The sequence below is a fragment of the Pipistrellus kuhlii genome, unplaced genomic scaffold (assembly GCF_014108245.1).
Source record: "Pipistrellus kuhlii isolate mPipKuh1 unplaced genomic scaffold, mPipKuh1.p scaffold_m20_p_87, whole genome shotgun sequence".
Taxonomy (NCBI): Eukaryota; Metazoa; Chordata; class Mammalia; order Chiroptera; family Vespertilionidae; genus Pipistrellus; species Pipistrellus kuhlii.
Window position 1 is genome coordinate 162 of NW_023425592.1, and position 140,167 is coordinate 140,328.

Consider the following 140,167-nt stretch of genomic DNA (forward strand, 5'->3'; position numbering starts at 1 on the left):
CCGCCGGCCCGCCCGCCTGCGCCTGCGGCGGCTCCCGCGGCCCGGGGCCCGACATGCCGGCGCCAACGGCGGGGGGGCGCGCGGCGGGCGGGCCGGCGGCGGACGCGCTCAGGCGGACGACGAGCCGGAAACCGCCGGCCGACGCGCCTGCGCGGCCCCGCCCCCAACGGCAGCCCCTCCCCTTGCGCGCCCCGCCCTCGGGCCCGCCCGCCAACCGCCCGCCGCCCCGCCCCTCGACCGCGGCGGCCGGCCGGGCTGCGCGCGCACGCGGGGGCGGGGCCAGTACCCTCGGGTCCCGCCGGCCGGGGTTAGCCACGCGCACTTCCACCGAGTTCACGGAGCCACGGCGTCTCCACGCGCCCAGCACAGACAGGTGAACGGGGCCACACAGGTGTGCCGGGCAGGTGCGCGCCCGTGGAGAGCCCGTCAGATCATGCACATGCCGTGTTTACCTGGGCGTGCGATGCCCTCCGCGAAACCGGCCGAGAGACTAGGTATTGACAGCTTTACTGCGCTCCTGCACAGCCCGCACTGCGCGTCCGTGGTAGGGAATGGGCCTGTGACCCATCTCCAGCACGGAGGGCTTTAGGTGGAATTGGCCGAATTTCCTGAGGGCAGACAGAATGGAGGGAGGAAGGAACAGGATATAGGAACAAAGGACTGTGGGCGGGGGCCAGGATCACGGTGGAAACCCCGGGACTGCGGGAGGTGGAGGCGACTGGAGAAGGCCTCAGCCCAATTCTTTCAAATGGCCCAGTGGGAGACATTGAGGAAACAGGTGACTCCATAGTACTCAGCCAATGAGGAGCTGAAGGAGGGACTAAATGAAGAAGCCGAGTTTGCTCTCAGCTGTGCCTGTACCAAAGGACACCCGCCCTCTCCAGAACTATTAAAAATCTCGTTTTGGCCATACTTCTGACTCCGAGCCGTCATTTGAATTCATTTTCACATCCATGTAGTGTGCGGTTGTTTGTGCTCACAGCGCTGCACTCATCACCCCAATAGGAGGCAAGTGAGCCCTAGTGAACACCCGGCTGCAGGGCTCCTTTGCACAAATAGCAGGCCCAGGCCAAATGGGAGAGGGGCCCTGAAGGAAGGAAGGCTTTACAGAACGAGGCCAGCACTGATCAGCTGTGGGATGACCACGCTGCAGTCAGTCACTTCAGCGGCTTTGGACCACCCAGTAAACCATGGCACACCATCTGTCCACGTGGGCCTCACATGTTGAGTGCTGAACTTGAAACTGTTGCACAGACACAAACTTCCTGGGGAACCAGCACAACCCCAGACACAAATATTATAGGAAAGTAAAACTCCAGAGCAACAGCCCCCATGAACAAGTAGGCAAACATTTTATTTTTATTTTTTATTGATTTTTATCAATATTTTATTGATTTTTTACAGGGAGGAAGGGAGAAGGATAGAGAGTTAGAAACTTGGATGAGGGAGAAACATCAATCAGCTGCCTCCTACACACTAAGGCACGTGCCCTCCTACTGGGCATGTGCCTACAACCAAGGTACATGCCCTTGAGTGGAATCAAATCTAGGACCTTTTCATCTGCAGGCTGACTCTATCCACTGAGCCAAACCCACTAGGGCTAGGCAAACATTTTTTTAAAATCCTCACTTGAGAATATATTTTTATTGATTTTTTAGAAAGAGAGAAACATCCATTGATTGCCTCTTGTACGTGCATAACAGGTATGTGCCCTGATGGGGAATTGAACCCACAGCATTTTTGTGTACAGGACAATGCTTCAACCAACTGAGCAAGTATGCAAAAAAATTTAACAAAATCTTAGCCAACTGAACTCAACACAACAAAAAGGAGATTATGGTGCAAGCTTTGTGTACTTTTAAGAGTCAACCAATGGCCGAAACCAGTTTGGCTCAGTGGATAGAGCGTCGGCTTGGGGACTGAAGGGTCCCTGGTTTGATTCCGGTCAAGGGGATGTACCTTGGTTGCGGGCACATCCCCAGTAGGGGGTGTGCAAGAGGCAGCTGATAGATGACTCTCTCTCATCGATGTTTCTAACTCTCTATCTCTCTCCCTTCCTCTCTGTACAAAATCAATAAAATATATATATTTTTTAAAAAATATATATATATATTTTAAAAAATTACTTAAATTTAACAGAATTTTAACATGTATAGGACATGTATGTTGCTATCACACTAAATTCTTTCACAGCCCTAAAATCCTCTGTGCCCTGCTCTTCATCCCTCCCCTCAACCCTGCCAACACTGGTCATTGCTGTCTCCACAGCTCTGCCTTCTCCAGATGCCATGTCGTGAAGTCACAGTCACACAGATGCCTCTCAGGTTGACTTCTTCCACTCAGCCATGCATTTCACTCCTCCCTGCCTGGTCATGGCTTGTCAGTGCATTTCTTTGTTGGTGCTGAATAATATTCCCCTGTCTGGCTGGCTTATCATTCCACCTGCTGAAGGACATCTTGGTGGCTTCCAAGTGTTGGTGATTATGAATAAAACCAGGGGCCTGGTGTACGAATTCATACACCAGTGAGGTCCCTCGGCCTGGCCTGTGGGATCGGGCCAAAACCGGCTCTCCGACATCCCCCAAGGGATCCCGGATTATGAGAGGGCTGCGTTCCCACCGGCAGTGAAGGGGTCCCCGCCGCTCCTGTCCTCGCCAGCACTCGGCGGTGTCAGTGCTCTGGGTTTGGTGCTCTGATGGGTATGTCCCTTGACCTTCTGAGGACCCAGTTACAGTCTGGCTAGGTGCAGCAGGGCACAGGGCCGGCGGATGTCTCAGAACATGGGTTGCTCTAAGTTAGCAACCAGCATTGGTACTCTGGCTTCAAAGCCAGGGTTCAGGTTCCTATCACAATGACCCCTGCTGATCCACTGGAAAACCTGTGTTTTCTGTTCCTGCAAGTTTAGGTTCTAAAGGGCTCAGCCCAAAGGAAGGGGCACCTTCTCTAGGGGAAAGATGGCACACCGGCCTGTCAGGGGCTGGCCGGCTCTGAGCACCCCGTACCTTGTGATGATAGTTGGTAGAGAATGACAATGATGTAATTCAGCCAGGACCTCCCACAGCACAGACCCGCGGGAAGGAAAGCAGGTCTCCCACCAGGCTGGGGATCCGACCAGCACAGGGAGCATAGACTGGGCGGGGGACTGGGTGGTTATGAACACCCGCGGCGGCCACACGGCCAGCTGCAGAAGTAAGGACGTCATAGCTGAAATGCCTCTTCTGACTTTGACAGGAACATGTTTGTGTGTCTCTGAACCACCTGCCTCGCTTCCCTTTCCTCTGTGCAGTCAGCCAGCGGAGGATGTGACAAGAGAGCTGCCTGTTCCCAGAGTGTGCAGGGCGGGCAGCTCACGGAAGTGTGGTCTCCTGAGAACAGGCAGCGTGGTTTCTCACGTGTGGATTGGAGCAGGCTTTGTTACTGTCTTTGTTGGGAGTGTATGGCTTAGAGCACATGTGTCAAACACAAGGCCCGCGGGCCAAATCCGTCCCGCCAGGCCTTGCAATGTGGCCCGCACCGCGCTGTCATCACTGCACTCCGCTGCGTTTCCATCACAATGACAGTTTATGACTGTTCAGTAAACCATTCGGCCCGCGATTTAGGCTGGATTTTAGATTTTGGCCCCTTCTCTGATTGAGTTCGACACCCCTAGCTTAGAGGCTGCTGGGGCCCGGTGGCTGGCCATGGCTGGGTCACTGTCCTCAGCATCCTGAGGGCTCCAAGCCAAGAGGGTCACTGAGACCTTGCTGCCTGAGATGGAAGGCCAGAAGAGAAGCAGACACGGCTGGTTGTGGTCTGAGGGCTGAGGTGGGTCACGCGGTAGTGACTCACCTGGCGGAGCAGACCCCATAGCCCTCAGTTCTGCCGGAGTGCGTCTGCTCTCCTGAGAGCGAGCAGCGCCCCAGGCAGGACACCACCCCTGGAAGTGTTCTCCCAAACGTCATGGGCAGGATCCTCAGGCGGCGGCTCAGCGTGGTGTCTTTCTCTGGAACTCACCCTCTCCCCACCTGGGCTTCTACTTCTCATTAATTGAAGCATATTTGGGCTTGGCTGGCATGGCTCAGTGGTTGAGTGTTGACAGATGAACCAGGAGGTCAGGGTTCAATTCCCGGTCAGGGCACATGCCCAGGTTGCAGGCTGGATCCCCAGTGTGGGGCGTGCAGGAGGCAGCGATGAATGATTCTCATCACTGATGTTTCTTTTTCTTTTTAAATCCTCATCTGAGGGTATTTTTCCATTGATTTTTAGAGAGAGTGGAAGAGAGAGGGAAAGAGAGAGAGAAACATAGGTGTGAGAGAAACACATCAATTGGTTGCCTCCTGCATGAGCCCTGACCAGGTCGCAGGCTGGGGAGGAGCCTGCAACTAAAGTATGTGCCCTTGACCCGTATCGAACCCAAAGCCTTCAGTATCTACTGAGCCAAACCGGCTAGGGCTCTCATCATTGATGTTTCTCTCTCCTTCTCCCTTCCTCTCTAAAAATCAATAAAAATCTATTTTTAAAAAAATGAGTATTTGGGTGGTTGATCGTTTGGGCAATTTTGAATAAATTGCAATGAATACTTACAGACTTGTGAAGGTGAGTCTTGGTATAGGGCAGTTTCTCAATCTTTTAAAAATTACTCCTCCCTAAGAAGCCTCTTTAACAGGTTTTTCTTAATTGTCCTCTCCCTTTGCGACATGGCGGCCACAGAGGTTCTGTACATCTGTGTGCTGGGCCCTTTGGGGGCATGGCCCAGGCAACACCAAAGACCTGGGCCAGTACTGCTCACTGAACATGCTGGGGACTGCGGGTTATGTGGTGTCTCACCCAGCAACCCGCTGGCAGGACACTGCGGCTGCCCTGCAGCCCCGAGGGACAGGCTTGTCTCCGAGTCCTCACCAGGACGCGTGATGGTCAGTTTCTGACACTGTGGTGGTCCCCGCTATGGCTTAATACCTCCCTGTTTTCACTTACACCCGATTTCTTCCCTTGCAGGAGGGATGGCGTGACACAGCCTGGCAGGAACAGAAGTGGCAGGCGTGCCTGCAGGCTGTCGGTTCGCTGGCGCAGACCCCTTCAAGAGCATGGCTATAGTGTGGCCCCAGCTGTGACTGCGTCCCTCCCGGGCACCCGCCTGCCTGCCCCTGTGCTGTGAGGCAGGAGGTGGGGGCAGCCCTTGGGCTTTCTGGTGAAACAGCCCCTTTCCTTTTTTTGTTTTTTGTTAATATGCACCAGAGGCTATCTTTCCCATTTATTTTTTAGAGTGGAAGGCAGGCGGGGGGAGGGAGGAGGGAGAGAATCAATGTGGGAGGGACACATTGATCAGTTGCCTCCTGCATGCACCCCAACGAGGCCAGGGATGGAGCCTCCAACCCGGTACACGCCCTTGACCAGGAATCAAACTACAGACCCTTGGGTACATGGGCCGATGCTCTAACTGCTGAACCACACCAGTTAGGCAAACAGCCCCTTCATTCTCCCTCACGGCAGCCTGAGTGGCTGAAACGCAAGGACCAGGAGTGACAGAGAGTGGGACCCCAGGAACTCCCTGACAGGCAAACACCTCTGCTGGCTCCTGCGCTGGTCCTCAGCCCACTCCTCATTATTCAGGTTCCCCGGAGCTAAGCTCTGAGCAGCACCTGTACCTGCCTGACCCTAAGCGGAGTCACAGCTGGAGGACAGCCAGGGTGCTGGGGTGACAGGAAGCGGGAGGAGTCGCAGAGTATGACACACAAGATGGGCTTCAGGCTGATGCAGGAGGCCAGCGTCAGAGGAGTCAGTAGGATGGGACTTCTTGGCGCTCTGGGGGAGGGGCCCTGACAGCAGAGGAGCGTCCAGCCAGAATCCAGCTTTACCACTTGGCAGAACCTCAGCTGGCAGGGGCATCTCAAAGGTCAGGTTTTGCCCCTTAGGCTGGGCCTTGAGGGGGTTGTCCAGCACCTTCCGGGGACAGTGGTCTGTGGGTGGTGGGACCCCCCACACTGCACTTGTGTTGAGGGCTCCGCTGGTTTGCTGTGCGCTTAGCTGGGAAGTCGTCTTTCCTGTCCTCCGTGTCCCTGCTCACAGCTGGGTAAGGATGCCCATCCTCAATAAGAAGCTAAATTCTTGCCGAAACCGGTTTGGCTCAGTGGATAGAGCGTCGGCCTGTGAAATGAAAGGCCCCGGGTTTGATTCCGGTCAAGGGCACGTACCTTGGTTGCGGGCACATCCCCAGTGGGGGGTGTGCAAGAGGCAGCTGGTCGATGTATCGCTCTCATCGACATTTCTAACTCTTTATCCCTCTCAATTCCTCTCTGTGTAAAATCAATAAATTAAAAAAAAACACAAACTCAATTCTGGCACAAGGGTCATCAAATTAAGGCCAACCATGTGTAGCTGTAGACGCATTGAGGTTCAAGGGCAAGGCCTCGGTGGCGGCTGTTCCTCCCATGGCCAGGCATAGGTTCCGGAGCTGTTCGCTTCGACTGAATCACCTCGTCTGCTCACAGCTCAGCCACTGCCAACCCCACCCCCAGGTATCCACCCAGGGCCACCAACTGTGCCTCCCCATGCACTCCCAGCAGATGCTCCCTAATGTCAATGCTGAGCCTTGGGGTGAACTGCCACAGAGGTTGCCCACGTTGTGCTGCTGACCCTAGGACCGGCCACATTGGCTGACTCCCCCACGGCACCCCATCACCTGACACTCGAACCACACACGTTGGCTTTCCCGGAGCAGCCTCAGGCTTCCTGCTCTGAAAGCCCAACACGCAAACGCAGTGCAGGGAGCTGACCCAACTCGACGAGGTCGGGTGTCAGCTGCACTGGCAGCGAGTCCCCTGAAGCCAGGGCATCTGGCCACCAGCCAGTCATGCCATGGGCTCACCTCCAAGGCATGTGAGGGCCCCAGGGCAGCCCCGGACCCTGCCATGTCCACTGGCAAGAAGGGGTGGCCGAGGTGTCCCTTTCCAACTTCCCAATGTGCGGAGGATGTGATCACACAGACAGAAAACCTCTGCAGAAGTTTATTCTACTTTAAGTACAAAACCTACCATTTCCACGTCCATGGACAGGGATATAGTACTCTGCACTGTAAAACACAATTTACAGAAACTCTACCAAGTAAACCTAAAGAAACACACTTGATTTTTACATTTGTGTAAGTTAGAAAAATTTGTGTTGTATGTAAAAAACCTTCCCATCCTATTAGATGTTGGAACAACACCGCTTGCTGTCCCCTAGCCTGGGCTTCTGGCTCGCGGCACCGGCCTCCCAGCTCCCCGTCCCCGGGAGAAGGAAATCTGGAGCAAGGCAAAGTGAGCAACGGACTCCGAGGAACAAAAAAGACGCTCTAATTTACATTTGCAAAAGTAAGTTTATGAAAATATAAAAAAATTATCAAAGTGTATTTGTACAGTCAAATAAATTAGCAAGGTTTTCTCTTTCTCACACTTCAGAACCTGAAAAATACATAGCAAGAAGCAGTGCACTGCCTCACAGTGGATGCTTTCTACTTGCTAGTTCTGGAACTAGTATCACTATTTTTCATCTCAGAGTTTATACAAATATTGTTTTGTTTTCAAAGACAAACTTTAAAATTACCCCCTGACAAATATAACAGTTTAGAGCTAGTGCACTTTTCCTGGGACAGAGGAATAACTGTGCAGAAGGTGAAGTCCAACAAACAAAATGTTCCTGATTACTAAGATAAAAGAAACCCCCTTCAAAGTACACTTAATTGGTATATTTTCTCACCTTTAGGCTGGTAAAACTGAAACCCCACTCAATAAATTGTTATTTAAAACGCAACAATTTGTACTCAAACATGTTGCTTTTAATCATGTTTTTGAAAAAAAAAAAAAATGTTAAGGTGATATATAAAAAAAAAACTGAACACAACTAAGAAACAATGTATTGTTTCTCGGTTGAAATTTCTAATCAAATCTCTTTAGGAAAAAGGACGTTCACCAAGCACACCGCCCTCAACAGAGGCGATGAAACCTGCAGAAACAGCTTTTGGAAACCTAGAAATACAGATGAGGTGTCAGCAAAGGTATGGCTCTCAGGTCCACAGAATTCCCTTAAAATTTACCAGAGTCAAGTTATTGAAAAAGATAACTTTATAATCTGAAAAAGCAATATGCTTTTGTAGATACTTTCCCATTTCAGTAATTTTTAAATGGAAAAATTAAGAGTTCTTATGTTTCTTTAAAAAAGCATCAGAATTGTAAAGACGTGAAATTTTGTAGGAAACCATCATACACAAAATTACAGTAATTTTTGAAGTCCAGAATATTCTATTCTTCATCTATGTTCATAGCTATTTCAAAAACAATTTGTTCAACACATTTTATGAGCTTGGCTTTGAAAAGGAAGTGCCCAGCTGCGACCAGCCTAGGTGTGGGCCGCCTCGGCCTTTGGGTCCCGAGTGCTCTCCTTGCTTTTGCTGCGGTCCTTGCGGTCTGCGCCTCGCTCATGCTCCCGGCCCTTGTCCCGGTCGCGGTCTCTACTGCGAGACCTCTCCCGGTCCCGCCTCCGGTCCCGCCCCCGCCCCCGCTCCCGCTCCCGCTCGCGCTCCCGGCTCCGGCCGCGCTCCCGGCCCCGCTCCCACTCCCGCTCCCGGTCTCGGTTTGCGTTGCGCTCTCGGCAGGAGTCCTTCTCCCGGTGCCGGTCCCACTCGCGGCCCCGGTCCCAGTCCCGCTCCCGGCTCCAGTTCCTGCCGCGCTCGCGCTCCCAGGGCTTCCCGTGCTCCCGCTCCCGCCGTCGGTCCTCAAAGGTGCGGCCCTGCCGGCTCTCGGGCTGGGCCTCAGGCTCCTCCAGCAGCTTCTCTTGGGGCCCGGCCTGGCTTCTGTACTCCGTGCCTTTGGATGGGGCCCACTGCGCCTCCTCGGCGGCTGCTCCCGGAGCCCCAGAGGGCAGGTTGGGGTTTGGGCCCGACTCGTCCCACCGGTCCTTGCGGTGCTGGGGCGGGTGGCTGGGCAACTCCAGCAGGGGTCTGGGCGCTGGCTTCATCACTTGAGGGGACTGGCCCTGGAAGTGGAACCGGGGAGGGACAGGCTCACTCTTGTCAGGAAAAGGCACAGACCCCCTTGGCCCTCCAAACTGAAGGGGTGCTTGGGCCCTCTGATTCGAAAATCTGGGTGGCGAGTTCACCCTTTGCTCTTCAAACTGCTGAGGCTGAATTCCCCTGGGTCCTGACATGAAATTTGGTGCTTGGCCTCTGGGTCCATCAAACTGATTAGGGTGGGGACCCCGGGTGCTTTCAAACTGACTAGAATGCGGCCCTCTTGGACCCACAAAATGGCCAGGGGGTGGTCCCCTCTGACCCCCAAACTGAGACGGAGGAGGGCCGCCTCGGGGCCCTTTAAACGGGGCCAGCAAAGGCCTCCGTGGGCCTCCAAACTGGAAGGGGCCTGCACCTCTGCTTCCCACCATGGGGCCTTGTTCTGGTCCTTCAAACTGGGCAGGAGGCCCAGCCATGTCGTTGTATGGGGCGTCCTGGAATTCCCGTTTTTCCCCATGCAGATCCTTGCGTTCTTCAAATTGGGGCGGTGCTGCTCCTCTGGGTCCACCAGGGTGAGAGGGCGAGGGGCCCCTGTTGTCCCCGTAGGGAGGTGGCCCATGTGGCCCTGAGAATAAGGAAGGGATGGGCGCCTTCTGAGCTCCAAATCTGGCCGGCGGAGGCCCTCTTGCTCCATCGTTGTTAGCAATGATACCGTCTTCCGCAAATGGACCCACCGGTCCCCGCGGTCCTGGGAAGCTGGGGCCATGAAGTCCCAATGTTCCAAAAGTGCGGGGTGCAGGCTCACGCTGGCCCTGAAACTGGGGCAGGGGGGCCCCTTTCTGTCCAGCGGGGGGAAATGGGTTGGCCCCCTCTCCAGGTCTGCACTGTGGGTCTCTGTCTCCTTCAGTTTCAACAGCCGAACGGTCACTTTTTTCACCAAACAGGGCATTTCTTGGATCCTCATAAGGGGACGAGCTGAAGGATTTGTCCTGAGATGCAAACACTGGGCTTGAAAACGGGTCCCTTCCTGCAGAACTGAAATTGTGCCCCTCGCCTGGCACCGAGAAGTTGGGCTGGAAGGCGGTGCTGGGTGGCGTGGGCAGCAGCACCTTCCGGGCAGGCCGGGCCAGGCCTGGGCCGCCTGTCATGGGAGGGCTGGTGTCGGTGGCTGGCGGGCCCTGGCTCTCTGAGGGCTCACCTGGGAGGCCGTCCTGCGTGGCTGGCAGGGTGGCCCCGTCACCTGGAGCCCAGAGTGGAGGCGTGGGCTCCCTTTCCTCCGGGGCAGGAACAGGCCCCTGTCCAGTGGTGGCCACTCCACTGGCTGCTTCTCTGGTGGGCAGGGCATTGGGTGTGCTGCTAGCCGGGGCCTTCGAGAAGCTCTCGCTCTCACTGCTCTCCGCGGCCAGGCGCCGGGCCTGCCGGGGGTCCCGACTGTGTCTTGGGTCAGAGCCAGGGCCCGGCCCCTGACTGGTGGGGGGCACGGCGGGCCTGCTGGCAGCCTGCTGCTCTTGAGGGAACAGCTCAGCCTTGGGCAGCGAGGACTTTGGAGGTGGCGACATCAGTGCATCAGACACTGAGAAGTGGGCCATGGAGACCCCGACGGCGGCCCGCTGCTGCCTGAGCGCCTCCTCCTGCTCCTCCACTTGTCTCTTCTGCTCCTCAATCTGCTTGCTGAGCTCCTCTATCATCTTCTGCTGCTCCACCAGAGAGGGAGCGGGCATGTCTGCTGCAAACCCGGCCGGCCTCTCCGTGGAGCTCCTGACGTCTGCACACATCCTGTTGGGCAGGTCGTCGATGGCCACTTTGGCTTCTTCCAAAATCGTCTCGTCCTCTGGGTCATAGGCCACCTCCTCCCGCTCGGTGGTCTCGGAGGCCTTTTCCACGTCGTGCCTTTTCCCTCGGTCCCCGAGCTGTGTCTCAAAGGCCCTGTCAGGACCGTATTCTTCTTCAGGGTCATAGGGTCTGTCGTCTTCCTCTTCTTCTAGAACTTTCTCTTTAGAGAGCTGACCAAACTGCTGGACAATGGGGTCCAGTAGAGGCACTGCTGGCAGCTCGCACTCAGCCTTGGCCTTGGTATCTGGGCGGGATGTGGAGGTCGACTCCACAGATTCCGTGGCCGGAGGGTCAAATGATTTCTTCTTCCCAAACAGCGTCTGCAGGATGTGTTCCAGTGGTGAAGCGGACTTTGAGGCGGAGGAAGCAGCCCCCGTGACTGCTGCTGGCGCCGTTGGCACGGTGACGGTGTTGGTGGCACCTGGCTTGAGGGAGGACAGCATCTGCAGCACCGAGGACGAGGCTGGCGGTTCTGGCAGAGGGGGTGGGGGAGGGGGCGACCCTGGAGGGGTGGTGCTGACAGCTGTGTCCCCAGAGTTGTGCTGATACTTGGGGGGCTTCTTCTCAGCTTGTGAGGCCGGAGGCACCTTGGGGTAGACTGCCACGTCTGTCTCCTCTGGCGTCTGCAGCCGGGCCCGCTTCTCCTCTGTCTTGTCTAAGTCTCCAGCATTCGAAGGACGTTTCATTTTTTGACAGATTACTAACCCAAGGATTATGTTTGGCCGTGGTGACTCAAGACCTGAAAAACAAAACATATGTGCAATTTTTAGAATCTAAATTCCATTCTGTCCTTCTGAACTTTATTAAGGGCGGTAGTGGGGAATGTTTTCATAGGCAGAAGGCAGAAATTCTGTGCAAGATAAAATCAAGTGTTTGAAGGACATAGTGCAAAAGACAGGGAACACACAGGTGAGCTGTCTGCTGGGGAGCATTTTACCCACAGACCCCAAACCCCAAACCAAGAGCCCACCTCACAAGTACATTCACCCCAAGTGTCAGAATTTATGTTGCAGATGTAAAATTATACATAATCCTCTGGCAGCAGTGTGGCAGAGGAGGAGGGTGGCCCTGGACTGCACCATCGTTAACCAACCACAGGGAACAAAGCTCGAATGAGTCAGGGTAGCTGTTGAACACATCTTGGCTCTTGCTACACACCCTCCTGGCCTTGAACTCAGGAGTTTCAATACCTACGTTAAGCTAAAGGTACTAATATTAAACATTTGATCAGAGACCAGTACTACAACTCAGGTATGTGATCAATAAAATTATAGTGATCAATGCAGCTCACTCCATTAGGTAACAATGGACAGCCAATGTGAAAATTATACTGAATGGCTAAAATAAATGTTCTTTCAGGTTTAGAGACATTCCACGAGCACTAACTGATCAAGAGCTGTGAATGCTCAGTCTTCGTAAACAAGGACGTGGCGCTGAAACCCAGCGCCGAGGCTCCAGCGAGCCGGTGCAGAGGAAGCACATCAGCCTTTTCGGGCACAGCGGCCAGTCATTCCCTCTTAAGAAAGACTTATTCCAAACATTCCAAGTTGTGGCATATTATTTCAGAAATACTAATATTTTATAATAACCCCCTCCCCCATTCAGAGTAAATCCATATTACCACAAGGAAAACAAAAAAAAAAAAGTCCAACTCATAAAGCAGTAATTTAGAAAGAAATGCCGCAGTTTGTTTCATGATAGCAGAATATAAAAGTAATCGACATGTATAAATTTATTTTATAATTTAACACTACTATGCTATTACATTCTTACTAAACAAGAAATCAAGTATTGTTTTTCCTATTGTATGACTTTAAAGATGGTCACAGATCACTTCATTATGTAGTTCCGCTAATCTTCCTACATTCCAACACAGACAGGTTGACAGGCTAGGCCGAGGATGGTGGGGGTGCCCTCTGGCCCCAGAGCTGGCATGCCAGGGCTGAGTGACGCAGCACAGCCAGACTAACAAGGCTGTGCTGCCCTCCCTGCTGCTCAGGCTGCCGTGTGAGCTAAAGACCTAACTCCCAGGACCTCACCCAGCTTTGTGAGAGAAATGGCTTCAGAGAACAGCCGTATATCGGGGAAAGGACGAGCTGGACAGAGGGAACAGGGCTGGAAGGTTAGGCAGACTAGAGTGTCAGGAGGTGTGAGTGTCTGTCTTATAATTAACATGAATCAAGGTTATTTCAACTTGTTTTCATAGGCAGAATGTACTTAATGTTTCACAGCGGATTCAGACTGTTTGGGGTACAACTTCAATAGGCTGTTCTGGCCTGCCTGAACAATGGCCCCCGAGCTGCAGGGCAGGGACACGTGCAGACACTCACGGGCCCCACAGGGGGAGGCCTGTAAGCCTCTTGTCTCCAGGGGACCTGGCAGAACCAAAGGACTGTGCTTGGCCCCTGGGTGGTGGTGTGGGCAAGGCTGGGAGCCTCAGTGTGGGGCAGTCCCCATGGAGTCCACAGCATTGGACTGGTCACCAGCGGAGGCCACCTCACAGGGAACAGCTCAACTTCTAAAGTGCCAACAGCAGGCTCGTGACACCAACGAAGCTCCAGGTCAGAAAGCTGCGCTGGGAAGTCGCTGTGCTTCACCCAGGAAGCCATGGTCTCCAGCCCAGTGATGTGTGTACCCCATCAACTAAAATGTATAATGGCTGAGTATGCTTTCTACAGAGATAGCACATCCCACTCATAAGAAAATCATTGACTACTCTGTTGTCATATTCAAAGGTAAGGATATGGTTATATTTCTTAATATTTACATTCAGAAACAGGAAGTGACCTAGAGATGGGCCTCTAACAGCAGACAGACTGCCTCAGCTCTCAGTGCCCACACCTGTACACACGTGAGCAATCTAACAGCTCCAGAGCTGGGTGGGCATTAGTTTTGAATGTCCTCACTAATCCTCTGCAAGAAGTGAAGTTTAAAGTGGGCTCTCAAAATGTATACTCTTGTTTTGAAGACGTCAATCTTATCTAACTCAAATGTTCATGTTATAGCTGCAAGAACGTTTGAAATGTAACTAGTTCTTTAGAAATGATGCACAGGAACAGAAAATAAAGTTCACTGATTGGCACTGGCCTTAAGGCAATCTTTACCGAGACGGGCGCTCTGAGGTCACCCATGCTGAGAGGTGGCAGCAGGCCAGCTCTCCACACCCGAATGCCCCTCTGGGCCTGGGCCCTCCCACTCAGCCCACTGCTGGAACATCATTCTGGAGAGAAGAGTGGGTGCCGAGAAGGTGCAGAGGAGGGACCATGCTGGCTGCAGTGAGGAGACGGAGGGCTCCAGCCCTGGGCACAGGGGATCTGTCTCCTGTGTTAGAAGCAGAAGACGCTCTTACCCATCTCCCTCTGAGGGCTGTTGAGGCTTACATTCCTAAGTCAGATGAAAACACTGGGCGGCGGTGGGGAGGGGCTGCTAACTGGGCCATCCTGCATTTCCAGACAAGGAGTCCTGGCGGCCGGGGACCCCTCCGCTGCAGGGCCAGAGTAGCATTGATCTCAGACTGTACTGTGTGGATGGAAATAAGCCTGCTTAGCTGCTCAGATCTGTTCCCGGAGTGGCCATGGGAGGGGCAACCTTAGCTCAGTGTTAACATCGGATCACCCAACAGCATGGAGAGGAAGCCAGGAAGCCCAGGGACTGGGACATCTAGAGGGGAAGGTGCCACCTGACTTCCTGAGTCCAGACCAAACCAGGATCCATGTCTAGGTGTCAGCCACAGGATGTGAGAAGTGGCAAGGAAGGAAGCTGCCCTGGGGCCCACATACCTCCAGCTTGGCACACCACAAATAAGCTTAATTTTAATAACTGGCTCCTTAACTCCCAAACTATCAAAATGTTGCTTTTTAACCCTAAACCTGCCGGGCACACATCCCACTCCATTGGAAATGAAGACCCTGTTATGGTCTGAATTTGTCCCAACAGTCCCCCACCTGCTGGACAGAAAAGTGCGAGGTTACGCAGTGACCATCCTTAGTGTGACTGGGTAGAAAAGACTAGGCACATACAGGGGGGCGGGGTACCTGCCCCAATCTACACGCAAGCGCACACACACACACATGCACACACACAATTCACACGACCTGTAAGAGCTGCTGGGCTCGGCATGCCTGATGTTGTCCTCTCCATCCAGGTGGCCCAAGCAGCACAGCCTGCACCCCTGAGGCTGAGGACGGGTAGGACATGATGGCTTATAAAAAGCCAGGTGGGGACTCTGCCCTCCCTCAGTGCACCTGCGACAGGTGCAGAGAGCTACTACGTGTTCAGATTCAAACAAACAACAACCAGTTTCCATGAAATATACTTTATTGATTTCAAAGGAGAAACTAATACATTCGATACTACATTTGTCTCGGATCACAGTGCACTTCTAGATACACACACGGAGAAATGCTTACCTGACATTAAGCCACAGAATGGCCAGCTAATTTAGAAAGCAATGAGGACGGAGTTCAGGAAAACACTACAGCTGAGTCTCTAAGGAAGGGACTCTCCGTGGAGCATTCGGAGGCAGACCCTCCCCTCTGCCAGCGCACACCTACACCTTAGACACAGGTTGGGCAACAGCCATTGCAAAGTGGAACCTGAGCCCTGGCCTGTCACTTGTGAGGGCGGAGTCCCAGCCTAGGTCCAGTCCTGCTGGGCTGCACAGGAACGGTACAAGCCAAGCATCACAAAGAAGCACCGAATGTGCAGAACACCTGACCCTTGTCCCCAGTGGCGAAGCTCTCAGAGCCAGGGGCAGGGCCGAGCTAGCACCCACAGTGGATGACTTCCAGCCGGACCAAAGGGCCCCAACTTCACAGCTGTCTCTGAAATAATGCTGCCACATCAGGAAAATGCCACCATCACACGAGACCCCCGAGGACAAGTCTAAAGTACGCAAGGGTGAGAGCATCCTGGAACTTGAGCAGACTGCTCATAGGGCTGGCGGACGGCCAAATGGCTGTAGACACAGCTCCCAGGTCTGTTGTACAGAGCATGGTCGAGACGGGAGGCCCCGACTATGAGAGGGTGGCCAGTGTGGACTTACTAGATCTGAACTCGTGTTGGGGCTGCCAGCATCTTCACTGGCTTAAGTGTGAACAGCAAGAGCTTGTCACTCTACTGGGCCCCCAAGGTCAGGGGAGGGAGGACCCTGCACCTTCTGGATGTGGTGTGCGAGTTGCTCTCCCCCCAAAATTGCTCCACTCCCACAGCAGGCGGGCCTTACCCAGGCCTGTGCTTCTCGTCCCAAAGAGAACTGAGGGATAGAGTGCAAGGCCTCAGGACAGCCGCCGTGGCTCAATACCTAACTGGGTGTGACCTCAGGTGAGTGACAACTGTGACAGCACAGGGCTGCAGTGGGGTCAAGGGTGCTCTGGTCAGGCCATAGGGCCGGTGCTTGCCAGGTGGCACGTGGTCACACCTGCTGGCTGCTCCACTGAGGGACGTCACCACCACTCTGAGACTGGCCCTGTGCCTTCGAAGGATGTTCTGCAGAGATTAGCTCAGTGAGGACAGGGATCACTGCCACAGGAGAAGCATCTGTACCCAACCTCCCACTGCAGGTGCACCTACATACCACACACACAGACATGCGCACACACACAGGACACACACGATACACACACCATGGAACAGGACACTGCAGCTGGAGTGAGCCATGCCATACTAGAAACACACAAAACAGGCAGGTAGGCCTTGCCTGGAAGTGTGGTTTAGGTGATGTGAAGGGTATAAAACATATACATAGATATTAATGTGTATATATAAAAAATTATACCAAAATAAAAAAATAGACTAAATTAAACAAGCTTGCATTAAGAAGCCCTTAAATTAGCTCTAGTCAGTTTTGCTCAATGGATAGAGCATTGGCCCGCAAACTGAAGGGTTCCAGATTCGATTCTGGTCAAGGGCATGTACCTTGGTTGCGGGCACATCTCCAGTGGGAGGTGTGCAGGAGGCAGCTCATCGATGTTTATAACTCTCTGTCCCTCTCCCTTCCTCTCTGCAAAAAGTCAATAATTAAAATTTAAAAAAGCCCTTAAATTAAATCTTCAAGAGCTTATGGGCAAAACATGATTGGTTTCTAAAATCCTTGTCACTATTTGTTCTTTATTATGGACGAAAAGCTGCAGGTCCTTTGGATGTCCCCTCAAGGAGTGTCCAAGCCCCAGGAGTGTGAGGTCCTCGGCCCATCCCTGTGTGTCTGATGGCCAGCGCCCCAAACGAGGTGTTACTCAAGCTCCTCGGCCAAGTGAGTCTGCAGATGGGCAATGGGAGCTCAAAGCAGCACATGAGGCTGATGTGCTAGCCCACCTCTGTACACAAAAAGGGCTCTGCACTCAGAGGGCTGTCGTGCTGCCCACCCAGCTACATGCCCACTGGACCCGCACAGCGTGGCACCCGTGACTGACCGGAGGCTCCTCACAGGTGTCTGAGAAGTCAGCTTCTTTCTCTCACCTTCAGGGACACAGGATGCTGCCCTTCATGGTCATCAGGGAGCTTGCCAGCCGCTTCACCAAGGATCTTTCTGCCCCCACCGCCAGGTGGCACCTCGTTATGCCCAAGGAGTATGAGAGGACACTCTGAGTGCCTGGCTTTTAACATGTATTCAGCATGAAGAGAGCTTAATGATTTGTGTCGGTAAGTACTGGACCCGTGGTTACTGACACCAATAACCCCATTGTGGACACAATTCTGAAGTCAGGGCACAGTGAGCCACCTTGTGCTAAGTGTGTGATCCAGCCAGGACTGGGAATGCCTATGGGAGTGGGCGACAGCCAGGGCCCCGCTAGTGTAGGTGTGGTGTGAGCCAGCATGTGGCTGCGCTGGGAGCACTTGCCAAGGCCTGGTGGCGGGGGCAAGGCACGAAGGTGCCACGGGCTAGGCAGCCCCAGTGACGTCAGAGGGTTCAGCCAATGCCTCTAGGACAAAGGCCTTCAAAGAGCATCACGTGTCTTGTCATCTTCTCGGCACTGTTTATCCTGGGGGACTTCACAGCCAAGGAGACGCGTCAACTGAGGCATCTTCCACCAGCTTCTTCTCAGGTTACAGAGCTGAACCCCCACAGACCAGGTCCCTTTGGAATCACCTCAACCCTCTGACAATCTGACTTTTTAAAGACTAATTTCTAAGAAATCATTTAAAAGCAGTACTTTATAAGGAAGGAGTAAACACAAAGTATTTTGCAAAAGATGAAATAACTTATTAAAAATTAAACCTTGAACAGATTGTAAAGTATTTCTCAAATTTTTCTCCTTCACTACCTGTTCTTGTATCTCTTGGAAATGACTCTCTAACAGAGGCAGAGAGCCTCAGTGGCACCTGCTCACGTCCGGAGCGGGTGACCACAGAAACCCCCGGGAGGCGGGAGTGCCCAGCGCGGTGAAGTGTTGCCTCTCCACCTCCCCCCTCCTGTCCTGTCCAGGCTCCTGGCACCTGATCCATCCAACGACCAAGGCCACGCGAGTGAAAGGCTGGTGAAATGCTGAGGGCTTTTCTCTTCACAAAACTTTTCTAAGACTATTTATGCCAATAATAAGGGTACTCCTGGTGCCACCCCCCAAGCCTAGAGCTGCCTTCTCCAGCTCAATGCGGCTTCATGTGACTGCTAGTTTCTGCTGCCAGACAGACCGCGGGGGCAGCAGTTACAACCACTGTGATGGCTCAGTAGGACTCGGTGTCAGGGCAAGGGGTTATGTGTGACCAGAGGTGCTTACCTGGTCCCTCAAAGGGCAAGAGCTTGGATGGAACAGGGTCCTCAGAGCTCAGTGGGATCAAGTAGAGGTCCTTGATGTGCCTACTGTTGTTAGCAACAACGCCAAAGCGGCCGCGGCTGCTAAAATAGGAGTAGAGAGAGATATAGGCCACCTCCTCCTCCTCCGTGGCGGGATGGAAACGGATCAGACACAGCTCCTGCAACACAAACAGGACAGGGAGCATTGGCCTGTGGTGCGGAAAACAACATCGATCTGAACGAGAGAGACGAGGTTCTGACTTCGATTTCCGTCCTGTTAGCAACGGAGCGGCAGACAGAGCACAGGCTCAGGGCCAGGTTCCCGGACATACAGCCGCGGTCCTCAGAGTAGCACCCTGTGGAGTTCTCATACCCAAGACAATCCATGAGGAGGGTGAGGTGATGAGCTAAGAACTCCCTGTGCCTACCAACAGGAGGGCTAAGCTAGACTGGAGGGGGGCCTGAACCCGTGAACCGGAGAGCGCTGTCCATGCAGACATGGCTGGGGCTGCTCTCGGGTGCACAGAGGAAAGCCAGTTCACTCCTCCGGTGGCGAGGACAACAGGGAATAGAGCGGTTGCTCACCAACAATGACCTGCATGCACCCATGGTCTGTATCAAAACCTCAGCACTCCAGCACTCCCACCCACCCGGACTCATCCAGCTCTACACTTCACTTTGAAGGTCCACCTGGAAATACGTAGGAAGCTGACATTTCATGTATTAACCCATCGGGATGAGAAGTGAGGGCAGAGCTGTTTGAACGGGCACCTTCTTCGGTGGTGCAGACAATGAGCAGTACCTTAGACACAGAGGATTTGAGTTTGCCGACATAGTCCCACACAGTCCTGGGCGCGATCCGTCCACCAATGTGAATAGTGTCGGGCAGGTCCTAAACAAAACGCACTTTGGGTCAGTGACAGGTGAAGGGCATTTAGAGGCTGACACAGTCATCTCAGGGCCCCACGCTAGCGAGTCAAGATTCCAAAGACAAGGCAGTAACTGTACCAAATGCTATAGGACTACGAGTCACCAAACCCATGGCGGGTGACGACAGCCTTGTGCCAAACAGGCCCGTTAGCTTTATGAAGACAGCCTGCAGGACTGAGTCCAGTGTCTCCAGAAATGCCGCCTGTCCAGGCTCTGGTCACTACGTGTCACTGCACACCACTCTGGGTAAGTGCCCACGCTGAACAGAGGGAGGAGAGAGACCACCCGGGCTTCTTCGCGGAAGCCGGGAGGCCCAGTTTCTCATTGGAATTTCTGTCCAAGCTGCTCAACCTGTGGACTCGTCCATCAGTCCCCGCAGTGACTTCAGAGGTGCTGAGTCACTGAGGGCAGACTGTCCCACAGGATCAGAACGCCTGTGAGAGGGGTCCGAGTGCACGCACACACATGTACGTACACACACACACACACACACACACACACACACTCTCTCTCTCTCTCTCTCTCTCTCTCTCTCAACTTTCTCTTGGCTCTAACCTCACTGAGATAATCAAAACATCCAGAGACGGGGTAAGCCTTAGTGACAAACTTGGCTACACTCTGCATGTTAATAAATCCTTTCCAAATGGTGCTGAGTCGAGACAGAAAGAGGGTCGTATCTCCTTCTGGAGGGGAGTGAGACGCCGCAGCGCTGCAAAACAAAACCAGAGGAAAGAAGTAAAGCTCTTTGCACAAAGAACATCCAAAGTGCGAAGATTTTACATATTACAGAAGTAAAAGTGAGTTCGGGCAGCTTTCGGTAACTTACTTTTTCAAATTAACTACTTTAATCATTATGATGTAAACAGATATTCAGAGAAAAACAAACTGAATATGAACAGGCCACAAATTCAAATTTTCAAGACTTATACTTCTAAATGGTGTTAGGTGTCTTAAACGTGAGACACTGAGTGCTTTACACAACCCCCAGCGCAGTGGTGCTGCTGGGCGATTGCAAAGCTGAGGATTAAGTCGCTCTCCCTGCCCCTCCCGCTCCTCTACCAGAAGTGACACATGTGGAGACCGCACCTGACGCCTGGGGGCGGCGGGACCGACAGCAGGTATCTGGGCTCGGGGGAGGAGGACGGCTTGGCTAGTATGGACTTGGGCACCAGCACCGTGGTCGCAGCAGGCTTGAGGACTTCTTGTTGTGGCTCTGCCGGGTGGGTGCTGCCTGGGAGGGCTGCTGCAGGAGTCGTGACTGTGCTCGCTGCGCTCTGTGCAGTCCTGGGGTCTCGGCCAGACATGGTGACCGTGGTGAGCACCGCGCCCCCACAGGAGGCGGGGCAAGAAGGCCCTTCCAGGGCAGAGGGCTCAGGCGGGCCGTCTCCCGGAGCCCCGGGGAAGGACCTCCTTTCCGAGAGCGCCTGGGACGCACTCTCCGGGTCTGGCTCAGAGCTGTTCTCAGGGAGACTTTCTGGCACCGCCTCCTCTGCTGAGCTAACAGCCGGCTCACAGGCAGCGCCGTCATACTTGGATTTTGACTCTTCTTTCTTAGCAGGAGCTGACAATTTTTGTCTTTTTGGAGCTGGTTCATCTTCTGATGACGGAACCTGACCTGCAGCACAAGAGAGGCTTGGTTTGAGGGCACACGCATTCTCCAGGATAAAGGAGCCATGTTCTAAAGGCAGGCACTGACCTCACACGCTCCCAAACACCATCCCAGCTGCGTCATGTTTTAAACACGGCTGAATACGATTGCTCTACGAGGGTCAGCAATGTTAAGTAAGGGCCTCCCCGCACCTGCTCACCTGTACAAATCTTGCAGTTCAGGTCAAAGAGGTGGGCGCGGTGCTGGCCCGTCGTGTCCTTTAGCATGCTGCTGAAGAGGTCCAGCGGGGGCGCTGCGCTTTTCTCGGGAACAGTGCGTACCGACTCCTGCTCCTAAGAGGAAAAGAACAGACACGGCGTGGGTCCCCGCTTCCCAGAACGGCACGGGATAGGAAACCGAGCACAAACCACTGAGACAAGGCGACTGATAACCCCAACCCACATGCTTACATCCGAGTCTGACACTGGCGGGGAGTCTTCCATGTCAGGAATGGCCTCCTGCTTGACGGCTGTCTTTTTACTTTCCTGATGCAATCTTGCTCTGGGCTCCATCACCTAAAGAGAAGACAGCCTTAGCGGGCTCCCTCCCGCTCCCAGTGCAGCCTTTACTTCTGGGCTTCTGAAGCCGCTCCCCAGCACTCACAGGCTTTGTCGGCCTCTCTTTCCATGTGGAAAGCTCTTTAGACACAAGTTCTTCTGGCTTCATTCTCACAAGTTTGGCCAAAGGGATTTCTTCACGCAGAACACGATGGAAGAGACCCTGTGAACAAACATTTTCATTCACTTGTTCAGGACAGTTGAATGAGTGTCTCTGAGACCCAAGGAAGGTATGGAGGAGAAAGAGCAGTAGGTGGAGTCCCTGCCCTGAGGCTGGTGACACAGGCCAAAGCACCGGACCCAGCACAGCAGGACCCAGCTCCTTCAGCGCTCACAGGAGCTAACATGCCCAGAAAACAGTGGCACTGGGCCTGTACAGCTGACCTGAGGCCCATGCTGTGCCAACTGCTAGAGAGACCTCAGAGGCAACAGATCAACTCCAAAAGGCAGTGTTAGGGCTTAAAGTGAGAAGAGACCTATCTGCCAGGGCTTACCAGGCAAGATGGAAAGTCAGAGCTTCCCTGTGACCCTGATTCCGAGCACAGGTGAGAGTTTAAGAGGTGGAGAAGTGGGCAACCATGAGCCCAATGCAGGCAGCAGGAGCCACACCAGGCCAGAGTCCAGCCCACTCTAACCCGTGGGAACCACACTGGCCCCCACAGCTGCTGTGAGAACCAAGCGCCCCACCCAGGTGTGCCCCGCACCTGTCCGAACGAGTGAGCACAGCAGTCTGTCTAAGGCGGTGGCTGACAAACCGCGGCCTCGAGCCACATGTGGCTCTTTGGCCCCTTGAATGTGGCTCGATGTTAGAACCACTTCTTCAAAATAGACTCGCCCAGACCAAAAACCGACTTCTGCGCATGGGCCACGAAGTTTCAATCGCACTGTACGTGGAAGAGCCACACTCAGGGGGCCAAAGAGTCACATGTGGCTCATGTTTTGCTGAGCACTGGTCTAAGGGAACCATGAGGATAGGCTCGCTCAGCTGATGGGGAAGGACAATAATGCCCATAATGCCCAAATATGGAGCTACCCACATACTACCATAAAGAATTTTAACTTTATTCTGGAACCAATGAAATGTCACATTTAAGAGAGACGCATCTGGTGAACTCAGACGGACTTCAGGGAGCCAGTGAGGAAGCTAAAGCTGCAGTTAAGGAAAGGAAGGAAGGAGGCAGCACTATTCCCTATGGCCAGTATCAAAGGGAACAAAATGCCCGTTAGCTTCCACAGAAAGGGCAGCGATGCTTCAAAGCGCTGTGCATGGTTTATGACGTGACCCTCATCCAGCCCAGGGAAACGTGCCCCTGCAGCAGGAAGCCCAGCCCCGAACGAGGCACACACCTGGTTCTTGGGGTCCTTTAGGTTGAACATGATGCTGCGGTACTTGCTCTTGTAGCGGTTGTCAGTGACGTGGAAGAGGTTGAACATCTCTTTCTCGATGTGGAGTGCAACCTTCCCAACCTCGTTCTCCGTCATCATGAGGTCATCACTGTCACTGGCTCTAGAAGAAACAGACCTGGATAAGCCTCCAGCCTGCTCTCCTCTCCCACTCTCACAGGTCATCGAGCATAACAGCCCACCTTTTCCACAAAATTTCCTTCAAGGAGCGTCTTATATTTTGCCGAATCTGTGAATTTGGCTGTGACGGGGTGGTGCTCGAGGCCCCCAGGCGTCCTGGGGCTGGAGAGGCCAAGGGAACAGATGTCACCATGGGCTTCCTGGCAGCTCCCCCCGAGGCAGAGGAGCCTGGCAGCTTTTTGGAAGTAGAAGTGGTGGCACCAGGCACCAGCCCTGCCTGCTTGGTGGCAGGAACATTGCCTGAGGGGGCAGGCGAGGGCCATGGCCTCTTGGGTATAGTGCCCTTGAAGCCTGAGGGCAACTTCCTGATGACTGGCTTGGTCACATTTGTGAAAGAAGGGGACTTCTTTGGAAGGAGACTCCGGGCTGCAGGCTGCCTGCTGCTCACAGCAGGGCCTGGAGCAGCCACTTTCTTCGGCATCACAGCTGCTGTGTTCTCCACTTGCCGGTCTTCCTTCATGGCTGCAAAGAACACACTACGTTAGTGAGGCAGGAGGGCACGCAGTGCAGTCAGGTGATGTGAAAAGCACCCTCAGCCTCGAACTAGCAAAGCTAACCAGGCCCCAGCTGAATTATGGGAAATATTGAGGGGAACCCTATGTCAAGTTTATAATTTTTTTTTTTTAATCCTCACCTGAGGATATTTTCCCAATGATTTTTAAGAGTGGAAGAGAGAAAGGCAGAGAGTAATATGTGAGAGAAACACATTGATTGGTTGCCTCCTGTATAAACCCCAGACCAGGGCAGAGCCTGCAATCGAGGTACGTGCCCTTAACAGGAATCAAACCCAGGATCCTTCAGTCCACAGGCTGATGCTCTATCCACTGACCCAAACCAGCTAGGGCCAAAGTATGTGATTGTCTAACACAGTGGTCAGCAAAGTCATTAGTCAGCAGACCCAAATTCAACAGTACGATGCAAAAATTTCTTTTGAGAGCCAACTTCTAACGCCACTTCTTCAAAATAGACTCTCCCAGGCCGTGGTATTTTGTGGAAGAGCCACACTCAAGGGGCCAAAGAGCTGCATGTGGCTCGAGAGCCGAAGTTTGCTGACCACGGGTCTAGCCACTAACTACTAACACCTAAAACCAATACAAAGTAAACATGCTCCCCTCCCCCAAATTATTTACCTTAAAATCCTACTAAGTATGAAAATTAAGGGATGGGCGGTGGGGAGGTCACTAGACCTTATTGTATGAGATGCTGACTTAGGGAAAAGGGTTTTAAAAGTAATTATCATATTCAGAAAAGGAGTGTAATTAAAGCCTCTGGCAATATTTATGAGTGTGACCATACTTTGAATAAAACTACCAATTTTATTTGATTACTGGTAAGTTCATAAATTAGCACTTTCGACCCAAACAAGAATTGTAGACAAAAGCTCAAAACATATCAAGCCCTTCAACTTGAATAAAAATTTTGACACCAGCACTTTTTATTTTAAAGAGAGCATGCTAAAGTGTGGATTACATCAATCCTGTCAGGCCTCATACAGAAGGTTTTAGGGAAACAAGACAATTCTAAGACGGAATCCAAACCCCTCAGCCCCAGGGTATGCCGCTGACCAAAGCCGTCGGCAGCTTTACCGATGGCCCTTGCTTCACACACACACACGCACACGCAGAATGGCGGGAACAGATGGGCCCAGTAAGTGAGCCAGGACACCGACCAGGTCACAAGGGAGCGATGTAAAAAGCGCCTCCTGTAGGTGTTTTTCTCAAACTACTTGCGCAGCAGCAGCGAGCCTCTAAGACTCCCATACGTGCAAATGGGGGCAGGGCTTCCATAGATGATGCTCTAGTGAGCTGTCAATCTTACCCAGGGATTAAAAGTCAATCACCAGCCACCATGGCTCCTTCTAACTCCCTTGTAAACGAGGGAGACAGTCTGGTCGGGTGAGAGGTGAGACCCTTTCTCCAGGCGCCGCCCTCCCAGGTGTTCAGGGCCCAGGCAGACTCCACCAGCAGCTGCGGCCGCCTTGGCAGAGGGGCCACCTCCCCGAGCACTTCCGCCTGCAGCAGCAGGTGAGGCCAGTTCAGCAAAGGGCTTTGCTAAAGGCACCCAGGGACGTCAGGTTCCTTCTACTTGGTAGTATGAATGAAATCACCCAATTTTCATTGTTTGTGCAGCAGCACCACCAGGACCCAAAAACTAGGACAGTGTTAGAAGTCCCTTGTTTCTATCACAAATTCTTACTTTAAAACCTGTATTTTCCTCTCAAAGCCCTCCAGCCCCCTACCTACCCCAGCTCCAGGCCTCAGCCAGCCCGCCATCACCAAGGCTCACCTCTAAAGGCTTCCGTGCCTTGGGAACTGGGTTTCTAAATAAAGCAACCCCCCCCCCCCCTCAATCTGACAGAAAGAAGATAAAGGCATTCCTACATGTGTCACTTCATCAGACTGAGTCCACATACCTGAGGGGCCCGCTTGGGAATCCATTTTTACCAGTTTGGATGTGGCTAAGGCTGACAGCACCTTGCCTGCAGGATCACTCAAGCTCAGGTTCAATAACAGGGGGAAGCCGCAGGGAGAGGGGCTGTAGCACCGAGGAGCCGGTGCTACCTGGGTGTCTAAGGCACTGCCTGGCAGAGGTCACTGAGCACCAGGCAGGGAAGCCAGCTATCAGCAGTTACGGAGGAATGAACTGCTGACGATGAACACTGGGACCTGAAACCAATTCAGTCACTGCCTTTGACACCTATCTTGCTGAGTATTCTAGTAGCACACTTTTAACAAACTCTGAAGGCCTGGCCGAGGTACATCCAGACACCTGAAGAGGATGCCTACCGGAACACAGGACCCCCACAATGGCCTGGAACAAGCCTTGCCCGACACCGTTTCACATGACAAATTTGTATTAACTTCAAAAGCTCTGGGTCTGTCTCCCGATCAGAATCTAAGAGCAATACTTCTGGTGTAGTTAGCCTGTTGTTCTCACTCAGGGAAAACCCACCAAGAGGTTACTTTTAAAACATCTCCCACACACAATTAAAATGACCTGTCACCGAAGAGCGGTAACAGTAAACACATACAATCTACTTAAAAGGTAGGGGCTGACTTTCCGTAATCATCATGCCATTTCATAAAATTAGTTGCTTTTGTCTTGAAAGTCGACCTTCACCAAGGGAATAAACTTAATTACCGGTAAAATGACTGAAACCAGTGGACTCTCAACAAGTTGGCCACTAACCTCTTCTACTTTGAAGAGATATTTACAACCTGCAAAAACTTCCATGCAGCAACTGCTACACGTTGGCACATGTGGCTCCACTGAAAGCTGGACTTGGGACATTCTGGAAAGACAGTGGCTCTAGTGTAGTGCCGGAACTGTTCTCAGTGGCAGAAACACTATTTTGGAGTAGAGCCAAAATCAAATTTGCAAAACCCCCTAAATTAATTTCTATGTTATGCATACCTTTTTGGAAGGACAGAGAATTGGATAACCAATGAGGAAGAATCCATTCCAGAAAAGCAGCAGCATACCCCATGCTGGGGTGATCTCAGGGGATGGCAGACACCCCTTACCCCCCATGAGCTGCTGGACTCCCTGCTGATCTGCAATGACTGCAGTGTGGGCAGAGCTGGCCCTGGGTGTGTGCGAATCTGGGCTGTCCTGGCAGTTAAGGCGCCTTTAGCTCCCACTCTTGGGGCCTGCTTGGCCCGCGCTCCAGGCCAGGCTGCCTTGGGGAGACAGACACCTTAGCAGCTGTAGGAGACGGCTGCCCTGTGGGCCGGGACACTTCTACCCGCTGGCTACGTGTGATGGGAAATGAAGGCTGGGGTGAGGCTTAGTGTAGAACTAAGCAGGCCGGTGTTCCCAGGAACGGTAATCATCAACTAATTGGCTCATTTCCCAGTAAGCATGGAGCAAGAGGTCTTGTCACACTGCAAGGCAGGTTGTGGGGCATTGCTGGCCTCTGGGTGGCACTAGCGGGCCTCAGTGAAGACCAGAGGACACAGGTCTCCATCAGCACTGCTGTCTCCCGCATGGACTGCAGACATCCAAATGAAATTATAGCAGGACTGCAAGTAAATATGTGGGTACACCCAACCAGCACAGGCACAGGACCTGGTGAAGAAGCCTTCAGAACAATTGCATAATGCTATATATACCTCCTCCTCCTCCTCAATGTGCCAATATAATCCCCCCAAAATGAGTGTCACACTGCTAACCCCGATGGGCCTGCTTCTTAGTGACTGGCTGTTAAGAGCCAAAGAAATTGAGCACATGGTGTGACGTTATAACAGGTGCAGGGAAAAAAATGGAGGCCCCAGCAGGGGTGTCCCCTCTGGAGCTGCCCACTGACTCAGCACCCTACTCCACACCACCACCGCCCACTGGGTCCCACAGCCACTGAGAAAGACTTCTGAGGCAGCTACCACTGTAGGAGCCATCTCTGTAACAGAGCCAGAGAGGGGCTCGGAGGACACAGTGGGCAAGTGTGGACATGAATTCTGTTCCTGGTGACTTAAGCTCTAGTTCCAGCTCAGCGGGACCTAGGTATATTTACATCTCTCACTGCAACTTGGGTTTCCTGTTAAAATTCTTCCCCAAAATCAAGTATCAGCAAGAAATAATTTGCTTTTATGCATTTGCTTATTTTGAGTTTTTCAATAAGTACTGATTTGCTTTTGTTAGAAAACACAAATTCTGAGAGAACACTAGTGTAAGCCACCTCCCAGCTGCTGCTCAGATGAAATGCTTATATCATTGGGATGTCTCTAGAGGTCTGAACGGCTGTGGTTTGGGCCACAAATCTTTTCTAGTTGACTTGTCTGATGTCCTATTTGGGTGATTTACATCTTAGAGAGGTGCCTAAGACCTCTTCAAAGAAATTTGCCCCAAACCAAGTATGTATCTGGAGGTTAATGCTCTTCTTCATTTTAAGTCTCACATACAGGGTTTTGCAAATTCATGTTGGACTGACAGCATATGCAACAAGTGACCCAATTACCCTTCATCACTAACACTAGAATAATGTGATCAAGGCCTCGTGGGGAGCCGGGCGTGTAATCAGGATGACGGGCAGACAGCCTGATGGGGGCGGAGGCCTGGGGAGCGCAGCTGCTGCTGTCCCGCCATCTCAGCACCGTCGCCAGGCAGTCTCCTCCCTTTAATAAGGCTACAGTTTAACCAACATCTGTGCCCAGCTTGATTACTATGTCAACCTGTATGATGGGGGCAGGGGCCTGAGACCTTCCCTGTGAACTCCGGGTCTCAAAGGGTCACGAGTGGACACCCAGGGCAGGCGGGTGGCCGTGCAGATGCAGCGGCTGGACAGCAGTTACCTTGGCGCTCTTCCTGCCGAGCTCCTCCGGGTCCACCTGTGCAATTACAGATGCTCTTTCATTTAAACAAATGAAAGTGGCAAAGCTTCTTATCCGTCTTCTAGGTTTACTTCTTTAATTCTCAGAAGCTAAGAATATAACTTTGTGTACAGTTCTGTGCCATGCATAAACATTAAGAATGGTATTTGATTTTATACAAATATACCCACAACTTGTGTAGAACACTGGAAGACCTGCAGCAGCATCTTCAAAGGGGTACTTGGGCTCTAACACTGATGATGCCACCAGAGTGGCAAGCAGTACCAGATGGGCCCAAAGCCCAAAAGGTCATAGGTCACTGCAGAGCAGGCGGAAGGAGCAGGACTCACCATGCGCTGGAATTTTTAGCACCCTCTTTCCCCTGAGGCTCCAGCACAGAGGCTGCTGAGGGCTTTCATCTCAAATGTTTAAGTTTATGTACATGAAACCTTCCCCTGATATAATTACCTGAACAGCTGGGTATTTTAATATTATAAGAGTACAACACTGTACAATACCAAACCACCAAGGAAATTGCGGCTATATGGAGAGCATTAAAAACAGTTGTCAAGTTAAATCCTTCTTCAGTACAAGCTTTGGTTTTTCCTCTAAGGGGGGGATGGCTGGGAGGCGGGGGGAAGAAATTGGTTCATATGGACGAAGTCTGGTTTGTCCCAGCCACATTTTATTGCTACTGACAATCCTGGAAGAGACAGGTAGAAATGGCTCACGCAGCTGATAAAACAAAAGACCACCCTGTCCCCGCTTTAAATGTCTACAAAATATGCTTGGGTTCTAGAATCCCCACATATTTTATTACAGGAAATTTGTTTCCTCTGATGATTTGCGAAATATGCTCCTGGAGCCCACGCCATTAGTCACCCTCGTGAGAGTCCGTGTTCTCCATCCACTTCTCCACAGCTTGTGGACGATCTGCATGGCCACACAGGGACTGGGGGAAATGCTGTATCTGGGCAACATGCTTAACAAACCATCGATTCGAGTGTCCTGGTTCTCTTAGGGTTTTCCATTTTAATTCTCAAAGCTAGATGAAACTGTAGAAATCTCGTATTTCAGTCAAAATTTGTTCAGATCCCATGTTTTAAGTCACCTAATGAGACATTTAAGGAGCCCAGAATACTAGAATATGAATACCAGAATCCCACTTCCACATTCTAATAAACCTGGGGCATTTTACAAAAGAAAAAAAAAGTTAAGCTCTCTCTATGCCTTAACAATAATGGAAGGCGAACCAATAGTGAAAATGGAGAAAAAAATAAAACCGTAGAAGCAAAAACGAATGCTTTGGGGGAGAAATTAAAAAAAACAATTGTTTCCGCAAGTACAGAAAACCTCAAAAACAATTTAAATAAAAAGTTAATCATGAAATAGTGTATGTTAATTGCATTACCCTGAGAGCACGAAGGACCTACTGATACTTTCACGAGGAAGAGGAGCAAACTTCGATGTGGTATACCGGAGGGCCCCACACCATGTTCACTGACAGTTGTTCCTGCATCCACAATCCAGGCCAGCACAAGGACTGGGAGAGGGAAGTGCAGAGCACCGCCAGGAGCAGCATACTGGCTCTCTGGGTTAAACGAGGCTCCACACGCCCAGGCCAGTGTCCCAGCATCAGGTGCACATCGAAGTCTCACCATCCCAGCACAGAACAGTCCGTTCTGGAGCCGGCCAGGGGACAGGTGGGGAGTCCTCATGGGGCTGCAGGGTTGTGTGTGTGCTATAGCAACTGTGAAAGGATGATCTGGGTCAGAGGTAGACACAACTGCTACTCACCCGGACTGAAGTCAGTATTTTTCCAATGACCCTCTTACTGTCCCTCCCAATCATTTTTTTGGAAGATATTTCTGGGATAACAAACATAAAATGATGAAAAGCAACTAAAACATGTCCCCCATGCATTCAATTCTGGATACCCATGAGTTTTAACTCTGGTGTAGCAGTGTGCTAAGAAAGGTTAGTCATTAGCTTGTTTCAACTGTCAACTAAAACCCATGAAGCTTCAGGGAGGAGCTGATATGGAGAGAGGAGGTAGAGAAGAAAAGAAAACCCAGTCTGTGAGCAGAGAAATGGGCCCCTGGTGTACTTGCCCTCCCCCAATTCCTTTCTTCTTTCAAGGTCACAGTGGGATTAGAGTCCAGGGAGAGAGCCATCCTGTCCTCACAACTCTGCACAGGGTGCCTCAGAGCAACTTCCCAGCTCTAGGTCAACAGATGGAAACCAGTCGCCAGGACCTTGGTAGATGTGCCCGTGTTTCCTGAGTCTGCATCCTGTATCCTGTAACCCACTTAGAGCACAGTACACAGGACTCCAAAGTCAGTTCACACATAAGTGATGCATGTTTTCAGGTACGCTCACAGCCTCTATAAAAGCGCTACTTCACAGATGTGCTATAACTTGAAGAAAATTTGAGCATGAAATTCTTAAACAACCTAACACATATCAACTCAATTCAATACAGATTAATTGTACTTAACAATGTATTCCTAAACTAAAAAAACCTAGTATTACTTTGCAATTTACTTAGGTATTAGGCCATTTACAGCCTCAAAGTGAGCATTGAGTTACACATTCTCTAACTACACTAGCCCAGCGCCTACCTACAGATATCCTCCCACCTCTGTTAAAAAGGTGACTAAAAGGAGAAGGCAGAACAGCTCTATAATCTTGGAACTCAGGCATTTTTAACCTTTCAGTGCTTTAAAACAAAGGCACAAAACAGTATAAAAGACAGCACAAATAAAAATAATCTTAGTAATAGAATAAGATGTACCCTGCAGATCAATTTAATTTTGGAGAGTTAGGCTGAAAACCACAAAGGTCCTGGTGCATAAGCAAATTTGGGCCTTCCAAGACTGATTGGCAGTACCTCAACTCATTTTTTTGGGGTGGGGAGGCCTGACCTACAGTCCAGCACCCAGAGAAGTCTGGAGGGCCCTGATGGAGTCTGCCTTAGGAGACACCTCGCCCACTTACCGGAGAGGCTCGGTGTGAGAGACCAGGAGTGTGTACATGTGGACGTGTAATGTGTACTGAACATGAAAAATTTCTCTCAGCTCAGAAATTGTACTTTAGTTGACTATCAGTACAACATCAATTTGCAGAAAGAGCTCCCAACACACAAAGGAAGTGATGACCACACGTGCTAAAGGACAGCGTGGAAACCTGCATAGCTAATAGAGATGTGATAATGATGCACCTGTAGTGTGGATGGTAATGAACTTGGGAGTGCAGGGCAAGAGTACCTACTCATTGGACTTTGTTGGCAACAATACCAAATACTTACCCATGTATGATAAAGAAAACAGATTAGACCTCAAATGCCAGGTGCCACATTCAACACTGAGGTTTGCAGGGCTTTGTGGGAAACAGGCTAAGCAGAGCCCCTGGGGCTCCCAGGTATTTGCTTCCATCCCTGGAGATGCAGCTTTGAGCTTGGCTACACCTCCTGGTTCTGGACAGTCCTGAGTGGACAGACATTCAGAAAGATAGGGAAGGGTCCAGAAGCCACCCCTAGGAGATACATACATTTACACAACAGTGATGGCCACAGGGCAGCAGTCTGTTCTGGCTTTACTGCATTGTAATTGTGGTCGCTTGCCCAGGATGGCGTGCTGCTCTCACAAGTCGTTTCCTTCACAAGGACCTCAGTCCGAACAGGGGCCACTACTGCCTTCTTCAGGGCATTCTCTTTCTTGTCTGCAGCGGGTCTCTTGGGCACAGAAGAGACTTTAATGCCTGCCTGGATAATCAGTAAAACTCTAATCATTAAGGAGGTCAAAAGTTAACCTTCATTCACTTCTCTTTCTCAATGAAGGTGAGAACACGCTAAGGTCCTTCTCGCTCCCACCCCACACTGCGCCTGGCACCAGGCCTCGGCAGGACTCACCGCCAGCTGAACCGTCAGCATTCCACCGTAATGGCTGGGAAGGGCTTCAACTTCTGAGTGACATGAGACCCAACACAATAACTGTCACCCAGCTGAGTGTAAGGCAGCCAGGGTAACACAGAACAAGCCCCTTGAGCAGGTGGTGAAGAGGCAAGAGCCAAGTGGGAAGGGCCTCTGTGAGAGTGTGCCTGCCCACAACGCTGTAGGAGGGCAACAAGGCCGGGACCCAACTCCCATGCTCTCCATCAGGCATCCTGCGCCGACGCTCTTACTGGACACAGCAGTTGATTCAAAATTACCAGCTTAAAAATCTAGCCCAGCCAGTGTGGCTCAGTGGTTGAGTATCTATCTATGAAGCAGTCAGACCACATGCAGGAGGCAGGTGATTGATGATTCTCTCTCATCATCCATTTCTATCCCCCTCTCCTATCCCTTCCTCTCTAAAATAAAAAATAAAATAAAAAAGGAATAAAAATCAGGCCATCCAGCCTTGGCAGGTGTTTCTCAGTGGTTAGAGCACCTGCCTGTGAACTAAAGGGTCTCGGGTTTGATTCCTGGTCAAGGACACGTACCTTGGTTTTGGGTTTGCTCCCCTTCTCCAGTTGAGCTGCATGTGGGAGGCAACAGTCGTCTCACATCAATGTTTTTCTCTCCCTTCCTCCCTCTCTCCCTTCTACTCTCTTTAAAAGCAATGGGAAAAATGCCCTCACTAGGAGATTAACAAAAGTAAATGAAAGTTAGGCCATCTAAACACTAAGTAAGCATTCAACTATGTCAAGAAAACGCTCACAAGTGCAACGGGGCCATCCCACAGCCATGCCAACCAAAGTGAACTCCAGGAGGGCATGCAGGGGGGAGTCAAGTGCCTGTAATTCTCAAAACACCCTGACTCTTGACAAGTCACGTGTGTCTCAAAGCCAGACCACCCGAGAGCCAGGTCTCACAGTGACAGTCTCGCCTCAGAGCCCATTCTCCAGCTCTACTGGCTGTCTGCGACGTCACTTCCCACGTGGGCTCCAATGATCACCAATACTGCCTGGGAGATGGCTGGCTTAGGAATAAGCTAGCTGCCTGGGTTTGCTTTACTGTGTCCATATTAGTTAATCCCTCAGCTAGAGGGCAGAGAAAAGAAAATGCGAGCTATACACTCACTGGTAATTCTGACAACAGGACTGGTGGAAAAGGTGGAAGACAACAGAAGAGGGGATGGCACTTGACTTCCATCTATGCCGCTCCCTCACACTCTACAAACAAGCCAGCGAGCCTGGAACATGGGTACACTTAGGCTTTGACTGTCCAATGGGGGTGGTGGTCTTGGTGAGCTTACCTGAACGCCACATCTGGGAAGAACAGGCGTTTCTGGCTTGGTCTTGGTCTTGGTCTTGTCTTTGGGTTTTTGTTTTGGCTCCTTTCCTGCACTCAGAAACTTCATGGTGGCAGCAGCATGTTTCAGAATGCAGTCATTGCTGCAGTAGACAGAATCGGGCTGCGCCACGCTAGAGCACCCAGGCCCAATACACTTTGCGGCAGCAGGAGTCTCTGTGACCTGCAGAACAGAGCACGTGCCTTTAAACTTATCAATTCAAGCAGTTAAGGTACTTTGTAAAACCACTATGTCTAGTACTGAGAGGACTGTTTTTAACCAAGAGACACTAACAGTATGTTTAATGTGAATAAAACTTACGTTTTACTTACTCAAAGCACAGGAATCGACTTCCCTGTGTAAAACATGCACCTTCTGCCTGCATGCCACTTGTGGAGAACACAACTCTGTCCCTTGCACGTGTGCTTTCACATCCACAATTAGGTTCCCGCATACGGGATTTCTTTTTAGAGGTAACTTTTGAAATAATTTTTAGAGGTAAGATGCTTTTGAAATAATTGAAAGGGTCTGAATCAATCAGGCGAAAATGCTTAACAGAGAAACTGGCTGTTGAGGAGAGGAGACGTTGCTACTCCTGAAGAAAGCGGCCCTGTTGTGAGGGCCACCAGTGGCTGGCTCTGAGGGTGAGGGTGCAGGTGAGAGCCAAGACACCCAATGAGGTGTGAATCCCAGATAAACAACAAATACCTTTTTAGTATAAGCACGCTACTAAAAACCACACAGGACACCTTCACAGACATGAAAGCTTCTGGACATGGATCTTCACCCGCCGGGTCTGAGACCCTGGCCTCCATCGGCTCCTGGGATACAGCCTAGGACAACCCTGGGCAGAGGGCCTTAGCCAGGCTCATTTCTGACCCGTGGAAACTGAGCTAAGTAGTACATGTTTTCCAGCCAAGTCCATAGAAACCTGACGTATCATAAGCTAAGTACGTCTGACGGTCAAGACCAAACATACAAACACATTCCTCAAATGTTCTTAAGCAAATCTTATGTCTCACATTAAGTACTTAAGGTAATAGTTTTTCGTCTACTGAATTAAAGTTTCACTCAAGATAAAAATTAAACGTGAATTGTCTCAAACACACTGAAACGAAAGACATGAAATTAAGATGGCTTTCCCCACTAATTTACATTTGTTAACTCTTCCTAATGACTAAAGTTGTTAACGGTATCATGTTTCCATTGAGTACATGCAGTACCTCAAAATAGCTGTACTGAAGGCTCCAGTCCCCATTAACACAGTGCAGGGTGTGGAGGCAGAGACCTTTTCGACATAGTCATCTTACAGGCTTCTGCCTGCTAGACACCTGCAGGACAGGCGAGGCACAACCAGCGGGGCGCCCTCCTACCAGCCCAGCTGACCACACCAGGGGCGGCTGGGGAAGGGAGGGAAAACTGGGAGTGAAAACATGCCTTAAGCAGGGCAATCATGAGAGCCCAAGATGGCTCTCAACAGTGGAAGCTGACAATCTATGAAAAACATGACAAGGAATCACAGCCTAAAGAGCAGCTGGAAAGAAGGACAGAGTAAGCAGAGCTGTGGACAAGAACCAGACACTGGGCTGGGGCTGTCCCTGGCTGAGGTCGTTTAAAACCCTAGTAGCCACGGGAAAGCGGCCCCCCCCAGCATCTCCAGTAAGGAAGGTTTAAGAGCACTATTTCTTCTTCTCCAACATGTCATCCAGGCTGAGGAAGACCTGAAAACTCTGGGACCATGGGGCCACGGCCACCGCCACACTGGCAAGCACAGGAAGCACCCGTGAGGCCGAGGTGATGCAGGTGGCTTACATCACCACAGGATCAACTCTGACAAATATCACCTAATAGGTGCAAGGCATCAGCACCTAAAGAGAACCCAAGCTTCTGCCTGTCATCTTGGTCAACTGTGCACCTTGGTCAGTGAGCAGACACAAAATGCTGCCAAAAACAAGACAGGAGCTGCTCCTATTCTGATGTGGTGCCATCAGGCTACGATAGCCAGGAAAGGGAAGGCTCCCACAGCAGCCTGGCATGGTGGAGGCCCAGTGCTTCAGAAAGGCGGAGGAGAAGACTAAGGTGTTAGCAGAGGCTGTCCTGCTAGCTTGAAGCCTCACAGAAGGAAGTTCGATAAATGCCCACGAGTGCTTTTGGGGGGGAAGGGCAAAGACCCCAAGTTCTATCAAGACAGTGCCAGTTGAGATGAGGGCACACTCACTTCAGTGACTCTAAGATGACTGTGAATTTGTTACATAAGACTCCATAAAGAACACTTAGGGAAAGACTCATTTTAAATAAGCCAGTCCATCAGTTCACTTAAGGAAAACGTTGGGTCAGCGTAACAGTATATGAGCTGGACGGAGTCCCACAGGAGAGGGATGGGGAGGCTCACAAATCACAACTGCTTTCCTCCCAGCCCACCCCGATCAGACATGCGCTGCTTCTGGGGAAGCCTAAATTATTCCAGAAGAACCTAACTCCTCCCTCTTGATGTTTGTCGGCAGAAGTCAGATCATCACTGAGCCAGGAGGCAATACTTACAGGCTGGAATATCTTGAGTTTTTTCTTGCCACTTGGATTTGCAGCCTTCTCAATTCTCCCCTTTATTCCTTGGTCTTCGCTGGATTTCTGCTCTATGGTCCCGATACTTGTACAGTCAGTGCTGTCAGCGTCTGCAGGCTGCAGCCTTGCTTCCTGCTGGTCGGTAGTTTCTGAGTTAGGCTCGTCCTGCACCTGCAGAATGGTGCAGTTGGGGCAGATATAATCTTCCCCGTTCCTTTCCAGGAGCCTTCCACGAGCCTCAGAAATGCCCACACAATCGCCATGAAACCATTCTTCACATCGGTCACAGCAAATCATAAATCTGAAATTGAAAAATAACCAGGAATGGGAACAAAGAGATACATATTCAATTTTAGACAAATTGGTTTCAATATTGTTAAAAAAAAAAAATGCAAACGTACAGAAACGTAGACAGGATAAAAACACAATACGTACATAGACCAGTGCTTCTTGAATCAAGAGGCCAACATTCAAGCAAGTTCACTCAATCTTGTTTTGAGTAGAGAATTTTAACTTAACTAGAGGGTTCCTGGTATCCCCCACCTCAGCTCAGCACTGTCTCCACTTCTCCCACCCGAACAACCAGACCACAGCTCCCCTACCACCACCAGGGCAAAGCCACCTGAGAGCCATCTCTGGGATGACAGCGAGCGGCAGGTAGTTTAGTCTTTGCTGCCTTGCACTCTGGCCCGTGGCCACTGTGACCAAGGCAGTGAAGAGCCCCAAGTGGCCTACGGTGACCACAGTGCGTGCAATATATGGCTCCCAAGTCCCTTTTAACAATGACTTGGTCATCTTTTTCAACACACAAGTTGCTCATTCAGCCCAGCTCCATAACCCTAAATCCGCTGCTTTTCTCACATGGATCTCCCTGAAACCCGGGGCAGCCAGCACCCTCCTTGCCCATGGCCTACCTGTTGTTGTGAGGCTGACGACATATGCAATAAAGAGCATTGGGGTCATACACCTCACACTCGGGCTTGTGCTTGACTGAGCTTCCAGGGTCCTCCTCTTTGACTCCCGAGGCCGTCCGCCCTTCTGACTTCCCCTCTCTGTCACTGCTAGCTGCCTGTTCAGCTGCGGGCTCTTGCTGGCCGGGTGGGGAGCTCTCCATGACATCGGCCACCTCCACATCCACAGCTTCCGCTGGGCCCTCTTCCCGGCGCTTCTTTCTCAAGCGACTCTGGACTCCTCTCAAGGTCCTATCAGCTGGCTCCTGTTCACGCTTTCTTCGTAGGCGATTCTGAAGTTCTTTCAAGGTCAACCCATCGCTATCACTATCGGAGGTGTCGTCCTCACCATCATCTCCTTCGGTCTTTGCAGATGAGGCTGGTTGTCCCTTACTGCCCGTGGGGCCAACCTTGGGCCCACTTTTACCGTCAGAGAAGCTCTCGACGCTCCCCTCAGAGGCGGTTTCGACGTCTGTGACTGGGAAGGTCGGCTCACCGGGGTCTTCCGGGGAGACAGGCACCGTCTTCCTCCCTCTGCGCCGGACTGTTGTGAGAAACTCCTCCACCCTCTCCGTCCGCTTTGGCTGCCGCCCACTGCGGCGCAAGGAAAGGCTCTGCTGCTGCTGGGGCTGCTGCTCCACAGAGTCTAACTCCGTGTCCCCAGCGCCCTCTCGTTTAGCAATGGTGGTCCTTCGAAACCCCCACGTTTTCCTAAACTCTTTACTGGTGGGTTTGATGACCTTGGGGGTTTCCTCAGGGTTCGGGTCACCTTTCTCATCCATACCTAATGGGGAAATGCAACCAAACCACAACCGGCGTTAATGAGGCCGCGTTCCTTGGCGAGGGAGCAGTGAGCTAGAGCAGCACGGCCTTCATCTCACAGGAGGGAGACACACACGTGACCACAGGAAAGGATCAACTTCCCACCCACAAACAGTGAAGGTGGACATGTAAGTGTAAAAAAAAAGGTCATTCTGACCAATGCTTCCTGAAGTGTGAGACATGACCTAATTCGAGGCGATTTTTGAAGAAAATTCTAATGGTTATACGTCTAATATTACAAAGGAAAAACAGCTAGCAAATCTGTAACTTCACCGCTTAACTGGTGAGGACATGGTCTTGTAAAACAGGTAGTGGGGAAACATCAAACGAGCCACAGTCCCGGCAGCAAGGACATGACCAGAACAGTGTTTGCTGCGATGAGAGGTGGCTGCCATTTCCCTCCGAGTCAGGCAGACTCTGCTGCAGGGCACAGTGGACGGAACGCTGTGCCAGTCCAGGGCCTAGCAGGTGAGAACACTGGCTGCTCCTGTCCTGGGCTTTGGAGCCTGAGCAGTCACAGAAGTCTGACCACCTGGCTGGAGACCCCATGGAGAGGGTATGTGCTGGACCTGCACCACAGCCCAGCTAAGCTCTGACTTAGTAGATACAAAAAGGACGAGTTCTAAAGGTAGTTTTTATGCAGCAACAGATGCGGGGATACTTAGGATATACTGAACCTTGGCTACCTTGAGTGTGTATTTCTTCTTCCTGTTCTTCCTTTCCCTTTTCCTTTCTAATATAATTACTGAAGGGTCATGCTTGTGAAAACATTATTCCTATTTGAAAATAATAAACCCCAAAGAACACAGTATGTACCTTAAGAATTATATTCCGAACTGTCCAGGCTTCAATCACATGTAAATGCTAGTGATGACTCAGACTTGATACCATGTTCCATCCTAGGGGAAAGACTGGTATAGAATGAAGACCTTCAAAACATAAAACAAAAAAAACTCAAAACCATACACAACCTGACTCTTTTCTACTTCCCACTAAATACTGTCATCCCATTTCCTGTCCAGCTCCACACACCCTTCACTCTTAGAACTTGGCCTCATGCTCCCACCACTCAGAAGCTGGCAGGAGTGGCTGTGTCATTAGCGTGTGTGTCATGGAGGACCATACCACTTCTGTAGTCACAGCCGAACTAAATTGGGGTCCTTATGGAGCTTTCAACAGAATGCTCTGGCTGGTGACCTTGAGCGAGTCCCAGAAACTGGCTGCCCCCAGGAGGCAATGCTGACCTCACAATGCGGCGAGCTTCCATGGCAATGGGAGAAACAGCACGCACACTCCTGAGAACAGGTCGCGCTCCTTCCCTGAGCCGTGCTAGAGCTGTCGTTACTAACCACACTAGTTACAACTGTTTGCCCATCTGGCCTAGAAAGCTGACTCAGGATAAGTGTTCTACTCTTGCAAATCTACTTGTAGCAAACCTGAAGGCCACCTTAAAAGAGGATCAAGCCCTCATTTCATATACCATTCTCAAATCTTACCAAAGACACCAGGGACCTGAACCAGCCCCTCCATTTCAGAGGGTCTGGGCCTGGGCCTGTGAGGCTCCCGCAGGGCCGGGAAGGGAACCGGATCCTGCCTGCAGGAGGTGTTTCCTGCAGGAGGAACTCTCCTCTGCAAGTACATTTCACCACAGAGTGAGCGTATGATGTCAGGTTCTATGCACTAACAAAACAACCAATAGGAAAATAATTGCTCTGAATAAAATTGTTATTTTTTCCAGTTTGAGCTAATGTGTTATTTTTTGTAAGTAGTCCTTTACATTTTAAAGAATATATTAAAATATATTTTATTGATTTTTTTACAGGAAGTAAGGGAGAAGGATAGAAAGTTAGAAACGCTGATGAGAGAGAAACATCCATCAGCTGCCTCTTGCACACCCCCTAACTGGGGATGTGACCTCAACCAAGGTACATGCCCTTGACCAGAATCGAACCTGCGACCCTTCAGTCCACAGGACGACTATCTATGGCATCTTTTACATTTTTATAAGCTGAATGTGGGCACCAAAACACCCGTAAGTTATCTTTTTCAGTTGAATGTACACAAAAGTTTAGAAAAGATGAAATGACAAATTCTAAACATCATTCCATATTCACCTAAAAACTTTCCAGCTAAAGTTTAGGATGTTTCAAACATATATGAATGCTACATTGTATCAGCTTCTTTACATATAATGCCACTTTAGAAGTAGAAAACGCAATTTCAAACTTTTACTTTTAAGGATGATACATACCTACCGGACACTGGACGCTGGGAGACCTCCAGAAGTCCTGAATTCAAAAAAACCCAGCCTGACTGTTGCAAGCACTTGGTCTAGGCAAACAGCCAGGCCTCAAATACTGCTGCCGCCAGCCACTGCTCACTGACGACTACACAGGTTATCGTGAGACCATTCACACGAGTGAACTCCTAAAAGAAAGAAGATGGTTTATAAGTCTTAACTATAAATTAAACTACATTAAAAAAAATTAAAAAACCAAACACCTCCCCTCCCCCCCAAAACCCCCACCACAGTTCCCTTCTTTCAAGGACTTCTAGAGAAAACACTGTGACCGCACAGGGACCAGGACAGGGTGGAGCTGCCTGTAAGAGAAAGTGGGCCCTGGTGGGGTGGGATGGAGAGGCCCACAACCAGTAATTACCCAATCAATCCTATTTCTCAATAAACTCAACAGAGAAACAAAATATGAAAAGGCTGAACAATACAATTAAAATAATTATTTAAAAACCCTTAATTCTACATCTATACCATCATTTTAGTTTAAAAAAAGAACTGAGAAAGATTTTAAAAGACCTTATAACCAAGGATCAGAGTGGTACAAGTCATGTATTATATTAAAAAATCTCTCTTCCTACACTCTTTCGAATGAACAAACAGCCTCACTAAACGTGCCTCAGTTCCCCGAGGGACCCTAAGTACTATTTTTGACACACTTCACAGTCTCACCCCAACCTAGGGGACCCACCTCACCTCCTTTCCTCCTAGCCTCACTCCAACTGCCTCCAGTAACTGTGGTCTCCTTAGTGACTCAGAACAAAGACAAACATTCTGATGCCCCTCCTTTTAAAGCAACAGTGATCATTTTACCCCATTAGTAAAAATGTCACCACAGCCACCAAATCTCTTAAATGTGGTGGTAAACCGGTCTCAAATGAGGCTACAATGGTTCAGAAGCTCCTCTTCACAGAAGAAACTGGAAATAAACCTTACTTGTATATTTCAAAAACCCAAGAACAAAATTTAAGATGTTCTCAGGAATGAAAAAAATTTTAATTTATGTTACTCTGAAAGACCAATATATGTCTGGATTTGACTTAAGTGTTGAAAAATTCATCAGAAAAGAAGAAATCTAGTTATTTCTATTGAATGGAATGAGATAAACTATATTCAGAACACACATTTTAGATAATTTGATTCACTTATCTGGACTTTTTATATTTAAAAAATATATATTTTATTGATTTTTTTATAGAGAGGAAGGGAAAGAGACAGAGAGCTAGAAACATCTATGAGAGAGAAACATGGACCAGCTGCCTCTTGCACACCCCCTACTGGGGATGTGCCTGCAACCAAGATACATGCCCTTGACCGGAATCGAACCTGGGACCTTTCAGTCCGCAGGCAGATGCTCTATCCACTGAGCCAAACCAGTTTTAGCGAAGACTTTTTTATATTTTATATTTACATCTATAGTCAAGTGCTAAGTTCCTAACACAATTAAGTGTATAATCCTTTACACCGCAAAGAGAATAAACAGGTCATAAACTTTCATTCACATCGTAGTAATACAACTTTCCCAAAGGAAAAAAACTGTGGGCATTCCTGAAAAAGTGAGAGGCGGGGGAAAGGAACCATCATAAGTGCAATTTTTTTTTCTCAGCTGAAGACTGCTCCCTTCCCTGCTGAGGTAGGAATAACTCTCTGAAACCTTCGGTTTAAAAGATAAGCCTCAACTGCTCTGAACTACGGAGCCTGTGCACCTACCTACAGGGCAACCCCGACGCTAAACGGGATCCAGGAACGAGATCCTCCGCTATCAAGGTCCTTGGAAGGCAACTCTCAACTTTTTGGTCCCAAGGCCTCTTTACACTCTTAAGAGCTTTTGTTTATGCGAAATACATTGTTATTTCCAAAATTAAAACAGGAAGCTTTCCAGGTAATTGTGGATGTTCTTTGATAACCCACACCAAGCCTTGACTAGTAGAGTCATAAATATTAGTTGCAACACAGAAACAGAAACCACTCACACAAGTCCAAGGGCAGCATAGGCCATCAGAAGACACGGAGAACACACGAGAGTTAGTGATACTGGCACCTGTCTCCTCAAAATGCTTTAATCACTGGGAAGCCAACAAGCTCACAATGGCAGATAGAAGCTTTTCAAGATTCTAACCTCATTTGAAACCTGGAATTTTATCGTTAGGAACAAATATGTCAGTTCTTTCCTTAAGACTCACATCCTTCATCTTCAAGAAAATGCCAGCCAAAGGCCAGTCTGAAAACCGCAGCCTGTCAGTAGTCCTTTCAAGTACAAAGGCTCAGGTCCCAATAGCCCCAGGGGCTCCTCCTGGAGACAGCCCCCTTCCCATCTGGGGTGGGACAGAGGTGCTACCGCATCCTCACCTCTTCATCACAGGGACTGGTAGGAAGATGTACACTATCGGCTGAGATTTAATGAAAATAGTCTTGACTGCTTCACCAAAGACAGTAAGGTAGACTAGCACGTTAAAAAAATATTTTTAATTGATTTCAGAGAGGTAGAAGCATCAATGAGAATCATCGATTGGATGCCTCCCACAAACCCAGAAACCCGGGCATGTGCCCCGAACTGGAACTGAATCATGACCTCCTGGTCAGCACTCAACCACCAAACCACACTGGCTGGGCAGGCTGGCACATTTTAAGTGACTGGTGCAGAGGTGGAGAGCACACTATAGGGCTTGATGTCAGCAACCTAATTTGCTTCAGCACCACTAACAGTTAACTCAGCAAAAGAGGCAAACAAAGTCAACTGTCACAGTGGAGAGTTTTTACCCCTTACCCCCTGGAAGGGTTTGGAGACATCCAGGGCCCCAGAGGACAGACTCCTGTGACAAGGTGTTGCTACCAGTGTAAGAAAACACCGCGCCGTGCACAGCACTAACAGACATGGCTTCGTTATCAGAAGGGACCCCCACGGCCTCCCACCAAACCTATTCTAAAACAACCCTCACTCTGCCAGGCTGTCAGAAGTGAATTTCTTAGAAACAAAAGCAGAAACCCTGGCTGGTGTGGCTCAGGGACTCTCTGTCGACCTATGAACCAGAAGGAAATGGTTCGATTCCTGGTCAGAGCCCATGCCCAGGTTACAGGCAATCCGCTGGTGAGGGCGTGCAGGAGGCAGCCAATCAATGATTCTCTTTTCATCATTGATGTTCCTATCTCTCTCCTTCTCTGAAATCAAAAATACCCCCCCCCCCCAAAAAAAATTTTAAAAACAAAAGCATAAGCACCTTTCTAAAGTGTTATACGTTACTCACAAAACAACTACAGATGTCAGTGCGACTGTGACCATGGTGGACGAAGGCGGACCCACGTCCACAGCACGCTGGAGGCCTGTTTGGAGGGGGCAGTGCTCCTCAGTGAGACTCACGTCTACAACATGCTACCCAACCACCATGTGGATCCTACTCACAGCACCACAACCACTTCTTATCAAAGAGATCACCCAGTGCTGACCTGTCCCTCTGGTGGCCAAACCATGTTTGCCCAAACCTCAAATCCCCAGGAACAACATTCAAAACTAACCCATTTAAATTTTAAAACAGTTCTGATCTGCCAGTCAGAAATTACATCCAAAAGCTTCCAGATAACCTCGCCATTATGGACTCTGGTGACTCAGATTTTTTAATTCCGAGTCTCACAATTCAGTTTCTATTAATGGGGTAGTCACTAATGAGAACACGCCCAGAAACTCCAACCACGCAGATGTCCCGAGTGTGTGCCATTTTTAAGCATCAATGGTAGCCGCCCTCATCTACCCCATAGGTCTGAAGTCACAAATGCTGCTTACCCACAGACATGAGCATACGATCAGTGGATATGTCTTTCTCAAATTGATGTCCCCTCCCCCACCCCCACTCTCTCTGAAATGCAATGGAAAAACATATCCTTGGGTTAGGATTAACAATCAATCAATCAATCAATCAACCAACCAACCAATTGCCAGTTATCCCTGCTGGGCACTTCAAGAACTCCTTCCCCTGAATATCCCAAGTCCTGTAGCTGTTAATTAAGAACACAGGACCTGCCCAGCTAGCATGGCTCAGTGATTGAGCATTGACCTATGAACCAGGAGGTCATGGTTTTATACCTGGTTAGGGCCTGTGCCCAGGGTTGTGGGCTCAATCCCCAGAGTAGGGTGTGCAGAAGCAGCCAATCAATAATTCATTATCTCTCTCCCTGCCTCCCTCCCTTTTGAAATCAATTACAAATAAATATAAGTAAATACACAAACACACAGAATCCAGGACCCTCCGACCCTCCCCCCATTGGCCACCCTACTGCTTTTCTATCCTCACTGTCTGTCTGGGCCCCCGGTACACCTGGATGTTCTCCTGGCACCTCTTGGAGCACTGCTGCCAGAACCCAGTGCCCAGGGCATCTCCTGGGGTCATCCACAGTGCCCCATACAGGCCGCTCTCACCCCATTTTCACTGCAGCAAGTTGTTACTGAGGCTATAATTAAAGGATGTCCTACAACAAATACCAAGGGCCTCTCCCATTCAGGCATCTCACCTACAGGACAGGTGCCCTTCAGCTAAAAGCAGTCTTCCTCCAACCCCTCCCCTCCAGCAGACACTCTGGCCTCACTTCAGGCAGTCCACTGGGGGGCGGAGGGAGGTGTGCCCCAAAACACTTTCACCTGTGACCACAAACCAGCCTTTTCCCAAAAAGCAAGTAATGTGGTTGAGCTAATTTCAAAAATGCAAAGGCATTGCCTGTCTTCCTAAAAGTAACTCATCCCCCATGTTAAAGTCGGAAGTCTACTGTTTCTTAAAACTTGCACTTCTCAAAACCAAGCACTCCTAACCATTCTCTAGAGCAGTTTCCCAAACTTTTGACATATGTGTACCCCTTCTATAATTTTCGTAACGCTGAGTACCCCTCGTACTCATGAGAACGTAGAATTAGGCGCAGCTAAGCACGGTGCAGTGCATATCCCCACCAAACTCTGGTGCCACGCGTACCCCCACCACACTCTGGGAAACACTGCTCTAGAGCAAAGGCTCTCAGTGTGGCCCTTAGGCTTCGAAAGTCTCCAAGGTCAAACTATTTACACAACGAAGACATTGTTTCTGTTTTCAAGGGTCACTCCCTCAATATTCTAGAAGCAAACATGAAAGTCAAACTGCTGCCAGTTAAGCCAGATATAAGAGATTTGCAAAAAGTTAAAACAATGCCCCCTTTCTCATTAAGTTGGTTTTGTCTTGGAAAATAGTTTCCATAAAACGTTATTCATGTTAATAAGCAAGGGTTTATTGTTTTACAGTAAGTGTCTCTATTGTAAATGCCAAACATAGTAAATATCAACAGACTCAACTTACACAAAAGCTCTCTGGGGTCCCAGGAACTTTAGGCGCGTCAGGCCCTGACTGGAACCCTCTGGGAATGGCTGACAGAGCACAGACCTGATTCCTGGGGGAACCTTAAGGGCTGCTGCCTATTGGGCCACAGTGACCTTCCAGCCACGAAGACTGCAAGGCTGGGACAGCACTGCTTCAGCAGCGGACTTTTCTGGATACTCCCGACTTTCCTAAACCAGCCTCACATGACTGCCGAGAAGGGGCAGATTCCAATGAGAAGACTGCAGCCCCACACGACTGCCCCAAAGTTCAGAGGATGCGCTGGAGAACAAAAGCCTATACTGAGGCCTGTGTCTCCTGGGCAGAGCTGCATCCCCTAAGGTCTTAGGGCAGAAATGATGCTTAGAGACCTTGGAGACAAGAATTACTGTGTTTTCAGCTGGAATCTTCCTTTCTTTCCCCAAGGTTAGCAGAGGCCAGTGTCTGATTTTGGTTTTGGGGTAGTGGGAAAGGTCCAAGCTTAAATAAAAGTGTTAAAGAATAAGTAACAAGATTTTCTGTGTCAATTTTCATGGACCCACGCAGAGCTGAATCTTCACCGATAGAGAGGCATGCCCAAGCGCGCCCATCTACAACTAAGGGGAAAACTTCAGATTACAATCAATAAACCCTAAGAATCCAAGGCCTGTGTCTCTATGGGGTACAGGGTGGCACCTCAGGGGGACCACTCAGCATTCTTGGTCCTGATAAAGGCAAGCAGCAGTGCCCTCCCCTACTGACCTCAATGTGACACCCTCCATTGACATGTGCCCTAAGTCCTCAATAAGCAGATTGGAGGCTGGGCTCAATGGCTTTTACATCAGGATGTCCCTGGCTTCAACCCCAGCTGCAAACCTAACAGCAAGTTACCTCTCTCTGGGCTGTGCTTTCCTGCCTTACAGTTTTCTAAAAGGTTACCTGAAATTCCACCACACCAAAACCAGCCAGGGCTCACAGCGAGCAAACATGCATCGAATGGTGGAAGTCACCTATTAAAATAGCTATGTCAGGCCCAACTGGCATGGCTCAGTGGTGTTTTTGCTTTCTTCTTACTTTTTAATATTGCTTTAATTTTCTACATGTGTATTTATCTTTATAACCCAAATCATTGTACAGCTATCTTTATATTGGGAAAAGCCCCTGTTTACAGTCTTAAAAAGGTTTATTAAAGCACCCCCTAAGTGTATCAGCACATGAAAAACAAAATCATAGCATCTACAATTTGATGCCCAAAGAAATATCTGCCTCATAAAAATCACGCCACTGCTCTGCAAATCAGGTGGGCACTGGACCAAGTGAACTCAAAATAGCCCCCTCCTTCCCGACTGATGCCTTTCTATTAGTTGTCAATCACAGACCTGTGATTGAATTAGCAAGGTCACTTCATGCTGGCCATAAAAAGGGTAATATTATATTTCCATACACTGTAAATGACTCCACCACTTAAGAAAAATGCAAAAGCCAGACTGTAAGGAAAAGCTTTCTTAGTGAACTTGCTGAGTCTACCAGGGGTATGAGAAATCAGGCCTTTATGGGACACTGCCATACTTCAGGGACCTGACATCTGAGAGCTGGCCTGTGAACACAACCTTTACTCTATAAGAGTCAAATGAAATCACTCACTGTAGCCGTCACCGATAGTGTAAGACATATGAAGAAAAATTAGGTCCTGGAACATCTTGCCAACACGTATTAGAAAAAATCAGTCCCTGGGCTACAGGGATGAACTCCTAGGAAATTAGGCACCCCCTGGTTCTTTCAGTATCAAAAGCAGGACCCACAAGCTCCACTGGGAGCAAAGTGCCCACTCCAAAGCCCTTTCTCCACGTGCAGGCAAGCCCATGAACCAAGGCCCACCTGGAGCACCCAGCGCGCCCATTTCCAAGCACCAGGGACACATTTGCAACAAGCTATTGTGATGCTCACAGCACACATGCTAGCTATGAATGCCACCCTTTGCCAGGAAAGAAATTGGTAACCATGGGTACTAGCAAATAGTAAGAAAAAAAGAGGAGAGGGCAATTATACAACTTTTTATTTGTGCCATTTATTAAAGCTATTTCACTTTGCTTGAAATAGCTTACATTTAATCCAATAGTAAGATAAGGAAAGGCTCTTGGAAAATTGGAAGTAAACAAGATATGTTATTCCTAAAGTCATGGTGAACACAGGTAAGCAGAAAACAATGCTGAGGAAATGCATTAGGCAAAAAGTTTCTTAATGGGGCAAGGGCTGGGTCTTTTGAGATGACTATACCGTGTATCAGTCACAGAGACAGAGCAACGGGGCTCTACGCTCCAGGGGGCAGGGTTGACAACACAGAGCCCAATGAAGGAGCTGGGATGACCTCGCATGTCCCCGCTAGGCTTGTCTACAGGATTGGGAGGGTCAACTTTCTGGCCACTGCTTCTGTCCTGGTGCCTGGCACACAGGATGCAATGAACAGTCCCTGAATAAATCAAGGATCGTTCCAAAGATCAGAGATCTTAGTTCCTTAAAACGCACAGCTGAAAGCACCTTTCTTGGAAGCATGTTTCACGCAGGGCCTAAGTGGCTCCAGAAAACCATAGAACCAACATTTGTCAGAGCCCAGCCGTGCAATCCTGGGCAAGCTCCTCCCTGTACTTCAGCTTCCTGGAGGTCAGGCTACACACAGAAGCACCCTTCTCAAAACAACAGTGCCAACTGCAAGCCGTTATTGAAGCACAGTAACTACACTGCAACATTATCACTACTAACTACACTGCAACATTATCACTACTAACTACACTGCAACATTATCACTACAACATTATCACTACTCAGCTTCCCCCGGTTCCAACCTACAGATACAAGTTATGTGAATTCTGAAAAGATCCTAAAGCCTCCTTTCTCCGCCTACAACATACGCCCCTTAGCACACGAGGCTCAGATCTCATTCCATCAGGTGCAAACGACAAGGGCATTGCTACCGAAGGTGCAGGCAAGAAGAGTTCCTTCAACAGCCACAGCTTGTCATCGCGCTACTGTCACCTAGAGCCGCCCTTCCAAGCTCCCATACGAGGTGCCAGATCCAAAGCAGAAGCGCTGATGGACTTCCTGTCTCTAGGCCTGGCCGGGAGCAGTGCGCGCAGGGATGGAGAAAGCCAACGGATCTGAGCGCCAGAGGCGAAAGTGCGGACGGCACACCGCGACACAAGTGTGGCCACAGACACCGGCTGACAAGGAACACTGAACGCGGCCGGGGCGCGGACGCTGAGAAAGCGAACTGGTCCCTATGAACCACACACCGCGCCGTCGCCCTCGCAAGAGTCGGTGCTCGTCAAAACCAGCCGGTTACACGCAAGCCAACAGAACGTACCCCGGGACAGGCTCTGGAGCGAAACTTCGCCACCCGAGACGTCTGGTCTAAACACAAACAACTTAACCCCACCAGCTCCAGGACCACTGGAAACAGGCGTCCTCGTTGTCAGCTTACCGCCCCGGGAACTTGCTGGGTCTCAGGGCAGCGTCCGCTCTCCCCCCTTTCAGTTCGCTCCTGCCAGGACCGGACCCGGCACCCTCAGCTCGCGGGCCACCCCAGGCCCCCGCCCCTCCCCCGCCGCCGCCATCTTCCCTCTCCGGCGGGAGCAGGCCGGGCGCGAACGCTGCAGCTCTGCGAGGGCCGGGCTCTAGCGCCGCCGCCCTCCCGCCCTCCCCAGAGCATGGCCCCGCGGCGGCCAGCTCCTCCGCCGCTATCCGAACGCCACTCACTGCCGCTCCCAGGCCTCTAGGATCTCGCAGCCATTTCCTCCGAGAGCCCCGGAACGAGCAGGCGGGCGGGGTCAGCGCCGGCCATCGAGATGTGGGGGCTAGAGGGCCCGCCCACCGCTCCAAGCGCCAGGAAGACGCCGGCCAACGAGAGGCCGTGGAGCTAGAGAGGATACCCGCGCCCTGAGCGGCGCCCCCGTGCGGCAAGCGAAAGGCCAGGTACAGGCTCCACACCGCGTGCATGCGCCCTGCGCCTAGAGCCCAAGGGCCAAAGCTTAGGGCGAAGGTGGGGGTGGGGCAGGAATACAGGCTGTGAGCCCACGGTAGATCCCCCCATCTCCAGGGAGCGCACAGTGGCCCGGTTCCTGTTGGTGGGCTTCCAAGGTCAAAAGAACAAGGCACAGGGCCCCTTCCCACCCGCCTGCGTTTTCAGTCTCTCCGGATTGCAGCCCAGGGGGCCAAGGAGAACAGCGAGCCGCCCGCCCATGCCCGCCCGCAAACAAGCAAGGAAGCAACCTGGAACACCTATCCAGAGGGTTGGAGGGAAAGGTGAGACAATTATTGTGCAGAAAGGGAAAGGGCTCTGGCAGATGCGCAACCCTCCACCTGGATTTTCTTCACTTAGTACTCACTAGTGCCACCCCAGCACCTGCCTGTCCCCAAATACTCAGTCGACCTCAGAGAGCAACTACTGCTGCCTTAGGACACCGTGGACACTGGACATTTGCCACAAGGGCAGTAACTTCTTGACCTCTGTTCCCATCACTTGCCCCTACAGGCCCACTTCCACGTTCCTTGGAAGTGGCGGGAACCCCTAGGTGTAGGGGTGTCGAACTCAATCAGAGAAGGGGCCAAAATCTAAAATCCAGCCTAAATCGCGGGCCGAATGGTTTACTGAACAGTCATAAACTGTCATTGTGATGGAAACACAGTGGAGTGCAGTGATGACAGCACGGTGCGGGCCACATTGCAAGGCCTGGCGGGACGGATTTGGCCCTCGGGCCTTGTGTTTGACACATGTGCCCTAGGGGGTTCTGGAGCGAAACTTCGCCACCCTAGGCAAAAAGTGGAAAGGTGCCCTGTGTGCATTAAGCTGCACCTCCGACACTGCTGGGTCTCCCAAATGCTTACATGTGCTCAAGAACCAGGGCCTGGAGCAGGAATGCTTTTTAATAGACATCTCTAAGGACCACAAAGCCAGTTTTCTTCAAAGGAATACAATGCAGATAGTTTCTGCTTTGTGGCTCTGTTAGGACCACTTTCATGGAATCTTGCAGGGATGGGCTCTATACTATTCCATCTTGTGTCTTCAGGTTTGCCCCCAGGTAGGTGTAGTGGGAGGGTTGGAGACCAAACAGATCGAGTGTAAACTGGCTTGAACAAGCATGATGACTGATCTTGGCAAGTAGTCTGTAAAATGGGGCTGGTATGCTGGGCACTGGGGAAGATCACAGGAGTGTCACTACAAATGGGAGTTAGAATGGGGGAACCCCACATGCCCAGTCTCTTTAGTTGAGGGTCCTTAAATGAAACACACACACACACACACACACACACACACACACACAAAACCAAACCCAGCAGCAATGTTTTTCTGCAAGTTGAGATTTTAACTTTGGGGTAGTGTAAGGCCAGGTGCTTGGAGGGGTGAAAGGCATTTAAGGACAGGGCTGAGAGTGGACCAGGAAGCCCGAGGAAGCACAGAATGGGAGACCAAGGGGACCGAGGGAAGCCCCACTGCAGTTAGATGACCCTCAGCCCTGGGACTGACTGCCTTTAGACCTCTCCCAGCAGGCTGACTGGGTCTAGGGCTGAGGGGCGCCTCCCAGTGGGAGGAGTCAGGCACTCCCCCTCTGACCTCCAGGTAATTCCAGCCCATTTGTGGCACCTCCTCAAGGGAGCTGCTTCTCATCATGAAAGAGGCATTTCTGGAATACAGAATGGGTATTTTTTAGTTGAACTCTACCAGCTAAGAAATACTTCCTCCTAACAAAATTATTTTAATAACCTAAATTTAAAAGTAGTCTCCAGTGTCTCAAATTCTTCCTTAGATAACCCCAATGCATAACAAACACCCCAAGTCCTGTGGACTGGCAACCGGAGTGGCTCAGAGGCCAGAGGAGCAGGAGGCTACCATGCCTCAATGGGGTTTGAGCTTTGTGGGAAAAATATGATTAGTACCAATACGGTCCTGCTACCCCACACCTCATGGAAGTCAATCAAAGCAGAAAAGACCTGGGATTCGCCAGTCCTTCAACAAACTGCTTCCTGGCTTTCAGTCTCTTCTCACCCTGAATTAAAGCCCATTGGGAAGCAGGGTCTGGTCTCAAAGGAAAACCCTAAAGCAGAACACCGTTGGGATCAAGTGCAACCTTGAGAGCCACAATCCGCCCTCTGAGGTTCTGCCCCTTTCCAAGGACAATTCAAAACTATCGAGGCAGCAACGAAGTTTTATTATTACTCTCACTTGGAATTCATAGATGTGGAGCAGCCCAAAAACCTCCCGAGGGGGTGGGAAAGGCCAAGGTCAGACCTCTTGCACCCCTTCGCTGGGCCTCCCTAACCTCTGCTAGCAATTAGGGAAAACTCAGGGGTCGTGGGCTAAAAGGCTTGGACCTCACACACACCCTGGCCCAAGGCTTACTGGAGAGAACGCAGTGGCACATTCCAGTGGCACTGTTTCCTTGGGCTGCCCCAGGCTGCACTACAGGAAGGGAAGGGCCAATAAACCCACCCACCCCGCTCCAGGTTGCCTGATACCCAGAGGCTGTGCTCTTAACCATCTGTGGGATTAAAATACGTGAATGAAACGGTTACACCCACCATTCCCTGTGGCTAGAATATAAATCCCTAGGAACATAAATCTAGCAATTTTTTTATAGCTAACAAAAGCTTCAAACACTTTATTTTTAAAAAATCTGATTTTTACCACTTTGACATTGTATATAAAGCCAGCTCTAACAAAAATCTGCTTACATACCAGTCAGAATTTAGAATTAATTTCCAGGTGGCTATTTCATGATTATCCAAAAGAGAATAGCCAGCCACCCTCAAACCCCAGGAGCTTCCCTCTCTGATTAGCACATGAATCTCCCCATCAGCAGCCACAGCTAATCCCAGGAGGGCCACCCAGAACTAGTCCCCCGCCCCCGCTGTTCAAAACTAATGTAAATCCTATCAGAGGCTTACATCTCTCACTCATCCAATGTATAAAACTGGTAGCAAAACACCGGACAGATGAGTGTCTGGCTTTCCCTCTTAGCCTGGCTGCAGGTGGTTTAGACTCCGCACCCCAAAACTGGTTGCCCTTTTTTTTTCTTCTTTTTTTTTCTTTTCTGGCTCGCTAAAACAAAACGGTAAAAACAAGAAAGGTGTCTGGCAGAAACACCAAAAACAACAGAGGCTGAGCTCTTAGGGATTCTGAAAGTATACCCTAAAGGTTCTCATTCTGCATTTCAAAAAAATCAATACCAATTAATCATCCTTCCATAACAGGGATTTTTGAGTTCCATACTAAACCAACTGCTTCCAAAATGTAGGAACCCAAGGAAAAACAAGAGCACCCAACTCTGTCTATAAAGGTGGAATGGTTGGTTGTGCAGAGGAATGAGAAAACCTGGGAGCCTGTCAGACACAAAATTCCTCTCCCTCCAACACAAAGTACTCAAAGCATGAAGATGATTTCAAAGTCAAAAAAGGCAAAATTTTGCAAGTGTTTTTAAAAAAGGGGAAAATATGGTCATTAACTGAAAAATGTCTCATCTTCATTCAGTGGCGCCACCTTTGGCCAAACATCCTATTACAACATCTGGGCCATGCAAAAAGAATCCTTAAAACATATTCAGAAACAAAAACAAAAAACCCACAAAATATGTGGCCGTGAACATATATATTGCGTGCATTTATGTACACATACGTGTGTATTGATGATATAATTTAAATTGAGAAAAAAAAGATGGGTCAACTCCTAAAACAATCTGTATTTCGAATTCTGGACCAGTCAGGTCTGAATGGCACAGTCAACACGAGCCACCAGGGGTGCCGCCTGTGCCCTGCTGGTCTGCAGTAGGACGGCCCGTCAAACCCCCAGGCCACCCCATTTGTTCGAAGTGGCACTATGCTGCACACAATCTACGTTATAACATCAGGAGTTAAACATTAAAATATTACTGTTGCTTTTACTCTTGCAAAGAAACTTATGACATAACCAGTGCCTTGGACTTAATGGCATCATCCGAAACAGGAAATACATGCAGATGAAGATACAGTGGGAGGGTGACCAGATCACCCCGCCCCCAATTTAACCGGCCTCCCGGGGTCTTGGTTCAGCTAAGCATGGACAGAACCACCTAGTAATAAAATGCCCCCTCGAGTTTCAAAGGGGCGCGGACGGGGCCGCCCTCCGCTGCCTTCCCGAGGCGCTCGAAATCGCTCCACCTCCCTCTCCCGCGACGGGGAAAACCCGCCCTGCTCGGAGCCTGCCTTCTAGTAGAGCAGACGGGTTGCGACCCGCAAACTCCGGTGTCCGTGCGCCTCCGCGTCCCCCAGGTGCGCGCCGCGCGCTAGGGACCCCGCCGTCGCCACCGCGCCCGCCCGTCCGTCCGTCCGCCGGGACTGGCGGGAGCTGATGCATCAGGAGTTGGTGCGCGTTCCCGACACGGCCGGGAACCAGGGCCGCCACACAGCTGAACGGGGTGCTCCTGCTGACCGCGCTCGGACGGCTCCTCCCGGGCCTGTGCGGCCGGTCGGGAAGAACCTCACCTCGGGGCGGCCCGGGGCCCCGGCGCCTGTGCCCACCCAACCCCGTCCCGTGCCCTCTGGGCTCACACAAACGACGGAAGGGACACTGGCACCTTCGCCTCGGACTCAGTCTAGCGGCAGCATTCCTCGCGTGAAGTACTCCCACAGCGACGCCTGCACAGCGGCCATTTTGCCCAGAGGCGGACGATGCCTTTTGACTCTCGCGCCAACCCGTAGAGCTAGGGCGCCGATTAGAGCGTTCAGCGCAAGGACGGAAGCTGTAGTTCAGCACTTCCGGGCAGCCGCCGCGCCACGCCCTGTCGCTGGAGCAGTTGATTGGCTGCCGGCTCGCGATCTCGCGATCTCGCGGGAAGAGGCTGTGGGGGACGGCAGCCGGTGTGTCTGCTCTCGCGTTCCCGCCCCGCCTCTGTCGCGGCCCCCGCCTCCGCCTCCCCCAGCCCCTCGCCGCCGCCCCTCCCCGCCCGGCCCGGCCCCCAGAGCGGCCGCGGGAACTGCGCAGCGCGGGAGGCGGGATCCACACGGTAAGATGGCCAAGGTGGGCCCCGGCGGTCGGGCCGAGCGTCCCCGAGGAGCACGGCGGGGCCAAAAGGGGGCTGGAGAGGGGGTCGGACCTGCGCGGTTTCTTCAGGGGTCCCAGATCCGAGCAGATGTCAGGTCGCGGCTTGTTCTCGGGCGGCGGCGGCGGCGTCGCCCCCTGGATTTGCAAGTCAAACTGCCCGTTGCTCCGGCCGAAGCTGCCCGGCACTGTGGTCCTACCGGGAGAATACCGCCGGGAGGGGCCCGGCGTTCGGAACCAGAATACTGAGACACGGCACTGGTGCCTTTGCCAGGAGATCGATTTTTCTAACAACTGCTCCCTGCAGACACCGAACCGGCGAGAACGGACGGACACTGCTGTTTGGGGAGCAAGTGCCCTCCGTCGGAGCTGGACTGTTTAGTTGTGTCTGCTGGAGTTTGGCTGCTGACTTCTCCGAAGGGGTCGCTTTCGGAAGTCTCTCTCGCCGTCCGGGAGCGGTGTAGTCGGTGTGGTTGCCCCTGAGAACGCAGAGACCTACAGGTGTCTTTTTGTACCGTGTGGGAATGAGAGTTTGGTCTGAGTGACGCAGTTGGCCTCGCTCAGTTTGAAGAAAAGCGTCTCTTGGTTTTGTCTCGGTGCTCTCTGAGTGTTGGCATCGCCCACGAGCCAGGACTTTGTTTTGTGTCCCTTTGCTTCTCTACCCACACTGTCTCCCTGGGTGACCTGGCTGTCCCTACTTTTTGGCGAATGTTTCCCTAATTAATGTTCCCGGCACTGAGCTCAGGACCTGTAATCCAGGTGCCTGCTGGAGTTGCCTAGCTGCATGTCTGACAGGCAGCCCAAACTGGCCCTGCTCCCCAAACCTGTTCCTGTCCCAGCGCTGCCTCCTCACTGTGGCCCCATCCTTCGAGGGCTCAGCTTCATCCTTCCAGTCGTCCTCTTATTCTACCTCATTCAGTCCAGCAGCAAGGCCCACAGGCGTCCCCAGCACATCTGCCTCTGGTCCCTCTTGTTTGGGTGGCTCCTTACTGGTCTTCCTTCTCAACTCTCACCACTCCGCATTTGCCATCTTGTAATTTTTTAAAGTGTATTGAAGCATTGAGCATGTGCTTGCCGCTATAAAGCAGTGTTCCTGATGGGTATGTCAGCAGCACCCCCACCTCAGAAGCCCGGGTGGTTCTCCCAGGGCCTGCACCTGTCCACCCCTTCTTCCTGGTTGCACCTCCTGAGTTTCCCATTTCATGTGTATTTACTGCCAAAGCACCTTTTGCAGTTTGCCTTGTTTTTGTTCTTTACTAAGCTGCCTGCCACTCTTGGGCCTCTGCTGCAACCTGCTGTATTCCTCAGCTGGTTTCTAAGAGCTGTCTTCATTTATTTTAACTCCCTTCGTTTATTTTAACTTCATTTATTTTAACTTCTGCCATATGAGCAGTCGATCTCAATCCCATCTCAGCAACCTAAATCCAAATAGCTCTGAAAACCAAGTGTTTGCTTTTGTTTTTCACCTATTAAGTGGTGGAGGCTGTTGAATGGCCTATATTCCCCTCAGCACTAATACCCATTTCACAGAAGAGATGATGTTTGATAATGGGGTGCTGCCCCAAACCCAAGAAGGCACCATGCCATATAGTGTAAACTGTCACTTAGTTTTGTGTGGTCTGAAAAGTTCTGGATCCTCACACACCCGCCCCAGGGTTTGGACGTCTGGCTCATGTCTTCTGTGTTCCTGCCATCTGGAACAGTGTTTCTGTGAACAGGCTCGTATGTCTGGTGAATGTGGTGAGTTCTGGACGTGTGGTCTGGCGGGAGTAGAATCTTGGGGCTGTGGGAACACTTGTGTGTGGCCTCCTGAGGGCTGCAGATTTCTCCCAGTGCAGCCTGCTCTGACGCAGTGAGAGCTCAGTAACTCTGGTCATTGGGTCTTTGTGATGCTGGTGGTGTCACTTCTTAGTTCTTGTTGGTCTGGTGGTCGATTACCAGTTCCTCTTAAGTATGTATGTCATAATATGTAATTCTTTGGGTCATACAGCTGCCCTTTGCACTTTGGAGAGACTTTATGTAAACTCCCTCCTCAGCCTCGCTCAGTTCCACCTCAGATGACATCTTGGTTCTTTGACCCCTGGCTCTTTCTTGCATTCATCCTACCTTATGACAAGTCTTCCTGGTCCCTGACCCTGTGCTGGGGTTGATGGCCCTTTGCGTGTGCTATTCTCCAGATTTAAAGTATCTTCCCACTCTCTATTGCTTCTTACTACGTCACTGTGTTTGTTTCTGAAATGATCACAATTGTTAGAGAATTCTTCACCAATTCCTAAAATATTTTTCCCTGTAGAAATAAAGCAGAATGAGTTACACAGAAAAACCTGATGAAATCACGAAAGATGAGTGGATGGAAAAACTCAATAACTTACACGTGCAGCGGGCAGACATGAATCGCCTCATCATGAACTACCTAGTCACAGGTAAGAGCCTGCGATCAGGATGCTACAGATGCTCCCTTCCGTGTACTACCGAAGTTCTGTGTGCAGTTAGGTTTGTCTGGCATTATAAAACCCAGTGTGAACGTACCAGATTTGTATATTATCATGTTAAAGACATCCTCTCTTGGCTAGGAGGTGTCTGAAATAATAGTACCTGAGGCAAAAATAAAATTTTTTGGCTTTTTACATTTAAAAAAAAAAATTACTTTATTGATTTTTTACAGAGAGGATGAGAGGGGGATAGAGAGCTAGAAACATCAGTGAGAGAGAATCATCAATCAGCTGCCTCTTGCACACCTCCCACTGGAGATGTACCCGCAACCAAGGTACATGCTCTTGACCAAAATCGAACCTGGGACCTTTCAGTCCACAGACTGAAGCTCTATCCACTGAGCCAAACCGGGTTTTGGCTGTAGTTAAGTCTTGATTGTTGTTGGTATCACTGGGAGGAATTGACCTCCAGGCCAATTTGATGTGAGTATCAGCTGTGTCTACACCAGGATACCCTCTGTATTGGAGACAGTCTTACAGGATCAGACTTGCAAAATTGCAAAAGCCTCTGAGCACAGCTTGGATGGAGCGAAGTCTCAGGGCTGAGCTGACAGTCTTGGCTTCCCATAAGTCCTGCCCTTGTGTGCGCGCCTTAGACCTCTGCCTTCCACAGATCTCCTGAGTTTCCTCTTGACAGTCCAGATTCCCCTTGTAAGAGTGTGGGTGCTCTAGGTGCTTGCCCTGAACTGGGTTTCAGTGCTCAGTGTAGTCGGAACTGGGATTCGGTGCAGTCAGGAGCTTATGACTCCTTCCGCTATGGAGAGGCTGCGACAACCTCCGAGGTCAGACCTCTCTGCGCGCACTTAATTGCGCGCAACTCTAGAGCCTGTCCGTTTTGGCTCCTGGCTCCCCGAGTCTCCCAGTCTCTGAGTCTCCGGGTGCCTTTTTCTACAGTTCAGACACCACCCGTATGAGCCTGGGTCCATGGGGTTCATTGTAGTTGGGGAGTTCAGTGTAGTTGGGGGGCTCCCCTGATCCGTGAGCCTCTCTCCTTCTTTCTAGTTGTAGATTTCCTACTCAGCCAGCTTTCCTGTGGTTTTGGATGATGTCCTGACTTTTAGTTGTTGTTTTGAGATTGTTGTGTGAGGCGGCAGTTTAGGCACTTACCTAGGCCACCATCTTGGTTTTTCTCACTTTTTTTTAAAAAATATATATTTTTTAATTGATTTTGTATAGAGAGGAAGGGAGAGAGATAGAGAGCTAGCAACATCGATGAGAGAGGCAGCCGATTGGGGATATGCCTACTGGGGATATGCCCACAACCAAGGTACATGCCCTTGACCAGAATCGAACCTGGGTCCCTTTAGTTCCCAAGCCGACGCTCTATCCCACATGTGTCAAACACAAGGCCCGCGGGCCAAATCCGTCCCACCAGGCCTTGCAATGTGGCCCGCACCGCGCTGTCATCACTGCACTCCGCTGCGTTTCCATCACAATGACAGTTTATGACTGTTCAGTAAACCATTCGGCCCTCGATTTAGGCTGGATTTTAGATTTTGGCCCCTTCTCTGATTGAGTTCCACACTCCTACTCTATCTATTGAGCCAAACCGGTTTCGGCTGGCTTCACTTTTTGTATATCAAGGCATAACCAGGAATTCACAAAGATATGAACACCCAGGCCCTGAGGAAGTACAGTTCATGTGGGGGTGATTTACTCGAGGCGATGGGGCAGACAGTGATGGAGAGGCTTCGCGTTTAACATCTTGCTGACTTTCTGAGCAGTGAGGCCAGTTTTCATTTCCAGAGGGCTTTAAGGAAGCTGCAGAGAAGTTTCGAATGGAGTCCGGGATTGAGCCTAGTGTGGATCTAGAAACCCTTGACGAGCGGATCAAAATCCGTGAGATGATCCTAAAGGGACAGATTCAGGAGGCAATCGCCTTGATCAACAGCCTCCACCCAGAACTGCTGGACACCAACCGCTACCTTTACTTTCACCTGCAGGTGAGTTTTGGTTGAGAGTTGGCTCTGCGAAGTGACTTGTGATGATTCAGCAATGTCGGGTGAAATCTCTGTTAATAGAATATCGTTTAATTGACGTGGGGAAGGGGCTTGAAGTAGCTCTTGTGTTATGCATTTCAGAAGTTGCTGTTAAAATGCAAGTTTAAAAACTCAGAGGTGCTAGGAAAGTGTCTTTTAAGTTGTCCTTTTGACTAGAGAGTAGCCTGGTGCCGCCCCGGGGGTAGGGGGTGGGGGGGGTGGGGCTGCTGGCCCAGGTGTGGTGTGTAAGTCTGTGCGCCTCGGCCCCTGACTAGCAACAGCACCTGATCGAGCTGATCCGCCAGCGGGAGACGGAGGCGGCACTGGAGTTCGCGCAGACGCAGCTGGCAGAGCAGGGGGAGGAGAGCAGGGAGTGCCTGACGGAGATGGAGCGCACGCTGGCCCTGCTGGCCTTCGACAACCCCGAGGACTCGCCCTTTGGAGATCTTCTGAATATGATGCAGAGGCAGAAGGTAAAGAACGATGTGGGGTGATTCCCGTGCAGAGTGAGGGACACATCATGTCGGGTGTGTGACCCTGGTATGATAGCACCAGTTCTTCCTGGTCTTCTGTTCTTCCTGTGTGCAGCTAGGCGCAGCACCTTACCATCAGCACAGTGCCTCTGCACAGGTGGGGTTTCTGGGCGCATGTGTGACTTTGAATCCCTTGAACCTAACTATTTACAGTTGTTCCCCCATTACCACGGGGGGTTTGTTTTAGAACTCCCCCCTCTCCCCCCCAATGAATTTGGAGGTTCAAGTCCCTTGTATAAAAACCCTGTGACAATGCATGCAGCTGCCCCTCACATCCACCGATCCCAGTGGTGGAGGTGCAGCCCACCTTTGGGTATGGAGGGCCAACTGTGCTTATAGAAAGATCCACATAAGGTGGTGTTCAAGGCTCAGCTGTATCTAAGCCTCTGCCGGTTTTTCTCATTTACCTTAGCCTTCCTCCTATCTATTTGGGGCCTCTTAGCAATAGGTGTCCTAAGTATTTTTTATTTAAAATCCTAGACTTGTTTCTGAAGCTTCCTGTCCTCACTGCTGGTTCTGTATTCCCGCCAACATGACATCAGTCGTTTCCCCAAGTACAGCTGCCTGCCCTCCCATGGCCCCTCCACTGTCCTTCAGGCCACAGCAGGCTCCCTGAGGCTTTGAGGGTGGAGCTTGTCATCCCTGCTTGCTCCTTCCTCTTGCAGTTCCTCCAGCCTGGCTAATGGCACTGAACTGCCATCCAGGCCAGGTGTGACATTTGCCAGCTGGACTGTGAGCTCCCTGTGGGCGGGGATGTGTGTGTGTGTCACGCAGAGGGCTTCACATGTGTGTAGTGGTTACAGGCCTCTGCAGATGGATAAAATGCATGTTGTAACAGACTCTCTGGCCGCCTGCATGTGGCTGGCTGGCTGGACATGTCTTTTTCAGGTGTGGAGTGAAGTGAACCAGGCTGTCCTGGATTATGAGAACCGGGAGTCAACACCCAAACTGGCCAAGTTACTGAAATTGCTCCTTTGGGCTCAGAATGAGCTGGACCAGAAGAAAGTAAAGTACCCCAAAATGACAGATCTCAGCAAAGGCGTCATCGAGGAGCCCAAGTAGACCTGTGAGGGAACCCCTTGTGTCACCACATGGACTCGCTGGAATGTCCAGCTTGACTGGGAGATTTTTACTGCAGTAGAGACTCTTGTCCCCCCTTTACTTTTGGGGATCCCAGCATCTTTTTTAAAGGAATAATGGCCCTTTCAAGCGCTGGAAAGTTTGCAGCGAATGACACCTTGTCTTCGGAAGCCTGTGCCGACCGCATGTGGCACATCCTGAAGGTAGTGGCGCCTGGCGCTTGAGATGTGCTGTTCCCAAAGGGTTCCCTGGCCACTGCACTGTCCTGTTATGGACACCAGTGACCTCTCCAGGTCCTCCAGAATCTACAGAAAGCAATGGTCATTGTCCTGCTTTCTGAGAGCTTGTGGGCAGATGACACGCATTCCTTCATTCTCCTGTCTCCACGTACAAGCTGCCTGGCTTTTGTTTGTTTTTTCATGACAGAGACTATATAAACTTGTAAACTCTAACTCAGACTTCTTGTGTGTGAGGGCATCGAGTTTGGTTTGTTTTCCTTCGGTCTGGGTTGTGTGGCTTTGGGGGACACGTGTGTGTGAGGGTGGGCTGTGTGTTTTTTAATTTTTCAAATATATATTTTGGTGCTGTCCGTGGTCAGAGACTCTTTTCTGGTGGGTTAAGAAACCATCTCTTCTGGGCAGTTCTATTGAAAATAAAGGTTATGCTTTGATTTCAAGAATGACCAAAATGCCTCTAAAAAGTTTTAATCATCATCACAAACCTTTTGTTTTCGGGGCTTGGTCCTGAAGCTGGAGGGCTACTTGCCCAGCTCTGTGAGGGGACACCGTGCCCTGAGGAGGTGGAGGCCTCAGCTGGGCATGCGGCTGGCCTGGAGGTCTCGCACCGCAGCCTCGTGGTTTCACCGGCTCACACCTGCTGGTTCTGTAGCTTCTCAGTTCTGAGCGCACAGGTGCCTTCTGGCCAGGGCTGGAAAGCTTGGAAGTGGCGGCCTGTGTAGTTGGGGACACACAAGTGCCATGGGATTCGGAACAAACAGCTTCTCCCAGAGGCTGAGGTTCCCAGTGGGTAGAGCAGTGGGCAGTGTGGGCATCCTGGTGGTTCTGTCAGTCAGTCACAGACACGGAGGTCAAATGCAGTCACCATGGATGTCCTAGCCTCTGCCTCACCCACATGCCACTTGTGATGTTTCCACTCGGACCGCCTCACTAGTATCAGGTCATTGATACTTAACTACAGCAGAAGCGAGAGGGGTAGAGATGAAACTACATTTTTAGAGATGCACTAATAACTCAGAATAGTCTTCACCACCTTTTCTTATCAGTGTGTGTAAGACCGTTCACATGCGTGATTACTACATCGTTAAATCTGACGGTGTCTTCGTGTGTGAGGGCCAAGGTGTGTGGCAATGAAAGTCCTGACTGTAGTAATTACCCAGAAATTCAGATTGTTGTTGCATTGGTCATGTAAGCGGGTTATCGTGAGCTGTAAGTCGATGGGTTGGCATTTTACTAAGATAAGGAGTTTAGCCAGTGCTGCAGACCAGTGAGCCTGATGGGGAGCTCGAGAGAATTCAGGTGTTGTTCTTGCCTTTGAAAGGTCTGTTCCGTGGCCTGCTAGTGGCCTGGCATGTCCTACGGAGGAGCAGCTCTCAGCCTTGGTTACCTGCCACCCTTGTACAGTCTCCACACTGAGCTAAGCCGTTGAGAGGTCATGAAGAGGGAGAGTCATTCGACTGTTCTGCTTTGTCTAGTGGAGCCTCGCTGTGGTGTTCATGAAAATGTAATGCTTTCTGGAAATGCCTTGAAATGGAGTTGGAGAATATTCTGGTTTTCTGTGTTCCTGGTAGGATGTCATGTGAGGAATCTCCCCAGAGCACAGGGATGATCACAAAGCAAGTGAGAACTAACATGTTTTGCCATGTGAGTGGAGGTGTCCGGGTTTTGGAAAAGACACATGTATCCAGGATGTGAAGTGGAAGTCGGCCTGGCACGTGACTACGCGAGGCCCCGGGACAAGGAGGTGCTGCCTCCCATCCTGTCCTGAAGATGTGACGAGAAGACAGTTTGGGGACGGCATTTGTAAGGCAGCGTCTTTATTTTCATACTCTGTACACTTAGTTCAGGAGCATGGCGGAGCAGCAGCCTCAGAAAGAACCTTGCGTGTTTCATGACGTCCGGGACACTGAGCAGCACTCGCCCTAGGTCGTTGGCGGCAGGTGGCATGGTGGTCTGTCTGCGCTCCTGCTGACCCCGCTGAGTCAGGCACAGTAGAATCCTCACTGGCTCTGAGGCTTGTCCTCCCAGGCCTGTCCTCAGCCTGGAGAGGTGTGGTTTTGATGTGTGCTACTCTGACACCTCGTGGGTGGGGTGTTTTTTACCCTGGGTGTGTTTTGTTTCAGAAATCTGTACAGCTTTCTCAGGTTCACGGTAGGTTGTGCTGTTGCTTTGGTCATGTAAACTGGAGAAGCCGTCACCTTCCATACACTCTCTACATGTGACCCTGAAGTCCCATTTTGTTACTGCAGGCATGTCCACGCTCAGTACCTTTAAAAAAATTTTTTTTCTTGATTTCAGAGAGGAAGGAAAAGAGAGAGAGAGAGAGAGAGAGAGAGAGAGAGAGAGAGAGAGAAACATCAATGATGGGCAGCATCAATCGGCTGCCTCCTGCACACCTCCCACTGGGAATTGAGCCTGCAACTTGGGCATGTGCCCTGACCACGAATCAAACCATGACTTCCTGGTTCATAGGTTGACGCTCAACCATTGAGCCACACTGGCTGGGCGATGCCCAGTACCTTTTGAAAAATGCAGAATAGGTTGCTTTTGCTGCCTCTTATCAATTTTGTAGTAAAATTTTTCACGCTTTTCTCAGAGTGGTCAGCCGAAAAGCTCTCTCTTCCACTCTCATAAGAATAAGAATTAAGTGCAGTCTGATCTATTGAGACGTGGTGGGAAGGCTATGAGGAAAGTGGAATTCCACAGCCTTTCTGTTTGGCTGCTGCTCTGTCCCCACTTGGAGCAGCACTATATCATGTCTCTTCTGTGTGTATCTGTGTGTTTGTCCGTGTGTGTCTTGTCTGTGGGTGTCTGCATGTGTCTCATCTGTGCACATCTGTGTGTTTTGTTTGGAATCTGTCGTCTGTTCTCTAGAGTTCTGGCACTTACCGTAAGTTTCATTTTTGTGCCGAAACCAGTTTGGCTCAGTGGATAGAACGTCGGTCTGCGGACTGAAAGGTCCCAGGTTCGATTCCAGTCAAGGGCATGTACATTGGTTGCAGGCACATCCCCAGTGGATGTGCAAGAGGCAGCTGATCGATAATTCTCTCTCATCAATGTTTCTAACTCTCTATCCGTCTCTCTTCCTCTCTCTAAAAAATTAATAAAATATATATTTTTAAAAAAGGTGTGTTTATAAAAAAAAAAAAAAAGTGTCATTTTTGTGAAGGAAGTAGAACTATTTGGCTAGTCCACTGCATAATTTTAAACTGAGTTGGAATATCCCAAGTAAGTTTTTTACTTATGAAATTTCCAAACATTTATGTATCAGGGTGGCTGCAGTCAGCCCTAGGACTTCTCACTGTGATGCTCATGCCCATGTCCCCTGGGGTCCACTGCACCTTCCCAGGTGAAGGAAGCTGTGGGACGCCTGAAAAAACCTAGGGTGGTCCTGGCCAATGTGGCTCAGTGGGTAGAGCGTTGGCCTGCAGACTGAAGGGTCCTGGGTTTGATTCTGGTCAAGGGCACGTGTCCAGGTTGCGGGCTCGATCCCTAATAGGGGGCATGCAGGAGGCAGCCTATCAGTGATTCTCATCATTGATGTTTCTATCTCCCTTCCTCTCTGAAGCTGATAAAAATACATTTTAAAAATAATTTAAAAGAAAGTGAAGCCACACAACCAGTGAGGATTCCCAGATTCCCACGCCAAGGCGGGAGGGCCTGGGAGGGAGCAGGGTGAGGGCGGCACAGGACCCGCCTGGCCACACTCCGGAAGTGGCGCCTTGCTGTCATATTGTTGGGATGAAACAAGTGTGGAACAGCAGTGCTTGGAACAGTCAGGTGGCAATGCCTCACCAGCTCTCAGAATGAGCTGCTGCAGGCCTCCACGGCTCCCTCATGGAGACCAGTGTCACACTCACCATGACTCCCCATAAACTTTGTCTTTCTGATTGCTGGTGAAATTGTATACAGTTTTGTTCTTGATCCTCTCAGCTCGAAAGCAGGGTGCCCCCTCGGTTCACTCGAATTGTGTCTGCAGCCAAATCCTTACTGCTTCCTCTTACCTATCCACAGTGCAGGAAATGCCCTGCGTTACCTTCAGGAGGTACTGTGCCTGTTGGGCCGCACTGGGGGCAGAGGTGATGTGGAGGGAGGGGCATGGGGGAGACACAGGCTCTGGTCTGCTGAGTCTGAATTTTACAAAGCTGTGCTGGTTGTGGCCCTGGAGCGGGGCAGGCAGTTACAGTAAGGCGCAGATTAGCCATAAACCTTTATGGCTTGTGCTTGGCAGCAGAAAGTAAAGGAAGGGCCCAAAGAAGGAGGCGGAACCAACACCCTGCTAGGACTGCTCCTCACCACCCTCTGTCCTCTTGCACACCAGGTGCTAAGCCGTCTCCTAGAATTCTCCACACCTGGACCTCGAGGGCAGCTAGGTATGGGGTAGCTCCTGGGATCCGCTAGGAGCCGGGGGAGGGCGTATCCACCCCAGCCCGGCAGGGACAGATGTTTCCAGGTCCCTTTGGACTGACACTGCCTTAGGCAGGAGGCCCTGCCAAGCTCAGGGTGCTTCGAGTGTCAGATGCTTGCCTTGAGCCCTCTCTCCGTCACACCCCACCCACCCTCGCTTGCACTCAGCTCCTCTCAGCCCACTGTTCTACCCTGGCTGGAGTGCCCATCCTCAGCCCCAAGTAATACAGTGGCCTTGGCCTCCCTGCCTCCACCCTGGTCTGCCTGAGCTGTCCACACCCTGAGCAGCCCACCAGGTGATCCATGCCACTCTATGGCTCCCACCCACAGTGCCCTGCGGCCCCTACATGCGCACTTCCCCCTTTACTTGAAGTTTTCCAGCACACTTTTCAGGGACTGCCCAGCCCAGACGATTCCAGAAACCACCCTCCCTACCACACCCTCTTTATTCTTCCTGTGTTTTCTCTCCCCGCCCAGAACATCAGCTCCAGGAGGAAAGGAACTTTGAGTAGTCAAATAACCAACATCCACGACAACGTGGTTCTGATTGTAGAGAACTGGAGGCCCATCACACAAAATTTGTGCAAGAGTAGGCCTCCCTTCCCTTGGCTGCTGATACCCGCTTCCTCTGGCACCCGGGACCCAGGCTTCCCTCGCAGCCCTGGCTTTGTCCAGAAGGATGTCTGGTCTAATTAGCAACTATTATTAGCTTTTATTATTATAGATGACCTTGTGTGTCTTATCTGTGGGTGTCTGCATGTGTCTCATCTGTGCACATCTGTGTGTTTTGTTTGGAATCTGTCGTCTGTTCTCTAGAGTTAGTCTGGTGCAATGGACGAAGCTGAACTACCAGGTAGAGAATAGGAAACTGTTGGTACTGGATTTAGCAACAGATTTCTCGGCTGTGGGCCAGGGCTCCTCGGGGGAATAAATCTCCACTACCACCTTCTGTCCCGTGGGTGGAAGAGTAGCCACTGGTCAGCAAGAGTGAATGAAGCCAGGCGAAAGCCCTGGGGCAGAGGTGCAAGCTCGCCAGGGGCGCGCTGTTCGAGGCAACTGAGGGAGGGTTGGGAAGGCCACTCTGTGGTGTAGGCTTTGTCCCAAATGCAGGAGGAGCTTCTGGGGGGCTCAATACGGTAGGACTTGGCCAGTCCCTAGGCTGCTGTGGATACACATGCATACCCAGAGGGGAGAGAATGGAAAGTGGTCTCAGCAAAGGGAATGTCCACAGTGAAATGATCTAAAAAGCCAGTTCCTGGGGGAGGGGTATCAACTCAATTGCTCCATCAAACCTAACAGGCAGACCTGCTGCCCAGAGGGCACTGACTACCTGGCTCTGCACCTGGTTCAAGGTCACAGGCTGGAGCCCACCCTCAAAGACCTATTTGAAAAGTTGTTCACATTTGATCTGGCCGGTTTGGCTCAGCGGCTAGTGGAAAGTGTGCAGGAGGCTGTTGATCTATGATTCTCTCTCATCACTGATGTTTCTCTCTCTCTCCTCTCTTCCTCTCTTAAATCAATAAAAATATATTTTAAAAAAGAAAAGTTAGTTACACTTGAATCTTACTGTCCCTGTATCTGGATAAGATCCCCCTGACTTTCATTTGATGACACACAGCCCTGTGAGGCGAAGAGCAGCCACCCCCACTTACAGACGGGGCAGCAGGCTCCTGGCTCTGCGATGGCCACCTGGCTCAGCCCCTACAAAGCTGCAGAGGAGCCCGCCGCAGCCAGGGGTTGGGGTGGGGCGGGGTGGGAGCCTGTGCTGGCGCTCCAGGAGCTCAGGGAGCAGGGCAGATGAAGCCAGCGCCTGAAACGGGACAGACCTCGGAGCGGAGGAGGGAGACGCCCCGCCTGCCGCTGTTCCCCTCCCCCGCCCCGCAGGGTGGCCGCCTGGGCGACACGTCCTGGGAGCGCCGGGCGGAAGCGCTGCTGGGACTGACACGTGGACTTGGGCGGCGCTGTGGGCCGGGAGCCGGTCTCGGACTCTGCGCACCGTGGCTGTCTGCTCCCGATGCAGCCGCCCCGGGACAAGGCCCACCGGGACAAGGCCAACCAGGACACAGCTGGGGACGCTCAGTGGACCAGGTGGGGAGGAGGGGCCTGGGCGGGGATCAGGGGAGGGGGCGGCGCATCCTGTGGGGAGAGTATCCTGGGGGAGGCGTCCAGCTGCAGGGCCTCCTCTGCCCTCATGGGGGGCAGGCACCACCCTGGGGAGGAAGGAGTGGAGTGCACAAGTAACTCCAACCAGCAGGACCCTCCTCCCTTCCACCCACCCCCAGGCTGCCGGGGCCCAGGAGGTCATGCAGGCAGGGGGCCTGCTTGGGATAGGGGGCATCTTCCTGGTTGGGAGGAGCCTGCGCTCACTGGCCTGGCCTCATGCTGGAACTGACCCTGCCAGGCAGGACCACACCTGAGAGCAGCAGAGGAGCAGTTCAGTCACCCCATGGGGCAGTCAGGGGCTGGTCCGAGTCCTGCCACCGCGTGCCATGTGTGTGATGTGGGCCAGGTGTCCGAGGGGGTAGGGGGAGCAGAAGTTGGCAGGAGGAGAGGAAGGGCCCAGCAGTAATCCACTCCTTTTCATACCCGTTTCCACTACTGTAAGGGAACCCCCGAAAAGCCCCCAGGCGGCCAAGGCTCAGCTCTTCTCTGGTTCTGTGGGCTGAGGACAAGCCAGCTGGACCCGGGCCCAGAGTCAGGCCCTGAAATCCCAGAGCTTGTCCACCTCCAGGTTTGGGTCCCGGTGAATCTGCTCTCGGGGCCTCCCTGTTGCGGGCAGAATAATGGCACCTTCCCGCCTCTGCCCCAGCACAGGGCTGCGGGAAGACCCGAAGGGACAGTCCCCAGTGTTGGGGTTAAGATGAAGGCAAAGCTGTCGGGGAAGAGGGAGAAGCTGGCGTTCATAAGAAGCCATCAAAGCCAGAAGGCTCCCGGGACAGACCAGGGAGCGGGGAGGAGCAGGGCTGGCCCGGCGAGTGTGACCACAAAGCCCAGGCACAGCTCTGGTGTCTCCCCAGGGTAGACTGGGGGCTGCCAGCTGTGTGCCTGGACCAGGGGTGCTTTTGGCCAGCCTCTCCCTCACTTCCCTCCACAACCTGCTGGTTATGGAGATGGGGTCTGGCTCTCAGCTTGAGCCAGGTGGCAGGCCTGCTTGCAGCCAGCTGGGCAGAGGGTTGTGCCCAGGACAGACAGACAGGACAGGCGGTTCCTGGAGGGCCTGTAGGTGCTGGCGGAGTCGTGCTCAGTGCGGGAGCAGGCTGTTCTCAGCCATGACTGGGTAATAATAACAAGTGCTACTGTCGGCCGCCGCTGGCTCTGCATGCCCTCTGCTTGGACTGCCATGTCTTATACTCACAGTAACCTGGGAGGCAGGGCTGCTCTCCAGCCACATCCCAGGAGTGGGGGCCACCAGCAGCCTTGGACCCACACGTGCTCTCTGGCTTGTTGCCCTCCTGGCCCGCGGCTCCTGCAGTTCCCTTTTCTGAATCAAGGGGCCTCATGACCGCATGTTCGTGCGGCATGGGTGCTGCATGCACAGGGGCCGTTGCAGAAAGCGTTTCTAGGTGCTTCCCAGGAGGCATCTTGATGACTCGGGCTCCAGCTGAGGCTCAGGGCTGGTCAGAGTGGGGGGATGCGGTCTCGGCCTCTCCTGACCAGTCCTGCCACACAGGGCTGAGCATTCTGCGTCTGGGTCACCCCTTCCCTCCAGACATCCTTGTTCTGTGTGCCCAACAGCTGTACGGACATCCCTTTGCCCACTTAGCTGACACTGCCCGCCAGCTCAGGGACGGGGCTGTGGCTCCAGGGCCGAGGGGGAAGCACAGAGCACCTTACGCCACGCAGCTCCCTGGGGAGTGCCCCTGCCGGCACCTTAGGCTCAGAGCCCACGTGGCAGACCGTGCATGGAGCCTGCAGCCCTGGCCCTCTTGGATCCCATGTCAGACATGGAGGCAGTCAGGGAGCAAGCACTGCTGGGAGCTCTGGGGCCTTGCAGGCGTCTGGCCCACCCACCGCCTTCGTCGTTCTGTGAACGCCAGAGGGAGAGTCGGTGGGAGACCCCCTCTACCTTGGCCTCTCAGGCAGGGGAGGCTCCACTGAGACCGGTCCCACCTGCCCCTGTGAGACTATTCTTGTCTCGCTTCTGAGTAGCATTTTAAGAACCAGGAAGTAGGGCCGGGCATGACGGCCAGGGCCCCTCCCCATTAGACATTGAGAGGTCGCTGGACCATTTCCAAGTACAGCACCTGCCGTGGCCTCTGGGGTGCAGCCAGCGGGGCTCCGGGGCCACAGAACTGTGCATGCGCCGCACAGGCCCTGCTCCCGGCGTGGGGAGGAAGTTCCAGTGTGTGAAGCAGGTAGTGGCTGGGGTGCCCTGGGGCCTCAGCCTGTGGCACCCCACCGAGCACCTGCAGAACCAGCTTGAAATGCAACCTCTTCATTGCACACATGGGGAAACTGAGGCTCAGAGAAGAGACGGGGTTCCCGAGTCGGTCGGGCTTGCGCCAGACCACAGCAGGCAGCAGGAGCGTCCCAGCTCCAGGCGGGACTGGTCTGCAAACATGGGCATGCGAGCAGCAGGCTGGCTGTTTGGAACTTAGACTCATTCATACCAAACCCTTGCATGGTGGTCTCGAACCTGGAATCAGCTGTCTCTGCTTGTGTGGTACAGCAGCCTCCATGGGCAGCAGGGAGGGTGCTGCATCCTCCAGCTCCCTCCCTGACTGAGGGGAAGTACCGTGGCCCGTGTGGACAGGCGGCGGAGGAGTGGGGCACGGTTGCCACACCTCCCTCCGGCCAGTCACAGTGGCTCCTCGTGGGGCTACCCGGAGCTTGTGGGCACCTTGCTGTTTGCTGGCTCATGAAGGAGGCAGACATCATGGGCTCTTCTTCCCTGGGGAAACTGAGGCTGAAGGAGGCTAAGCAACTTGTCCCAGGTCCCTCACCCCCCAGCCTCGTCCACAGCCAGCATGGGCTCCAGCCCTCCTGGGGTGGTCTTGGCCTCACCCTGGACCGTCCTTCCCAGTTGTCTGTGCAGCTTGAGCCTGGAGGGGGGACTGGCAGGTGGGAGACTGGCTCTGGTCTGCCACAGATCAAGCCCCATGTCTGCCGCTAGGACCCCACTTGGTAACTGGCAGACACACACCCCCTCAGCCTCTGCCCCTGCCAGGTCCAGACAAAGGTCCAAATGGGGCTTTGGGAGTGAGGGGACAGTCCAGTGTCCTTCCTCACAGGCGTCCTTCCCTATTCTGCTCTGACATCCACCCGAAGCCCCGGCTGGCCCCCTCCTAGCCACCCTTCTTTTTGGTGTCTGGCTCCTGGCCCTGCCTTCCTCTCCCTGAGCCCTGCTGTTTCCTGGTGACTTTGATGTCCACATGGCCCATCGATCCGGTGGCCTGGCCTCTCGCCCGTGACCTCTCCTCCCTACAGCCTCCTGAAGCGTGACAGCACTGACACCTTTGCCCCTTCACCCACCAGGCCTTCCCCACAGCCTGCGCTTCCCCTCTGCAGTGCCCAACCTGGGGAGGACTGGTCCCCTGCCCCAGGCCCCAGGCAGATGTGCGCGTCCATGTGCAGGCAGGACCCTGAACCCCCAGCTTTAGGGCATTGCACTGTCCAGACCAGCTGCCTCCCACTGCCACCACTCTCAGGCTGTCCCCCCGCACAAGACATGTGCGTCAGCAGGACGCCTCCTGCCCGCCCCTGTCGTCCACCCACCCACACACAGTCACTGCCTTTGGGAAAGCTGTACAGCACTCCCTGGCTCCGCACTGCTGCCCGGTCACACCTGCGGTCAGTGCCGTGTTTGCCATGGGCCCTGAGCGGTGCTGACAGTTACAAACCAACGTCCACGGTGGTTCCGGCCTCTGCAGCTCTCTGCCGTCCCAGGACCCGTGGCACGGGTCCTCAGGGCAGGTCTCCTGGGCGTCCACCTGTGGCCCTTGTTTTTGTTTGTTTTTTAAAAATATATATATATTATTGATTTTTTATAGAGAGGAAGGGAAAGGGATAAAGAGCTAGAAACATCTATGAGAGAGAAACACACCCCCTACTGGGGATGTGCCCGCAACCAAGGTACATGCCCTTAACCGGAATCGAACCTGGGACCTTTCAGTCTACACCGATGCTCTATCCACTGAGCCAAACCGGTTTCGGCTGTGGCCCTTGGCTTTGGTGACAGACAGTTGAGAGCACTGGCCAGGAGCTGTGGATACTCCCTCCGTGGACATTTGTCTGACAATCTTCCCAGCAGCCAGGGATGCCTCACCCCTGCCCAGGTTCTTCCAAGGGGCCCACAGCACCGTGTCCCCTTGCTGGCCGCCCAGCGCCGCCTGCCCAAGGGCCTCTGCTGAGCAGACCCAGCTTTTCTGGGGGCGCTGCAGGACCCACTGTCCTGCCTCCAACCTGTTGTTGCCCTCTCTCCCCAAGCCACAGGACCCTCCCTCTCTGCCTCAAATGGGGTCCCACCTCACTGCCCCCTTGGCAGGAACTAGCTGTCAGCTCCCACCTGGCTGCTTTCTTGGGCCCCTTGGTCTGCAGTCCCGGGTGACGGCCCTGACCACAGCGGCCCTACACCCACGTGCTGTCTGTGACGTTCCTGGAGCTGCCTCTCCTCCTGGGAGTCCACAGGCGCATTTCGATGTTGGGCAGTCTGGCGTTTGGGAGATGGTGTGCCTTTGTCAGACTCTGCCCTTCCTCTCCCGCAGGCCTGAGCGCCAGGCATGGACGGGGACGCTGCTGCTGGGCACGTGCCTGCTGTACTGTGCCCGTGTCAGCATGCCCATCTGCATCGTCTCCATGAGCCAGGACTTCGGCTGGAACAAGAAAGAAGCCGGCATCGTGCTCAGCAGCTTTTTCTGGGGTTACTGCCTGACTCAGATCCTGGGTGGCCACCTGGGGGACCGGTAACTGCCCGCTCCCCACTCCCGTGCTGGGCTGGAGAGCTCCGGGGAGGGCCAACTGGGAGCTGGAGACCCGAGGCCCAGGGGCTGCACCGCCACCCTCTGGGAGCTCTTGGGGCGCTGGGGGTGGATGGGCGGGCTGCACCCTGTGCTCTCACCCTCGGCCTCCTCTGCAGAGGCTGTGGCTCAGCGCGACCCTGGAGAACGGCTCCGAGAAGGGATGGCCCGAGCCCCGCCTGGCCGTCTCCATGCAGGATCTCTGGCCCCGCAGCCTCCCCATCACTGCCCTCTCGGCCCCTCCAGGATCGGGGGCGAGAAGGTCATCCTGCTGTCAGCCTCCGCCTGGGGCTTCCTCACCGCCGCCACCCCGCTGCTCGCACACCTGGGCAGCGCCCACCTGGTCTTCATGACCTTCTCACGCATCCTCACGGGCTTGCTCCAAGGTAGGCACACGTCAGGGCTTCCCTCACGGGTGGTGTTAGACTCTGTTAGAGCATGTGTGTGCATGTGTGTGTGTTCATGTAGGCGGTGCACGGTGTGTGCATGCATGTGCTCCTATGTGCTCCTGTGTGTGTGTGTGGACTGGCAATGCCTTGGCACCCAAGTAGTTTCTGTCCTGGCCAGTCTGTTCAGTGGTTAGAGCATTGGGCCTCAGACTGAGGGGTCTCAAGTTTAATTCCCCGCCAAGGGCACGACCTGGGTTGCAGGCTTGATCCCTGGTCCCCAGGTCAGGGCACATGGGAGAGGCAGCCAACCAATGTGTCTCTCTCACATTGATGTTTCTCTTTCCCTCTCCCACTTCCCTCCACTCTCTAAAAATCAATAAAAAATATCCGCTAGTGAGGATTGACATCAACAACAAAATAAATAGAAGCATTTCAGAGTCTGGCCAATTCTAATGTCAGACGTCCTTCTGCAAAATAGCTGCATCCGGGCGGCCCAAAGTTGCTGTCTAACAGCCATCAGCACCATGAGGCTAACAGGCATGGTGGACACAGGCTCATGCTCCGGCCACACTGGACTCCTCGCGAGAGCCCCCAAACACCCAGTGGCCCCGGTGAGCAGGTGGCGCCCAGCCCCCGCTCCAGGGAAGGGACGGCCTCTGAGCTACCGCCTGCCCCAGCCTGGGCTCTGCAGTGTCCATCGCCTGGCGTCCACCCGAGAGCACGGGCTCTGGGCCCTTCCTCACCACGCCCGCCTGCTCCAGAAGGGCCCCTGGCAGCCCCCTCAGACCCTGGCAAGGCATGGGCATGGGCCCTAGGGACCCCTGTTCTCCAGGAGTTGGCCAGCCCCACCGTCTGGCCTCTGTGCTCCCGTGAGCCCACCCTAGATGGCCTGTCTCCCTGTGACTCAGGGCTGGTGCTCCGGGCCTGCCAACCGAGATCCCCGAGCGGGGCTGTAGGCGCCCCCTGGGTGGTCCACAGCTCAGGCTGTTTCTCCCATCCTGGGAGGCCGAAGACTTTTCTATGTGCTGGACTGCGGCTCATTATGGGGGCCAGACCAGGCTCCAGGGCAGCCGTCACGCTGGGTGACTGGCACTCTGGTGGGCAGGGCCAGTGCTCTGAGGGGAACCAAGTCCCATTCCGGTCGCAAGCCTCTAACAGGCAAGCACTGAACTTCCAGCGCAGTGTTTTAAACTGGAGATTTTTAAATAATTGTAGATCCACAGGAAGTTGCAGAGCAACATACAGGAAGTTCTGTGCTCTCTCCCACCTCCCTGAGGTGCCATCTCCGTAGCTAGGGGAAGCATCACACCTGGACCCAGCACTGGTTCCACAGAGCCATGAGGTCTCACCTGTTTGTGTGTGTGTGTGTGTGTGTGTGTGTGTGATAGCATGTGCTAGTGCACACATGTCAAACACAATGCCCGCGGGCCAAATCCGGCCCGCCAGGCCTTGCAATGTGGCCCGCACCGCGCTGTCATCACTGTACTCCGCTGCGTTCCATCACAATGACGCGCGGTGACATAGGAGGCTTGTGATCTCGCTGGCCGCCATACTTGCTATCTATTACGCATGCGCATAGATAACAAGTCACGCGAGATTCAGGAGGCGTGACCTATAGTCCGGCATCCGATGTGGTTGTGCGGGTGGCAGAGCAGAGGAGAGAGTGAGTGTGCGGGCATAAAAAATACACAGCAGAAGCTGCCAGTTCCTGGCATAAAGTGCAGGCATAAAAATCGCAACAGAATCTGCTATCTGTACCCAGCCAGGCGTTTATTGACTGACTTTTTTTTTCTCCACTCCATCTGCCAAATCAAGCTATCCCTGTGCAGTTTTCAACTTTTTCCTTCTAACGCAGATTTCCAATAAACTACATCTTTTACTGCCAATATTGATCCCAAAATGTCCAGGAAAAGAAAAGTTGACGGTGAAGGCAGACAATTTAATGACAAATGGGAAAATGAATACATGTTTGTGCTTAGAGAGGGCAAACCAGTGTGTATATTGTGTTATGAGACAGTGTCGGTGATGAAAGAGTACAATATACGTCGTCATTTTGACACCAAACATAATGTTAAGTATGGCAAATATACTTTGGAAGAAAAGCATAAAATTGTTAAAGAACTAAAAGGCAAACTACAATCACAGCAGCAAATGTTTACAAAGGCTACAGCGAAAAATGATGCTGCAGTGAAAGCAAGCTTTATAGTGGCTGAAGAAATTGCCCGTACTTCAAGGTGTTTTTCAGAGGGTGCCTTTTTGAAGCAATGCATGCTAAAAGTGTGTGAGCAAGTATGCCCAGACCAGATACAGAGTTTTCAAAATGTCAGTTTGTCAAGAAACACCATTGCAGATAGAGTTCAAGAACTCTCAGGAAATCTATCATCACAGCTGGCCGAACAGGCATGCAGTTATCTCGCTTTTTCACTTGCTATCGATGAAAGCACAGACAACACTGATACAGCGCAGCTGTCCATCTTTATACGTGCTACGAAGACCGACCTCTCTGTCACTGAGGAACTTTTGGATGTAGCTGCCATGCATGGGACGACGACTGGTAGAGATATATTTGAGGCTGTGGAGAAATCTATAAATACAATAATTTTAAATTACCCTGGGAAAAGTTGGTGGGGCTAACTACCGATGGCGCACCTTCAATGTGCGAAGAAAAGAAAGGCTTGGTTGGACTAATGAAGGAAAGAATCCAAAAAAGTCACTGCCACACACCCTTGATTACTTATCATTGCATTATCCACCAAGAGGCTATGTGTGGAAAAGTTCTGGACATGAATGACATAATGACCACAGTCATTAAAACTATTAACTTTATACGGGCACATGGCCTGAATCATCGCCAGTTCCAGCAGTTTCTACAGGAGGTGGGTGCAGAGCATGGAGACGTGCCATACCACACAGAAGTAAGATGGCTGAGCAAGAGCGCAGTCCTCAAAAGATTTTTTGAGCTCAGAGAACAAATTGCTCTTTTCATGGAAAGGAAAGGAAAGCCCTTGCCTGAACTGTCGGATCCCGCCTGGCTATGTGATTTTGCTATGATGTGTGACATATGCGAGCATCTCGCCCAACTGAATCTGAAGCTGCAGGGACGCAAACAAGTCATCACGAAGATGTCTGACATGATCACAGCATTCCAGCGTAAACTTCAACTATGGAAGTCCCAACTGGAACAGGACAATCTTGCCCACTTTCCCATTTGTTTGAGTATCTCAACAACCACTATTTCTGGTACTTTTCCTTGCAGTCAGCTGACTACCAAAGTTAGCCATTTACTAAGTGAATTTGAGCGGTGCTTCTCTGACTTTAGAACACAGCACTCAGGCTTTGACATCTTTGCCAATCCTTTTACAGTTGATGTCAACAATGTGCCCCATCACCTTCAGATGGAGATAATCGAGCTTCAGTCTGACAGTGGCCTGAAATCAAGTTTTCAGGATTTTGAAATTGAGGACTTCTACCCTCTACTGCCCCCTGACTCAATGCCAGAGCTCCGACTTCATGCTGCCCGTATTCTATCCATGTTCGGGAGCACCTATCTTTGTGAACAGATGTTTTCAATAATGAATCTGAACAAAAACAAGCACAGATCACGCATTACCGATGACAACCTCCATGCTGTTTTGCGGGTTGCTACAGCCCAAGAAATAAAACCGAACATTGACTCATTGATCCCGGGAAAACGGTGTCAGACATCTAGCCAGAAAACAAAACAATGAGCATTTTAGGTACATTCCAATATTACTGTTTTGCTTGATACCAATATTACTGTTTTGCTTGATAGCATGTGAGTTGGTTAACAGCACTGTTAAGGAAAAGATTGTTCCACTCATTTTAAATTCACATTTCTGGTTAACATTGTCAGTTTATGACTGTTCAGTAAACCATTCGGCCCGCGATTTAGGCTGGATTTTAGATTTTGGCCCCTTCTCTGATTGAGTTCGACACCCCTATGCTAGTGTGAATCAGGGTGTGTGTGTGCAGGTGGCCACACCACATGTGTGTGCCAGGACTGTAGAGCTGCTGTGGCTCTGGAAGCCAGGGGGAAGGTGGCAGAAGCCTTCCCTGCCAGCGCCTCTCATCCAAGCTGAGCACCTCCTGAGCCAGGTGTGCTGCTGGGTCCTTGGGGTGATGCGAGTGTGAAGGAGGCCCAGGCTGGAATAATCACCGGTGGGGAACTTCCCAGCCGCCCTCACCCTCGGCTGGTGCCCTCGCTGGCCCCTGGCCCGTGGCCTCCGCATTCTCTGCTTGTTCCAGGGGTTTACTTTCCTGCGCTGACCAGCCTGCTATCACAGAAGGTCCGGGAGAGTGAGCGAGCCTTCATCTACAGCACTGTGGGGGCCGGCTCCCAGTTCGGGTAAGTCCGAGGGGGGGCGCGGAGAAGGGATGGAGGGGAGATAAGTGTGTGGCCCCCCGCAAAGCCCCGCAGGTGGTGGGTCAGGCCACATGGGCTCCTCTGCTGGGCCTCTGGGCACAGGTGCTGGCGGCAGGGGAGCGGCTTTGGGCTGTGCGGGCTGCGGGCAGGGCAGCAGCGCTCTATCAAGCACCCTTTCATCTGCGCTGCTGGAGCCAGGCGTGGGGGGTGGGCTCCGACGCCGACGGGAGGCGCCTGCGCTCGCCCTGGCGGGCAGTGTCACATCTGGCAGTGAGAGCCTGTGCCTGGCCCGGCTCTGTGTGGAAGGACAGCTCCCTGTCCTGATGGGCTTCCTGACCCAGGCTCGGACCCTCACTTCCCTGCTCCAAGGTCCACGCAGAATTTAGAGGGACAAGGGGTACCCCTGGGTGGGCTGGAGCAGCCCACAGAAGAACCCAGGGTGCCCAGTCAGTGTGATGTTCAGAGAAGAAATACAGGAAACCAGGAAACACTCATTTATCTGAAATCCCACCTCACCTGCTGTCCTGGGCCCATGGGGTGGGGGGGATTTCAGATAAATGAGGAGTGTTTCCTGGTGGGGGGGAGTGGGGCAGGGAAATGGAGGCTCAGAGAGGAAGTGACCCCCACAGGCCCAGTGGCCTCAATCTGAGCCCAGCTTTTTTGCTCCTTACAATCTCCCGGCCAAACCTGGGCAGATGTGGTGAGGAAGCAGCCCCTGAACCGTGATGTTTGGGGGTTTTAGTTTAGAAACCCACACTGCAATTTCAGGCCTTCTTATTTTAAAAAAATATATTGGTATTGATTTCAGAGAGGAAGGGAGAGGGAGAGAGAGAGAAACATCAGTGATGAGAGAGAATCATTGATCGCCTGCCTCCTCCAGGCGCCACCCTGGGGATGGAGCACGCACCCGCGCAGGTGCCCTGGCCAGGAATCTAACAATGACCTCCTGGTTCCTAGGTTGATGCTCAACAGCTGAGCTAGGCCGGCCGGGCTCGGGCCCCCTTAAGGGCCGAGGAACAAGACATTCAAGACCACAGAGGCCCTGTGCCCTGCCTCGGCCACACGGCCGTCCTGAGTGCACGGTGGCCACACAGCGTCCAGTCTCTACCCACGGGCTGCAACAGGGCACCCCGGCTGCCCAGACACCAGCTCACAGGGCTGGGCTGGTGCAGGCGCCTCCCTGCCTGGGTGAAGCCAAATCATGGCCACTGTCCTCTGGTTCTAGGACCCTGGTGACGGGGGCAGTGGGCTCCCTGCTCCTGGACTGGTGCGGCTGGCAGAGCGTCTTCTACCTCTCTGGGGGCCTCACCCTGCTGTGGGTGTGTTACGTGTACAGGTACCTGCTGAGCAAACAAGGTAACTGCGGCCGGGTAGGCACAGCCTGCACATTCGGCCGCCCAGGAAGGGTGAGGGCCTGGAGCCTGGGCCCCTCTGGCCACCACCGAATGTGAAAGTCACAGAGCAGCCCCAGCTCAGGGGACCAGGGCTGAGCTGCAGACTAGGACCTCAGAAAACATGCCTGCGCTACCTGCCCGCCTCGCCCCCGCCCCCATGGTTAACGCCATGTTCAAGCTGAGAGGTCTGCAGGGGTCCAGGCAGAGGCGGGGAGCTGCATGGCAGATGGCAGAAGAGGGGATGGGGACTCAGGCCTGGGGAGGATCAGAAAAGTGGACCCTCAAAGGCACTGGACACAGCGGGAGGCCCTCTCCCCACCCCCCATCACTGGGCCTTAAGAGCAGAGCAGCCGTTCCTGATTTGGAGCAGCTTTCACATGGACGCTCCCTGCTCCCTCCAGATCTCATCCTGGCCTTGGGCGTTTTGGCACAAAGCCTGCCGATGGCCGGGCACACCAGGGTTCCCTGGAGACAGCTTTTCCGGAAGCCTTGTGTCTGGTGAGCTGGCTGTGCGTGCCACCTTGTGGGGCGGGGGCAGAGGTGGGGACCCTGTGTGTCCCTAGCACTGACCGGTCACAGAGCCAGGGTCCCCAAGGCCTCTGGCCGCCCTGGGGGCGGGGACTGTGGCCTGAGAGGCACCTGCACCTGCAGGGTGGCCATCTTCTCCCAGCTCTCAGCCGCCTGCTCCTTCTTCATCCTGCTGTCCTGGTTGCCAACCTTCTTCAAGGAGACCTTTCCCAGCTCCCAGGTGGGTGGGCTTCCTCGGCTCCCGCAGGCAAAGCGCACCCTCTGTCCAGGTTCTTTGCATCGACTCCCCTGCCGTCCCCTCCACGCCTCCTGACCCCTGACCCCGCACTCCACACTCAGCCCAGCCCGCGACGGGCCCGCCCTCTGTGATGGTCCTTCTTGGGAGGCCCGGCAGGGGCCTGATGTGAACAGGGATGTCACCTCCCGGCCCTGGCGGCCAGGACCCTCTGAGCAGCACCCTCCTGGCCAGTAGTGCAGCCCCCACCCCCACCCCCTGCTCAGGGGAGACTGCTGGAGTCTAGCCCCATGGGGATGGCTTAGGGGTAGGGAGGCCTAACCCCGGGGTGGAGATGAGACTGGGGGCTGGTGCCAGCCTGGCTGCCTCTGAGACCCGCCTCCCTCCCCACAGGGCTGGGTCTTCAACATGGTGCCCTGGCTGGTGGCGATTCCTGCCAGTCTGTTCAGTGGGTTTCTCTCTGACCATCTCATCAGTCAGGGTGAGCCCTGGGGACAGGACTTGGGGAGCCACGCCTGGGCTCACCCCACTGTGGGGAGGGGTGGGGGGCACCCCTACTGGGAGGGCGGCCACAGCGATGGCAAGAAGCCATGGCCCCTGAGGACCACACTGGGGGAGTGAGAGCCCAGCCCTGCAGAGGCAGCAGGTGGGCCCGGGAGCCTGGTTCCCAGCCTGACCCGGCGGCGGCTCCCCAGCCTCAGGTAAGAGTGGGCTCGGAGAGCAGTGAGAGGCTCCGGGTCCCCTCGACGGGAGAGACCTCCCAAGGCTGCATGCAGGGTGGGAGGGGCACCTGGTGTGGTCAGAGTGGAAATCAGGTGTGAGCGGGACCCGCGTGCACGTTGTAACGGTCAGAATGGCCTTCCTTCCACGCACATGCCCCACCTCAGCCCCAGGTCCTGTGAGTGCAGACCAATCTCAGAGCAGATGCACCACAGCACACACACGAGTGTGCACACGCCTCTCCCACGACACAGGATACCATGGCTTGAGCCTGGGGCCTCTCCCTGCTCCCTCCTGCAGCTCTGCTGGGGCGGGTTCCCTGTGGGTGCTGTCGGAGGGGGTGTCAATGCAGACTGGGCAGTGGGAACGTGTCCTGGTCTCCCCTCTGTCCAGGTTATAGAACCATCACCGTGCGGAAATTCATGCAGGTATGGCGGTCGTGGGGTGGCTGTCTTTGGACGTCCTGTTTATTCCTGGGACACGAGGGCTGTGTCCCCAAGTCCCTTGACCCAGAAGGTGCCGGTGTGGCAGGGCCGTGGGCGGTGCCCTGAGTGCTGGGCCGGGCGGCCACCCCTTCTCGGAGCTGTGTGTGCGGCTCCGTGTGCCCTTTGAGCCCTGGCACCCATTCGGGCCTGGATTTGCTCACATCTAATGGGGTCTGTCCACTTGAGGTTCACCCAGCAGGGATAGCCTGCCCCATGCTCCTGTCCCCCCCGCCCGGGCAGCCTGGGAGGGGTACCCTGGCCCTTTGCTGGCACAGCCCTGCCTGACCTCACGTCTGTCCGCAGGTGATGGGCCTGGGCCTGTCCAGCGTGTTTGCCCTGTGTTTGGGTCACACCTCCAGCTTCTGTAAATCTGTGTTCTTTGCATCAGCTTCCATCGGCCTACACACCTTCAACCACAGGTAAGGGGCCCGTCCCGCCCACCCTCTGCCCTGGCCCCCAGCACTGCAGCCCTGGGTGCGCAGGGGCAGGCAGGCCAGGCAGGTCCCCACGTGGGCCTGGGCCATTTGGAGAAACAAAGACGTGCTGGGGCGGGGTTGGGCGGCCTCTCAGGCAGCACCCCTCCACCGGAGGAGCCAGCTCATCGGCCGCGCCCATCGCTGGGCGGTTCCAGTCCTCCCCGCGCCCAGCATCGCCGGTTCCCCAGAGAACTTCACAGGGAGGGAGTCGTTTCAGGAAAAGTCGCCTTTTTTCAGATTTATGGACACAAAGGAGTGTGCTTTCGGCAAGCTGGCCTTCTTGTTAATTTCATCCTGGGGCCGGGTCCCTTGGCTGGGTCACCACCAAGATGGGGAGCTGGGAGTCCAGATGGCCCAAGAGTGCCGGGGCATGGCCAGCGGCCCCGGGCCCTGAGCCCCGTGGTCTCCAGCTCCGGGAGCTCAGAGGCCTGACGTTCGTCCGTGGAGGGTGGCTGCCCCGTGGTCACCGGCCCACATGCTTTCCTCCCCACAGCGGCATTTCCGTTAACATCCAGGACCTGGCCCCGTCCTGCGCCGGTGTGCTCTTTGGTGAGGACCTGCCCCTCCCGGAGCCTCGGGCTGCTCCCAGCTGGGTTGCCTGCGAGGGTCACAGTGAGACCCCTCTGATGTTCTCCTCTCGCCCCCGTTCACAGGTGTGGCCAACACAGCTGGGGCCTTGGCAGGTGAGAGGCAGGCAGGGGTCCCTGCCTGAGGTGCCTGGGGTCTCCCTGTGTCCCCCACCACCCTCTGGTTATGCAGGGTGGGGTGTGGCCCTTTGGCGGGGGTCAAACAGTGTCAGACCAGTGGGGTGGGGGGTACACCTCCAGGCTAGTCCAGAGAGAACAGAGCTGTGTTCTGTAGTGTTCACCTCCTCACCCTTCCCCCACTGTGGGGTTCACCTCCCCCTCAAATGTGAGTCGATCCCAGTGTCCTGAGTCCCCACTGGATGACAGAACAGGCTGTGCCCACTGCCCCGGCCCCACTGCAGGCTCAGAGGGCCAGAGGTGGCTGGTCTCCTGCAGGGCCTGGGAGGCCTCTGCCCCTGAGACTGGCTGGCCTTGGGACACAGAATTTGGCTTTTCTTTAGGCCCCTTTCCTCCAGGCACCCCACCCCAACTCCTCTCCCCCACACTGCCTGGGACTGCCTGTCACTCACCCTGTCTGTCCCCTCTCTTGGTGCAGGTGTGGTGGGTGTGGGCCTGGGTGGCTACCTGATTGAGTCCACAGGCTCCTGGACATCCGTGTTCAACCTGGTGGCCGCTGTCAGCAGCCTGGGGCTGTGCTCCTTCCTGGTGTTCGGGGAGGCCCAGCGGGTGGACCTGAGCCCGCGGCGGGAGGACCTGTAGCTGCCCGCCCCGCCCCGCCCCACCCCGGCCCATCCATCAGCCTCGGGCGAGCGGCTTCATTTCAGAGTCTCTTCTCTTGACTGCAGAGGTGGAACCTCAGAGAGAGTCTCGATGGAGCAGGAGAGGGGCGCCGCCCTAGTTAGACCTCAGGTGCCTGGAGTCAGTGTAGAGCAGTGGAGCAGTGGCTGGCACAGGCCTGGGCTGCACTCCTCTCCAAGACGGCTCTGCTTTGTTTCTCGGCACTGGGGCCGGCCCTGCTCTGTGGGGCAGCTGTGTGCTGTGAGTACTCAGCAGTGTCCTTGCCCCAGTACTGTCCCCCGATGCCACCAAGTGTTCCCAGGGCAGCTGCCCGGGGTGGGTGGGGGCAGTGAGCTCCACCCCTTTGGCTGTCTTTGGGGACCCCACCCCAATGTTTCCCTCCGTGGATCTCCAGACACTAGCAATGGCTCTGCTTCCCTGGCACCCAGTGCCACTGTGTGGGAGCCTGGGCACCCTCTCTGCCAAGGCGTTCCCCGGAACCAAGTGACCCTGCCTTCTTCCCGTTTATGGCAGAGGAGCCGTTGCTCAGGAATAATAGGTGTCGCCAGATGTATATGGAGAGAAAAGAAATACAAAAACATGGGGAACGTACCAAAGCCTTATTTAAATGATGACTATCCTTTTATTTAAAAGAAGACTGTTATTTTGAAGCACATTGTTAAAAGAATAAATACTTGTAAAATATATTTTGAACTCATTCATGAGAAAACCAGTAAAGTGTTACAAACAGGTCAAAGGAGAACCCAGAACAGACCCAGGGGTAGCCAGGGCCCTGCATGGGGCGAGGTGCCGGTGTCCCCACCGGGGCACAGCTATCAGCTCCCGGCAGGGCCCGCAGCCCCGCCCACAGTCACTCAGCCCAGCCAGCTGTGCAGGAGCATCTGTTGGTTCCTGTTTCAGCACAAACTTCCCCCATAGCCACTCCCCTTTTTTCCTAATCCTCACCCGAGGATTTTTTCCATTGATTTTCAGAGAGAGAGGAAGAGAAAAGAGAGCACATCAATGTGAGAAGAACACATCGATTGGTGGCCTCCAGCATGTGCCCCAGGGAGGAGCCTGCACCAGATCTGTGTCCTTGACTGGAATCGGCCCGGATCCCTTCATCCTGCAGGCTGACACTATCCACTGAGCCAAACTGGCCTAGGGCTAGTCTCCCATTTTTTATTAGAAAGAACCTGAGAGATTCTTTTTTTAAAAAAACATATTTTTTTATTGATCTCAGAGAGGAAGGGAAAAGGAGAGAGAAGCATCAGTGATGAGAGAGAATCATGGATCAGCTGCCTCCTGCAGCCCCCACTAGGGATCAAGCCCAAAACCCAGGCATGTGCCCTTGACTGGAATCAGACCCAGGACCCTTTTGTCTACAGGCCAACTCTCTATCCACTGAGCCAAACCAGCTACGTCCAATCTGAGAGATTCTTGATCACAAAATGAGTCTGGCTGGATGGGCTGGGCCTGTTTGCACAGGTGCAGTGAGAATGCTAATCTATATAATAAAAGCCTAAGTGGCTATTATGGCAGAATGACCAGTTGCTATGATGCACACTGACCACCAGGGGGCAGATGATAATGTAGGAGCTTCCCCTGGTGGTCAGCACTCCCACGGGAGAAGCCGGGCTCACGGCTGGCGGCGGGAGCCTCTCCCACCTCTGTGGCAGCTAAGGACCAGTGAGCCCAGCAGTAGGAGCAGTGAGCAGGTGGGTGGTAAGGAGCAAGAGGTCCAGACTGTGAGAGGGCGCAGGCTGGGCTGAAGGACCCCCCACCCCGTGCACGCATTTCATGCACTGTGCCTCTAGTGTCCCATAAAGGCCTTTGGTTTGCTCAGCTGGGTTTCATGAGCAACCTCAAGTGGGTCCACTTCTGTGACCTGCTGTCCAGGGGCAGGAGCCCAGCCGAGGAAGCTCCCCAGGACACGACAGGGGGCCACCGTGGCAACCACGTGAGTGGCAGCTCCCCAACACACGTGTGTTCGCACTGCTGTGCGGCCACCACCACCATCTCCAGAATTTTTTCATCTTGTAAACTGACACTCTGTCCCCATCAGACACTCCCTCTGCCACCGCAGACACGGCACCACCTTCTAGTCCGTGGTTTTGACGACTCTAAGCACCTCGTTAAGTGGAATCATGCAGCATTGTCTCTTAGTGACTGGCTTTCCCACTCAGCACCGCCATGTGGTAGCAGGCACCGGACTTCCTTCCTTTTTAGTCCTGTGTGGATGGACGCTGTGGGAGTACTCACTCTATCCTGTCCGACCACGCCCGCGTTGGGTCCGAGTCCCTCTGCCACGAACGGGAGCTGCTGGGACGCCGGGCGTTGGACGTAGACATGAGACGTCGTGATCATAGAAGAGAGGCTTCACTGTAGCCCAAGGAGCCATGGCTACCCAGGCGCATCCGACAAAACAGCTCCTCAAAGCAGCCCTGAAGCACCGGCTGGTCCATGACACACCCTTCCTGCAAAGCAGCCTCCAGCACAGGAGCTGTGCAGCGTCGCAGCCCAAACCACAGCACGCACGGCTTTTTACCAACAGACAACGGAGGCCTCTGCCCGATGGGGACACCATCTCTGGGTGAGGAAGGCACACCTGCATGCACAGGAAGATGGCAGGGCCCTTGCTTTTGCACTCTTGGCCTTGAACTCTGGACGGGGCCCACAACTGCGCTGTGTGTGTCTACTCACCTGGGCTCCTGGGTTATTCCTACCTCTTGGCTGTTGTGAACATGCAGCTGTGAACTGGGAGGTGCGATAAACACTTTGCTTTTAACCCCCAACAAACTGAACTCTGAGGGGGGCGGCCCAGGCGGTGAGGTGGCTCTGTGCCGAAGGACACCTGGCACGGTGCTCACGGGCCTCCTGGTGCCATGCCCCACAAGACAGAAGAGGGGGCGCACGTGGGTTTGGGGTGCGGGGCCCAGTGCAGCAGATGGGCCCAGCCTCCTCCCCTCAAGGACCGTCCTGGTCCAGAACGTCATCCTAATCCTCGATGGGGTCTCCCTAACCCTTCCCCGCCGATGCTGGTCCCCAGGATAGCTCCATGGGGTTCGGGAGTGTTTGCAGCGGGGAGGGTGCTGATAACAGAGGCGTGTTCTCTCGGGGGGAGGGGCTGGCGCTATCTGGTGCAATCCAGTCAGACACGGCTCTGGGCAGCTCTGGCCGGGCCCCAATGCCACACCAAGCCCTGCCTGTTCCTTAGCGCCTGCAGTGGGAGGACTCCCACCAGGATGTAACTGCACAGCACACCACCAGGAGGCACCTCAGGAGGGCACGGCTGTTGTCACCCCACTGTCGGTGGACAGAGGGCGCTGTCGGACAGGGCTGTACCACTCTTGTCCCAGATCCTGCTCCCAGACTCCTCCCAAGACCCACGGTGCTGCCCCCTCAGTGGGAGCTGATGTTCCTCTCTCCACAGGAAGGGAATGGGTGGGAGGTGGCACAGCTCAGGGCATCGCACGGGCGATGGTGGGGGAGTCACCGCCAGGTAGTGTGTGGGAGAGGGCTCGAGGCTGGACTCCGTGGAAAGAAGAGGGACAGAGGAAGGGCTGATCCCTCCCGGGGGCTCCTCAGCGGCTGTGGCTCCCTGTTTCCACCTGTGTCTGACCTGAGTTTGAAATCCTGGCCCTGTCCCTCCCCTCGGTCCAGTGACAGGGGCGATGTCCTCGCTGCAGCAAAGCTTCCTCCTGCTGCCACCCCAGTGCTCCTCCTCCCCAATGCTCTGTCCCTACTGAGCCAGGAAGCGGGCAGCACGTGGCCTGGAGACCGTTTCTGTCCCTGGGACTTGGGAAGCAGAGACCCCTCGGAGGGGCCAGCCTGCTCTGACCCCGAGTGAGCACTCCGCTGTAGCCCCATCTGGCCTGTGGGCTCCTGTCACGAGCCCATCTCCAGGATCACCCCTGACTGGTGGCTCCCCAGCAGTTCTGGGCAGGATGAGCACCGGGCGGGGTGGGCCTGAGGCACTGGCTCCAGGCATCACCCTGATGGGTGCTGCCCGCTCAGGAGCAGGCCTGGCGCGTGGGACTGAGGATGGGCTGGGCTGGAGGAAGCCGGTGGCTTTGGAGGAGTTGGCATCTGCTGGGACCTGGTGGGGAGGCGGGAGGAGGCCGGGAGGGCACTCAGGCTCAGACCAGCAGTGAGGACGGGGGTGGGGGGTGGATGGAGGTGGGGGCTTGGGGGCACAGGCAGGGCGGTGGGTCCAGCCCCTGACCAGCCATTTGGGACAGGCTGCTCTCAGGTGAGAGCATTCAGCTTGTTTGCAGAGAAGTGGAGAGCGAGAGAGGGCCTGGCGAGCCCTGTCCACCAGCGGCCCGAGGGGGACAGCTCCCTCCTGCCGCAGGCCCCCGCGTCCGCCTGGCCAGGCCTTCCTGTGGTCTGTCTGGGGCAGCATCGCCTGGTTTACAAACTAATGTCTTTGTCCCCGGGGAAGCTCACCAGCACTTCAAAGGTGTTTGAAGAGTAAATGTTTTCCTAAGTTTCAGCTGACATTCAATTTTAATGACTTTATAAACAAAGGAACTATTAAACGGCGTGCTTGCCAGCTCCCATGCCTGACAGGTGCCAGTGGGAAGCAGATGCTAATCGCATGTCCTAATAGTCATAAATAAGCGGCCTGGCATTTCCCGTGTCTGTGGCACTGCTAATGGCCGATTTGTTCTTCAGAAATGGCCACCTTGGCCTGTCAATCATCTCTTGCTGTAGGCACTTTTTGGTTATTAGAAGCCCCTTAGAGAGCGAGAAGTCCAAATTAGTTTTACATAAAAAATAAAAATATTCATGCAGCTGAACATCTAAAGGTGAGAGCAACAGCAGAGTCCAGACCGCCAGCCAGGGCCGTGGGACCCAGACCCACTGGGGTCCCTGGGCAGGAGGGCAGGTCGGGGTGAGACAGCCGTCCGAGCGGGAGGTGGGCGCTGGCGGCACTGTGGGGACGTGAAAGCTCATGCAGAGGACGGCCGGCGAGGAGAGTCAGTCTCTGAGGACAGGTCAGCCACGCTGGCTGTGGTCTCCCCGGAGTTGGGGTAATAACTGCATGACCCCGCTCACATCCTTGCTGGGCTCTGGCCCGGGCCCCTGCCTGAGGCACTGGCTCCAGGCATCACCCTGATGGGTGCTGCCCGCTCAGGAGCAGGCCTGGCGCGTGGGACTGAGGATGGGCTGGGCTGGAGGAAGCCGGTGGCTTTGGAGGAGTTGGCATCTGCTGGGACCTGGTGGGGAGGCGGGAGGAGGCGGGGAGGGCACTCAGGCTCGGGACCAGCGGTGCAGGCTGCAGGCAGACACCTCGTGTGTGGGCCTGGGAGTGAGTGCCGGGCCTGAGGGCGACATGGAAGATGGGGAGTCTCCTGAGCCTGCTCCCCGCTCTCAGAAAGCCCTGGCACGAGGGCTGGGGATGGATCCAGGATGCAGGGTGCCCTAGCCAACCTGCTGAGGGGCACTGGCAGGCCGCTGCCTTCCTCTCCTTTCCGAGGGGCGCTCTGGGCCAGGCTTGGGCTCACGGCCCCGCTGGAAGCCCAAGGCCCTCACCAGGGGCCCGCCCTCTGACCCTGTGTCCGAGGTTCCTCCGTGGCGTGGCCAGGCCAGTTCTCCGCTTCTTCTCTCGGCCTCGGCACGTTTCAGCGTGTGGACGGACCCAAGGGTGTCTCTGTCGCCAGCTGACGGCTTTCGGGTGGACTCCATCTTCTGGCTGCTTTTTGGAAAGAACGTGGGAGAAGCGGCTCTGCGGGGCCTGTCTCTGGGACTCTGGCACCCACAGGTCCTCCCTCGACCTCTGGCTGCTCCCAGGCCAGAGAGGCTCCCAGCACACGTTCACCCAGCCGACTGCGCAGATTCCAGCTCCGCAGCCAGCAGAGAGCTGCTCTCCCGGCGGGCGGGCGGGCGGGCGGGCGGGCGGGGAGCCTGGTGAATGCCCGGCGTGGCTCTGGGGAGCGGCTGGTGTCCGCTGTGCGTGGTACCTGAATCTCCAGCAAAGCCCTCGCCATGCTATTAAATGGTTTAGCAAATAAAAATTTTAAAATGTGCAGCCAGATGTCTAAGCTGACAAAGTGCTCACCGGTTTGACTGATAAAAAGCCAGAGCACGCGGAGCCCGGAAAGTGCGGGATGGGAAAACACTGCCCTCTGTGTGGCCGGGTGGCTCAGGGGTTTGAAAGGAGCGCCCACCTGTCGCCGCCGTGTCCCTGTGTCCGCCCGGTCCCGAGCAGCGCTGCTCTGCAGAGGAGCTGCCACAAAGCAGCACCATCAATATTCATGGCGGCCGGCGCTTACTGAGGGCAGCAGCTCGGCTCTTTGCTTTGGTGACTGGACTGTTTCCTGGCAAACTCTGCCTCCTGAAGCCGCGGGCACATCTGAGAGACAGACCCGGACCACAGAGGCCACGTCCCCTCCGGGCCAGGCCCCACCTGAAGAGGGGAGAGGAGGCGGGTGGGTGAGTAGTGGGGAATATGACCGTAGCTGAGGACAACACGGCAGCACACACGTGGGAACCAGCGGAAAGCCTGAGCTCAGGTGCATCTGAAACCACAGCCTGGCATGGCGCTAGGGGTTAATAAAGGCAATCAGTGTCCCGGCAGGCTGTGGCCGGCCTGAGTCCAGTCTGCAGCTGGTTGCTGTGCGTGAAGCATCAGCCTTGGCCTGGGCAGCAGACGTCAGGGCCCGTGCGGGGAGCGTGTTCCTCCCTCTGCAGGACACCGCTGATGGTGCTGGAAGACAGTGACCTCTGGCCTCCGGGCCACGTCTGCCCCTTCACCCCTTCTTGGGGGCCGATGCGACAGGCGCTCCGTATGTGGGTACGGCCGCCCTGCCCAGCTTTCGGTGGGGCATCTCACCTGGTCCCCTGCAGGGTCCCTGGTCGCCCTCACTGAGCCCCCGTCGCCAGTGCCCTGCCCAAGCTCTAGGAGAGGAGCACGCCGGTGCACGGGCGCCATCAGCCTCCATTCCCCTTTATTTTTTTTTTTTTTAAATAAATATATTTTATTGATTTTTTTACAGAGAGGAAGGGAGGGGGATAGAGAGCTAGAAACGTCGATGAAACATCGACCAGCTGCCTCTTGCACACCTCCCACTGGGGAATGTGCCCGCAACCAAGGTACATGCCCTTGACCGGAATTGAACCTGGGACCTTTCAGTCCTCAGACTGACCCTCTACCGCTGAGCCAAACCGGTTTCAGCCAGCCCCCACTCTTGTCGCTAACAAGTGCTCCCGCTAATGAACGGGCCGGTTAACAGCAAGGGAGAGCAATTCTGGATCCCGTATGAAGACGGCAACAATACATGCCTCTGTGGTGCTTAAGTTCCCACGTTGAGAAATGCAGCAGAGGCTGTGCTACATTCTGAGCGGGTCCTGGAGTCTCAAACTCGAGCTGCCCTCAGGGACGGGACTGCCACCTGCCTTGTAGGTGGAGAGATCAGGGAAGCCCCAGCAAGACAGGGGCCAGAGGCCCGGACAGGCCGCCAGCCGCCCGAGCCTCGGCGTCCTGTCTGTGGTGGGGTGTTCAGACTCTGCTCTCGGGCCTGGCAGACGCCAGGGGCTGTGGCACCTCCTGCAGGCGACCCACTTGGGGTCCCTTGACAGCATGTGGAGGAGCGGGTTCCCAGGAACCAGTGTGAGCATGACGGTCCCCGCTCAGTGCTGTCCGGAGGGCAGGACGGGTTCTCCCCACACGCTGGCAGCCAGGCCCCAGCCGTGGACTGAGGCCCGCAGCTGGAGGACATGTGGGCAGTCACATTCCCCGGGCAGGCATGGGCGTCCCCAGGACAGCTGCGGAAGCCAACCTGGACCAGGTGGCCTGAAACCGGGAGCCCTCGCCCTCCAGCTACGCCCGGTCTCCGCGAGGGGCCCACAGCAGAATGGAGCCTGTGGGGCAGGCAGGCTGGGCGCCCGGACACTGCCCTGAGGGGTGCAGAGGCCCTGGAATTCACCACGAGGCCGCCATCAGCAGCCGGCCCTCCCGACCTCCCGGCCTGTGTCACTGGGTTTAAGTTCCTCCGTCCTGGCAGGTGCCGTGTGCAGGCTGTGCCATCCCCCCCCCCCCCCCCCCCTGCTCCACGGCCACGACCTGAGCCGCTGCCCAGGGCCGCTCAGGAGGCCTACCTTGGGTGATGCTGTGCTGTCACCATCCTGCGATCCCCAGTCATGTTGGACGAGGGCCCGTGTGTCCATTCTGCTTTGGGCTGACCCATAGGCAGTCCGCACCGGGAAGCCACGGGGTCTTTGGAGGAAGGTCGCCAGGCAGGACCTGCAGCCACAGGCTGACCGAGCCTGTGACGAGATGCTCAGGGCCAAGGGTGCAGGGCTGGGGGGGCGGGGGGGCGGGTGGCCAGATGAAGCAAATGGCAACACTGGGTGCTGAGCTAAATTGAATTTCAGACAAACACACACACTTTCAGTCTAAGTGTGTCCTTTGCAGATTTGGGGCAGAGCCCTACTAAAGGTTACCTTGTTTTTCTTCAATCTGGAAACACCAGCTTGGGGGTCTGCCAGGCAGGCAGGGTTTCCCGTGGTTTCCTGGTGGGTTTGTCACTGGGCACGCCAGGCCCAGCCCAGGACAATGTGGCTGCAGCAGACCCTGAGGGGCAGCTTCCGTATGGAGCGCACGGGGGTCCGGGTCGGCTGGTGCACCCCAGGCAGGCGTGGTCCGTAGGCGGCTGGGAGAGCGTCCGGGGCCTCGCCACCAGGACGTGGGTGGCTCACTGTGTGTGATGTGCAGGAAGCGGCAGGTTTCGGGTTGGTGCCTGTTAGAGGGCGAGGCCAGCGTGGCCCTCTGGACGCGCTCTGGGGCGACCAGTGTGCAGTCCGGCCCACGGCCTCACACACCACTGTCTGCTGGGCTCCCCTCAATGAGCAGTTTAGATCGAAGGGGAAGCAGCCACAGGGCTGGAGAGCTCCACTAACTGCAAAATGAAGACTGCGAAGATGTACTGGCTGGTTCCAGAGGAAACGTAACCACAGCTCATCCACGTGCCCTCGATGAGAGCGTTTAGCTGCCACCAGGGATTAGGGGCGTCTCCTGGACACGGAGGCCGTGCTGCAGCCGGCAGCTGGGCACCGGGGCCGAGGGGCACAGTGCCCGGCTCTGACTGGGCACTTAGCTCGCACGATCGCAGAGGCCATCCACTCGTGACATTGGTGGCGCCCATTGTTAAAGACACCCGGTGCTTTCCTGTCGGGAAAACAAGCAGCTCCGAGGGCGGAGCATTGCCCTGTGGACTGAACGGCTGCAGCTTTCCTGACCAGGCCACACCCAGGCTGCAGGCTTGGGGCGCGTACAGGAGGCACCAGTTGATGTCCTCTCTTTTTTTTATTTTATTTTTTTATAGGAGGCATTTTAAAAATATATATATTTTATTGATTTTGTACGGAGAGAAAGGGAGAAATATAGTTAGAAACATCGATGAGAGAGAGTCATCGATCAGCTGCCTCTTGCACACCCCCTACTGGGGATGTGCCCGCAACCAAGGCACATGCCCTTGACCGGAATCGAACCCGGGACCTTTCAGTCCCCAAGCCGACGCTCTATCCATTGAGCCAAACCGGTCCCGGCTGATGTCCTCTCTCACATCGCTTGCTCTCTGTCTCTCCTCTCTCCCTCTCTCCCTCCCTCCCTCCCTCAAAATCAATGGGCATACCTTAGGTGAGGATTTAAAAAACAAAAGAAAGAAAACAAACAGGAGAGGAAAGTAGACAAGCTTCAAGGAGGAAGAAGCCTCTCACAGTGTAATTGTCCAGACGATGAACCAGCTGCAGACCAGCTCCCGGCCTGCTCCTCCCCCGCTGCGGCCCCACTGCCCGTGTTTATCCTGCTGACCCCACGTTCTGCTCCCTGAAAGGGAGCCACCTCATCCCTGGAGACCAAGCCAGCCGTTTGCCCGGGGCTGTCCGGTTTCAAAGGGAGGCAAGTCATCCCACCAAGCGCAGTCAGAGACGCAGGCCGGGCTCCAAGAAGCCTTAGGACAGCCGTGTGCTGTGTGTATTGCAGGCATGTGTGGGGCGGTGGGGCGGTGGGGCGGGGAGGAGGGCTGCTGTGGGCTCCTGCAGACCCTGGCTGCTCTGGTAAGGATCTAGAACCTCCTCAGGGATGAAAGTGTATATCGTGTGGCACACATGACATGTGAAAATGCATGCAAATACACAGTGCTCACATGCACACACATGTGCTCCCACATGTTAATGCACACACGTGCATCCGTGTGCTCGCTTGTGCTTAGTCATACATGTACACAACACACATAGCGCACCCATGTGTACACACACACACACACACACACACGTGCGCGCGCGCGTTGAGGTGACACTTTGGGCAGAGAGAGCAGTGGCCCCCACCTGTTCTTGCCAAGTGTCCCCTGGCCCCGGCTGGGCTGAAGTGCTGGCAGCGGCTCTCTGGGGTCGCCTTCCTTCACAGACTGGCCAGACAAGCAGCGCCTGGGCGCAGTGTCACCACGTCTGCCGGAAGGCAGAGAGGGAGGATGCAGAGCTGTGCTGGGAGGACAGCGAGCAGGACAGAGTGGGCGTGTGTGTTGGAAGGCGGGTGCTGGCCCACCGGCCCAGGCGCTGAGGAGCCGGGAGGAGTGGGGGAAGCTCAGGAGAAAGCCGCTCACTGAGCGTGGCTGTGCTTGCCAGGAGGGGCGCCCTGAGGGGGGTGAGAGCAGTTCGGAGGCCAGGTAGTTGGTAAACAGCTTTTATTTGCTCTGGAACAGAGATTCCCAGATAAAAGGACACCCCTCCCCACTGGTCTGTGGTGTTGGGGACAGAGGCACCAGCCTCAGGGAACTCGCCAGCAGGGGTGGGGGCTGGCAAGTAATGAGCCTGAGCAGGCGGTTTCTCCCACAGCGGTCGGTCGGTTGGTCGGTCGGTCCTTCCCCGGGCCCCAGTGTCACCGATGCTCAGCCCAATGAGCGGCCCCTTACCGCACGCTCCCACGGAGCTCCGGGGGTTGGCTCTCCTGCACTGCAGACCTGCCATCTGGCTGCTGCTCTGCTGGCTGTGACTCTGTCGGAACCCCTGGGCACACACAGATGCATGCCCAGTGCCAGGGCCGTCACGGAAGGCTCCGTCTGAGCGAGAGGTGAGACCCGTTGTTCCCAGAGTCTGCAGCTGCGGTGCCGCCGGGCCAGGCGGCAGGAGCACGGGGAGAGGGATTGCAGCTCCCTACAGAGCCAGCCGGGCTGCAGAGCCACGATGGTGACAAAATGACGTCAGTTGCCCGCAGAGAGCGTGTGGCTCCATCTTGTGTCTCAGGGTTTGTGGCCAAGTTCCCAGACGGGCCATGGTCTTGTTAGGGTTGCTAGGGCCATCCACATGGAACAGGGAAGACGGGCATCGGTCCAGCTGCATCAGGGCCTCTGGGAGCGCAACCAACTGTGGCTCCTTGGGCCTGAAGGCGAAGCTCGGCAGCAGGGAGGGCGCTGCGTCCCGGTGCAGGCGCGGCGTTCCCTGTTCCCGGTGCAGGCGCGGCGTTTCCTGTTCCCGGTGCAGGCGCGGCGTTCCCTGTTCCCGGTGCAGGCACGGCGTTTCCTGTTCCCGGTGCAGGCGCGGCGTTTCCTGTTCCCGGTGCAGGCACGGCGTTTCCTGTTCCCGGTGCAGGCGCGGCGTTTTCTGTTCCCGGTGCAGGCCCTGTGTTCCGGTGCAGGCACGGTTTTCTCGGAGCAGGCCCTGTGTTCCGGTGCAGGCACGGTTTTCTTGGAGCAGGCCCTGTGTTCCGGTGCAGGCACGGTTTTCCTGGAGCAGGCCCTGTGTTCCGGTGCAGGCACGGTTTTCTCGGAGCAGGTGCTGTGTTCCGGTGCAGGCACGGTTTTCCGGAGCAGGCGCTGTGTTCCGGTGCAGCACGGTTTTCTCGGAGCAGGCCCCTGTGTTCCGGTGCAGGCACGGCGTTTTCCTGTTCCCGGTTGCAGGCGCGGCGTTTCCTGTTCCGGTTGCAGGCCACGGCGTTTCCTGTCCCGGTGCAGGCACGGCGTTTCCTGTTCCCGGTGCAGGCACGGCGTTTCCTGTTCCCGGTGCAGGCACGGCGTTTCCTGTTCCCGGTGCAGGCACGGCGTTTCCTGTCCCCGGTGCAGGCGCCGTGTTCCGGTGCAGGCACGGTTTTCCCGGAGCAGGCGCTGTGTTCCGGTGCAGGCACGGTTTTCCCGGAGCAGGCGCTGTGTTCCGGTGCAGGCACGGTTTTCCCGGAGCAGGCGCTGTGTTCCGGTGCAGGCACGGTTTTCTCGGAGCAGGCCCTGTGTTCCGGTGCAGGCACGGCGTTCCCTGTCCCCGGTGCAGGCGCTGACTGCATCCCCGGTGCAGGTATGGCGTTCTGGTGCAGGTGAGCTGCGAGGATCCTGCTCCTGACCCGAGGCCAGCACTGGGGGGGAGCACCCCAGGAGGCCCTGAAAGTTGTGGGGAACAGAGAACACCAGCCAGGCCCACACTGAGGCCCGTGCCTCCTGACCGCAGCTGACCACCAGCAGCAGAACACGTGGCTCTCCCAGGCTACGCTGCTCGCCACCTGGCAGGCAGCCGGCCGCCCTCCCACTCTGTGGTGTAGAGACATCTGCCCGGCACCCAGACCGGGACGGGCAGGGACCACTTTTTAAACAGGCAGGAGCCTGCCAGCGAGGCCAGCGCTGAACGCCCTGAGCCTCTGCGTCTGCGGACAGTGCAGTTTGCCCCTTTGGGTTAGGTTTGCAAACGTGTGCTACTTTCTGGCTCCGCGGAGCAGACTTCCCCTGGGAAAGGGTGAATGACGCGGGAGTCAGGGCCCCCGAGCTAACTGGCGGAAATAATCGAGTACACTGTACATCTCTCTGCTCCCATCCCTTCAAACGGGATGCTAACGGATGGCTAAAGACCAAAAACCCATCACAAGTGAATCACATGATAAATCGCTGTAATCACTCGGCTGGATTAACCCGGGCTCAGGGCCTCGGCGGGGTTTCCAGCTGCCCTCCCCTCGTTGGCGGGGGAGGGGGGGCACTCCGCCCGCCGTCCTAGGAAAACAGGCTTGTCCTTCAGCAGCAGGCCGCTCCCTTTCATGTCCCCAGCTGCCAGGGAAGGGGACACGTATTTGGCAAAGCAAGCATCTGCCTGGGGTGCCGTTAGCTTCCTCACACGGCAAAGCCAGCTCCCGGCGCCGCTGACACCCTGTAAGGGCAGAGCGAACCCCGACTTGGGGTGAAACAGCGAGGGAAGCACTGAGGCCCTTTGGCCCGCTGAACTGTGCAGGTTGGCTGGTGTGATGCTGGGGCGGGGCCGGGTTCTGCCCCCGGAGGTGGATATGGTTTTAGGGGACTGAATTTCCTATGGGGGGGGGGGGAGCGCAGGTCCCTGAGCTCAGGATCTAGGGCAGCCCTGGAACCAAGCCTCACCGGTGAAAAACCAAGCCAACAGCTAGGCTTTGTCAGGCACCACAGGGCGTCACACCAGCGTACGGGAGAAATCTGTCTGTTTTAAGGAGAGGGGGAGAGGGTGCTGTGTCTGTCCTGGGTCTATAGTATAACCACCTCGTTTAGGGTCTGTCCTGTTTCCCCCTGGCAAGCTGTGGGTGCCAGGGGTCAGCAGGCACGCCCACAGGGAATGGAGTCGGGTGCCTTGGCCAGGCTGCTAGCCTCTCCTAACCTAGCAAGGGCCCCTCTGGAGTCCCCTGCCCTTAGCACACGAGCCTGGTTCCCGGCTCATGCTCAGTGTGCGAGGTGCCCACGCAGCAGTCAGGGTGGCCGAGGGGGCACCGGGGAGGAAGGCCGTGCCGGCTCGCCAGTCCCTCGCCAGAGAGGGAGCACCGGAGCTGTCCGCACTGCCCCGGCTTCGGCGTGGCTGGCCGGCTGCTGGATGGAACCGCTGGCCAGGGGCCATGTGCCACGGCCGCTGCGTGGAAAGCACGTGGCTCCTCTCGCTCCCCGGGCCTGGGGGCGCAGCGGCCAAGCTGAAGAGGAACAGGCACAGGCCTTTCCTGTTTGTCCAGCTCTGGAATTTATTCCCGGAGTCAGTTCTTAAAGCGAAGGAAACGCAGGCCCTTCACAGGGCTGTCTAATGCGGACACACCACGCTTTGGAGACTCGTGTGAAAAGGAGTAATTATCTCCCTAATAATTTTAAAATGCCGATGACACGTTGACATGTTACTGTGTTGGGGTAAATAGAAATTATCATTAAAAGTGAGTAGTTGAAGTAAATTTTTAACTTTACTTAATTCATTCTGTTTGCCTCACCTCCAGAAAATGTGAAGTGCCCCTCGCAGGCGCTCTCTGTGCGGGGCAGGCCGTTAAAGGGCCGCTGACAACCCCTCGGTCCCGGGACTCGTCCTCATGGCGCCCGCCTTATCTGTGACGGATCAGAATGAGCATCACGAAAAGGCTGTTTCAAAGCTCTCTCTGTCACTCCGTGGGCAGTGATGGAGAAGTGGGGGCCAGGGGGCAGGTGCTGGCGAGTCCCTTCACACTGGACTACGGCATGGCCACCACCCCTGGGAGCACGGCCCTGTGTGGGGCCACGGGTGGCGGAGGCCAGGCCTGTGTGTGAGAAGGGCACCCGTGTCTGGGCTGCCTTAGGTGGGGAGTTCGCGGAGCAAACCTGGGAGAGGCCGGATGACACTGATTTCGAGGGAACAGCTGGCTTGATCAGTGACACTGAGAAACCATCCGTTCAACCCCTGAGAAAGGCATGCGGCCATGGGACAGCACATGAACAGCTTTGCAATTTAAAAAGTTTTAATTTGACTTAACAAGTTGAAATCAAACGCTTTATCTGAGCACAGAGGATGTTCTGACGGCTGTGGTCTTGGCCAGAAGCAGTGAGTGCCAGAGGATGAGGACTGGCAGCGCTGACCAGGGCCCCGCAGTGCGCCCCGGTCTGCAGGCCCTTCCTCAGCGGCCTGCGGGAGTTGGAACACGGTTTCCAGCACAGCCCTGCAGTGTGCAGCCTGATTAACCAGCCTGTTAGGGGCAAAGACAATGAAAAAATGGAAATGAGCAGGAACTGGCATTAAGCAACCATCTTTGAGTAAGATTTAACCACACGTCACTTTGCAAATATCAAAGGGCCTTTGAAACGTATTCATTAAAGCTCAATGCTACAGACAGGCCGCGCGGTAGGGCGGCAGGCCTCCCCCATTCGCACGGCAGTAAGGACAGCAGAGAAAACGGGGTTGATAAAGCGGATGTTGTAGCCGAGCCCCTGGGGCCCCAACAGGCGGGCCGCGCGGCCCCGTGCACACCAGCTAAGACAGCCGCTCCTCACCTGTGCTCGTCAGGGTGCGCCGCGGCCGGCCTCCGCCCCCAAAAGCTTGAGGGGTTGGCGGTCACCGGGACCAGCCCGCCCTTCCTTCACACCTGCGGCCAGGTGGGGGCGCGGGCGGTGCAGCCGCCTGGAGCAGAGCGCAGGGCAGTCTCCGGCCAACGGCTGGCCGCCCGGAAATGGGGAATCCGGGGACTGTTTGGGGGCGATTCTGCAGGCTCCAGGGCGGCGGCCTTGGCCTCCACTCATCCCCTGATGCGCAAGAAGGTAAGCACACTCCGGCCTGGGAAGCCGAAAAGCCGCTACCGGCTCTTCTTGCGCTGGAAGTCCAGCTCCTTTGCAAAGGGCAGCTGCAGGCGCACATTTTCGGGGCGCAGGTGGTGGGGCGCCCTGGTACCTGGGAACCGGCACGGATCCTGAAAACCCGGGAGCCGCAGCATTCTTTGGTCAGATGCCGCCACCTGCTGGCTGCCTGGGGGATTGCGTGCCACCCGTGAGCGCCTGTTACTGGCTCTTACTCCCTTGGCCTCCACGTTCTTGCACCAAAGATGGGGTGCTTGGTTGGGATTAAATGTTAATACAAATAAAATTTAAAAAGGAGATATCCCAGGCACTAAACAGCGGCTATGGCACTGTTAAAAAGACGCAAGTGACCCTGGTTAGGAGCAAATTTGCTGGCTGGAGTGTTGAGGATGAGGGGACACCCCTGCTGGAGGCAAGGAGACTGATGGCCCTCTTGCTCCACAAATGGCTGTTTCTATGGATCAAGGTCAAGTAGACAAAGGGGCTCGGCCTCTGACAGGGCCCACCGCCCCCCCTTAGCTTCCCAGCGCCGACTCCATTCCGATCTGGCTTCCCTTTGAGCCACAGCCTGTTGGGATCCCTTGTGGCAGAAGGAATGCTGACTAAGTCAAACTGGTTTAGATGGAAAGACCTCGAGAGTCTTCTGTTATGAGAAGCACTGATGGTTTCAGGCACAGCTGGATCTAGGCGCCGGGATGATGGTTTGGGACTTGCTTGCCTCCATCTCTCAGCTCTGCTTGATTCTGCGCTGACTTTACTCGCAGGCGCTGTGACCCCGGAGTGATGCAGGCGAACATCTTACCAGCTCCGGCCCCCAGAGGGAGCAGGCGCTGCATCTCCCTCCCAGACCTCACTCTCCTGCCCTGGGAATTCTCCACCCTTGTTCCTGTGGTTTGGTGGCTGCCACCCCTCAGGACAGGCACCCTGACATCAGAACCTCCTCCTCCCACAAGAGCCCAGTAGGTGCCAGCCCTGGGCCTGACTGAGGCTGCCAGGAAGGCTGGTCCCTGGAGCTACCCAGTCTACCTGCCGTTTCCTCCTCTCCCTCCTTCATGCCCTGCAGGCCCCTCAGACCAGAGAGGTGCTTAGCTGGGCTAGTTCCCGGAAGGCTTCCTTTTTAAAAAATATATTTTATTGATTTTTTTACAGAGAGGAAGGGAGCGGGAGAGAGAGCTAGAAACATCGATGAGAGAGAATCATCGATCAGCTGCCTCCTGCCACCCCCTCTGGGCATGTGTCTGAAACCAAGGTACATGCCCTTGACCGGACTCGAACCTGGGACCTTTCAGTGTGCAGGCCGACGCTCAGGGCCCGGAAGGCTTCCTGATGGAGGCTGCACGGGTGGCCTTGGCGGTTGCATTCGAGCAGAGGACGGCTTCCTTGCATCCCTCCCAGTCCTCGGGGCCAGAGCGGCACAGGTTCGTCCCACTCCCGGTGGGCCCGGCAGAGGCAGCGTTGGTGCTCCGGGTGCGTGGGCCCTGCCTCTCGGCACCGTCTGTCCTCAGGCAGCGCACTCCCTGCCCTCCCTGCCGGGCCTCCTCCCGGCCTGGTCGGCTGAGCTCCACTAGGGGCCGGCCTGGGCTCAGTGCCACCTTCTTCAGCCTCATCCCCCTGTCACTTGCGACTTCCCGCTGTGACTGCCTTCTTCCTGGTCCGTCCTAGGGAACGGGACTGTGTCACCCAGACAAGCACTTTCACTGTCAACCCAGGTTCTGCTCCATTAGGGGAGGGGCGAGCCGGTGAGAGGAAACGAGGCCACCTCCCGATGTGTGCGGGCAGGGCAGCCAGGATGAGGGGCGGAGGGGTGGCCCTGGTCAGCAGGGTCCCAGCTGGGCTTCAGGCCCCAAGGAGGCCAGGGCAGCTCACCATGGTGGTGCCACCTGTTGGGCAGGGTTTCCAAATTGGACAAGTGGAGTGACTTCTTAAAGCCGGTGGCCCTGGCCAGCTGCTCAGCGGTTGTAGGGGTGTCGAACTCAATCAGAGAAGGGGCCAAAATCTAAAATCCAGCCTAAGTCGCGGGCCTAATGGTTTACTGAACAGTCATAAACTGTCATTGTGATGGAAACGCAGCGGAGTGCAGTGATGACAGCGCGGTGCGGGCCACATTGCAAGGCCTGGTGGGACGGATTTGGCCCGCGGGCCTTGTGTTTGACACATGTGGGTTAGAGCATCGGCTTCCATTCTTGGTCAAGGGGACCACAACCCAGCCGGCCTGGCTCAGGGGTTGAGCATCAACCTATAAATCAGGAGGACACAGTTCGATTCCTGGTCAGGGCAGGCTTGATCCCCAGTGTGGGAATCATTAAAAATTAAAAAACCCTAATTAGCAGGAGGCAGCTGATCAGTGATTCTCTGTCATCACTGGTTTTTCTCTCTCTCTCTCCCCCTTCTGCTCTGAAATCAATTTAAAAATTATATAAAAAAAGGCATGTACCTCTGTTGCCATTTCCCCCAGACCTGTGTAGGAGGCAACCAATAACTGTGTCTCTCTCACATCAATATCGATGTTTTTCTCTCTCTAGAAATCAATGGGAAAAGTACCCTTCAGATAAGGATTAAACAAATTGAAAACTGTGGATCACATAAATTTTTTTTAAATCCTCATTTGAGGATATTTTTCCATTGATTTTATTTATTTATTTTTAATACTCACCTAAGGATATTTTTCCATTGATTTTTAGAGAGTGGAAGGGAGAGGGAGAGACAGAGAAACAGCAATGTGAGAGAGACACATCGATTGGTTGCCTCCGGCACGCCTCAGACTAGGGCCCAGGCCTGGGCTGGAGAGGAACCTGCAACCAAGGCAGGTGCCCTGGGATCCTTTGTCCACGAAGCCAAATCGGCTAGGGCTGGGCAACAGGATTTTTCATGTTTTCTGTGTAAGGTGTGGCTCTAGAAAGATGTGAAAATTAGTGCAGCATGGAGATGTTAATTAAACAAAGGGCAGGGCTTCTTATGCTAACATCACCGATAATTAATCCCGCAGGAGCACAGGGTGTGGAGTGCCTGTGGGGGGAGTGTTGCGTCTAGAACTGGATCCTACCAGGACCCAGAAGCCCAGGTGGCAGCTGGTCCAGGGGGAGCTCAGAGCAGCCTGGTCACAGGAAAGGTTTACGCGGTGGTGTCTGTGGGACCTTCGCGCCCGGGAGAAGCCCGCTGCCTGCAGGCTTCCATGCTGGCGGAGCGCAGACGCCGCCCGCCCCTGGAGCAGCCACGCCAGACCCAAAGGCTCACATGGGCCACGTAAACAGCTGTGAGTGGATGTGGCCACAAAAAAACAAAAGCTCCCATTTTCATAGAAACGCAGGTGGATTTTGAGAGAGACGCTGAATACAAAGGGCTGAAATAAATGAGTCGTTGTTAACATAAAATAATAGAACATTTTAATAAAATTAATATTTTTTCTTGAACGTTAACTTACCAGACACTGAATAACTGCACAAATTAATAAGCTAATGCACATAAACCTATATTTCTTGTTCTCTGAAAGCAAAAGATTTCCTGTTGTGCACACCAAACAAGTCAGTCCAAGACTAATGACATGACAATTGGCTGCTGAAATATTCGCTGCTGGTATTAGTGGAGAGAAATGGTGCACCTGTGTATAAGGTGCAAAAGAGAAATGAATGTAACATGATTGTAGTAACCAGTCATTAAAGAGCATTGTAGTTCTTTATTAATAATCCTATCTAATAAAAGAGTAATATGCAAATTGACGGTCACTCTAAGACACAAGATGGCCGTCCCCATGTGGACACAAGATGGCCTGCACAGGAAGGCAGTTATGGGCAGTTAGGGGTGACCTAGCTAGCAAAGGAGGGCAGTTGGGGAGATCAGGCTTACAGGGGAGGACAGTTGTGTGGGACCTAGGCCTGCAGGGGGGGACAGTTGTGGGTGATCAAGTCATCAGGGAGGCCAGTTAGGCCTGCAGGGGAGGGCAGTTGGGGGTGGGGGGACCAGGCCTGCAGGGGATGGCAGTTAGGGGTGACCAGATGGGCAGGGGATGGCAGTTGGGGGCAATCAAGTTGGCCGAGGAGCAGTTAGGTGTCAATCAGGCTGGCAGGGGAGTGGTTAGGGGGTGATCAGCTGGCAAGCAGAAGTGGTTAGGGGCAATCAGGCAGAGGCAGGTGAGCAGTTGGGAGCCAGCAGCCTGGATTGTGAGAGAGATGTCTGACCACCTGTTGAGGCCCAATTGCACTGGGAACTGGCGGTCAGACATCCCTCGAGGGGTCCCAGATTGTAGAGGGTGCAGCCTGGGCTGAGGGACAACTCCCCCTCTGTGCACAAATTTCATGCACCAGGCCTCTAGTTATGTATAACAGGATATTGTAAATATTAAGTTACAAAATTTTTATTAAAACATTTCTTGTATGTCTTTATATTGGCTGGGCCGAGACAAAATTCATTACCTGCCGTATGCGGCCCACAGGCTGGGAGTTTGACATGCTTGCCCTTGGAGGGATGCCCCTCCCCCCCAGCCTCCAGCATTGCACAGCTGTGTGTGTGTGCAGCTTTATCCTATACAATAAAAGCCTAACATGCAAATTTCCCCCTCGACCAGGAGATTGAGCAACGGTCAATGCGGGGGAGGCAGAGGTCAATGCGGGGGAGGCAGAGGTCAATGCGGGGGAGGCAGAGGTCAATGCGGGGGAGGCAGAGGTCAATGAGGAGGAGGCAGAGGTCAATGCGGGGGAGGCAGAGGTCAATGCGGGGGAGGCAGCGGTCAATGTGGGGGAGACAGAGGTCAATGTGGGGGAGACAGAGGTCAATGCGGGGGAGGCAGAGGTCAATGCGGGGGAGACAGAGGTCAATGAGGGGGAGGCAGAGGTCAATGCGGGGGAGGCAGAGGTCAATGAGGAGGAGGCAGAGGTCAATGCAGGGGAGACAGAGGTCAATGCGGGGGAGGCAGAGGTCAATGCGGGGGAGGCAGCGATCAATGCGGGGGAATTCCCCCTTTTTTGATTTTATCTTTGTTGTTGAAAGTGTTGCATAGTCCCTCCTCATCCCCCACTGAGTCCTGCAGCCCTTCCCTCCACCACCCAGGCCCTCTCTGCCCCAGGTCCTCGGGCTGGGCCATGCGTATATGCATACAGGGTCCTTGGCTGATTACCCCCCCAGCCCCCAGAATCCCTTTTGGGATGCCCGCCTTTTAAAAAAGACTCATTTGGTTGGATGTCACCAAGGGGTCACTGGTTCAATTCCCGGTCCAGGCACATGTCTGGGTGGTGGGGGCCCGTGGGAGGCAGCAACGGTGTTTTGCGCTCACATAGATGTTTCTCTTAATTAAAAATTTTCTATAAAAGTGGACTTCTGCACCTTTAAGAAGTGCAATTCTCAGAATAGGTGGGGCACCTGGGCAGCACAGGAAGCGTGCTGCTGAGCTCCCCGGAGCCCTGGAGCCTGGCTCTTTCTTTGCTTGTGGCCATCTCCCCATCTCTGGTGAAGGCTCCGGCGCCCACAGGCTTTGAGTCTCATTCCACCTGCCCAGGCCGCCCGCGCCCCCACACCCACCAGCACTGCCTCCCCCGCATTGACCGCTGCCTCCCCCTCATTGACCTCTGCCTCCCTCCCCCCCGGCCTCCCCCTCATTGACCTCTGCCTCCCCCTCATTGACCTCTGCCTCCCCCTCATTGACCTCTGCCTCCCCCTCATTGACCGCTGCCTCCCCCGCATTGACCGCTGCCTCCCCCGCATTGACCTCTGCCTCCCCCTCATTGACCTCTGCCTCCCCCTCATTGACCTCTGCCTCCCCCTCATTGACCGCTGCCTCCCCCTCATTGACCGCTGGCTCCCCCCCACTGCCTCCCCTGCATTGACCGCTGCCTCCCCCGCATTGACCTCTGCCTCCCCCGCACTGACCGCTGCCTCCCCCGCATTGACCTCTGCCTCCCCCTCATTGACCTCTGCCTCCCCCGCACTGACCGCTGCCTCCCCCACATTGACCTCTGCCTCCCCCGCACTGACCGCTGCCTGGTCTTGACAGCTGGGCCAGGACACGTTCGCGTTCCGTCCGCACACATGCTCCCTGGCACGGCCCGGGCGCCGTCCTGAGATTTGGGGCGCTGTCTGGGCGAGCACCTGCTCTGGCCCCCGGCCTCCGGTGTGAGGTCACTGACTCGAAATTCCCTCTGGCCCACGGGCCGTCTGCGGCGGCCCCAGAGGCCTGACGAGGAAACACGTATTTCTGTCAGGCCAGGGAGGGAGGAAAACAGACAGCTCCCCCTCCGCTAAGCGCAGGCTCCCGGCCAGCGGCGTCTTCCTCATCCTTCCGGGGACTCTCCAGCCGCCGCCGCCGAGCCTGCAGCTGTGCTGGGAGCCTGGGTCGTGGCGAAGGGCGCTGGGCAGCGCTCAGGAGCTCGCCTGCCAGCAGAGGTGAGGCTGAGGCCGAGGGGGCACCGGACAGGAGGTCTGGGCCCAGGGGCCTGGGCGACGCCAGGGAGCTGTGCGTGCCCCGACAGCTTCTACCACGGCCCGGCCCCAGGAAGGGCTTTGCTGCTGAGTCCTCAGCCGCTGAGCACTGGCTTCCCACCTGGCGTGCCTGCCCCTCAGCCTGGCCTGGGTGCCCCTCAGCCTGGCGTGCCTGCCCCTCAGCCTGGCCTGGGTGCCCCTCAGCCTGGCCTGGGTGCCCCTCAGCCTGGCCTGGGTGCCCCTCAGCCTGGCATGCCTGCCCCTCAGCCTGGCCTGGGTGCCCCTCAGCCTGGCCTGGGTGCCCCTCAGCCTGGCCTGGGTGCCCCTCAGCCTGGCATGCCTGCCCCTCAGCCTGGCCTGGGTGCCCCTCAGCCTGGCCTGGGTGCCCCTCAGCCTGGCATGCCTGCCCCTCAGCCTGGCCTGGGTGCCCCTCAGCCTGGCCTGGGTGCCCCTCAGCCTGGCCTGGGTGCCCCTCAGCCTGGCCTGGGTGCCCCTCAGCCTGGCATGCCTGCCCCTCAGCCTGGCCTGGGTGCCCCTCAGCCTGGCATGCCTGCCCCTCAGCCTGGCCTGGGTGCCCCTCAGCCTGGCGTGCCTGCCCCTCAGCCTGGCGTGGGTGCCCCTCAGCCTGGTGGGCCTCAGGGCATGGGCTTTTGGGCTGAGTCACAGACCCTGTCAGACCCCCAGCTGGCTTCCTGCCACGTCACTAAAGCCCATGCTCAGAGGGCCCCGCCCCCGGCACCTGCTGCCCTGCTCGCCCCTCTTCAGGGTCACAGCCCCGACATCCAGAGCCTCTGGCCACCAGAGTCCATTGGAGGATGCCCAGTGCTGGGGAGAAGCCGGGCGTCCAGGAGCAGGAGCCAGGGCTCCCACAGGAGGTGGCCCTGGCGCCGGATGGGGGTGGTGACTGCTGCCATGGGGGCTCTGCTCCCTCCCGGAAGGGGCTGGCGGGGGCAGGGCCCCAGAGGTGGATCGGGTGGAGCAGGAGAGGAGGAGGCTCACCAGGCCTGTGCCAGCAGCGCAGCCCGGCCTTCCAGCTCTGTCCTGTCCAAGCTCCCTGAGCGGCAGGCAGCCCCTCGCTGAGCGGGGCCTGGTCTTCCCGGGGGAGGAGGAGGAGAGCCGCCTCACGGGGGGTCTGGGGGTGGAGCCCTGTGCACGTGTCGGCTGTGACAGGCGCCCGTGTGTGTGAGGTTCTATGCCTTGTCACCGAGACTCCAGAACCAGGGGCGGTGGCCGGTCTCTTGATAAACTGTGGCCGGTCTCTCCTCCGGGGGCTGGGCCACGGAGCCCGTGCAGGCCCGGGACACGGGCAGAGACGGCGGGGGCGTGCGTGCGCGTCTTCGGGGCAGCTGGTCCGGGAGCGGCCCTCGTGCCCCGGACAGAAAGGGGCAGACTGCTGTCTCCTGGGGGAGGGGGTGCAGAGGCGCTGGCCCTGCCAGGAGGAGGGCGAGGCCTGCCTGGTTCCTCCGATGCTCTGGCCATCCACGCTGCCCACCGGGCAGGCGGGGATACGCTGTGGCCTCAGGCTGGGGCCGGGAGGCTCCCCTTGCCTGAGCAGCACTCAGTTGGAGGCCCGGCTCCTGGCCCCTGAGGGGTTGTTCTGCCTTCCGCCTCAGCCGCCCAGACTCAGGCTGCTAAGCATGGCAGTTAATCAGATGCCTGATCTTAAATGTCACATTATTATTTATGAAGTGTTTAATAACCACAGCACAATCATTGCAGGTGGGAAGTGCAAGTATGGTTTATAAATTGTATGTTTGAAGGTAGTCAGTGGCTGGAAAAAGGCAAAATAAAAGCTCTCATTCCCCACCCCACCCGAATCTCTGTGTGGTGGGGCCGGGGCGGGGCAGGGAGGCGGGCCGCGGTGGCCTTGCGTGAGGCCGGCCCAGCGTCCACACGTGGACGGCGCCTCAGGTAGCAAACATAAAGCCCAGAAGTGGGATCTGAGAGCAATGTGGGGTGGTGGGAGGTAAAGTGCTGGATTCTATGCAATGGTGCCTGGCAAGATTTTGAGCATCTTTTGTTTTAAGAGTAAAATCCCACAATTAGAAAAGAAACAAGAGAAAGAAACAAAACACTGAAGTTGGAGAAAGGCTGACAGCCCCTGACGCCGGAGCAAGAGCCTTGAGGGCGACAGGCAGTGGCCTGACACGTGCAGGCACGGTGTTCTTTCCATGGGACACGCCTTGGGTCACGGGTCACCATGAGCAGGACATGGATAAGTCTGCACGCCGCACTGGCAGAGGTGAGGCTGTGAGCCGGACGCGGACCGCCGTGCTGCCACCGTCCTGGTCCCTGAGGGAGGGGCTGGGCAAGCAGCAATGGGGTGTGGCTGGTGGTTCGCTGCCTCTCTCCTCAGGCCAGTGGCTTCCTCTCTGTGGACCGGCGGAAGGTCCAACCAGACCGCACACAGTGACCGCACAGGCTCTGAGGCTGGACCAGCCCTGCCTCTCGAGCTCACCCTCCTGAGGGCCAGCCCCTCATTCTCTCACTCTTGACCTGGGGGCATCCCATGCAGGCTCCCTCCAGCCGCCTGCCAGCACCTTCATGTACATGGCTTCCACATGGACCCCAAAAGATGGCACCCCCAGGGGCCCTCTCAGCCCTGTGTGCCGAACCAGGGCCCCCAGGGCTCCCAGCACTGCCCTCCAAGGAGGACGAGGACATGGGCAGCCAGTACGGCAGCCTTCCCACTGAGGTGTGCCCTTCTCTCCAGTTCCCCTGCCTGTGGCCGTCTCTCCTGAGCTAAGGATGAGGAGCCCAGGCTTGGTCTCTACCAAGAGCTCCAGAGATTGAGGGTCAAGAGGTTGTCTGGAAGGAGACCACTCACTGCTGAAGCCAGTGTTCCTGGGGTGAGGGCTGGCGTTCTGTGGCTCCTCTGCTTCTCCCACCCCATCCCCATTTGTATCCACAGCTCTTCCAGCTTTGAGGTCACTGTACCCTAATTAAACACTGGGTTCTGTCCTCCCAATTGGCCCTGAGTGATGCAGGTGTCTCCATCATCATCATCACCATTATCACCATTACCACCACAGTCATCATCATCATCATCATATCCATCACCATCATCACCACAGTCATCACCATCATCATCATCTTCATCACCATCACCACCACCACAGTCATCATCATCATCATCAGATCCATCACCATCACCACCACAGTCATCACCATCACCATCATCACCATATCCATTACCATCATCACCATCAGCATCATGTCCATCACCATCATCACCATCACCACCACAGTCATCACCATCACCATAACCACCCAGTCATCATCATCACTATCATCACCATCACTACCACAGTCATCACCATCACCATAACCACCCAATCATCATCATCACCATCATCACCATCACCACCACAGTCATCACCATCATCATTATGTCCATCACCATCATCACCACAATCATCATCATCATCATTATCATGTCCATCACCATCATCACCATCACCACCACAGTCATCATCATCATCATCATGTCCATCACCATCACCACCACAGTCATCACCATCATCATGTCCATCACCATCATCACCACAGTCATCATCATCATCATCATCATGTCCATCACCATCATCACCACCACAGTCATCATCATCATCATTATGTCCATCACCATCATCACCACAGTCATCATCATCATCATCATCATGTCCATCACCATCATCACCACCACAGTCATCATCATCATCATTATGTCCATCACCATCATCACCACAGTCATCATCATCATCATGTCCATCACCATCATCACCATCACCACCACAGTCATCACCATCATCATGTCCATCACTATCACCACCACAGTCATCACCATCATCATCATGTCCATCACCATCATCATCATCTTCATCACCATCACCACCACCACAGTCATCATCATCATCATGTCCATCACCATCATCACCACAGTCATCACCATCATCATCATGTCCATCACCATCACCACCACAGTCATCACCATCATCAGTGCATCGAGGCAGGTGGAGCTCCTGGAGGCAGAGCTCCTGGCCAGGTGGGGGCTGTGTGCTCAGCGCTGCCCGGGCAGCCGCCCCCGCTGCTTTGCCAAGTGAGGCAGTCTGCGTGATGGGATTTGCCATCCCAAGAGGAGCGCCTCTGTCCTGGGCGCAAAGGCAGGAGGCTTCGATGGTGCTCACACCAGGCTCTCTAGGTATTTCTTGATGCTGAATTAATCAGGGGTTCTGAAAGCAACTAGGGGTTCCAGTGGGCATCATCTTTGGCACAACCACAGGTGGGCTTGGAGAACAAGAAGGGTGAGAGGCCGGGGCCTAGGGGCCCCAGCAGGGAAGAGGCACTCACACACCTCGGGCCTGGGGACATCAGGGCATTGGTGACAGACCGCTACCGAATTAGGTGGCAGCCAACCCCGAGGGACCTGCTGAGGCGGCTCCGAATCTGAAGCAGCCAGGGCTGAGCGTTGAGGCTGGGCGGTTTGCAGAGGCAGAATGCGCCACCTGAGACTGAATACAGCTTTGCAGAGCCTCAGCCGTGCTGGTCACCTTTGCGCCTGAGCTCGGGCCCAGGGCTGCTCTATCCTGTGCCCTGCTCTGTTGATTTACTGTGTTTCTATGTGTCAGCATCACCAGGTGGGGCCTGGCCCACAGTAAGAAGACAGACAGGTGGGCGGGCCTGGGAGGGAGGGAGGTGGGACAGGGGTGAGGTGGGAGGAGGGGAAGGGTCTGCACAGTGAGGTGAGGTGCAGTGACTGTGATTTTGGGTGGGGCAGCTCCAGTCTGCTCTGTAATGATGCAGGTGGCTACTGCTCGATGTTCTCACACCCATGATGTGGGAACTGGAAGCAGGGGGCAGTTCCCACATTGAGCATATGCCCCCTGGTGGTCAGTGTGCGATGTTCCCCCACCCATGATATGGGGCCCGGCATCTTTGGTCCCAGTGTTTTGTTGTTCCTTTGAGAAGGACTGTCCCCTGAATCCAGAAAGATCTCAGGGATCAAAGCCAAGACCTGTGACACAACCCAGCACGAGGCTCTGGGGCCCAGGACACCACGCGCACTGCACCCCTAAGGCCAGCCCCTGCCCCTGAGGGACTCACCTGCCTTCCCCTCCAGGGGACAGAGCCCTCCCTGGGCTCTGCATCTCTCTGGACTTTCCCTGACTTTGTCTGACCCAGACGCTGCCCTCACCACTGCCCCACTTTCTCCAGCGGGAATTCCTGCCCTGTGCTTGCTGTGTCCTGGGACAGCTCTGTGGCCTGGACAGTGCAGCAGGCAGGTCTGTGCTCCAGGCCAGATGTAGCAGAGGGCGCTGCAAGCCCCTTGTCACCCCCGAGCAGGCCCCTTCTTCGGCCACTGGCCAGACCCAGTACCAATTCCCCGTGAAGGAAGCAAAGGGGCATCTATTTTGTTTGTAAAGAGCTGATTATCATAGATAAATTTATCTATTGTAATTAGTCACATTTGCTGACACAGAAGCCTTTCATTGTGGATTGAATAATCCTATATAATAAAACCTTAATATGCAAATATATAGACCGAAAGACTGAATGATGAGTCGCTCTGGTGCACACTGACCACCAGGGGGCATATGCTCAATGTGGGAGCTGCCCTCTGGTGGTCAGAGCGCTCCCACAGGGGGAGTGCTGCTCAGCCAGAAGCTGGGGTCACGGCTGGCAATCGCAGTGCCGGTGGCGGGAGCTTCTCCTGCCTCCAGCATAGGCCCCTCCCACTCAGACATCCCCTGAAGGGTCATCAACTGCCAGAGGGCGTCGGCCGAGCTGAGGGGGGGACACCCCCCCAGTGCATGAATGTCATGCATCAGGCCTTAAGTTAGGTATGCAAATGACACAGTTATACCCTCTGTCATGTCTAACATGATACCTCCAGAGGCAAACCATTCTGTTGCAGGACAGAAGATGATCTATTAATTTTCATAAATACCTTCGTTTAGAACCAGCAACTCCTGTCTGTTTCCATGAGAGCTGGGCATCGTCTCCTGGTGAAGAGACACCTGGGGGTAACGATGCTCTGGGTGGCACCCAAAGTCAGGGGCTTCCTGGGCCACCCCAGCTCGGCTGAGGCCCCTGCTCTGTGACAGGGGCTGGGTGTCAGCGAGGCCCCGAAGGCTGCAGGCTGGCTCAGTGCTGTGCCCGCCCCAAGGCCGTGAGCTGTACACCAATGGTGCTGCCCACACCACACGGGTCCTGGCGTCAAGCACGCCACGGCTGCTCCTGTCCAGGTCCGGTCACTGCCATCCTCCCTGAGGGGTGTTCTGCAAGCAGCCTCAGAGAGAGACCGCGTGTCCAGCTTGGAATTCGGGGGTCCTGTTCTGTGTTGGCCTCCCCTGCCTCTGCTTTGGCTGCGTCTCCCCCTCCCCCAAGTGTCACCGTGATCACCGTGTCCTCCAGGTCTGGATGGAGGGAGTGTGGCCTCCAGGGCCTTCAGGGAGCACCACCAGCAAGGAGGGAGTGCCCTGCTGCTGTCCCAGGCAGAGCCAGGCTGGCAATGGGCCCGCCCCTCCGGCTCCCCTGCCCCTCCCCTGGGCTGCGTGGCCACGTGGGCTGCACTGGGAGGCAAAAGGAATTTGGCTCCAGCCAGAAGATGGCACATTCCTTGCTTTCCAAAGGCTCTGGCAGCAGCCCCTCCACGCCCACCCTCTCGTTGCCATGGCAACCTGCTGACAAGCTGACACCATCCCAATTTGCCTTCAGTACCCTCTCTTCCCTCTCCCAGCCTGGAGCGCAGTGAGGGGCATGGCCAGCAGAGGGCAGCGGCGGGTTGGCACTCAGTGGGGCAGGATGGGTGGGCCTCGCTGGATATGGGCCCTGCATTTTGGGGTCTCCATGTTCCTCCCAAAGGCTGGAGGCCCATGCCCGTGGAGAGCGGGGACAGCCATTCGCCTTATGACTCGTGGGCCCAGCTTTGGTGGAGATGTTCACACCCCAGGGCTGGAGGCCGCCTCAGCTGAGCAGCTGATGCCCCACTCAGCATGCCCCTGAGCCCCAGGCACTCATCCCCTCATTCCAGGGCTCCTCCTCCATTCGTCACCTCTTTCACACACCGGGTGGGGGCCTTTCTCTCCAGGGCTCAGAGCAGCAGCCTGCCCTGTGGTCCGAGCCAGGACTCAGAGCCCGGGGCGCGGGGCCTGCTGTCACCCCACAGTAGCTCCTGTGTTCTTTCAGGTGGGGGTACGTTAGCCTAGCCCTCCGTCATTTCTTTTAAGTCCCCCACCCCTGCCTGTGGTTAAGCTGACATCTTAACTACAAGGAAGACCAAGTATTTAAGGAACTTATCCTGCGAAGAAAGAAAAGACAATGCCGGAAGGAAGGAGGAAGCAGCACCCAACTGCTGTGTGTGGGCGGGCGGGCTGTGCCGAGCCACAGCGCCCCACCTGTGGGAGGAGCTCTGGCGGCCCCCGCCGAGGCAGGGGGCTGGGCTGGGGAGGCCAGCAGTGCCTGGCATGGGTGGAGGGGCTGGGCGCCCACTGCAGGGAGAGCCATTCCGAGGAGGAGTGGGTGGATGGCACGGCTCGGCCTCCTGCCCTGGGTGGCAGACCTCGCTGGCCTGGGCCTCCCTGCCTCTCGGGGTCCTGGCTGTTGTGGTGCCCCTGGGTGTTGGCTCTGGGCCCCGGGTGTTTGGGTGGATTAGCAGCCAGGCTCCCTGGGTGCTGGCCCGGGAGGACCTGTGATGGCCCTGACTTGATGAGGCCGAGGCGGCCGGGCGCCTGTAGCTATGCTCCTTGTTGGTTCATCCGCCTCCTGGCTCACTCGGCAGCTGCACAGACTCTGTTGTCAGTGGAACCCCAGGCTGTGCAGGCAGCGTCCTGGGAAGGGGCGGGTGGGGGCGGAGACCCCAGGTGCCTATCGCCCTCGTTGGCTTGTGAGGTCTTCAGCTCCATCTCCAACTCCTATGTGGCCTCCACCACCCACTGGCAGAGACTCCGTTTGTCCCTGTGCCTGGAGAGGGAAGGCTGGACCCAGCACCCTGTTTGGGACTTGCATCCTTTGTGGGGGGCTGGGTCTAACAGTGTTCAGTGAGGTCTCCTGAGGCCACAGAGGGTCCTGGGCAGGTGGTACAAAGAGGGACTTCTTTCCCAATGGATGAGAATTCAAACAGCCGTTTATTTTATTTTTTTAATCTTTATTGTTCAGATTATTACAGTTGTTGCTCTTTTTCCCTCCATAGCTCCCCTCCACCTGGTTCCCACCCCCACCCCCACCTCATCTGGAGGTGTTTGATTTTTGTCCAGTCTCTTTCCGCACCCCACTCCCTCTTCCCCCTGAGGATTGTCAATCCATTCCCTTTCTATGCCCCTGATTCCATTATATTCACCAGATTATTCTGTTCCTCAGATTTTTTATTCACTTGATTTTTAGATTCACTTGTTGATAGATATGTATTTGTTGTTCATAATTTTTATATTTATCTTTTTATTCTTCTTCCTCTTCTTAAAGAATACCTTTCAGCATTTCATAGAATACTAGTTTGGTGATGATGAACTCCTTTAGCTTTTTCTTATCTGTGAAGCTCTTTATCTGCCCTTCAATTCTGAATGATAGAGTACTCTTGGTTGTAGGTTCTTGCGATTCATCACTTTGCATATTTCTTGCCACTCCCGTCTGGCCTGCATAGTTTCTGTTGAGAAATCAACTGACAGTTGCATTGGTAGGTAACTAACTGTTTTTCTCTTGCTGCTTTTAATATTCTTGCTTTGTCTTTTGCTCTTAGCATCTTAATTATGATGTGTCTTGGTGTAGTCCTCTTAGGATTCCTTTTGTTTGGGGCTCTCTGTGCTTCCTGGACTTGTAAGTCTATTTCTTTCACGAGGTGGGGGAAGTTTTCTGTCATTATTTCTTCAAATAGGTTTTCAGCCGAGACCGGTTTGGCTCAATGGATAGAGCGTCAGCTTGGGGACTGGAAGGTCCTGGGTTCGATTCCGGTCAAGGGCATGTGCCTTGGTTGCGGGCATATCCCCGGTGGGGGGTGTGCAAGAGGCAGCTGATCGATGACTCTCTCTCATCGATGTTTTTAACTCTCTATCTCTCTCCCTTCTTCTGTACAAAATCAATAAAATATATTTTAAAAAATAGGTTTTCAGTATCTTGCTCTTTCTCTTCTTCTGGTACCCCCATAATTTGGGTGTTGGTACACTTGAAGTTGTCCCAGAGGCTTCTTACACTATCTTCATATTTTTGGATTTTTTTGCTTTTCCGGTGAGGTGTTTTTTGGTTCTTTGTATTTCAAATCTTTGACTTGATCCTTGGGATCCTGTAGTCTGCTGTTGGATCTCTATATATTATTTTTTATTTCAGTCAGTGTATGCTTAATTTCTAGTTGGTACTTTTTCATATTCTCGAGGGTCTCACTAAATTTATTGGCCTTTTCTAGAAAATTCTTGAAAAACCTTATAACCATAATTTTGAACTCTATATCCAGTAGTTTGCTTTCCTCCATTTTTTTTTATTTTTGACCTGTTTCTTTGTCTCCACATTTTGGCTGCTTCCCTGAGTTGATAGAGTGGCTTTGTGTGCTAGGTGTCCTATAGGGCCCAGTGGCTCAGCCTCCCCAGTTATCTGAGGTAGACATTCTTGGTGCACCCCTTTGTGGGCTGTGTGCATAGTCTTGATGTAGTTAAGCTTTCACTGTTGTTGGTATCACTGGGAGGAATTGACCTCCAGGCCAATTGGCTGTGAGGATCAGCTGTGTCTATGATGGGAGAACTTCTGTGCTGGAGACACCCTTATGAGGCAAGATTTGCTTCAATGGGGCTTTGGTGCTCACTGAGTCTGCCCCCTGACTGTGTCCCTTATGGATCTGAGGAGTTGTAATCTGGATGGTCCTACTCTGACCCCTGGGTACACTGGCTCTTGGCTCTCCAAGGAGATGCTAATTTAGCCTCTGCCTGAGGCCACCCACCAGGAGCTATGGAGAGATCTACAGATTCCTCTTCTTTGTTTGGGCTTTGGAGGTGCCCAGATGAGGCCCAGCTATGAAGCAATGCAAGGTGCTACAGGGCCTTGGGCCTTCTTTTGGATGTTCTGGGTCTCACTGACTCAGCTGCAGTTTGTTAGGTAAGTTTAGAATTCAAAGGACCAGACCATTCATATGCAAAAGCCTCTGCACTCAGCTTGGATGGGGCGGGGTCTCAGGGCAGAGCAAACAGCGATGGCTTCCCATCAGCCCTGCCCTAAGAGGCCCCTGGGTCACAGTGTCCCACAGTAATCGCTGCAAGCACCTCTGCGAGAAAGCTTCCCTCAAGTTTTGCCCGCTACCAGACAGCCCAGTTTCTCCCCATATGAGTCTGGGTCCCCAGAGTCTCACCCAGAACTGGAGTTCAGAGCAGTTGGGAGCTTTTGTCTCCCTCCTGCTTGAAAAAGCCAGCCACATACTCAGTTGCCAGCCCTCCCCATGCTCGCATGCCTCCGTACCTCTGCACTTTACTTCCACAGCTCCTCTGGGTCTCAATGTGCTTTTCTCTTCCCTTCTAGTTGTAGAATTTCCACTCAGCCAGCCTTCCTGTGGTTCTGGATGATGTCTGTTTTGTCCTTTAGGTGTTTTAAAGTGGTTGTGCGAGGCAGCAAGTTTTACCTATGCCGCCATCTTGGTTTCTCTCCTCAAACAGTCTTTTAGAAAGGATGATTCGAGGGCAGCGATGAAGCTAGTTGGTGGCTTCCTGATGTGCTTGGTGGAGCTGCTGGAGCAGGATGGGTCCCTCACTGGCCCAGGCTTAGCAGGACCTGGGGGCTGGGGCAGGTGGTCAGGCAGCTTTGAAGTCTGGCCCATGTTTTGGTCTGTGTTGGACGAGGCCTCTTCCTGCTGTCTGCAGGCATGTCCTCCCATGTCCTGCACGTGAGTGAGCACCTCTCTGCAGGAGAGACCCACGGTCCTGCTGCTGAACTGCTTCCTGATATGCATTCCACTCAGCCCTCGGGAGGGTCAGGGGCCAACTGGCCCCTGTGGCCCGTGGGCGTCTCTGGGTGATCATCATCATTGGCCTGAGGGGAGACAAGATGAGGATTTTTGTGTCTCTGCCAAGGAGTCAGCTCATCCTCACACTGGCAGAATGGAAATGATTTTATAAGCTATTGTTCGGTGTAAGCTTGGCTTTTCATAGTTAACAACAAGCCTGGACCATTGTCAGAGATGCTAAAATAACTCCACCGCAGGGACAGCTGGGATGGACAGAAATAGACCTGGAGCTGGACCCAGCAGGCTTCTTCCACGTGGCGGCCGGGCACCCCAGGGCCCTGCACAGGCTCCCACCTTCCCCAGCGGCTGCCTGGCCTCGTCCGCACCCCTGTGTGGGGATTTGGAGGGTTTCCTTGGGCCTGACCAGTAGTGAGGGTGTAGCCCCGGGCCGTGGGCTGGGCAGTGTTGTCTGAATCGCACGCCCGTGGGCACACGGACGGCTCCTTATGTCAGCATTCAGCACAAGGCCCAGCTCCCGTTCGGTCCTCTGCCCGAGCGCCCAGCTGCTTCCCTCTCCCGGCCCCTGCCTCCAGGCTGTGCATCTCTGGGATTGGGTGGGGGAATGAGCCCCTCACCTCAGACTCTGTCGTAGCCTCTGGCCAGGCCAGCTTTACCTCCAGACTCCCCCTTCCTTGTGAGGGGAGCCCTGTGTCCTCTTGTCCCTGAGCCGATGTTTCTATTCAAATGCCATGCTCCCTCCTCTTGCTGATAGGTGTTGGGGAATCGCTGCTCATGAGCTTGGAGCAGCTGAGCTCTCACAGGCCCTGCTTTGGTTGGGGACAGTCAGGCGCCAGGGGAGAAGGCATAGGGGCTCAGCAAGGACGGCAGAAGCCATAGCGCTGTCCCCAACTCTGCTGTCCCCTGAGGCAGTGGCACCTGGGCAGTTCCTGGTCCCAGCGTGCCCGGGACCTTGCACTGACAGTGTCTGCACTGGCGGGGGCCCCTGGCTGCTCTCTGCCCTGTGGTGGGTGGTTGCAGCCCTGAGGTTGCCCTTGCGAAGCAGCCCTCGGGATCACACGTGTGGAGCCATGGAATGCTGGGGGAATGTGGGCCAGCTCATTCCTGAGCACTGCTCTGCCCTGTGGCCTGAACCAGGCCTGCTCAGCCTCAAGGCCGTTTTCAGTCCTATGTCGGGTGCAAGCTGGATGATCTCCATGCTATTGTAACGTGCAAGGTGTGACCTTGAGGCTGCGTGCTCTGCTCCCAGGGCATGTGCCTTTCTCCTGCCCACTTGCCGCACCGCCCAGGCCAGGCCCCGCTGTGGTGCAGGAGGACACACATAGGGTTCCAGGTGCCCCTTAGGGAGGAGAAGGATTTGACCTCCTGGTGCCATGACTTGTGGACCAAGTGTGACCACACCTGCAGGACTTGAGGTCTCCAGAGCTTGTACAAGGTGTAAGGAAGCGCAGTTGGTGCTCACTGTCCTGAGAAGGCCCGTAGCGCTGGTGTGTCACCGACATCCGTCCTGGGGCCAGAGGGGACCTGGCAGAACACGGGTGGTGAGGAGGCTGCTCTGTGCTGTGAGTGGGCCGCTTGTTCTCCTGCAGGTTCACCCACTCACCCGCCCCGCCCCCCGCCCCAGCCTAGCAGACAAGCCTTGAACAAGTGGTCCCTGGCATGAAGGGACACTGTGCTGGCCCTTCTCTCAGAACTTAATGCAGATGAGGGGGGTGCTCAAGGGAATGGCCACTTGTGTTGCCGGGGGGAGGGGGAGATGATGTGGGGTGCCCATGTAGAGGGGAGCATGGCTGCCAGGGCAGCAAGGAGCCCTGGGTGTCTTGCCATCATCACCAGCTCCCGGTGCGGGCTCCAATCTGGAAAGATCCTGGGGCAGTGGAGGAGCAGGCAGCTCCATGTTCACGCTGCATCTCGAGTGCCTCATGCCCACATCCTGACCTCTGTCCCCATCCCTCCACCTACCCATTCACTCCATTCATTTATTCCTTGAACCTACTGGCTTGACTTTGGGGGGGTGGGAAGGCTGGGAAGTAGGCATGATACGAATTGTCAGTCGACACCCTTGACTGATTGCTGGGGCTGTGGAGCCAGTGGGGTGTGGGGGGCCCAGGACATTAATGCCAACTGGTTCTGATGCTGACTTTGGTGTCCCACATCCCCTCCTCATGTCTGTCCATTACTTCACCTGTCCCTTCCCTGCATCCTCCACACACATTAGGGAAGGTGACAGGCACATTAGAAGGTGAGTAGGGGCTGGGCAGGCCCAGACAGGCAGCACAGGAGTGTCCAGGGCCCCAGCCCAGCTCCTCACCCTCCCCTCCGCTCCCCTGCCGCCTGGTGCAAAGGCTGAGGAGGGACAAGAGCAGGGAGCGGCCTGTGGTGCCCAGGTGGAGGGGAGATGCCCAGCTCCCAGGATCTGCACCCACTTCCTGCTCACGGAAACCCCCTGCCTCCTGGGGTGGCAGCATGGGAAGAAATGATGAATGGGACATTTCCACAGGAACGGGTACACTAGCGCCTTAACCCTTCCTTCCCCAGGTGATCTGCACACCCCCTGCCTCCTGGAACACACTGGGAGTGCCTCAGGGGTCAGAGGTGGAGAGAGCGGGTCGGACTACAGATGGAGCCCCTGGTACTGCTGAGAGGAGGCTGGGAGCGGATGGGAGGAGCCCTGAGGGCAGCAAGGGTGGGCCCATTCGGGGTCAGGCACATCACGACTCCCTTCTCTCTGGGGAGAGGTGGTATTTGAGCTGATTTCTTTGTGAGGTGAGCCAGGAGCAGAAAGTGCCCAGAGGAGCAGGTGAGATTTACTCCCGGGTCTTCATAAAACATAAAGGGGGGACCTCACTGGATGGCTGTGAGGGATAGCCGGCACAGAGATCACAGCGATCAGAATGAAGGAAACCTCCACACTCAGCCACAACCACACGGGTGCAGAGCCAACATCTTCTTAGGAGTCAGATGTGAGCCAAGAAGGAGGACAGGCCCTTGTCACCTGATGGAGCCACCACTGCATCCACCTCCAGCCTCTGTGGCCAGCTGGTCTGCTTCTGGCCAGGAGTGCTAGGCTTTTAAAAACTACTTGTCAGCCTGGCCGGTGTGGCTCAGTGGTCAGGCAGTGACCTATAAACCAGGAGGTTCAATTCCTAGTCAGGACACACGCCTGGGGTGTGGGCTCGATCCCCAGTGTGGGGTGTTCGGGAGACAGCTGATCAATGATTCTCATTATTGATGTTTCTATCTCCCTTTCCCTGTCCTTTCCTCTTTGAAATCAATAAAAGTTTATTTTAAAGAAAACAACATAGCCCTAGCCATTTTGGCTCAGGGGATAGAACGCCAGCCTGTGGACCAAAGGGTCCGGGGTTTGATTCTGGTCAAGGGCATGTACCTCAGTTGCAAGCTGCTCCCTGGCCCAGGCCTGGTTGGGGCTTGTGCAGAAGGCAACCAATTGATGTGTTTCTCTCACATTGATGTTTCTCTCTGTCTTTCCCTCTCTCTTCCACTCTCCCTAAAAATCAGTGGAAATATATCCTCGAGTGAGGATTAACAAAAAACAAAACACAAAAAGCTGTGGCCCAGGAAGAGCTACAGGGGCCACAGCATGTGAGTGGCACAGGCCTGGCTCTACCTGGCCGTGGGCAAAGCCCACCGCCACCTCCGGCTCCCCTCCGCCTGGGGAGGCCTGGGCCCCTCCCCACAGTCCCGTGCTCAGCCGGCCTGGCCCGCTGTCCATGGTTCTAGGATCCAGCCAGACTCGCGCTGGGTTGTGCGCTCTCCAAGGTTCTGAAGACGAACCCCCAGCCTGGCCGGCCTTCCAGGCTACCACAAACCCTGGCTCCGAAGGGCCTCCCTCCAACCCATCTCAAGTTATGGCTCTGCCGGCGTGTTCCTGGGAACAACAATCTCTTTATTAACCTCAGGCAGATCTTGAGCCTTCTCCCCACGTCCCCCCCCCCGCCCACTTCCTGCCTCCCTCCTGTCCGCCTCCTCCCAGCAATGACCTAGGGAGCCCAGGAACCCTTCCTCTGCTCGACGCCTGGAGGAGATGATTTGAAAATGTCTAGCTCCCCCTGATCCTGAGAGCTGGGGTTCAGGGAGGTGGACAGAACAGATGTGCCTGGGCACCTATAGCCCCAAAATACAGACTCAAGGAGGAGGCCTGCATTCTGAGGCCTATTAATGGGTCTGACATTGAGTTCAGGCTGAGAAATGGAGTCCCAGGAGGTAGAGCCATCCCTTCAGTCCTATCCCAGGTAATGAATCAATATTTGTGCATTTTTGGAGGGAGCTTGGGGTGATGAGGTAGAAGTCAAGGTAAGGCCGGTTTAAGGGAACTAGTGCTGGCCTGCTTACCCCGTGCCCAGGGGTGGGGGATATGAAAACTGGAGTTGTCCTGTTGATAGAAACTCACTGTTTGTCAGCAAAGACAGGCATGGGCCCGGATTCCCCACAGAGGGAGGGGGGCCTGCCCAGGAGGCTGTGCCAGCGTGGAGGGTTGCTAGGGGAAGGGCCACCTGCAGGAAATGCATGACCCAGGGTCCTTTCCACAAACTTAAAAACAAGAGAGGAATTACTTCAGATGCTCTGATTCCTCTGGTAAACGTCAGACTCTTCCGTCAGCCACTAAGACAAATGGAAACACGTTTATTAGCATAGGGATGATTTTAATCAAATTAGCCAGAGCACAAATGAGCCACAGGAAATGCAACGAGCTGGGAATGAATTAGCAGCATAATGACAGTCTCAAGCCACACTCACACTGGAGCCAGGGTTCTCCCAGCTGGTCTTCCCTTGGCTGTAGGCTCTGAGCTGGGACCACCTGATGGCCCCGGGGGCCCCGGGAGTCAGGAGGAGGGGCTGTAGCAGGGCCTGGGGTGCAGCCACCCCTCGGTAGGCCCATGAGATATAGGGGAGATGGGCCTGCTCTCCCAGCTGCTGGGGGGTCCTGTCTGGGGGCTGAGGGTGAGAGTCAGGGAACACCGCCAAGTCTAGTGGAGAGGCCCTCAGTTCCAGGCCCACCTGAGTGGGGGACTTGCTGATGTGCAGTCCCCACCTGAACTGGGGTGTCCCTATGTGCCAGGCGTCTTCAAACTACGGCCCGCGGGCCACATGCGGCCCGCAGAGGAGTCTGATCCGGCCCGCCAGGTTTTTTGGGCAGTGAGCGCAGCCGAGGTGTTACAGTAGGAATTAGTAGTTCATATAGTCCGGCCCTCCAGCTCTCTGAGGGACCGTGATCTGGTCCCTTTAAAAAGTTTGAGGACCCCTGCATGTGCATTTAAATTCACAAGGGAAGACTCAGGACCCCGGTCTTCTGCAAAGGAGGCCCCCAACCAGCCACATGGATTCTAGCAGAGTGGAACAGCCACATCTCGATTGGCCAGTGCCAGGGGTCATGGCTGGCATTGACAACACCTTGCTTAAAACAAAATTAAAATGACTTGTTACCTATTTGCTTCATCTGCAAAAGCAAGAGGAACACAAAGGACAGACAAAGCCTCAAGCATTTTCTCAGTCTGTCCCATTGCAGTCCAAGAAATCATGGACAAGAAAGAGAAACCAACAGCATGGCCAGGTGACAGTGGAAACTAACAGCTCACCCTGTTCCTTTAAAGAAAGCAGAAAACCTTGAGGCCACAACAAATTCCGCCTAAAGCCGGAGGGCACGATCCCTCCTCTGTTCCTAATGCCCACCAAGGCGGTCATGTCTGCTACCGCCTTCTCAGGTGACGTCATCACAAGGCATCTTGCTGCTGGGCTCTTCTTAGGGGAAGCTCTTCCCAGCGCGCCCGCGCCTCCCCACCGCCCAGGGGACGCTTCATCAGCAGAGGGATGCTGCTGAGCTGGCTCACACCAGACGGAGGCATCAGGCTCAGCTATGCTATCCTCCATCCCCAGACAGCCACGAAGGACCCAAGGGTGCAGGGGTGTCAAGGAGAAAGCTGTGAATCCTGAGCATAAGGGGGAAGGAGTGTCACCAGTGAGTCTGTTCCTCCCCAGCAGCAAAGACGAGGAGCCTGGTCTTCTAGGGCTGGCTCAGAGGCCGGATTTACCACTTTTAGGGGTCCTATGTCTGGGGAGGAGCCTGCTCTGCTCACATGTCTAATGAGCCACGGGCAGCTCCATTTCCTGGAGCCCCTAATACCTGACACCACCCCCCAGACAGCAGGTTTGCAGGGGGACAGATGCTGCCACTGCCTGCTGTGGGGAGGGCACGCAGGCCAAGTTTGGCCACTTGAGCTGTTGTGCGATCCCTGTGATTTCATCAGAGGCTGAAGAGGAAGCTTTTTGATTAGAGATGTGACATGTGTGCCTACAGGGCCTGAAGTTCAATCCCACTCAGCTGTCCTGCACCTCCGTGTCCTGCTGGCCGCCCACGCCATGGCCAGTGCTTGCAAATGTCCAGCTTGCTTGGGCACTGCCCGCCTGCACCCTGCTGAGGGGCTAACTTCTTCAGGGCATCCTCTCTCCAAGGGTTCCACTGGGTTACAATTGCGAAGCTGATTGACAGGCCAGAGCACCGAACACCAATCAGTGAATGGACCTGCAAGCTTCCAGAGCCGGGCAGGGAGGTCCTCCTTGGCCACAAACCCACTGTCTGCTTCTACAAATATAGTTGTTGTTTTTTATATATAATAAGTTTTTACTAATTTCAGAGAAGAAGAGAGAGAGAAACATCAACAATGAGGGAATCATTCATCACTGCCTCCTGCACACCCCCTACCGAGGACTAAGCCCGCAACCCGGGCATGTGCCCGACCAGGAATTGAACCATGACCTCCTGGTTTATAGGTCGACACTCAACCACTGAACCACACCGGCCAGGTGTAATACTACAAATAAAGTATTATTGGCACACAGGCATCCTGTCACGGATGTCTGCAGTGGCTTTCATCCACTGAGACCAGGAGGCCGGCCCTAAGGGACACAGGACGGCTTTGCTCAGGCCACAGTGCTGTGGCTGAACCACTGGTTTGGGGGAACTGAGAAGAGGACTGTTAGGGATCAAGGGTTTGACCAACTATTGGAATAGTTAAGCCATTACTAATGGACTCTGACGCCGTAAACTCATTACCTGTATTGAAGAAGGACCAGCAGTGCTCCGAACCAGCTGTGAGCTGGCCACCTGGACCCCAGACAAGTGCTTGCACCTCGTCGCTTTCTCTGGTCCCATGGTCCCAGGGGGTTGGCACTCTGCCCCGAGCCTGCTTCTTAGCCCAGAGGCCTCTGGGTCAGCCACGCGCCTCCCCCGGGGTTTGCACAGGGCTCTGGGTGCTCAGCTCGGCCGGCCTCACCTCTCTCTCTCTTTTTTTTTTTTTTAATAAATCTTTATTGTTTAGATTATTACAAATGTGTTCCTTCCCCCTTCCCCTCAATTGCTCCCCCTCACCAGGTTCCCACCCCACCCTCTGTCCTTTCTCCACCCCCCATTGTCCTCATCTATAGGTGCACAGTTTTTGTTCAGTCTTTTCCCGCACCCCCACTCCCCTTTTCCCCCAGAATCCTCAGTCCACTCCCCTTCCATACCTCTGATTCTATTATATTCACCAGTTAATATTGTTCATCAGATTTTTTAATTCCCTTGGTTTTTAGATTCACTTGTTGATAGTTACGTATTTGTTGTTCATAATTTTTATCTTTATCTTCTTCCTCTTCCTAAATAGCCCCCTTCAGCAATTCATATAATTCTGGTTTGGTGGTGATGAACTCTTTTAGCTTTTTTTTTTTTTTTTTTTTTTTTTTTAAATTTGTGAAGCTCTTTATCTGGCCTTCCATTCTGAGTGATAACTTTGCAGGTTAGAGTATTTTTGGCTGTAGGTTCTTGCTATTCATCACCTTGAATATTTCTTGCCATTCCCGTCTGGCCTGCATGGTTTCTGTTGAGAAATCAGCTGACAATCGTATGGGTGCTCCTTTATAGGTAACTACCTGCTTTTCTCTTGCTGCTTTTAATATTCTCTCTTTGTCTTTTGCTCTTGGAATTTTAATTATGATGTGTCTTGGTGTGGTCCTCCTTGGATTCCTTTTGTTTGGGGTTCTGTGTGCTTCCTGGACTTGTAAGTCTATTTCTTTCCCCAAGTGGGGGAAAGTTTTCTGTCACTATTTCTTTCAGTATGTTTTCGGTATCTTGCTCTCTCTCTTTTTCTGGGATCCCCATAATTCTGATGTTGGTTCGCTTAAAGTTGTCCCAGAGGTTTCTTACACTATCTTCAACTTTCTGGATTCTCTTTTCTTGCTTCTGTGGAGGAGTGTCCTCTGGCTCTTTGTGTTCTAAATCTTTGTCTTCATTCTTGCAATCTTCCAGTCTGTTTTTAGGACTCTGTGTAATATTTTTTATTTCAGACAATGTTTTCTTCATTTCTAGTTGATCCCTTATTAATTCTAGTTGCTCCCTTTTCATATCTTCACGAGTTGGGGGGCCCCAGCACCCCTCTCCTTGTCCCATCCTGCCCCCTCCGGCAGCCAGCCTGGAGCTCAGCTTGGCATGTAAAGGCGTTGACCTCAGTGCCCTTCGCTGAGCACAGATGGGCTCCCGCCAGAAAGAGCCGCGGGAGTGGGTGTCTTCAGAGCACCAGTGGATGGGAAGGTTGTTAGAATACACTTCACCATGAATAATAAATTATTAGAATAATTTGGTGGTGCCACGTGACATCGGGTAAGAGTGGGCGTGTGGCAGCAAGGGGAGGAGCGGAGAGCGGCTGTCTGGCTGGAGGGCAGAGGGTGGAGGGCAGATTGCGGACTGAGGGACAAGCATTCAGGGCAAGTGCCCGCAGGGACAAAGGGCTCAGACCTTGAACTGACGGGCAAGGCGTGGGCTGCTGCCTCGCCCGGCCTGGTCAGCGCCCTGTGTCCCACAGAAAATGCAGGGCTTCCGGCCTGAGCCCCGCCCACGCCGTGCTGAGGAGGGTGTGTACTTCCTGATTCCCACCCAACACATCCCTAACGCTTTTCTCTCCAGGGCGGAAAGCAGAAGCTTTTCAGTAGTAACCAAAGACCTGGAGAAATGTCTGACTGGGTGGGGAGCTGAGGACAGAGCAGGGGACTCCTCTGGGACTGCTGCCCTCCTGGGTGGAAATGGCCTGGGCCCCAGGAAGGCCCCTCACAAGGACGAGCATGTGGCTGTCTTGCTGAGGCCAAAGACCTTGGCTTCGCTTGGGGAGGTGTCCCATCCGGGCCATCAGCTACCGCCAGGCAGGTGCTGCCAGGAGGGAGCTGAGCTACGAGGCTGGCCTTGGAGGCAGAGGGACCCCTGCGCATGGAGTGCAGGCAGATCTCGTTTATGTCTGAGCTGAGGCTGAGTGAGGCTAGCAGGACCCTAGAAGGTTTGGGGGTGTGCCGTGGGGAGCAGGGCAGTGGGGAGGGAGCTTGCTGGAAAGGCTGGCCTGAGGACTGAGCACCGGGGTCTAGCCTGCTCAGGGTCCCTCCATGGCTCTCTGCAGGTGTGACAAGCAGAATCTCCGTGGATACAGCAGATTGCCAGGAGACCAGGGCACCAAACTCCACGAATGAGAGCAAGCAGCTGTGGTTCTCCCCGGGTGTGGGTGGAAGGCACCCACTGACCACTGTTTCCTGTCCCTGGATTGGGCCAACCAGGGCGTCTCCAGCTGGACACAGATGTTCCTTTTGTTCCCGTGCATATACCTCAGTGTGAGTGCGTGTGCATGTGTGAGCCGTGTGTGTGTGTGTGTGTGTGTGTGTGTGTGTGTGTGTGTGTGAGGGTGCCCCTGCACAGGAAGCAGCCGCAATGGCTCAGACCTCCTAACAGTCTCCCACAGTGACTGTGTGCACGCCTACCCGCGCTCAGGCACCTGAGAGCTCCGCAGCATCTCCCTTTGGAGATGCGCATGCGCGGAGGCGTGGCTTTATTCTTTCTTTGCCACCGTGTCTAACTCTGCAACTGACAATTACTGTTCAAAAGAACACGAAATGGAGGAGAAATTACAGCAATTTATCAACTGAAATTATAGGTGTAGACACATGTCATCCGTGGAAACAGTTTCTATCAAAATTAAAGTGTTTAGAGATTTTCCTCAATTTTAAATTATGCAAATCCCCTTTTCCTTGATCTGGCAGCGCCAAGGTTTTAATTGCAGATTACCCAGCGGCCTGCGCCGTGCAGCTGCCATCCAGGCCCTCTCTTCCCTCGCTGCCCTTTGGCTGCCCAGCTCACCAGCGTCTCTGGAACCCGGCCTGGGGCCCAGCCTCAGTTCTCCAGGTTTGGGGGCACATTTCCCTGTGCTTCTGTGCTCTCTGTTTTATGCCAATGAGGGCTGTTTGCTGTGCGGTTCCCATCGTGTCCCTGGCTGCTGCGCGTGGAGTGAAGGTTGGACTCCGTGGCTGGCTGCTGAGACGGTCGCTTGGCTGTTCTCCGTCCTGAAGACAACATGGTTTGTGGCTAGCTTATGGAAGGCTTCCTGAGATTGAACCAGCTCTGCATTCCTGGAACAACGTGCTGTTTCACACACTGATGCACTTGATTCGCTAGCATTTCCTTGGACCTTGTCCTGTTTTGAAATCAAGATTACCTAGCTTCATAAAATTATTTGGGTAACTTTCCTATTTTCTATGAAACTAGAGACCTGGTGCACAAATTTGTGCATGGGTTGGGTTCCTTGGGGTGGCCTGCCAGGATTGGGCCCTAGCTTGCACCCACAGCCCCGAAGCCCCACAGCCCCGCATCTCCAATGCCCACCATGTTCTGCATCGCCTCCTCGTGGTCAGTGCACATCATAGCGAGTGGTGGAACCCTTGGTTGAGCAATTTTCCTATTAGGCTTTAATTATATAGGATGCTTTTTAATTTTTTTTATTGATTGATTTGAGAGAGAGTGGAAGGGAAAGAGAAAGAAAGAGAGAGATCAATGTGCTATTTTATTTATTTATTCATTGGTTGATTCTTGTATGTGCCCTGACTGAGGATCAAACCCACAACCTTGGTGTATCAGGATGATTCTATAACCAACTGAGCTATCCAGCCAAGACCTCGATGCAATGCCTTTAAAGACAGATATTTTCTCAGTGGGTTGGAGTGTCGTCCTGTACACCAAAAGGTCTCAGGCTCAATTTCTGCTCAGGGCTGCACAGGAGGCAAGTGTTCGCTATTTTTCTCTCACATTGATGTTTCTATGTCTACACAGACTCGCGCCCTCACACATTTATGTGAGGAGACCTGATTGGGTGAGGGGAAGTGTGGGGGGCAACAAGGGGTTTGGTGTTAGCCAGATGTGGTGTGAGCCAGGGGACAGCACAGACCATGTCCTGCAGAGTTCCCACCGGGCTGAGAGAGCCACAGTGCCTTCACCCCCAGTCCTCCCATCATGCTCAGCGAGACCGCCCACAGAGGGACACAGAGCAGCCAGTGGGCATCAGGCAGGTAGTGGCTGAGGAGGTGGTGCCACAGTGTCTGCTGTGCTGCTGAGCCAGCGGTGCATTCCCAGCACTTACGCTCTCAGAGTTCTCTGTCCTCAGTGTAGCCACCGGGGGAGTCAGTGGCCTCGCTGCCCCTTCAGTGACACACACGGCTTCCAGGAGGTGTGAGAGTGGCCACAGGCAGATTCGGGTTCCCACCTCGAGGGGAATTCTTTCTGGCACATTTTACCTTTGTCATAAGGCACTGGGATGCACTTTACGGGGTATCTGAGGAGAGGGGGGCGCAGCTCTGATGTATGCATTCGCGTAACTGTTCCAAGTGCACTAATGTGGCCGCGTGAGAAGCAAATGATCTGCTTTGGTTTTGCACGTGATCACACATTCTCTGAGCAAGACTCCCTCACAGAGGCCTGGAGTCAAGGGTGAAGTTCTTGGAGATAATGCCAGGTAGGAACATTTCACTCAGCATCTTGGTAATGCCAGATGGATCGAGCCCTCTTCCTTTACACACACATGCACACACATGCACACCTGTGCACAGACAGGGATGGCCAAGGGTCTGGTCCGTGGAGGGCGGGGATTCCAAGAGGCATGGTCCAGCACCTCGGACAGTGCCCGCCGTGGTTCTAGGTCCTCACAGCCCAGCGTGCTGGGTTTTGCTCTGTTTCCTTGAGGGTCCCAGGATTAGAGATGGGATGGGGGGGGGGGGGGTGGTGTGTGCACAAAGCCATCATGGCTGTAGCTTTTCTGGGACCAGCACGTTTGCTTTGTCCCCTCGAAGCATCCATCTCCAGCTTCTGCTCACCACCAGCTTCTCTGGGATAAGTTCCGCCTGAGGATAGTCCTGGTTTGTCACCTGCTCTGGTTCACTTTCTGGCAACTGCTCTACCTCCCTCGCCAGAAACCTGCTTTTTCTAGTGTCTGCAGCCAAGTTGTCCCACTCACCCTTGTATCTCCAAGCTGGCACGCTGCTGGCACATAGTAGGAACCAACTGAATAAAAGAACAAGACTTCCCTTCCTGTAATCTAGCTTGCATGATGCCAGACAGAATTCAATTTAATGTAAAAAGAGAACGGTAAACAAACCTGTGTGTTGTTTGGATCTCTGAGGGGGTTGTGCACTTGACCAACCACAAGTGTCTGAAGAGAGTAATGGTGGCTGCCTGCTCCTCTCCTTCACACAAGCTGGAGCAAACTGCCTTTGGCTGCTGACTATGATGTGTTTGTGTGAAGGTGGTAGAGAGCTTTGTAGCATTTTAGGAAGAGCTCACAGGGACTGATGATTTTCACAGGGAGATGACCTTGAGGCAGAGAAGTGGTGTTTAGCCAAAGGGCCATCCATGTCCGTAGTGTGACAGTTCACGGCACCCACCTCCATGACTGGCTCACCAGCAAGCACGCCCAGGCGGCAGGGTGATGAGAGGGGTATGATCGGGATCCACCCCTGTGCACCGCAGCACCTGGCTTAGGTTTCCATGGCTGCTGTGACAAGGTTCACGAACTGGTGGCTGTCAGCAACAGAAACCCACTGTCTCAGTTCTGGAGACTGGAAGTCCAAGGTCAATGTGTGGGCAGGGCTGGTTCCCTCTGGAGAATCTCAGGGGAATCTGTTCCAGGCTTCTTCCAGCTGCTGCTGCTGCTGCTGCTGCTGCTTTTTCTTCTTCTTCTTCTTCTTCTTCTTTTAAAATACATTTTATTGGCCGGGACCGGTTTGGCTCAATGGATAGAGCGTCGGCTTGGGGACTGAAGGGTCCCGGGTTCGATTCCGGTCAAGGGCATGTACCTTGGTTGCGGGCACATCCCCAGTAGGGGGTGTGCAAGAGGCAGCTGATCGATGACTCTCTCTCATCGATGTTTCTAACTCTCTATCTCTCTCCCTTCCTCTCTGTACAAAATCAATAAAATATATTAAAAAAAAAAAATAAAAATAAAAAAAAATAAAATACATTTTATTGATATTTTTTACAGAGAGGAAGGGAGAAAGATAGAGAGCCAGAAACGTTGATGAGAGAGAAACATCGACCAGCTGCCTCCTGCATACCCCCCACTGGGGATGTGCCCACAACCAAAGTACATGCCCTTGACTGGAATCAAACCCGGGACCTTTCAGTCCGCAGACCGATGCACTACCACTGAGCCAAACCTGTTTTGGCTTCTCCCAGCTTCTGATGGTTTGGGCAACTCTTGGTTTGTAGACATCTCACCCCCATCTCTGCCTTTGTCTTCATGTGGCCTTCTGTCTGTGTCTCTGTCCCAAATCTCCTTTTCTCTTGTAAGGACACCATCAGTGGGTATGGGGCCCACCCTAAACTTGATGTGATCTCATCTAGAAAGAGTCTTTTTCCAACTAAGGACCCATTCACAGTTCTGGGGGTTGGGATGGGGACAAAGCTTTTGGGGGCCACTGCTCAGCCCACTGCTTTCTCCAAGATTAGTGGTCCTCACTCACCCTCCTACCTCGGGCATCTCTCTAGACACAGCTTTGGCCACAGTGATGTGTCCACTGGGCTGCAGCCTGCTGCTTCACCCAGGGGAACAGATGCCACAGGCCAGGGGGAGTATGGAAGGGGTGCACTGATATGGGGACAGGGCACATGGGGATGTGCGGAAGCCAGTTTCAGCATGTCATAACTGCAAGAGTTTCATCAAAAGGTTGATGGAGCAGCAGCTGCCAGGCTGGGAGCAGCCAGGCCCAGAACGGCTGGGCCCGGAGCATCCGGGCCCAGAGCAGCCGGGTTGAGAGCAGCCAGGCCCAGAGCAGCAGCAGCCAAGCCCGGAGCAGCCAGGTCGGGAGTGGCAATGGTCAGACCCAGAGCAGCTGGTTGTAGAGCTGACCAGAGCAACAGAGGCCAGGCCCGGAGCAACCAGGCTCGGAACAGCTCACTCCTCGCCTGCCTCTGCCCCACGGCTGCCTCTCAGACATGGCTGGAAACTTTTGGGGGAACTTGAGGGTCTGCTGAATCAAGTGATGAAGGCTTAGATCTGGATGTGTTGAGTTAGTATAGCGCTGGGGTGTTGATCTGTGAGTGCCTTGGGTGGGGCCTGGAGGAGGTTGGTTGACCTATTTGGAAATGTCTTTTGTGTGAAGTATATCCTTGGGCATGTGGAGGTATTATTGATTTGAGAAAATGCTAAGTAACTGATTTACTATCTGAAAAATTTAAAGTTCTGAAAGTTTAAGGTCTCTTGCCAAAAAGAGGTTTTAAAGCTATCACCTTAATTTTAATGGAGAAAGGGAATGACAAGCCCTACCACCCAGAACAGGTAATCCAACTCCAACCAGCAGCTATCTTTAAACAATGTGTCCATTTACATTTGAATGGCTATGCCTTTTGATAGCCTAAGGGCAAGTTTACATGTAAACAAGTTTGCTCTCAATTCCCAGGGCAGAAAAAAAAACCAAGGTTTAAAATTATTAGATTTTAAAATTTATTCGTAGAAGTGTTAAAGTTTATTAATTTAAAAAAAAAAACAATAACAAAAAAAGGAGATTGAAAAACCTGATGAACAATAATAGCTGTTCATTGTAGTAGAGTTGGCGATATGGGAGGGGAGTGGACTGACTGTTCTCGGGGAAAGGGAGGGAGGAAGAGACTGAACATAAACTGTGCACCTATGGATGAGGACAATGGGGGTTGGGGAGAGGGCGGAGGATGGGGTGGGAACCTGGAGGAGGGGGGAAGAAATGAGGAACCTTTGTAATAATATGAACAATAAAGATTGATTTTTTTTTAAAAAAAGGTTGATGGAACTTGGGACTTAACAAGGGCTGAGTCAAAATGTTGGAATGGCATTTTCCCAAACTAGAATAGGATTATTGTTTGCTGCCAGACAGCTCAGGGCATCTTAATCTACATGGTATTGCCTCCTACTGGCCAAACACTTGAACAGTCATAGGCTATTCCCCAATCTGATAATAGACTCTGTAGACAAAACCCTACTCTTTGAAGTGTATATCTCCACTTTGCCTTAGGGCAAATTGTGTTAATAAAAAGCAAGGGGTCCTGAGACAAGTAGAACTTAGCTCCTGATAGACTCCCTTCCTCCAACTGATAACGAATAATGACGTAAACTCCACCTGCAGCCCAGACATTCCTGCACACCTAACAAGGCACCTTACATGGACTGTACATTGAACCACCAGTCAGCACCTGCCAGATACCCTGAGCCCCCAATTCCTAAGTCCCTAGGTCCTTAATCATATGCCTTACATGAAACCACCAATCAGTGTGTGCTGAGTGCCCTAAGCCCCGACCCTCCTCTTTCCTCCCCTTAAAATGTGCCTGCACCCCGGCCCTCTTCCTCTTTCCCCTCTGGAGGCAGCCAGCAGCGGTACTCTCCTTCAATAAAGCCTGTGTCCTGGCATCCTGGTCTCCGACCCTCTGTTTCATCTTTCAGCTCCTTTAGCTAGGCTCCTCTGACCTCCAATGACTTTCAAAACTATCTTTCATTTCTGGACTCTTACTTAAGTTACACATAGCCTTTCTCCAGATTGCTGAATCCTTAATGCTGGAACAAGAACCCCAGCATTAATGGTGCTTGAACTCGAAGCTTCTGGAAAAGAAGGATTTGCCTGAGCAGAAACAACACCTGTAAGGTGGTAAAGACTGAACTGTGTGTAGCTTGTACTAGCTTTGGAAAAGTTGCAGAGTGGGCAAGGAAAATCTTTTAAGTCAGATTATAATGGGAAATTTTTTTTTTTTGAAAAACAGTTTTATATATTTATTTTCTGAATAAATATATTTATTCAGAAAATATATGGATTCATTTTACTTGGAGACCTTGGTTGTACACACACATTTTTTTTTAATCAATCTTTATTGTTCATATTATTACAATACAAAGGTTCCTCGTTTCTTCCCCCCTCCACCAGGTTCCCACCCCACCCTCTGCCCTCTCATCCTCATCCATTGGTGCACAGTTTATGTTCAGTCTCTTCCTCCCTCCCTTTCCCCGATAGTAAATCCCTTTTCAGATAGCAAATCTGTTACTTAGCATTTTCTCATATCAATAATACCTCCACATGCCCAATGATACACTTCACACAAAAGACATTTCCAAATAGGACAACCAGCCTCATCCAGGCCCCACCCAAGGCACTCACAGATCAACACCCCAGCACTTTACTAACTCAACACATCCAGATATAAGCCTTCATCACTTCTAACTCAACACATCCAGATATAAGCCTTCATCACTTGATTCAGCAGACCCTCAAGTTCCCCCAAAAGTTTCCAGCCATGTCTGAGAGGCAGCCGTGGGGCAGGGGCAGGTGAGGAGCGAGCTGTTTCTGGCCAGGCTGCTCCGGGCCTGGCCTCTGTTGCTCTGGTTCGTTCCACAACCAGCTGCTCCGTGTCTGGTCACTGCCGCTCCCGACCCAGTTGCTCTGGACTTGGCTGTTGCTGCTACAGGGCTGGCCACACCCGACTCAGCTGCTCTGGGCCCAATTGCTCCGGGCCCGGCCGCTCCGGGCCTGGCTGCTCCCAGCCTGACAGCCGCTGCTACGGGCCTGGCCACACAAGACCCGGCTGCTCCGGGCCTGGCCGCTCCCAGCCTGGCAGCCGCTGCTCCGGGCCTAGCCACACCAGACCCGGCTGCTCCGGGCCTGGCCGCTCCCAGCCTGGCAGCCGCTGCTCCAAGCCTGGCCGCTCCCAGCCTGGCAGCCGCTGCTCCAGGCCTGGCTGCACCAGACCCAGCTGCTCCGGGCCTGGCCGCTCCCAGCCTGGCAGTTGCTGCTCCGGGTCTGGTCACTGCCGCTCCCGACCTAGTTTCTCTGGACTTGACTGTTGTTGCTACAGGCCTGGCCACACCCAACCCAGCTGCTCTGGGCCCGGTTGCTCCGGGCCCGGCTGCTCCGGGCCTGGCTGCTAATGGGAAAATTTTTTGTTAAAAGATAAAATTATAAACAAACTGGAATATTAAAAGGTACTTTTAAAAAAATGTGGTTTCTTGTTCAAATTAAAATCCTAGTTCATATTTGGAACTGAAAATCTGTAATAAGAAATAAAACCCTGCTGCCAGATCTGCCTTTGGTGCAGAGACTCAAAGGCCGGAGAGGGCAGAGCTGTCAGCTCTCCCACAAAAACACTACTTAGAGCTTTGTTTAAAAATTATAGAAGAGCCGAAACTGGTCTGGCTCAGTGGATAGAGCGTCAGCCTGCGAACTGAAGGGTCCCGGGTTCAATTCCTGTCAAGGGCACGTACCTTGGCTGCAGGCATACCCCCAGTAGGGGGCGTGCAAGAGGCAGCTGATTGATGACTCTCTCATCGATGTTTCTAACTCTATCTCTTTCCCTTCCTCTCTGTAAAATATCAATAAAATATATATATATATTTTAAATTATAGAAGAACTCATTGGGAAAAGCAAAATTTGGCTAAGGTCACCTTGGATGCTAGTCATTAGTTCGAAAGTCTGTCTCTTCTATTAAGCACGACTGTAATTGGGAAAAGAAATGTGGCAGGTCAGCTCCTGAAATCTCCCCCGAAGCAAGCAGGAGGGCATGTGGCGATCCAATATGGATGCCCCCTCCCCAAGTATGCAAATTTAAAGTCTCCTTCTCGCCATGAAAAGTTTTACAAAATTTAGAAATGTGTCTGGGATTTCTGTGCTCATAAAGAGAGAAGCTAGTTTAAGACATGTTAACGAAAAAAACTATTGAAACCTGTAAAGAATTTTTTATGAGTTTATTTGAGCCAAAACTGTCAACATATGCCGGGAAGCAGAACCTCAATGGATTAAGATAATGCTCTGAAGAATGTCAGGTTACATTTCTCTATTTATACACCAAAATCAAAGGAGGGACATAGGTGGGTTACATGAAATTCATTGGTGATGGAGTAAGGAGGCGGGAGAAAGCAAAGTAAGGAGGTGGGAAACTCCTGGAATTGGATAAAAAGTAAATTGATGGACATGTACTCAGGTGAGTGCAGGAACAATTAACATGATAAAGAAGGAATTTGAGGCATCTGTCCTGGCGCCTACCACATTTGGTTGTTCCCCAGGGGCTCCGGAAAAAGGGAAGTCACAAGTTACCCAGACATCTCACAGATATGTTATCTTAGAGGCAAGAAGGCAAATGGGCTCAGTAAAAAGATCAAAGTTGATCTTTGTCTGGGAAAATATCTGGGAAATGATTACCTACTATAACCTGTTAGATATTTAATTTTCAAACCATCTTTTGTGGTTATCTTAGGTCTCTGGGTTTGGAAGACTGCCACGCAGGCCTTTCCTGAGCTTGTCAGGTTAGCATGTGGCTTTTTTCTTTCACAGACAAAATGTGCGCACAGTTTGATTTTGGATTTTAATAAAGTCTTGAGCTAAGCTGAAATCTCTCTTTGCGATGGTACAAAATAAAACCCCAAGGTCTGTTTTTTTCCTCAGAAAGGTGGTGGAAAGGAACAAACAGAAAAATACAAGCTGGCTCTAGCAACAAGATTGGCATTTCCATAATAAAGAGTAGTTTTTATTTTTTTATTTTATTTTATTTTATTTTTTTAAATATTTTATTGATTTTTTATAGAGAGGAAGAGAGAGGGATAGTTAGAAACATCGATGAGAGAGAATCATCGATCAGCCACCTCCTGCACACCCTTCACTGGGGATGTGCCCGCAACCATGGTACATGCCCTTGACCGGAATCGAACCTGGGACCTTTCAGTCCGCAGGCTGACGTTCTATCCACTGAGCCAAACCGGTTTCAGCTACTTTTATGGTGTGTATTTCTGTGGGGTATAAAGAGTAGTTTTTAAAATGCTAATGAACCATGTTAAAAAGTTAACTTTAAGGCCTCCAAGAAAATCAGTAAATTGTCTGTTACAAAAATTTGCCAAAGAAAATACCTTAAAATAATTATATCTGGATTTGAATCTCAAAAATTGTTGAACATAGATTTAAAAAAATATATTAATAATAAAAAATCTAAGTAGCCCAGGTAAAGCTAGCTATGCCCCTTGCCAATTAGGAAGGCTAGGCCCCCTTCCCCCAGCAGAACAAGCAGGTAGGCCAAGGTTACCCTGAGCAGCAATCTCTCAAGGGAGGAATGTGATGATTTTGCATTTGAATGGCTACAAACTTCATCCAAACTTGTTTGGCAGCTTAAAATTTTGGAAGTTTGCTTAATTATATAACTAATAAAATTTATTAAATATCTAGGTATTTTGAAATGCTAAAGTATTAATCTAAATTTATCTCATGAAAAATCTAGAGGGTAGAATTAAAACTATTGATTGATTATGACTTGTATTTTTGAAATTTATTCTTAAAAATATAAAGTTGTTACTAATCAAGAACTGTTAAATATTTTACTTGCCAGCTCTAAAAGTTTAAGATTCAAATTGTTGTGGGGTTGAAACGATGGTTCAAAATAAGATCATCGGAGGCTGATGACTAATTTAAAAAAGCAGGCGAGGATTTATTGAAATATCTGGCCAGGACAGCCGCGAGAGCACCACACGCAGGTGGTCTCCACACGACTGCACTGTTCCGGGTGTAGGCAAGTCTTTTAAAGGCCTAAACCACAAGAATTTTCCTTTGTTCCTAAATCTCAAAGACTAAATCCTAAAGACTGGGGACAGCCCGCAGGGTAGGTTCCAGTCACATCCTGCTGGACATTGGAATGTGGCCCTATCTTGCGTTAGCCGATAACACAGAAGCAGAGCTCAGCGGTTAGTCTCCAAATGTTATCTACAGTTTCTATCCCTGAAGCTACTGAGTCAGTGGGAATCAATCTCTTGTGGTCCTGGTCCCAGACAAGGGAAAATTGCCTTAGCCTCCAGGTCTCCACCTGGAAGCTGAGGTAAGTATTCCATGTTTAATCAGGCAGGAGCCAGACTTAGCAGGGTTAAAATTCAAACAACAGTTTTTACCAAAGTATGGTTACCACTATATTTCAAAATTAAGTTGGGAGAAAATGTAATTGTGGTAATTAAATGCCTAAAGTACAGAAATTTATTTTTTTTTAATAAAATCTTGTGTTTTCTCTGAAAAATATTAGGAATTCAAAATGTGTTGCTTACTGGTCTAATTAAAAAAGAGAATTGATTTTGTGATTTCAACCAAATTTTTAATACAAAACCAGTTTAAATTTAATTGATATCTTAAGATAATTATAAAAAAGTATATAATCTTTTTTTAATATATATTTTATTGACTTTTTACAGAGAGGAAGAGAGAGTTAGAAACATCAATGAGAGAGAATCATTGATCAGTCGTCTCTTTCACACCCCCCACTGGGGATGTGCCCGCAACCAAGATACAAGCTCCTGTCCGGAATCAAACCTGGGACCCGTCAGTCCACTCTATCCACTGAGCCAAACTGGTTTCGGCAAAAAGCATATAATCTTTAAATCATATATATGTGTATTTGATGGTCTTTCCAAGTTAAATTTCAAGGCTATAACCGAGGGATGATTTTTGGAAAACTCCAAGGGCCCGGAATGATTCAAGGAATTTGTTCTCCTTAAGGGAAATATTTTAAATTTAACTGATCTAATATATTTGAGATCACATGGAAAACTATAAAAAATTAATCAATATATTTTACTTATGTAAAATATATACTTTACATATACTTTAAATGTTATGAAGGTTTTGGCCTCTAATAAGAGCAAAATAAAGTAACAAACAATTTCTTAAAATCCAACAGCAGAATTTTAAGAGAGTATTTTAATAAAAGAGAAAGATGAGAAGAAACCAAGATGGTGGCATAGGTAAACAACTGGTCTGTCGCCTCAAACAACAATTTAAAAATTAAAACTAATATATAGGACATCTCTCACCCAAAACCACGGGAAGGCTGGCTGAAAGAGAAAGGAGCGCGAGCACTGAAATCTGAGGAGCCTAGGAACGGAGGCACACGAATCGGGCTGGTGGCGGGCGACTGGGCTTTTTTTTTCAACCTGAAGGGAAACAAGCTCCCGATCACTTTGAAATCCAGTTTCTGGGTTCACGTGGAGATCCAGATGCCTACGGGAGAAGCTGGTTTGTCAGCCATTAGGTCCAAAAGTGAGGGTGACTCTCTTGCAGAGGCTCGAGCAGCAATCATTGTTTACTGCGCTGGATCGCAGGGAAGCAGGGACTTGGAAACACGGAAGGGTAAGGAAGGCTGAGGGCAGCCATTGCTGTTAGCCACACCCCAGCCTAGTGACGTCCTGAGACCCTGCCCCAACCTGAGGCCCTGCCCAAACATTCTACAGACCCGCCCGGGCACCACACAGCTGCTTTTGCATATAAATGGCCCGTATTGTGGCAGCTTAACAAAATAAACTGTGGCTCCAGCAACAAAACCGCCAAGTCCCAAGCAAACAGGAGAAAACTGTAATTCTTGCAGTGGCTCCTGCTGGGTGGCTCAGACAGTAACTGAATTCTCCATTGGAGATCTGGAAACTAGTGTATCTAGTGGTCGGTGTGAGATGACACCAGATTTCAACTACTCTCATAAGGGACCATTCAAGAGACAGACTCCCTCAACCCTGGCCGAAACCCCGTGGACCCAGGCTCATACGTGTGGAGTCCGGACTGTAGAGAAAGGCACCTGGAGTCTCAGAGACTGGAAAACTGGGGCAGATAGGAGCCACAGCGGGCAGGGTCTACAGTGGCGCACGCAAGTGAGTGCAAGCAGAGAGGTCTGACCATAGAGGTTGCCAAGGCCTCTCCATAGTGGAAGGAGTCAGAAGCTCCAGACTACAGAGACCCAACCCAATTCCGGCAAACCCCGGGGCTCTTGCATGGGGAATCTGAGACGGTCAGGCGGAAACTCAGGCGAGTGGCAGGGCTGACGGAGAGCCAGGACTGTCAGCTCAGCTCTGAGACTCTGCCCCATCCAAGCTGAGCACAGAGGCTTTTGCAATTTTGCAAATCTGATCCTATAAGACTGTCTCCAATACAGAAGGTATCCCGGAGTAGACACAGCTGATACTCACATCCAATTGGCCTGGAGGTCAATTTCTCCCAGTGATACCAACAACAATCAAGACTTAACTACGACAAGGCTGTACACACAGTCCACCAAGAGTTACCTCAGGTAACTGGGGAAGCTGATCCACTGGGCCATATAGGACACCAAACACAAAAAAGGGATCCTACCAACTTTGGGAAGCAGCAAAATGCTGAGACAAGGAAATAGATCTCAAACGAAAGAGAGGGAGGAGAAAAAAACGACTGGATATAGATTTCAAAACCATAGTTATAAGGTTTTTCAAGAATTTTCTAGAAAAGGCTGATATAATAAACAAGACCTTTGAGGATATGAAAAGGGATCAACTAGAAATAAAGCATACACTGGCTGAAATAAAAAATATTATACAGAGTCCTAAAAACAGACCAGAATATTGCAAGAATCAAGTCAAAAATTTGGAACACAAAGAGCCAGAGGACACTCTCCCACAGAAGCAAGAAGAGAATCCAGAAAGTTGAAGATAGTGTAAGAAGCCTCTGTGACAACTTCAAGCAAACCAACATTAGAATTATGGGGGTCCCAGAAGAAAAGAGAAAGCAAGATACTGAAAACCTATTTGAAAAAATAGTGACAGAAAACTTCCCCCACCTAGTGAAAGAATTAGACTTACAAGTCCAGGGAAGCACACAGAACCCCAAACAAAAGGAATCCAAAGAGGACCACACCAAGAAACATCATAATTAAAATTCCAAGAGCAAAAGACAAAGAGAGAATATTAAAAGCAGCAAGAGAAAAGCAGGTAGTTACCTATAAAGGAGCACCCATATGATTGTCAGCTGATTTCTCAACAGAAACTATGCAGCCAGACAGGAGTGGCAAGAAATATTCAAAGTGATGAATAGCGAGAACCTACAATTAAGATTACTGTATCCAGCAAAGCTATCACTCACAATTGAAGTTCAGATAAGAGCTTCACAGATAAGAAAAAGCTAAAGGAGTTCATCACCACCAAACCTGTATTATATGAAATGCTGAAAGGTATTATTTAAGAATAGGAAGAAGAGCCGAAACCGGTTTGGCTCAGTGGTAGAGCGTTGGTCTGCGGACTGAAAGGTCCCAGGTTCAATTCCGGTCAAGGGCATGTACATTGGTTGTGGGCACGTCCCCGGTAGGGGGTGTGCAAGAGGCAGCTGGTCGATGTTTCTCTCTCATCGGCGTTTCTAACTCTCTCTCCCTCTCCCTTCCTCTCTGTAAAAAATCAATAAAATATATTTTTAAAAAAAGAATAGGAAGAAGAAGAAAAAAATAAATAAAAATTATGATCAACAAATACATATATATCAACAAGTGAGTCTAAAAATCAAGTGAATTAAAAATCTGAGGAACAGATTAAACTGGTGAATATAATAGAATCAGAGGCAAAGAAAGGGAGTAAACTGATAATTATCAGGGGAAAAGGGTGTGGGGGTGCAGGAAGAGACTGGATTAATATCGTGCACCTATGGTGAGGACAATGGGTTGGGGGAGGTTAGGGCAGAGGGTGGGGCGGGAACCGGGTGGTAGGGAACTATGGGGGGAAAAGGAGAAACAATTGTAATAATATGAGCAATAAAGATTTATTAAAAAAAAAAAAGTGAAAGATGAAACAGAGGGTCGGAGACCAGGATGCCAGGACACAGGCTTTATTGAAGGAGAGTACCGCTGACGGCTGCCTCCAGAGGGGAGAGAGGAAGAGGGCCGGGGTGCAGGCACGTTTTAAGGGGAGGAAAGAGAAGGGTCGGGGCTTAGGGCACTCAGCACACACTGATTGGTGGTTTCATGTAAGGCATATGATTAAGGACCTAGGGACTTAGGAATTGGGGGCTCAGGGTATCTGGCAGGTGCTGATTGGTGGCTCAATGTACACGCACACAGGAACCACACTTGCTGTGTGACCTTGGGCGCAGTCCTCAGCCTCTCTGTGCCTTGGTCTCCTGTCTGCAAGTGAGGTAGCCATAGGCCGCACAGAGACCTGTTGCAGATGAGCTCACGTGACATCCGGCGTGGAGCTGGGCGCTGCCGGCCAGGCTGGAGTTGGGCCTGCCCCCGATGCCCTGACCCTGCCGGCCCTCTGGGCCTTTGCCCCGGGAGGAAGGCAGGCAGAGGGACCGCTCCAGATGGGTGTTTCCGGGCCCGGGTGCAGTCAGGATGGCTGAAACTTTGTCTCGTTTTTATTAATGACTAAAACATGTTTAATGCTCATTTGCCCTCTGTCCTGCTAGGACTTGGGTCACAAAGCGATTTCCATCGACTGTGATCAAGATGCGGCTCACGCGGGGTCCGCCGCGTCTACCTGCCCAGCGGGTGAGGCACCTGGCGGCAGTGTGACGCCGCGCGCAGACCGGCGACCACTCCCTCTGGAGTCTGCCTGAATGACAGCTCACTGATCCTCTCCTTTAACACGCGGAGCGGTAACTGGTGACCTATTTTAAGCAATTTAATTTCTCCAGACCTGTTTTCCAAATGGGCGCGGTGCTGAAGCGGCGGCGAGGACCCTCGCCGGGGAAGCCGTGCCCGCGAGAAGGTGAGTCTCCGTGTCCCGGCG

The 140,167-nt window shown here is 53.5% G+C and overlaps 3 protein-coding genes and 1 long non-coding RNA gene across 17 annotated transcripts; 3 read left to right on the forward strand and 1 right to left on the reverse strand.

The window, feature by feature from the left end:
* Positions 1-7,313: 7,313 nt before the first annotated feature.
* DIDO1 (death inducer-obliterator 1) lies at positions 7,314-54,495 on the reverse strand. Of its 7 annotated transcripts, none has more exons than XM_036425972.2 (17): positions 54,365-54,495; positions 40,411-40,586; positions 38,976-39,088; positions 37,302-38,121; positions 36,367-36,688; positions 33,790-34,008; positions 32,102-32,315; positions 23,249-23,708; positions 23,010-23,169; positions 21,709-21,825; positions 21,516-21,620; positions 21,266-21,398; positions 20,544-21,072; positions 20,013-20,166; positions 19,330-19,419; positions 18,511-18,706; positions 7,314-11,534 (listed from the first exon to the last, which is right to left on the reverse strand). In XM_036425972.2, exons 4-17 carry the CDS (start codon positions 38,117-38,119, stop codon positions 8,353-8,355), a joined length of 6,699 nt encoding a protein of 2,232 aa, XP_036281865.1. In that variant the 5' UTR covers positions 38,120-38,121; positions 38,976-39,088; positions 40,411-40,586; positions 54,365-54,495; the 3' UTR covers positions 7,314-8,352. The 7 variants fall into 7 exon arrangements, with proteins under 7 accessions (XP_036281865.1, XP_045433223.1, XP_045433221.1 ...); XM_045577267.1 differs by having other exon boundaries at positions 38,976-39,058; positions 40,415-40,586; positions 54,339-54,476; XM_045577265.1 differs by having other exon boundaries at positions 40,415-40,586; positions 54,339-54,476.
* Positions 49,615-53,351, forward strand: LOC118712335. Its single transcript, XR_004986011.2, has 3 exons — positions 49,615-49,730; positions 49,945-50,329; positions 50,571-53,351. It is a non-coding gene; the product is annotated as an uncharacterized LOC118712335 (long non-coding RNA).
* A 156-nt stretch (positions 54,496-54,651) lies between the features above and the next one.
* GID8 (GID complex subunit 8 homolog) lies at positions 54,652-61,600 on the forward strand. Its single transcript, XM_036425978.2, has 5 exons — positions 54,652-54,793; positions 57,122-57,251; positions 59,067-59,263; positions 59,575-59,772; positions 60,721-61,600. The coding sequence occupies exons 2-5, from the start codon at positions 57,134-57,136 to the stop codon at positions 60,892-60,894; spliced, it is 687 nt and encodes a 228-aa protein (XP_036281871.1). The 5' UTR covers positions 54,652-54,793; positions 57,122-57,133; the 3' UTR covers positions 60,895-61,600.
* A 5,805-nt stretch (positions 61,601-67,405) lies between these two features.
* Positions 67,406-87,226, forward strand: SLC17A9 (solute carrier family 17 member 9). 8 transcript variants are annotated; one of them, XM_036425976.2, is made up of 13 exons: positions 67,412-67,643; positions 72,260-72,457; positions 72,758-72,897; positions 77,167-77,266; positions 78,510-78,640; positions 79,080-79,176; positions 79,330-79,426; positions 79,835-79,922; positions 80,555-80,589; positions 80,950-81,065; positions 81,638-81,671; positions 81,776-81,805; positions 82,305-82,477. In XM_036425976.2, exons 1-13 carry the CDS (start codon positions 67,570-67,572, stop codon positions 82,335-82,337), a joined length of 1,173 nt encoding a protein of 390 aa, XP_036281869.1. In that variant the 5' UTR covers positions 67,412-67,569; the 3' UTR covers positions 82,338-82,477. The 8 variants fall into 8 exon arrangements, with proteins under 8 accessions (XP_036281868.1, XP_045433227.1, XP_045433230.1 ...); XM_036425974.2 differs by having other exon boundaries at positions 67,415-67,643; positions 81,616-81,671; positions 82,305-83,191; XM_036425975.2 differs by lacking the exons at positions 81,638-81,671; positions 81,776-81,805; positions 82,305-82,477 and adding exons at positions 81,817-81,822; positions 86,931-87,226 and having other exon boundaries at positions 67,406-67,643.
* The last annotated feature ends 52,941 nt before the right edge of the window (positions 87,227-140,167 follow it).

What these genes read in the sequence shown, in the direction of transcription:
- GID8 (XM_036425978.2), top strand. Translation starts at nt 57,134, where the DNA reads ATGAGTTACACAGAAAAACCTGATGAAATCACGAAAGATGAGTGGATG. An exon ending in CATGAACTACCTAGTCACAG is followed by an intron (nt 57,252 to 59,066) that starts GTAAGAGCCTGC and finishes TTTCATTTCCAG; the next exon opens with AGGGCTTTAAGGAAGCTGCA. An exon ending in ATATGATGCAGAGGCAGAAG is followed by an intron (nt 59,773 to 60,720) that starts GTAAAGAACGAT and finishes TGTCTTTTTCAG; the next exon opens with GTGTGGAGTGAAGTGAACCA.
- SLC17A9 (XM_036425974.2), top strand. Translation starts at nt 67,570, where the DNA reads ATGCAGCCGCCCCGGGACAAGGCCCACCGGGACAAGGCCAACCAGGAC. An exon ending in TTCCGGAAGCCTTGTGTCTG is followed by an intron (nt 79,177 to 79,329) that starts GTGAGCTGGCTG and finishes CTGCACCTGCAG; the next exon opens with GGTGGCCATCTTCTCCCAGC. An exon ending in AGACCTTTCCCAGCTCCCAG is followed by an intron (nt 79,427 to 79,834) that starts GTGGGTGGGCTT and finishes CCCTCCCCACAG; the next exon opens with GGCTGGGTCTTCAACATGGT.
- DIDO1 (XM_036425972.2), bottom strand. Translation starts at nt 38,119, where the DNA reads ATGGATGAGAAAGGTGACCCGAACCCTGAGGAAACCCCCAAGGTCATC. An exon ending in CGCCAGTGTCAGACTCGGAT is followed by an intron (nt 21,399 to 21,515) that starts GTAAGCATGTGG and finishes TTTTCCTCTTAG; the next exon opens with GAGCAGGAGTCGGTACGCAC. An exon ending in CCGCCGCCCCCAGGCGTCAG is followed by an intron (nt 20,167 to 20,543) that starts GTGCGGTCTCCA and finishes TTTGTTTTGCAG; the next exon opens with CGCTGCGGCGTCTCACTCCC.